Source organism: Hypomesus nipponensis, chromosome 23 (assembly GCF_054491055.1).
Source record: "Hypomesus nipponensis isolate SF chromosome 23, ASM5449105v1, whole genome shotgun sequence".
NCBI lineage: Eukaryota > Metazoa > Chordata > Actinopteri > Osmeriformes > Osmeridae > Hypomesus > Hypomesus nipponensis.
In genome coordinates, this window is record NC_140383.1 from 7142595 (window position 1) to 7283388 (window position 140794).

The following is a 140794-nucleotide window of genomic DNA, read 5'->3' on the forward strand; positions in this document are numbered from 1 at the left end:
AAACAAGAATGTGGATTTCATAAATAAGACAATTTCAGCCTAGATGTAACCTTTGTGGCTGTTATACAACTCCCTTATGTGATCCAACCAAGCTTTAAAACATATGTTAATGTATCCTTCAAGGTCATTACTGCATCATCACACTCACATGCACACAAAGGAAAATTACACAAACAATACTTCTTATATTTGTTTTATTTCCTGAAGAAGACTGTTTTGACAGTATATAACGTTGTGACAGTTCAGACATGTATTGTTTACACCTCAGAAAGGACATATAGATGTCCATTGTGATACAGACAGTGGTCTGCTGGGTCTGAGTACTTGTAATCACATGAAGGAGGTGAGACATGTGCAGTAGGCTTCCTGTAATAAACTATCTGGATGATACATGTTCTACAAGGAAAACCTGGAAATTACCCAAACACTGATATCGTAACAATTATAACATGTGCAAGACAAAAAAAGCTTCACTGTAAATTTGATTCTTTGACTGTTGAAATACCTGCATATCTACTATTCAAGTCAATTCAAGGTACAACAATTACAGTTACCACATAAAAAGATGAAACTCACTTATTTTACCTTTGTATTGCTTTAACATATCAGCAACATCAAATATGGTTATACATATTTGTAAACCTTTATTTCAGGCCTAATAATTCCTAAAATGTAAATTATTGGCACATATTGGGAAAGATAATCTCTGCGTGCGTACCCATTTAGTGTCTAAACTCTAAAGTCTAAAGTTTAGACTTCAAACCGTTGCAACTGTGCGGTTGCAACTGTGCGGTGCAGAAGTAGGCCTAAATGCTACTAGGCAGGTCAGCACCTTGGATAGCTCCTCCCTTTGACGCTTCAAATACTGCTATTTCCTGGCCCACGTGACCTCCAATCGTTACATCCAGACAATTTTTTAATCATACTCAAATGTATGTGTGGTCTATTATATTTTGTTTTTCCATCGTTTTCTTATAGCCTGTGCCCACCTTCACACACACAAACACACACACACACACACACACACACACACACACACACACACACACACACACACACACACACACACACACACACACCAGTAATAGGCTATTACTGTATTCAATTGAACGATGGCTCCAAATACCCGTAAACGACGTGACAATTTGAACACTTTAGGTTTGAATGATTTTAGACAGTAGGTTGCTGATCAAGTCTAGAATGTGATTATACAGAGGCACGTTCTTGTCAATGGTTCTAATTAAGGGTACCCCTTACAATCATTTTAACATTTTGTTTTTATATTATTTCTTGATTTAACGGTCCACGCTATTGTCCCGATCTCCTTCCTCTTTGAGGTCTTGAAAGACTTCAGTGAAAAAGTGCGGGTCAGAGTTTAACTGTAACATTTTGGCACTCATTCTATCAATTATGGTCAGCGATGTATCCCAAAAAACGTCTTTGTTAGCTTCGATCATGAAGGGTTTGAGAGGGTAGGAGATCTCGTTGCCCATGTAGGAATAGGCCAGGTAGAGGCAGCTCAGGAAGGTGCCCTGTAATTCGGAGGCGCTGTCGATGTCTTCGGTTACTATATCCTTGCAGAGCAAGTAAACGAAGACCAGGTTAGCTGGCGTGATAAACCCATGGTCCTGCCAGCCTTGGATGAGCAGGGTTCGGTCTACGTTTCGAAACCATAGGATAACCTCCCCACTGCTGAGCTCTTTCAGTTTGTAACATCTCCGGCACAAAAAATCTCCCAGACAACGCAACAGCTCCCCAGTAGACGCCTGGATGATTACCCGTCTGGGTGAAAGGACTGACAAACGGCTCGGTTGCTTTTTGATGGACAAGATAGTTACTCCATTCGTCTGACTGGGTTGAAGGTTTTGGGTGGGAACCGATGGCACCAGAACAGCGAGCGGTGCTTTAACTTGGGGTTCGGACTCAGACTGTTGTGATTTCTTGTGATTTTCATGATTAAGATGTTCCACTTGGTTGTTGCTGACTTGTGACGCAGGGGGGTCTGGGCTGACTTTCTTGGCAGATTTTTTCTTATTCGATGCAGCAACCGATTTCGTCCATACAAGTGCTGAGACGAGCATGGATTGTCGTTTGACCGTCCCCTCATTGTTGTTGATTCCATTTCTATCGTTCAACAGAGCTCCCTTACTTGCTGTTGGCGAAAACGAAAGGACCGTCCCCATCCCGGCAAAATTGAGTCGGCACCCCACAGTTAGATTTTTCTTGAGGACTATTCCTCGTCCACCAGATACTCACTGTGGTGGGATGCGGTCCAATTCACAGCAACAGATTTAGCTCCATTGACTGTAGTGCTCCATTCATTTAATGGTACAAATTTGATGCTGGGTTATGTAATGTCCGGGGTTGAAATTCCAGGAGGCTAGCGCACCAACACTCCCCAGCTCTTACGCACCACAGCCTCTCCGCGACCGTATTCTCAGAAGAGGACAGACAGAACCTCTCTCTTGGTCACAGATTCTCCAACAAGTGAAAGCCATATAGATAATTCATTAAAGTGGATTAGTAACCCAGGGAAACAGCCAACCCCTAGATTTATGGGATAAGACTGGCAACTGTTTAGGCCAATGAGAGGCAATATCAGTGACCAAATCAGAGTTCTTCACCCACCCCCCACCCCTCGAGGTTATCATTTGATATATTTCTGAATTGTTCGTCGATCAGCGTTGATGAAGCATTAACATATAGCCAATTTCAGTTTGTACATTTGAAGACTTTGGCCAAAACTCCAATTGTAAAGTATTGAAGTTATATTTTTTGTGTTGATTAATGACAAATTATATGATGGAGTAAATCACAAAATGTGCTCCACAGCCCAAAAACCCAACAATTTTACTTTAAAACAAACCTAAAAAGATCTTTGAAAGGTTCATTCTATTGAATGCATAGGTACAACTATACAATGTAAACATAATAGATTTGCAGTGTCTGCCCCAATTGTCTGACAATTAGTCTGAGTGACTGGGGCCAATAGAGTAAATCCAAGTTAAAATAAGATTGCACTCTAAGGACCTATAGCTGATCCTATTACAGAAGACAGTTAGGGGAACCTCTATGGAGCAATGTTTCCACTGTGCATGCATGGTGTATTTGAAACACGACCCACTTCAAATGCTAAAGTAGATAATTATGCTAAGTTCCTAACATCATTATCTTTATATAAGAGGTAGGTTGAAGGAATGTTTTAGTGCAACACAGAGAGGTTACATGATTATGTATGACGAAGAATACTAGGAAAGTAGGATGCCACTTTGTTAAAATCGAAACAACGTGACCTGGATCTAAGACTGTAAGTCAGCCTCAATATGATTGTGGCCACAAATACTGAATATTAAATTATTGGCCAAATAAAGTTCTGGCAAACTGATCTTGAGGTCTTCATGTTGAGGTCAGGGGTTTTGCTAGGGTTGCTGTTATATGGCTTATCGCTGTTCTTAATGACTTACAGTAACAAGGCCCATATTTGAGTCAGTGTGTGTCGCACTCAAAGTATTGATCTATATTTTGTAATCTCTCAAAGGGTTAATGTGGACAACAAGAGGAAAAGTGAAGGGAAGTCTGTTACAATGGTTCTGATCAGAGGAATGTTCAGACACCTTTGACAGAGGACATATACGTGGGTTGAAACCAATTGGATGTGCTATCATGTATCACGAGTGGTCTTTGGAATGTTCAAAGACAGCAAGTTTGAATTGTGCCTTTCACTTCTCAATAGACACACTCTTCCACCCTGTGGCTAGTTGATGGCACTGCAATATATCTGTGTCACTTATGTGTGCCTATATATACCTATGCCTAAATAAACAGTCTGATATTGTATGCATCATAGCTTTTATACTTTAACCTTTAACCTAAACAAGAAAACGTAATGTTTTGCACTGACTCATACCTGGAGAGAGATTAATTCCACACAATCAGATGTTGAACAGATATTCCCCATCTGCAATACTGCTGGTGTACTTGGAGTGATCATCAGGGGGCAGCCAAGTATAACAGTTGACATAGCAGTGTGAAGTTTTAGAAGAGTCTAATATTTTCCATGAAGGTCATTTGGTGATACGTTCTGTCACCAACAGTCTTCTGACAAGCATTTAATTACTCCTGACAGTCAGATGGAATGATGGTGGAGCAGCGAAGCCTCTATCTGTGTAATATTGTGCATAGTGACAGAATTCTGCTTTCAACTCTTTAACAACTGCCGTCTAGCAGTCCAGTCACGCACTAATGGAAACTCCCAAGTGCCAACACTTATGAAGGAAACAGTGGTCTCCTTTACTAAATCCAATCATTTAGCCAACTTAGTTTGACTGCCAGTGGTGGGAATATTTCAACCGACATTTCCTTGAAAACCCGCATAGAAAGGTAAAACAATGACACAATTTTTTCAAAAATTGATTCAAACACTGACAAACACTGACAAAAAAAACACTGTCAAAACCCATGTGAGAAAGTTGTTGACAACCATTCCTATAATACAACTGACAACAAAACAGACAGAACACGGTGCTAATTCCAACCAAGCCAGACATTTCTCCCTCTGCTTCACTAGACCCAGGACATTCTGTGAAGAGTCCCCCCCCATCCGTTGTCATGGTGCAGCACATCAAAAGGCATCAGAAGGATCGTGTGTCGTGTCTTATCGAGGGCTTGGCCGTCAAGGCCGTCAGCAAGGGCTTAGCACCACGGCTAGAAGCAGGTGGGCTGCTGGACAGATCACAGGTCCCCTTGGGAGCTGCCTGTGCAGCTGGCGGCCGAGGGCCTGATAAGGTGCACAGACACACTCACACACAAACACACACACACACACACAGATAGATAGATACACACATGTGCACACACTAGGGAGGCACTGACCCTATTTTCCCATCACTGAGAAGGAAAGATTGTCGAGAACATGGAGGAGTTATCCAAGACAAAAGACCATGGATTCATTGAGAAAACTGACCATTCTCACTACTGTCGTACTGACTACACAGAGACGATCACACCTGGTGTGTGGCAATGAAATGAAGATCAAACCAACATCTGGAGCCAACAAATCTCCATAACTGTAATGTATGGAACACAAAGTAAACAACACATCAATGGAACTCAACACAGCTTCAATGAAGCAGCAGCTGATTAAAGCCCAGTCATCAGCGTGAGAAAGAAACAGAGAGAGAAAGACATGGAGAGAAGAGAGAGAAAAAGATGGAGAGAAGAGAGTGAAAGAGATGAAGAGAAGAGAGAGAAAGAGATGGAGAGAAGAGAGAGAAAGATATGGAGAGAAGAGAGAGGAAGAGATGGAGAGAAGACAGAGAAAGAGACAAAAAAGAGAGAGAAAGAGTGAAAGAGTGAGATAAATAGAGCAGTAGAGAGAGAAAGAGAGTGAAAGAAAAAAAAAGGGAGAGGGAAAAGACAATGGAACACAGGCAGCTTCCACTTCCCTCATGTTAACCGACCTATGAGCTGCTATATTTAGGCAGCAGCAGATAGGAGTCAAAGAGCTCTGATGTTCTTATCAACGCAGTCTGGCTGGCTGAGGACTTCAGCTGCATTGTCATAGCAACACAAGCAGACAAGAGGAGGAAGAGGACACGCACAGTGATTAACGAGATACACTTTAGACACTGGATCGCATGGAAAAGTGAAGGAACTGTACTGAGGGGATGATATTCCTCGAAAAAGGGCCTCTTTAAAAAAAAGAGTTGGGAAAGACTGGCAGGGTATCTCCCTCTCTATGGCCTCGACTGATTTGTCTGTCGGAAGAGATACCTTGTAAAGAGCGCCTTTGAGAAGGAGAGCAGCAGGCCAAGAACACACATCATCTCTCTGTCTGTCATCTTCATCTCATGAAAGCATCCATTCACAATGCTCTTCTCCTCCAGCGAAATACCTCAGGAGGGAGAGATTCATCAGCTATGTGGGGCAGTGCGAATGTCTCTCCCCGTTCACATGATCCTCTGTGATTCTGGGAAGGATGCATACACCACATTACATCAACCCTGTTTTGTTTACCATATTTCATACATACAGGGACTGTGAAAAGAGTTGTTTTTGTGAGCATGTCAGAGCCACGGTAACCTTTTGTACAAGTTTGGATTACTCGCACGATTTTGATTTTACAAGCTACAGTGTGGACAGTATGAGTCATGGAAATCCAAAGTCAAATTAACATCATAGCACAACATAGCAAGTTTATCAAAATAACGTCACAAATCTGGCACAGTCTTCCAAAATAACCTAATGGCAGTACCCTCCATATCATCCAGGTGGCACCCTTGTCTGTACCCTGTCCTGGCTGTGCTCGAGGATAGTGGGCTGGTCTTCAGTATATTATTGTCTGTATAGATCTTGCTCCAGTCTCAGCAGGAGGAGGTAAGGATCACCCTTAATGTGCAGCGTCTGCCAGGACAAACACATAGAAACCCCCATTACACTGAACCAGAGCGTTCCCCGAAAGGCCCGAGCCGGCAGATAAATACATGACACACAACTCCTACTGTCATCAACCTGGGGGCAGAGATGACCTGCTGTCCGCACGGTGCTATCCTCTCTCTCATCCCTGTCTTTCTCTCTTCTCTGTCTTCCCCTCTCTCTCCCTTTCTCTCTCTCTCTCTCTCTCTCTCTCTCTCTCTCTCTCTCTCTCTCTCTCTCTCTTCTCTGTCTTCCTCTCTCTCTCTTTCTCTCTCTCCCCCCTTTTCTCTTCGGCTTCCCAAAATAAACCCTTTCTTTCTAATGTCTGGGGGCCTCCCTCGGACGTCCGATTAGCCCGTAGAAACCCTCAACGCTTGATTTGAGGGCGGATAGAGATGAATCTGTTGGTGTGATCATCACCAGGCGCCCTGCAGTGGTTTTATGACAAGGGGGAGCGGCGGGAGAGACCTGCTCTGACCCTGTGTTCACGGCAAGAGGATTCCTGCACCACACGACCACATTCACCCACCTTTGATGTTTAGGGATGGTAGAACAGCTGCAGAGTAGAGTGAACCTTCTGTCTTTGCTCTGAGGGGAGGAAATTCAAGACTTCAGGCGATGACCCACTTCCAGTACGTTTTCATTTTATGTATAGGCTACACATTTGTGCTTGTCTCTGTCCATATCAGCCTTGCAGAACAAAATACTTCAAAATATTCAATTTAGAAAAGAAAACTAAACGATTAAAATGTTCCCAGTTATACTGACATCCACAACACACTTTCTGTTAGAGAAAGTTCTTAAAAAGAATAGAGCCACAGTGCTCCTTACACACATTTTGACTGTAAATACATGCAAATAAATACATCTGGATGGAAGTGACCTATGAAGTGTTATAGAGATCTTCTAGGTAATTCACATGCACAGATTGTTGTGGAGGCTTGCTATCTCTAGTTTCCTCCTACCTCCATGACTAAAACTCCCTGTGTCTCCCCCAGCCTACCTCCCCCAGCCAGCTTCCCCCTGCCTGCCTCCCCCGACCTGCCTCTCCCTGGCCTCAGAGACCCCTTGTTCCCTAGCAGACCAGGCTGACAACAGCAACACACACCTGGGCCAAGATCAACAGCACATGTTGACAAGACTGTGTTTCATGCTGGAGGTGATGTAACTCCATCCCACCACCCAACTTGTCAGTTTAATTAATTTAGGTAATTTTATTTTTGGATAGAAGGTCTGTACATCCACTTCTGTCAGACATCAATGGGAGAGATCATTAGATGAAATTAACTGATGGCAAGACATTCTTATTACCATCATTGTTCAATAATGACCTGTACTCTTATATAGTTCATCCACAAACTTTGAGGTGACATCTGAAGCTGCGCATTGCACTGTTTTGAATGGCATATTTATCTTGGAATTAAGTCTTTTCCATTTGAACAAAATAGTACGATCACAGAACCTCCAACAGGGGGCAACAAAGTATCCTACATGTATCTCTCTTTTCCTCTCTCTCTCTCCTGCTCTCCCTCCCTCTCTCCCTCTCTCCCTTGCTCTCTCTCTCTCTCTCTCTCTCTCTCTCTCTCTCTCTCTCTCTCTCCCTCCCTCTCTTTCTCTTTCTCTCTCTCCCTCTCTCTCTGCTTCTCTTTCTCTCAACCTATGACATCAACTCCCTGGTCTCCTTAGTGAATTACCAAAGTCTTCACCCAAGAGGAAAAAGGCATCCAATGAAAACAAACCAACCAAACCAAATGGTCTATTACAGGAATAGTGCTTATTTGATCCACACCCATCATTCCAGATCTCTCGAACAGGTGCTACGCATACGCTTCCTAAATATTGCGAAATTGGTGGAGCTTATCATATAAAATGACGTTTTAGAGTAAACTTTCAACAAAACAATACACAGGAAAGTCTTGTTTTCATCCCATTGTGTTGTTCTTGTTTAAACGGCTGGTTTGTTATTGTTTTACAGAAAGATCTCACTATGGGCTTGCTGATAGATCACACGGCTACTGCTAATATGGTTGCTGTTATTTCAGGGGGACCCAGAGGAGCGTTTAGTCCCAGCAGCGGGCCTCCCTCCCTGGTCTGCTATCGTCCCACATCAGCCTCCCCTTCATGTGGTTTTATAAGACATGACGAGGCCGCTCAGGCCCAAAGTGATCAGCCACGCAGCAACATCTGAAACCCATTTCCCACAATTAAAGGGAAAAACTATCAGCTCTAAACATCACTTGTTTCCACGGTATCGGCTCATTTGCGTGCACGGACACACACCCATGCATACACACACACACACACACACACAGTCAGGCAAGCACTCACACACTGGCAAACACACACACACCATTCCCACCATAAACAGTGACAGAACATTTCCAAATCTATTTGTTTATAGAGAAAGCAAAGTCCTGGCAGCAGAGCGAGAGAGGGGTGGCCAGGGATCAGAAGAGAGACCAGTCGCTGACAGGGGATAATGTGTGAACGCAGTCACAACGTCTACACCTGTGCTGGCGTACAAATGGAGAAGCCCCAGTGTGTGTGTGTGAGTGTGTGTGAGTGTGTGTGTGAGTTGGAGACAGAGAAAGAGAGAGAGAGAGGGAGAGTCAACGAGCAGGAGAAAGAGAAAAGACGAGAGAAAAATAGAGAGAAATTTGAGTGATCTGGTATCATTCTGTGTCCGTGTGTGTATGCGTGTGTGTATGCGTGTGTATATACGTGTGTGTGTGTATACGTGTGTGTATGCATGTGCATGCGTGTGCTTGCTCGTCGATACGATTGGATGCTCATCAAACTTCAAACGCAGCGCAACTGAAAACAGACAGACCTGATTGCTATCTACAGATGCAATCAAACCAGGTCGACTCACCAAAACGCATGGTTACAACTCCAACCCCTGAGAGCACATCAGAGTCCTCTCTGTGTCAACTGTTCCAGTGGATTGGTCATGGTGTACTAGACAAGCCTCTGGCACATGCTTTGGACTAAGTGCTGCTTTTGTGTGGCATTGGTGGTTCACCATTTACAAACACATTTTCCCTCTGTAAGTAAACTCTCTATCTCTTCCAGATATGGCCGAGCTTCCCAAAGCTTCTCCAACGCTATCGTCTTTCTGACACTGACCCTTCATGGTCCAAAAATGACCTTATTATGAGGAATATCCCTTGAAAGTCACGCCAGACTAGCTGAAGTCTGTTCTGCATCAAATCTTTTCCTGGTGGTAATGACAGATTATAGTCTGAACACGCAGTTCTTCTGTGACAAGCCACAGGGTTTATCTGTCCACCTTCATGGCATCAGTCCTGTGGGATCTAATCTGATCTAATCGAATGTAACATGATCCCTTCTGAGGGGAAGGCCCAGCAAGGGAGGCCAAACAGGACATACGTTGCACATTATAATCTGTGCATTTCAGTGGCTTTTGTCTGTTCAGTGAGCATACTGTATAAGGTCACGGCCGTGAGATCTAAGGGATCAATGTCTTTCAAAAAGATAATTGAAATCATTAACAACAAGGATGGTGTGTTCAAGAGCAGTATTGTTGGAAACACCGCTTCTGGCAGTAACAGTGTTACATAATCAGGAGTATGGATTTCCAGAAACGTCTCTGAGACACAACAGGAATGGAGGGATACTCCATTGCTACATGCAGGGTTGAGGGTTATTTCACCCCATACGAAAAGGAATCGGACAGGCCTGGAAGGAAAGCAAAGCAACTTTACGCTGAAGGAAAATACGGTTGGAATCACCTTTGACCTTCTGTGACTTGGCAACATCCAACTATCATCTTCAATTCCCTCCCAATAGAATAGAGCATACAAGAATGGTATCAACACATTTGGACATAAATGTACATTGTTCTTCGCGCAAAAGTCTGACATTGATCAAAATCCTCCATGTTGGCATGATTACTATTACTGATGTAAGCCTTTGAATTAATTTAGAAACGTCCGATTATTTGCCTTGTTTCAACCTTTCAGGTACCAAAAACTACCATGGTGAGAAAGAGAAAAAGAGAAAGAGAGAAAAAGAGAGAATGACTGCAGACAAAAGGCAGCAGGCCTGCTAGGTTTAAGAAAGAGAGAGATTAGATTCAAAGCTTTAATGACCACCAGTAGTTTAATGACTACTGTGCAACATGAAATACTACAGCATGTCATGTTTGAATCATAAGAAAGAGGAACAAGAAAGAGGTATAATCCCAGCATGCTGGAGGTGGGGGAGCAGGGGTTCAAGCTAAACCCTAGGAGACCTCTGGACAGTCATATGAAACAGATTTCTCTACGATGGGCAAAGAGCAGCACTACCAGCAAATGTCTCTGCCAGGTCCGCTGCTTGATAGTAAATGGCAAATATGTCAAAAGTGAATAAATCACACAGGACTGATTCTAGTTCATCTTTGGGCTAAGCATTGTGAAGCTCATTACCTCCTATAAGCTGAAGGCCAGACCCAGACCTGTACAGGCTAGAGCTGACTGTCAATAGTCATCATTTGACAGGAAAAAAACCCTGACGACCCACAAAAATATAATTACAGTGCTTTGTTTGCCTGTTTGAGATAGCTAAAAAACCCTCAGAAGATATATTAACATTTCCAAGTGATTATTTCTACACATGCATGCATCTTTAAGATGGTTGCACATACCGTATGTGCTAGATACCCCCTCCCCCTCAAAATGAAGTGTTAACCATTTTTTCTTTTCAAATGTGATGCTTTAACTGTTTTATTCTGTACTGCCTTTGATTTGTTTTAGAGCGTAAAGAACGAGTCAAAGTCGAAACAAATTGTGGGGTTTGAAGTGAGGTTTGAAATCAACATCACAGAACCACACATAAAAAAGGCTTTATTTGGCTGTTTTATGTGCATTTTCTCATCAAAGTTTAAGGAAGTTTAATTAAGTATACGAATATTGGTGTGGGTGCCACCAACAGTCCTAACCCCAAATGTTGCCTGCTTTTGTAATTAACTTTCATGATTTATTTCAGTCTTCATCAATACCAAATGTAGCATTTTCTTGAAAAGAAATGAATTTGTTAATGTGGTCTCATAAAATGCCTGTTCCTTCTTTTTGTGATTCATGGGGTTTGTTAATTCTGAAACCGGACCAACAATGCTGACAAAGGATGTCAGGGACAAGGTCAGTGTTTGCTGTTGCCAGGTAAAGAGGTGGGGTACTCATCGTGGAGGCCTTCTGGAACCATCCATCCTAAACTACTGGGCTTTGTGTTCCTGACCACAGGAGGCCCAGTGATGGTGTCACACTAACCCTGGAACACTGTTCCTGTTTCTGTCTCTGTTTAATCATTGACCGGACCTTATACAGATGGGGAGACTACGGCTTGATAAGATGGGAACATGTTTTAAAGTGTAAATGACCTCCTAACAGAATTCTCAGACATGCTGAAAATAGTTTTTTCCCTTTCTGTCTCCATTCCAAATCGTTGTGATTGCAGCAGTTACATCACATGACTGGTAGGAGCTCCGTCTCAGCCGTGCCATCGTGTTAAATCTGCTATCGTTAAGAGGAAGAAAGGGCCCATTAAAACACAAGTCTGCTTTCTCAGTGTCTGTGAATGATCAGTTAAAGAGCTAGAAGTAGGAGTTGTATGATATTGAGGTTCATGAAGGAAAAGAACACACCACAAATTTCACCTGCTATCTTGTGCAGACACTTCCAGTCATTCCCGTCACAACATGCTATATACCTGAGGCCAGTCAATAGGTGAGCATAAAGACAATTATGCTCTATTACTTGTCACCTGTGTGTGTGTTTAATTAAGCCACTCCCATCCCCTCCTCCACTCTCCATCTATTCTCCATCCACTTCCTCTTCATCCTAGACAGGAGATTAGGAGAGAAATGATGAACACAAAGAAGGCCAGGACTCATCAGCAACATCCAAAGACATCTTCATGGATCATTAATTCATTACTTCACTACCGAATGACTTCAGTCATTTATTTTCCTTCCTGTAAATAAATACGAAACATATTGAGTTTTGGGGGTTTTAGTGTTGTCTTGAACAGTTTGGTGACTTGTTTGTGTCACATGACCTGTCAGAACAACAATGTGTGAGCTTTTAAAGCGGGTCAATCATTGGAGATACTCTTCTTTAAACAGTGAAAGGCCACCCGCATGGTGCAGTGTTATTAGTTTAGTCCAAATGGGCTGCATGTACTCAGATCCTCACTTGTTTTTATTGAACACTGTTCTCTCCTAACCTTTCTTGGTTCTCTTCAATCACTGCGAAACACAAGTAGAGTGAGTTTAAAGTAGAGAGGACTCCCAGAATGACTGTACATAACATTGACACACGTGGTTCAATCATCCAAGGCATTTTCTTCAGCATAAATGTGGGAGTGATGCATCAAAAATATTCACGTTATGCTCTCTTTTTAATTTTAATTTTTTTAAAGATAGTTGTTGGATAGTTATGGCTAGGACAAGGAATGAAATCCTTTTTTTCACATCTGTGCCTATATTTGTCCTTTCTCCTGAGATAGTTCAGCACATATCTGAGCCGTTGTTTCTGTTGTTGACCTGTAGGGGGAGCAGCGGTCCAACTTCCCCATCCCCACACACTCACAGCTGGTTACACACCTGTTTGCCAGATGTCACAGACAGAAGAAAATGAGCTTGACGTGGAACTTCTTTTTTCACCTCTGTCTCTTTTTTACTTTCTGGTAAATGTTGGCCAGGGACATTATTTCTCTTTCCCCCGATGTCTGTTTACACAAGCTGAGATTAGTGCTGAAGAAGGTGAGGTGAAGGAAACAGCACCTGATGACAGTCTGCAGGAACCCTAGGGAATCCCCTCAGCGTCACTCTCCAAGACACTCCTGAGGGATATGCCCTATCAGGATCAGGTCCATGATGACATGTCAGACTTAATAACACTTTTTTGTGTGTTTTTGCACCTTAGTGCTTACAGTTGAATGGTATATTTAGTTTGAGCCTACAGTATGTTATTGTGATTTTTAGCTTCGAGTCAAACTGCCAGTTTAAGAAGACGCAAAAAATACACAGCAGTTTGGTTGTAACTTGCGAAATGGTAAATTATGTGATGAATGTTTTTGTCTTTGCGTCAATATCATGAGTTGTAACAATAAAGTGCTTTGGGCACCACTGAGGTCTCATCTTGTCTTTCTGCAGGTAAACAGTGTTCCGGTTCTGGTCGGGTGCAGTGCAAAGCAAGGCCTTTTGCTTAATTAGCACCTGTGTTGGGACTAAATCTGCTCACACATTGGCCTGGCTTTGAAGAACGGAGCGGCTAATCCTCAACCGTCAGCCAGAGAGAGAAAGACAGTGAGAGGGAGAGAGAGAGTGTAAGAGAGAGAGAGAGAGAGAGAGAGAGAGAGAGAGAGAGAGAGAGAGAGAGAGAGAGAGAGAGAGAGAGAGAGAGAGAGAGAGAGAATGAGAGAGAGAGAGAGAGAGAGAGAGAGAGAGAGAGAGAGAGAGAGAGAGAGAGACAGAGACAGAGACAGAGACAGAGACAGAGAGAGAGAGAGAGAGAGAGAGAGTGAGAGAGAGAGAGAGAGAGAGAGAGAGAGAGAGAGAGAGAGAGAGAGAGAGAGAGAGAGAGTTAGATAGAGAGTTGTAGTTTTAACACACAGGACAAAGATAAAAAAATCCTTCTTCAATTTGTTCCTGTATTGCTCCTTGTGAACATTGAAAGTACTGAATTCCACTTTAGGTCAACACAAGAATGCAGCACCATATTTGACAGTGAAAAAAGACTTCACCAGCTATTGAAAGTATTTCGACAGATGGCAAGTTGAATATGTGCATGTCTTCTTGTGCGTATTTTGGGATTTCAGTAGATTCTCAGATATTAAACGCACAAATGAATGAGTGCATGGCAGTTTTTATTTATGCAACCACAAAATGGCACACAAATAAAGAAAGCAGAAATGTCCAAACGAAAGTGCAGGTCTTTAATATTTGTCAAGCAAGCCACAAAGAGGGTGTTCCCCTCTGACACAAGGGCCAGCAGTGGTGGTGGCTGGAGCTCAAGCTGTTTGATCCCTTTGCCGGGTTCCCTGGAAAAGCTAAACTCTTCTCCTCTCCAACTCTGATGCTCTGGGTCACCCGCTGGAAGCAGTACAGTCAAGTCAGCATTGAGCCACTGGCCGACCATTCGTTCAGCTGCTCACTGGGATACCGTAAGAACCACCGCAGAACTACCGCAGAACCGCCGGAGAACCACTCGAGGACCTCGACATGTGTCATAGCCACAATTTACCGATAGCTATGTTGTGAAACAGATACACGATACCATAGTACTTAGCAAAGTTATTTTTGAAATCCTAAGTCATATATCTTCTGTCCCTGAACTGGCAACAGTACGGCAAATCACATTAGAAGATGAGATCAGTTATGTAGAAGAAATGGTTGAGGATGAAGGAATTGAAGGAGATATTCAGAGTCTCTCTTTACACCATCCTAGATGGTGCACTTGTGTGAAACCTCAGGATTGTGATTTTAAAAGAACCTCACCCAAGCAAATCTGGGTCCAAATCTGAGTTGGGGTGCCACAGTACTTAGCTTCCCACCATGTCACAATAGATGTCTGTAAAAGTAGCTATAATCAGGACCTATCAGAGCAGCAATGGTGCCACGCTAGCAGTCAGTCTCAGTGGGATGCCCTGGCTAGGTGCTCCTCCTCTCCATCTGTGACCAGTAAGAAGCTGAATCCTCCACGGACCACAGCAGATATGCGTCTGACAGCGGAGCGGTGGTGGTGCGACGTCCCCGGAATGTTCTCAGGTTGTTTTCAGGACGTGCCCAGGACGTGGTACTGATAGGCTGTTCTGGCCACAGAGCCCCATCACCATGTGTGAAGTAGCACAGCAGGAACCACATGAGGGGCCCAGCCCCGCCCAGAGCACCCACAGCTCCCAGTCACACGCAGATACAGATACAGGAATGCTGCGAGACCGCGCCCTGCCCAGCACCCGCTATCACTGACACACACGTCCATGCACACACGCACTCACACGCACACACACGCATATGCACTCACACATACATTCACACACCCTAGTCATCCAAGGGATCATGTCAATCAAGTTTGGTCGAAAATGTGTTTTTAGAATCTGGTTGATTTTCAATGTGGTGTAAGTCAGTGGGAAATTATTCATGAAAATCTAAAATAAAACACATGGGAAAGGAATGTTCTAGGAATTAATCGGAATCTTGAGCAAAGAAAACTCTAAACACCATGTTTATAATTTCTAAATAGTTCTGGGGTTCTTTAAAATATATAATTTATTTGTGTTCCTCAAATAACTGAAGAGACATGTATCAATGTCACCTTCGAAAGAAGAAAAGAATAGCAGTATACTTACCCAATTCTGAAGAGTGATGAACCTCTGTGACTCTCTGGTGAACTGTTAAGCCATTTGTCTAAGTGGTTGTAAAACTTCTATGCTGCTTTTTCTACTCGTAATTAAAGCAGTAAATTTTTCTGTGTTTTCGACAGGGTGTTAATGGTGACTTTATGGGGCTATAACATGCAGGTGCTCTCTTTCTTGTTGCCTTTTTCTAGTTGTCTTGGGTTGTCTCTACGTCACTGGGTGCTCGCCAGGAATACAGCCATGCTACACTGCTGGTACTAAAACTCCAATGCAGCGTGATCTGAAATAACAGATCGACAGAATGGAAATATTGAACAGCCTGTCATCGTCTTGCCCTCTGTTTGGAGGTCGGTCAATAAACAGACCCATGATGACATCTTGACTTGAACCATATTTCTATCACAGTGTAGCTGGCCATGACCGTCCGGCCCCGTCATTGCTTGCGTGTGTATTCCCTATTTGATCATTATCCATCTGACCGACAACAAACACTCTGATGGAGTTGCATTGCTGCGAGAAGCACATTGAGGCCCACACACTGGCATTCTCTGGAATGATGGTGAAGCTGATGTCAGACACTGATCTCAGGTCAGTTTTGTGTTCCACCATCTGGGAGTGAAGTTTAGGAGGACAAGTGTGTTGGCTGATCCTAGGTCCTTGCATAAGAGACTAGGCAGCACAAGAGGCCTATCAGGCAGGGTGGAAGCCCAGATCCAGTCTCCATGCTACAGTCCAGTGGAAGATGAAAGTCAGTGTTTAGTACTGATGCCTATCTCAGTCCCGTGGTTCAGGCCAGTATGTCAGGTTAGCTTAGCAGTGTATGTGTGTGAGTTTGTGTGTGTGCTTGTGTGTGTGTGTGTGTGTGTGTGTGTGTGTGTGTGTGGTAGCTGAGGACTTTAAAGAGCCTGCTGATCATCTGGATACAATTGTGCCATTACTGTTTTCTTCTGTGTGGGGTGTGGGGAAACAAAATACTTTGCCGATAATGATTGAAACGTCTCTTTGCTCTCTCTTACTCATTCTCTTTCTCTCTCTTTCTTTCTTTTTCTCTCTTTCTCTATCTCTCTCTCTCTTGTTATTTCTCAGACACAGACATCCTCACACACACTCACACACACATACACATACCGAGGGAAAAAATCATTTGAAGACCCACAAGAAGTGACCAGACAGGAAATGGGGTTCCTGTCATCCAAGTTAGACCTCATTTGAACTTTGACCTTTCTCTGTGATTGGCTGCGGGGTGATTACTAAACACTGGTGAATACACATTTAGCCTTCACGGTTACCGTAACTCAACTCCCCACTTCCCATAATGTTTGATTTTTGTAGGTCATTTGTTGCAGAGTTTGGTAAATACGCCTTAAACACATTAGACATAATGGATGGTTTTTACTGGAAGGAACCTATCTACTGGAGGAACCCATTAAAAATGACTTGTTATTCGAACACACCTGGGTGGCATCACATCTCCAGACGTTCTCAAACGACTCACAAGCTTTGTCCTGCCAGTTTAAAAAAATCTGCCTGTCTGAAAAGTACTTAGAAAACCTCCAATTTTCCATCCACACTCTTTAAATTCATTTTGTCCGTCCAATCTTAACGAAAGGCAATGATGACTCAATTCACAGATTTTGAACTTATCTCAACAGTGCAAGTCCTTTTCCCTCTGATGTGTCTTGAGGTTACTCCCACCTGAGTATAAAACAAAGTAGTCATTACCTCATCAGAGGATAACATAAATAAGTCTCTGTCGTTTCCTCCCCTGGAGGATCTAGCATCCTGCCCCTAGTGAGTCATTAAAACACTCATTTTCTCTTTAGTCTGTGAGGTGACAACCCCTCATTCCCCAGTCCAGAAGGGGAGCAGCGTCACCCTGTCATTTTGCCCGGTAAATAGTCTCACCCCGGCCTGCACACAGGACATGTCCCAATCAGGCCCTGACTGCTTTACTCTCTAGCTTGTGGTCATCACTCACAGGCCACAATCAAAGGATTCTACCGCACGCAAACCAATTGACTCCTCCTTGCTACTGTGTTTGACAGCTGAGCGAGGAGGGGACGCAGACAGCAGTTGTGAGAGTTTACTTCTTTTACTGTGCACTCTTTAATCTGTGAGGACACATGTGAGCAGGAGGAGGTAATGTAGAGGGACAAACCCGCCTCTCTCTGTGTGTTTGTGTGTGTTTGAGAGTAACTGCTTTCTACTGTGTGGGGTGCGGGGACGAAAAATACTTAGCCGATAATGATTGAAACGTCTCTTTGCTCTTTCTTTCTTTCTTTCTTTCTTTCTTTCTTTCTTTCTTTCTCTCTCTCCCTCTTTCTCTTACAGATTACATAACTGATAATATCGAACGGTTGTATCCGTGGAACGTTGCTCTACACTGAGAGACAACTAACCTAAATAGCAACTGCTTGACCCATGGACATCATTTTCAATCCCTAATCTGTGATGCCAATATCCGTTGAATTGTAAATGGATCTGAAAGGGAAAAAGAGCATGAGGGGATTTAAACAACCCCTCGTATGAACTTCCAGCTAAACGTGCCACACAGCTGCACATCCCAGCCGTGAGCAGACTTCTCTTGTAAAAACTGGGCCTACCATGGGCCTGTTCCTTCTGCCACCCTTACCCACCCACAGCAGCAGTAGTACCAGCAATAAGAGCATGTTGAGATCCTGGCCCAGCACTAATTAGTACCCTGCAAGGGCCTGGCAGCTCCCTGCTCCCAGCTCTGAGGTCAGCCGCCCTCCCGCCCCTCCAGTAGCTACTGCTCCTGATTAACTGCATCCTGGCACTCAGGGCCAGCACGCCCGGACAGCCTTTGATCTTCAGCTCCCGTCCTGGGGACAGACATGGGCCGTCTGGGTTAGACAGGCCTCCGGACGGTAGACATTACAGCAACTTTCAAGTGCAGCAGGGCACGTCCCCTCGCGTGGAGTTTTTATTTTATTTTTTATAGTCAATTTATTTACCGTGAGTACAGCTAAATATAAGCGGAAATGCAGCGAGTAATGTATTTATAGAGCACTGTTCAAAGCTCAAAGAGACCTCAGTGAAATTAGGAAAAAGGCCAACCCTCACTTCAGGCAATAAACCAATTAACTAAATGTGTTGATAACAGTTTAGGGTGTGCTTGTGTCTCTTTTCGTTTGTTAGTCTCAGACTAACGTCGACTAACGTTGATTCTCCGTGTTCCTGATGCATTAGCGAAGAGAAAACGGCTTCATAAATCCACACATTGTCTCACACCCTGCTTTATCGCCGTCCGCCGTGGTCTCATATGTGTTCTAAACCCTGGCCGGAGCACTGCCTCAGCCTAATGGAATGTGGAACATACAGGGACATCACTCCTCATTGGCTTTAATAGCCACTTCAGGCCCTAGAAACTCGGAAAATAAAGGTCTTCCACCCAACCACACCAACACTGACAGTACACCAAGCCATCGGTAACCGTAACACTGAGGAGAATAACCGTTTTTTATAAGCTCAATAGGGCTCATGTCATCCAATTGACTATGACTCTCTCCTGATGCTTGACCCCGTATGAATAAGATTGTCTTCCATGCGAACATGCTGAGGCTGGGGCCTTCATGTAACTTTTTGAATATTATTGAACTGAAGACTGTCTTGTGTATCAACACATTGACAGTTAGCTGAGAAAGCCATGGGGGTGGATGCTATGTAAATGAGCTCGCTGTCACTGGGGAACATATGAGAGATATTAGCCTGTTGTCTTTATATAGCCCTGGCTGGCCTCAGACCTGAAGAGCTCTTAGAGAGGGAGAAACCACAGGGCCCTTAGAGGCTACAGCATCCATCATCCTAACCAGGGGTGAGGAGATCACTGACCTCAGGCCAGATGTGCTGCCTGGGCTGGGCTGGGCTGGGCTGGGCTGGGTTGGGCTGGGCAGGGCAGGAGCTGGTGCTTCTGACTAACGTAGATGTAACAAAATGTTTAATCCCCAAAAGAATGAAGAGATTTCAGGTAAAGTCTTATTGAATTCCATTCCGATAAATTCACTTGTTCGTTTTTGCCAACATCGTCTGAGGACAGCTGGTAAAAGAGTGGCTTGGTAATGCAGAACAGCTCATCTCACAGTCTGACTGTAACCATCTTCTTCCACCCTAGTGTTTGCACCAGCAGGACTCTACAAACTCTACACTGTATTGCAACTCCATATTTACTGTGATCAAGTCACAAACTGTTTATTCTCTCTCTCTCTCTCTCTCTCTCTCTCTCTCTCTCTCTCTCTCTCTCTCTCTCTCTCTCTCTCTCTCTCTCTCTCTCTCTCTCTCTCTCCCCTCCCCCCTACCTCTCTCTCTCCTTAAATGCCCGATCTCTGTCCCTGGTCTTTCTTCTTTCTTTCTCCCAAATCCTTCCACCCTCGTGTTCTCCCCCTGTCACCCTATCACACTCTCTCCATCACCCCCACCTAACCTTTGTTACCCCACTCCTCGTTGGAAAGTCCCCCCAGTTTGGGAGCGATGGAGAGGGAGGCACGCCACTGGCAGCTGCTCGACCACATGAGAGGGCTGAGCAGAGGAGAAGCAGCCAGATAATGGGAACCTCGCTGCTGTCAGCCGCGACCAGCTGCTCTGCTCCACACAGATTAAAGACCTGCCTTAACAGTCTGCCTCTCTGGTCTACGCTAGACTGGAGGAGCTCTGCTCTGTTTCATGCTGGCTGCTGTACGTTATGCTGTGCCTCTGTCACACACACACAAACACAAACGCATACTGATTTGTTCGAGGCTGTTCGTTTTCTGGACTGGGCCACTGCCCCTACCTGCATGCTCATACAGCATGTCCATCTACTGGTCATCTGACAGGGACTCGTCTGGTCTCTATGGTAGACAGTTTGCATGGGTGATAGGGTGCAGCTAGTGTAGTTAATTCAGATGCTCTGTACCTGTTGTCAATTGAATCCACCTATATTATGTTACATGTCACATCGTAGTATTAAAAGATATCTGTAGTCAAAGGAATCAAGTACCAGTACGGTATAGGGCTTTCTAGTGGGATTCCTTACAATTCACTTAACAATGCCTCACTGCTGATTCAGATCATCAAAGGCCTCCCCATACAGTACTCTGCCCCACATCACATTACACTGAGGGCTCTCTCTCTCTCTCTCTCTCTCTCTCTCTCTCTCTCTCTCTCTCTCTCTCTCTCTCTCTCTCTCTCTCTCTCTCTCTCTCTGATCTCCATGCTGTTTTGTTTTTTGGCTGTTTCATGCAGGCAGCATGTCATGATTGTCTGTTTCTTACTGAACACTAAAAGAATGTGGGTAGTGACTCACTTGTCTTCATGGTAACCACTGAGGCTTGCCGCAATGTGTAAGAAAGAGAGATAGAAAGAGAGAGAGAGAGGTAGTGAGGTAGAGGGGGAGTGTTTCTTCTATTTGAAGAAACATGAAAACGAAAATAGCAATAAAGATTTGACTGAAAGTCTGACCAGAAAAGAGAAAGAAAGGTTTGGTAATCATTTTCAAACCAAATCTTCCATGAAAAGAGTGTCTATGTCTGTATACACCAGGGTGTGCATGTACCCCACAGCACTCACATCGAGAGGAGTTTATTCCAGGGCCCCTGCAGCCAGGTAACATTGGAAGCTAACATATCACTCACACACCACAGAGCCACCAGCTCTTCAGTTGTGGTTAGCAGGTTTTAGATGAAGAGTATTACTATATCACTGGGTGGTTGTAGCGCCTCCCAGCCGTCCTCCCTGGCTTTGTGCTTTTGTAATTTGTGTAATAGAATACCCTGATGTCATAACCCCAATAAAAGCGGCCTGTGACAGATGTCTGGTTGGCATTATTTCACAGAGGTGTGTGTCATTGTCTTGGAAGATCGCTCAAGAAAATGGAAGGCGCATGACACTAAGAGAGAGCTGGAGTCACTTCCCCACATAAAAGGGGCCTGCATCTCAAGTGCTCTGAGCAGAAATGAAAGAATGCTCATCAACGGCACAAGCGTACGTACAACACACCTGTACAGTGGGGTGTCACTTCCTTCGATTGTATGTCATCTGCTTCAAATGTTGTGTTTACTGAAAGGGGAGCACACTCATGCGCTCACACAGGAAAAACCTGACGCACACACACATACCCACAGATGCAAACTCACAAGAACCTGATCACACACACACACACACACACCTGCAGATAAACACACAGACACACCAGAAGGGGCAGGTTTGAACATAAAAGACACAGAGTAACTGTAACACTCCCCTTGAGACAAGTTCTAATCTGTCTCTGGGTTTTTGTCTGCTTAATCTCAACTGATTGCTCCCTTGACAGATCACACAGGCAGAGACAGAGAAAGGGACACTGCTCTGGCACCAGTGACATAGACTTAGCCAGCCACCCATGTGACCAGGGTTAAAGGGCGGTGGGAGGGGGATTCTCTCCTGACAAGTTGGTAGCGAGATTATTGGCAGGCAGAGGTGTGTCCCCAAACATACCAGTACACATGTGCCACAAGCAGCAGACACGGTTCCCGGCAGAATCCTGGCAGCCGAGGAAGGAGGGAAAAATGTCAGGAATGATCGGTGAGCTCAGTTCTGCAGGTCTGAGCAGGGAGCAGTGAACTTTAGTTAAGGTAGCAGAAATGGCCAGAGGCCTTGTCTTTCTTTATTACTCAAGGAAGACAGATTTCTGATGGACCCAAATGTATCCGTGGACATCACTGCTCTCAAGCTCTGCTGTGTTGATTAGGCCACGCAACACAGCTGCCATCAGAGATGTTGGCCATGGCTTTCGATAAATGACTACAACATGCAATCATGCTGCGGCCTGCATGCCATCATGAGGGACTATAAAGGCTTAAACCAAAGACTGTCTGAATTACTGCAGTTGGTAGTAATTAACATCAAGCTGCTTGTGTATCTGTGTAATAACAGTGCAATTACTTTGCCAGCCACTTTGTATTAACATGTTATTACATGATGCATTAAAAATTGGTACGAGGGGATTCCAAAGAGATCCACTCCTTCCTACACAAATTAGCCACACAAATTAGCCAGGCAACCTTCTTGTGACAAATCACACCGACACTGATGCGGCTAAACTTTCCTAGTAACAATCGGACGGGTCAGTGTGACAAACCACAATGGAAAAGTCCTCTAAGTGTGAATAGAGCCAAACCACATTTGTTCAATTCACAGACACTTTGAAGCTTACCTTCCCCGAGTGATCTACCCAGAGGTAGACAGCAAAGTACCTGACAGGGCTCCAACCACAGCTCCATGTTCCAAAACCGTCAGCTGGCTACACATCACCTTCAGATCTGTCTGATGTTATGGCCCTAGGTTCTTTGACTTCATGTTATGGGACCAAACTCGGAAACCGTGGCTTTGTGGCTTCCTGTGGGTCAAAGACTTAAAAAGAACAGAGCACAAGAAGAGGAGAAAAAGGAGGAGGAGAAGGAGGGAGGAGGAACAAGATTAAAGGGTAACGTTGCGCGTAGGTTTTATGTTATTAATGCCGAAATTGCTAATTTTACTCTTCAGAACTTCTGAAGGGTTGGTTGGTGATGCAGCAATTTACCTCATTTGGTGAAGATAACGCTGATCAAAGCAGAAGAACATGGGGTCAGTGGTGGGAGCCTGCCAGGCCTGACCGGGGAAGGTTCAGGGGGCATGGGTTGGTGGGGGCTGCGGGGGGTGGGTTTGAAGAGGGTGGGGGGTGGACAAAGATTTTAATGGTGACCGAGTGTCAGAGTTCTCCAATCTGACTCATGGACACAGAGGTGGGCAGGAGAACATAGGAGAGAGGGTCTGACATGTTGGGCCCCAGCTGTCTACGTTCTAGAGAATGTAAGACAGATGACTCAAATATGCGCCCCAGACATGACAGATAAAAGATTGTTTTCTAATGACATTTTAAGTACATTCCTCAGTTTAAGAGCAATCACGAATACCAACGACCTAAGATCTGCCTGTAAAAAAGCACTTCCTTTATGTAAAGCCAGTAGTATGAGGACATGAGGGAGTTTTACTGAAGTTCAAAATTCCACATGAAGGGATGTAAAAGATTTTGAAATATTTGCCTTTAGTCAAAGACGTCCAGCACAGCAATGTTCAAACAGCGCAGCTTGAGATAACTCCCAACTGCCAAAGCAACAAAACTTTCCTCCGTGTCCCTCTCCATTAGATGAATCCCTGTGCACGACAGTGGCCTAAGGACGCAATGTCCTATGAAAGATGCAACAAGTGTCTGAAGGAAGCCCCTTTTTAAGTAGCAGTCATGCAGTATTCAGCGAGCTTCAATTTGGGGGGCCCACTTAAACAGGGCCCAGATTGGAGCTAATGACAGACAGGGGAGCAGGGGAGCGTGGAAGGCTGTCAGGCTAAAGGTGTTCCCCCACGGAGACCCTGCTGGACCCTGGGCTTCTGGCTTCAGTCCATTTATAGCTGCGCTGGGGAGGAAATATTTAACCCTGCAGATGAATATTTCAGTGGATTGCTCCTCGAGTCACTCCTCATCTCTCTGCTCGTGAAGACAGGGCCACAGAGCTTACAGCAAGTGTAAAGTGGAACAGTCGCTAGGGTGGGCAGGCTTCATGACTAGCGGCTCTCACAGCCTTCATGAAAATGGAACTAAATCCACTCTGTGGTCTCGGCTGAGGTTGGACAGAACATGCTCCAAATGGTGTTAAAAGCATGTTCTTGCTGGCCTCTTTTCAATATTTCATGAAGTAAGGCACACAAAATTATCCCTCTTTCCTCCTCAATACCATTCATGCTGACACAGGCCATGAATAAGTGATATGGATCAAACTGGAACGTTAGCACAGATCAAGTATTTGTAAAGAAGCTGACAGATGGAGGCAGGAGGTCCTATGAGATAATGTGAAGTGGGCTTTGCAATGTGTTCTTTCCTGTCACACTGAATTTCAATGTGGACTTAAGTTACTCTGCAGACACAAACTATGCCCATTGTATGTTTATTATAAGGTCAGTGTTGCAGTCCTATAGCAATGTACTTCCATGAGAACCATATTTCAATTGGGCTAGGATAGAGAGGAGTGGTGTCCCATACAGCAAGTTTTATTATCAAGCGCATAAGGTACATACATTTTCACTTGATTATACAGCTTTTACCTCAGAACAAATTGGATGATGTAGGCAGAAATCAAAGTGACTTGCACCAGTGTAATCTCCAGGGTAAACTCCTAGTCCTAATGGGATTAATGCTCGGTGTGGGAGTTCTCCTCGGATCTGACCTGAGCTGCTCGTTCTCCTCAGGCCTGTCCAGGACAGGACACCCAGCTGCAGCTAATCACCACCACCTCCTGACCTGGGGGCGGAATAACGACCTATTTTAATCTGATTTATGTATCCATTGTATGTCACGTGGGAAACGTGTTACACAACCCCTGACTTCAGTCCTACTCGAACAGGTCATTTCTGAAGTCTATTTGCTGCCCACGTTTAGCCTCCTAATGCCTTGAGACGCCTGAAAGGACACCTATGAGGATGTGGAGATCGAGGCACTTGGGAAGGTCTCTTCCTGGACGCAAATAGGAGTGGCTGTAAACAACATTTGTGCCAATCACGAAGCCAGTGCCTGTGCTGATAAGGACACTAATACGGCCAGAAGGGGAAGACGGGAAAAAGAGAGAGGAAAGGGAGTGGGAAGCAAAACTCAAACTGCGTTCTGCGCCTCTGTGCTTTCTCTTCAGCCCTCAGAAGAGTTGCTTCTGCCAAACACCTCACAAGGCTGGAATACCCCACCTGTACTGGAACAGCACTCACGTGTGGTCTTTCACGCCGATTAGGAGGTCAAAGTTCAGTTTGTGTTTTTGAGTTTCCATCAATGAAACCAACAAGCCTGAGATGGGTCCTCTAAGATAACAAACCCTACCCTATGCGTGCATGGCCAAACAGGCAGAGCTGAATCATGTCCCTCACTCAATAGACATGCCACAGCGATTACCTGTGGATTTCACTGTGCATTTGTGTTCAACAAAAGAAATCACGATTACTTATTTCTCCCCGCAATGGAGTGCATGCAGCCGATCCACCTTATTTCGTGTGTGTGCGTACAATCGTGTGTGTGTGTGTGTCAAAGATGCATATGTGCGTGTGTGTGTACAGTACTGCACTCTCACTCAGTTGCTTGTATGGACTGGTCTACTGTGATCTTCTGTGCTCTATTCACCTTTTTTTTTATGCACGAAGAAGAATAACGTTTATTTCTCATCAGGCGTTCCAGACGGTTCAGTTCAGGAGGCAGCGATGTAGTAAAGTCAGTGCAGCTGCAGAGGCAGCTCTGCCCAGCTTTATGGGTGCAGACTGCTGCACCACAGAGGCTAGGCTAGCTTAGGCTCCTTTGACCAGAGCAATGCACCAGAGTCTTTGGTCTTGTGCATTTTTTGGGTAGAGTCAAGATCTTGATCCCACTCTCAAAATATATGGCTGGCTAGCGTTGACACGGCTCTGGTTTTTAATTCGATGCTTTCCAGGGTGTAACCCAACAAGGTCAGACATGGGGCACCAGATTTGCTCAGATGTTCACAAGTGTTGCGGGGGTGGTTTGGATCAGATCTGTAGAGATGAACCTAAGAATTACGAAGGAATTTGTGTGACCTGGCTTGGGAATTGAACCCTGGTCTCACTTATTAAAAGACATGCACAAACTCCTATCAAGCAACTTGGGAGCCAGTGCATGTTTCAGGTAACAGATAAGATTAGCCTTCAAGAGCAATGTCATCAAACCACTTTTCCTACACTTCTGTATCGTGGGTGTCCTTTGATTTACTGCAATCTCAGACAGTTTCTTCAAGTTCAACCTACACAAATCCTTCTAGTTCAAAACAAAAATCTCAATCACCAAAAATGTTTTATACCTACATCTAGAACAACGTTAGGGTCTTTGAATTCCAGATTCTGTTCTGATAAATTATGATGAAGTCCAGACATGTTAGCCTTGAGATATGAAGTAGATAAAAAAATGATTGATTATGTTTGTTATCTACAGTAATGGTCTTTATTATGTCAAACCATTCATGAATCAAATGGCTATGTCATGGGTTCTTTTTGTCAGATAAAAAGGAAGACAAAAGTTGTAATCAAAGCTAGGCTTGAGGTGATCTTGCACGAATGCTTTTTTGATTAATTTATGAGAGGTAATGTTTACACAAGGCACAAATGATCAGCAGTTCACTGCATTTTGGCCGCAGATAAAAGTGACTGTCTGTGGAGGAAGGGCCCGGGGACATTTTTGTTCAGGTTGCAAAATGTCAAACGTCAACCCGGGATTCTGAGGAGAGGACAAGTTCTCACAACACAAACTGCTCTTACCTTGGCGTCAATGCACTAAGAAGATACAGCATTCTAACTGCTACAGTAGGTCTACCAAGGAGGGAGAGGGAGAGGGGGAAAGAGAGATAGAGAAGGGGGAAGGGTACTCAGCTTGTATGTTTGGATAAGAATAGTTCTGTATGACTCTGCACATAAATAGTGCACGTCTATTTACTTTGAAAGCGTATCTCTCACATTTTTACACTTGACTTGGTGACTTCACCCCACACAGGGGGAGCTGAGCCGAGGAACACATCAGTGAGCTAGAACGCAGAGGCAAGCTTCTCTGGAGCTGCCGCTTGCACGCAAACAGAAACCGCTGACGGTGGACTTGAAGTGCCCTCTAATGAAGTCTCACATGGTTTTACACTAACACTAACACCTCCCAATGGAGGTAATTGGAGGCTCTTTCAGGGTATTTCCTATATGGGGATATCCTGCATCATGTGTACAGCTGCACAATACAGAAGAAGAGACTGGACGGCGGCCGACTCATCAAATCCTTTTCAACTGTTTATTAAATGCTTTTTACCGATTTCGTAAATGTTGTCTTCTTTTTTTCATTAATTCAAAGTCCCTTTTATAATTACACTCTTTATTGTTTTACAAATATTAAGTTATCAACAAAAAATAACTTAGAAAAATTACCTTTCAACAAAAAAAATAATACATTTATGACAAGATGCATATCGCTATGAATTGGTATCCCCAAATTATAAGTTATCTGGAACAAAATGCATGTGCCAACATCTTGTCTGCAGCAACATCACATGTGCCAGTACACCTGCCATAGATGATCAGTTGTTCTGAACAGTCACAGCAAACAGTAAACACCTGATTGGTCAGATGCAGTGCAGTAGGATGGAATGCATTTTGACAGTTACGAGGACGTTACACATGAATAACACAATACAAGACACACAAATAACAGACAAACCATCTGGGAAATAAGATGACATCCACACATTTGCTTTGGGGTTGGGAATTAAATTAAATACAAAAAAAACTATGGATCTGTCCAACCAATTATGGTAGTCCAATATAACGATTGATTCATGACATTTAAATTGAATAGATGGATGATATACTAGTGGTGCTTTGTTGAAATTGTATTCAACAGCTGTGCAGTACACTGACATGGTCTCTGCCATTGAGGGGATGACAAGAGGAGGGGGTTAACAGGAGCAGCATTGATTATTTGTCCATGTTGTGTTTTGATTGGGTTAGTCTATACTTATTCCACTCTGTCTTCAGTCTTTTGATTGGCTTAGCCCGCTATCTCTTAGTTCCATTAGTGTTAATAGGTAGGGAGTCGACACTTCATCTCTGATGCAGCTGTCCTCTGGCCCTTTTCATGTAATATTCTTCAAGGTGCCACTGAGGAGGATTCATTCGATTAAAATATTGCAGTCCACATTTTTACACTGTAAGGAAGGTAGTATGGCACACGGGATGGAAGGACATGACATGACCAAACGTTCTGGTACCAAAACAATTTGTAACAGGTTAGTAAAATAAAATGCAGTTACATGTTCTTTCTGAACCAAGCACTGGAAGACCAAATTATTTATTTTCACTCTTTTTCTTCTTAAATGACCAGAATTCCATACATTTGCAATCAACACATAATAGATTGAATCAGGTATTTTATCAGTTTAGGAATCCCAGTTTAAATGATAGAGAGCTCAGTTATCAATCCTGTCCATGTTCATGTCACTGGTGTTCCTATAGTTTCTATCTATCTACCTAATCCTGTGAATCCACTCTCAGGGAGTGAAGACAGTGCAGATCCAGACTCTCTGAGCTGATGTGGTAGGACTCATGCTGCTGTGCACGCTCTCTTCGTGCACGTCTCTGGTTCTGGCCCTGGCTCTACTCTGGTCTCCTCTGGTGCTTTCCATTCAAACCAGTGGAAACGGCAGTCCGTCACAAAAGGGAAAGGGTGTATTGCAGTCTCTCCCTGTTTGTTAAAAAATAAAAACAAAGTCTTTGTCTTTCGTGGTCTCCGCTGTTTTCTTCATTTGCAGACACTGACCCACTCTGTTATCCTGCACTCCTCACACACCACATAACAGCACCAGTGGAACTTGCAGTTGCAGCGCTCGCTGCGTGTCTGCTGTAAGATGTTGTGGCCCCTGCCACAGCACAGACTCTCACAGTTGTCCATCCCAGGGCTGGTCTTGTTACAGATCCGTCCCTGTGTCCCTGCCGCGTCTGAGCCCAAATCCCGCTCGCAGAAGTCGGGTGACTTCTCAAAGTAGACCAGCTCGTTGATGTTGGCCCGGCGCCGGTGTGGGTGGTGGTGATGGCTGTGGTGGTTGTGGTGATTCTGGTGGTTCTGGTGGCTGTTGTGGTGGTTCTGGTGGTTCTGGTGGTCCAGCTGACCAGTGTTCCGGTTGTGGGCTTTGATGAGCGCGGCGATTTGGAAGCGTTCCTTGAGTAGCGAACCCACCGCCCGGAACTCTGGGGTTACCTGCCAACAGGTCTTCAGCTGGCAGCTGCCCGACGTACCATGGCACTTGCACTTCCTCCTCATGTGATCCATCACCACCTGGGAGGAGGGGAAAGGGAACGAGAGATGAAGAGAGGCAGATAAAGAGAGGGCGGGCAGGTGAAAAACATTGTCAAATGGAATCAGAAATGTGGTGCTGCTGGGGGTGGGGTTTATCCACAATGGATTCAAGACTGTATTCCCAAAGGAAATAGTATCCTCATTTCCCTCACAGACTCAGACACTCATGTTGAAGGTGGATACAGAGACATGCAGGCATGTCCTTAGCATGTACTGTAGTCATATGGTGGTGTTGTATTACTGTTCGGATGTTTGAACATGGAGGAATAGACCAGTAGAGACATGGGCCTCTTTCGGTAAAATGCCAAGTTCAAGTCCCTGTTGAGGATGTCCCTCCCACACTCTGGGAGACCTCCCTGTTCTCTCCACAATACACTCGTCTGTCAGCCTGAGTTATAAACTTTTAGATCCAATTACCGCCAGGAACAGGGGGCCACCCAGAGCACTGACAGATGCTCCTACAGACGCCCCTATCAACAGGCGCAGGCGCGGGCACAAACACACACCTCAGAGCCAGCAGTCCCACACACAGCACTCTGGCTCTCCTTTTTCTTACTCTCCCCTCCAAAAATAATAGAAATTCTAAACATGGGATCTCTTTTTTTTTACTGTCCAAGGATAGGTTGTTTGAGCTAAGTGGGCTCACTTCTACAAGACAACACACCTACTTCGACAATAATGGAGGAAAAACAAGCGTTTCATCTCTGCTTTCAGATAAACTTCATCAGAATTTAACCGTGTCTTGAACAGAACCTGTGTCCTATGTTGCAGCTGATGGCTCCAGTCTTTCACTCACCCACTGTTCTAATATAAAGGTCCTTTTGAACAGAGGCAGATCCTCAGAGGTGGAGTGAATGATGAATTGTTAAAGGCTTGGTTTGCGTGCAGTGGGTCTCCTTTTAAGGGTCTGTCGTGGGTGTTCCCACTGAAGAGCGGGAAAGTGCTCTCTCTCCCCCCCCCCCCTCTCTCTCTCTCTCTCTCTCTCTCTCTCTCTCTCTCCCCCTCTCTCTCTCTCTCTCTCTCTCTCTCTCTCTCTCTCTCTCTCTCTCTCTCTCTCTCTCTCTCTCTCTCTCTCTCTCTCTCTCTCTCTCTCTCTCTTTCTCTCTCTCTCTCTCTCTCTCTCTCATCCTCCCTCTTTCTCCCCTCCCCTGCTCACTCTCTCCTCCGTCTGTGGATGAATGGATATGGTAAGGAGTGGTAAATGGGACCACTTGACTCATCTGTTAGGAATGACGGGTAAAGGAAAACAACCCTCTTGAATTGACGGAAGAGTCCAAACCTGACATCAATCGATCAGAGGCTCAACAGACCACCATTGCAAACCTGAAGAGAAGCCCTCATGCCTTCTATTAATCTTAGTCTCTACATCAGGGTTTAGTCCGTATGGCTTTACACAAAGCACACCCTGTCATTATTTCATCGTAACCCACTTTAAACACTTTAAGATACAAACCAAACGGGGCATTATAATTGTATTCGTACTGCTCAGGTTTTCATGATGTGTTGCGATCAAATATAGAGCTGTTTCAAGAGAAGGGACGTGGTTGTTACTTTGCACTGAGGATGTCAGAGGTAGGTACCCTCCTGAGGTCTGGGCATATTTTTTCCGTGACAGATATGGAAGTTTGGATAAGTAGGGGAATTTTCAAACCCAGGAGGTTGAAAACCTCCGCTGTCACAGAGCAGGAAACAGGAGCTGTCTGCTCTTGCCATAAGTGGCCCAGTCAATCTGACATGAAGAGAGAGCGTTTTGTCCGTGGTCTGATGAGAGATTGTGGTGTCTGACACTGTTCCTTTTCCTCGTTGTTTTCCCAGGGTGCACCTGGGGGCATGACTGGCATGGATGTGCCTGTGGCACAAGCAGAGGAAATGTGTGTGCGCTTGTGTGACTGTTAGAGAAAGAAAAGTGAGAGAGAGGGAGATCGAAACGGAGAGAGATTGAGAAAAGATCAAGATCAAGGAAAAGAAAGACAAGAGACAGGAGACAAGAGCTCCAGACTAGACTAGCTCTCTAGTCTGACAATAGACGCTGATATGACTGTGATTTATTGGCTGTTCTGGAAGAGGAACTGGGCTTTGCTTTAAACACCATCTGAGGCCTGAGGCCGTACAGGCCATTGGGGATGTCAGTTTGGGGGGAGTGAAGGAGGGGTGGGGACTGGTGCTAGATGTAAGCGTACTGATAACACAGTCAGATATTTGTTTGTGCCCTATGCTATAGCGGAACTTGGCACTGTTATACAAGTACACCAACAGGGCCCCTCTTTATAGGAATAAAGATATGCGTCTTGTCTGGGTCAGCCTTTCTCAATGAAAACTGTTTGTAACATAGGTCTGACACTACATTTGAGTAAAGGAGGAAAAAAAAACTTGTTTTAAGGTAATTGCCCCCAAATTCATTGGTAGACCACTGTTGGAAACACACATCTGGCCTGTTTTAATTGGAGAAGAGTGAGACAGACCCCTCTATAAAGTAGGAACCAGCTGAGATCAAAAAAGACATATTGGAGGCAGATTAGGAGCACAACCTGTTCTAGGCATTGCATGTGAAGTAGAGGTGGTTTGGAACTACAATATGATTTACTGATGATTTCCTCTCTGAAACTCACCAGTTTTTATTGTATCGTTTTACCGAGTGAGCCATATATTTACCCTCAAACCACAAGAAGCGTGTCTTTTTGGTCTCATGGGAGATGCTTTGTATTAACCCTGGAAGGCTTGGGTCTGATTCCTTGTCACTCACACCAGAGCTTCCACTCATTAACTCTTACAATTCAGTGAAGATAGGCTAGACTACGTGCAGCATTGCTCTATTCAAAGTCATGCACCAGCAGCCATTAACGAGATGCAAAAGACGCTATTTCAAAGAACACAAACAAAACCCACAGAGGCACTTAAAGAGTCCCAGCATCACTTCAATCAAATAGCCCATCAAAGAACAGTTATACAGGGACACGCAATAACTGACACAGAACAATCATGTATTCAGAGGGAAACAAATAGACCAAACTATAACCATCACTAACTGCACCATAACCATCATGTGCAAAAGTATTACTCTCGGTTAATTGTACACAACATCCAGAGCTCTCATTTGGGCCCTCTAATAAAACGTTATTACAACCATAAGCACTTCCACCTGCTGTGCCTTTTACAGTGCAGAGCATTTGTTGTGGTTCGGAGTCTGTCTGAACTGGGGCCAGAAGGCTAGAACAGATTAAATAGCATCTAACGTCAAAGCTGTACTCTCAGACCCCGAGGAATGCTTCATCCCCCTCCAATGATGTGAAATGCTCTCAATGAGAAGAGCCACCAATGTGTCGACAGACCAGACCAGGAGACAGTTAGCTGTTATATTACACACAAGCAGGTCCCATCTATATCCATTGTGATATAGAGCTTTTATATGATCTCATCCTAGTTCACGCCACTTCTACCACTAAGATACAGGTGTGAGGAGAGACACCTACTTAAAGTGAGTTTGTGTTAGTGGGTTAGCTGTGTTGGGAAATTAACTTTCTGAGTTGTTGCTTATCTTGGCATTCATACAAGGTACTATATGATATATTAGTTTATGGTGACTATTGGTTCTAGGGTGTATACTGTAGTTTCAATAGCCTGGTTCCAATGAAATGCTGTTGAAGGAATTTACCACTCAAGCAACAAAAAAAGTATTGACATTGACAGCCATTGTAAACAATGAGACAGAATCAATGAAACTTAAACTATGTTCAGAACTTGAACACTGCTAACCCTAATGACAAACTATGATGCTGCTAAACAAGTATAATATGTATGTAGAGGAAATTGTAAAAACAAGATGGAATTTATTGGGGGACAAATCAATACTATTTTCTGGAAGACATCTCTTTTTACTTATAGACATGTCTGAAAATCTATATTTTTTAAGTAGGGGAAGGAAGGGCAAATCTCTTTCTACTTTGCGTCGTGTTTGATGTCTAAAATCTTTTTCAGGGTTTAAACATCTGTTTCCAAACAGCCAGCAGCCACTAATTAGAGCTTTTAACAAGACTGAACGTCGTGAGAACCTGAGGGTGGGCATGAGGCGACATGTATACCCTACTAAAACCACCACATTCCTGCACAAAACACAGCTTCCTAGGGTGGAGGGGAGGAGGTGGATAAGAAGGAGGAGGGTTAGAGGCCTCACCTGTCAAGTGTTTTCTGTTTGATTCTGGGGGGCTGGTAGAGGTAGGGGGCTCTTTGCTGTGTTTGAAGTCATCAAGGCGCAAGCCTTTTGTATAGCAGCGTCTAACTGAGTAATACTCCTGGCTATCTGTGATGTCTGCAGCCTTTGCTATATTACATTTCCACACAGCCATTGTTTTCCTAAGCTTTAGTCTCATTAGTGAGGTGATATACGGGCTGTGCTGTGACAACTTTGGCGGCCCTGAGCACGTGCAATCTGATCTCAGAGAGACCTGCAGCAGGCCAAGGCTTTGAACCAATATACAGTCACTAGGCTTGATCAATTCAGCGCAGAAACACAAGTGGAGCTCAATAGTATTTATTTACAAGAGTGAGGTATTGATGTTGAGATTTCATAAAAAGATGGGAAGCAAAAGGTTATATATTTGAACTGTCCTCAATAGATCATTTGAACCACCAGCTCCACATTTGTGTTTTGTCTGAATAATCAAGGAAACCAGAAGTAAACTGATGGAGCGATACACGACCAAATTACACAGGAGGAAGCGCTGAACAATGAGCAATTTACTCCTGCTTCTGTTATGTGTGTCACAACGCTGGGAGCAATCACTGCTTATCCATGTCATTTACATCAATGGCCACACAAACGATAGCCCTCATGGTGAATGGAGACAGGCAGACAAGCAGGAGGATATTTCACAATCTATGGCAATGTTGGAGACTTGAAAATCTTGTTATATTGTTAACTGAAATAATTAATTTACGTTCATGACTGGTCACATCTGCTGTCACACCCGCTTCTATAAATAGACAGCTTTTTCAATGAACAGGTGGGAAGTCAAGAGGGAACCAGACATTGAAACAGACGCAAGGCGTGGGATCCTATTGGCCTGAGGTGATACATCTCATGAATACAGAGGCACAGCAGACCCAACACTGGGCTTTCTACATAGGCAATTTGTGCTCACGGTCTAACTTACAGGAAAGACTGAACTTATTTTTTAACTATCTCACTCCACCTGAAACTCCACCTGTCAGCTCTCAGCTGTAGGCATACTAGTCACAGTCACATTATCCAATTAGTCCAATTCCAGAGCAACAATGACAGGGCAATCACACAAAGCACAGCGTGAAATCAATTTTGTAAAACTGTCCAAAGAACACAATGGGAACAATTTGCGTTCATTTAGATAATCAAGTCCACCATTTTTAGATAATAATACTTAATCAGGTATACACAACACATATTGCTTATCAACGTGCATAAGTATACAGGGTTTGCTGTTATTTAATATGAGGCTGTAAATCTTCCTGGTCTGATGGACTGTTCTGACTGTGTTAAATCCTATAGCTTTGAGACAGAGAAGTACAGAGGCTCCCTCTAAGCTCAAAGGTAGATTTAATTGAGCATGCATAGATCCAAAATGCTTGAATGGATAAGAGCTATGGCTATGACCAAAACAACCATGTAAGGAGAAAAGGGATCTGGTTAGAAAAGTGTGTCTAATTTAGAAAGACCACACACACAAACACACACACACAAACAAATGGTAAATGGACTGCATTTATATAGCGCTTTTCTACCTTAGCGGTACTCAAAGCACTTTCAATTCTTTGCCTCTCAATCACCCATTCACAATCACACTGAAACACCGATGGCGGCGGAACTGCAGCGCATGGGGCTAGCCTGCCCATCGGGAGTGTTCAGAGTCTTGTTCAAGGACACTTCAGCAAATGGCCTGGAGGAGTTAGGGAACGTACTGCCAACCTTGTGTTTAAAAGTCGACCCTCTCTACCCACTGAGCCACACACACACACACAGACACACTGACACACAGTCACACACATGGCCACTCTCAGCAAGCCGACTCCTCTCACCTGCCTGCCAACTCTGTTGTTGTGCAGCCTCATCCTGGCATGGATGTCCTTGTATGTCTCTCGGGCATCCAGGAAATCGCGTGAGAATTTCTCTCCAAAGTCCACATCAGGGCTACAGCCACCCCACTCCCAGGAGTCCTGGGGTCCGGGGAGGTCCGCGGGGAAGTGCTCCATGACGCCGTGAACCATGCCTTTCCCCCTGTGGAAGGCCTCCTGCTCCAGACGACTCAGCTTGATCCGGAACGCCTCCTCGTCCCCGCGCCTCTTCTCGTCACAGCCGCATGCCTTCAGCTTGCCCATGGAGCAGGCGTTCGCCACGGCATGGACCACCCCTGCGGCCGCGATGGCGTAGGCAAACGCACTCTCTCGGAAACCTGCGGACCAGTGGTGGAGAAAGGGTGATTGGGTTGGTCTCTATAGTCTGTGTTCTGCTTAGATTATACTGTTGCTCATTATTGGCAGGATAAAACTTATTGCTGAAGAACCACATGCAAGTATATACACACTCTTACACACAGGACATGCTGTAGCCTTGTAAGAGAGGCAGACACAGGAACATCTGGGACAATATCAATTAGGGGGCCAATGTGTCTCATGGGAGAGTTGAAAGTGAGCGGCCACCCTCCTGACAGATCTGATAGTGATTACAGGCCAGTGATCCTACTGTCTGTCTGCCATGTTTATCTACCACTTCTCATCTGTTTGCTTGCCTGCCTGCCTTCTTGTCTGTCTGTCTATCCTCAACTGTACTGTCCTGCTACCCTGCAAGCCCACCTGAGCCACCCTGTCTGCCTACCTGCCCTCTGCCAGCCCCCTACTTGCCCCCTACCTGCCCCTGGCTGCCCCCTGCCTGCCCCCTACCTGCCCCCTGCCTGCCAGCCTGAATGCCTACCAACCTCCCTGCCTGCCTGTGTGTTGACCTGCTGAAGACATGAAGCGCCCCTGTTAATCCTCTTTTAAGCTTCCCCCTTTAAGGAGGCCCTCCAACATGTTTACCATCAACCTGGCTAGCTAGCTACCGTTGGCAGGCGTTTGATCTGCTGTGGCTATAATCACACGCAGTGCTGCCTACTGCCTCACAGCTCTAATCATCCCAGTATGGCTGCTACCTCTGGACAGCTGTAACAGAGGAGGTTTGGTGAGGCATGCTGGTCTGATGAGTAGCCTTGCCGGACAAATGAAAGCTGGTTCTGTTTCGGCTTGGGCTTTGCAGAGTAAGCAGATCTTTGAAGTCCTCTTTACAAGACCTGGGTTTGAAACAGCCGGCCAATTTAAATTAGTGACAGTGTCCACGTTGAACACGGTGGCTGTGACCTTGTGGTAGCCATCTGAAAAGACAGCGTTGACTGCAAATTGGGGCTTGTTTCTCTAGACTACAGAACATGGCTCGATCTCACCTCTGTCGCCTCTGTAGGCCAACTTGTATGAAGTATGAATCACTAATAGATAAATAACACTTTATTGGTCCTAATGTGGGAAAATTCAGCTCAGTGACCTTGACTTATACCTGGTCACTGAATCAACAAGCACCTGGAATTTGAAGTGTCAAAGAATATTGTTTGGCTGGTGCTCAAACTGATCATTGCAAACACATACCTGCACTGATACTCTCTTCACGTCTATGTCACACTTACTCTTATACACACTCTGGTACGTTTTTTTAAATCCCCATCTTGCCATGATTCCATTGGGGACAGATGGCACTTAGATGCAGCCCAGAGACACATACATGAAAATGCTGTTTTAGATTTCTTCCCTAGCAGGCGGGAGCCCTGGAACAAATCAATCTAACAAATAATTTACAGTGAGAGGCACGCCCGGATGAACTGATGGCAGAAGAAGTGGGAAAATGAATTAAAGATTAAAGAAAACTGTCACTTTGTGTTACAGAAACCAACTAAACAGGTTTATGCTTTTGCCACTGAGAGTTGGGAAAGTGCTGAGAGCAAATTCACAGCACTTGCACTGGCAGAGAGTAAAAGCATTAGGCCAGCCCCGGGAAGGCTTGGGCACTTCAAGTTTCTCAATGGCTTTTTTAAGCCTAGTTTTAATTCAACCTAACGTGGATACAGGGTCCCATAAAACCTGTCAGAATGAATCAACAAATAAATAAATGTTTGATGAAAAGAGGATGTGACATCAGTTTCCTGTAGTAAAATTAGATACCAAAACAAACAACTAGACTAGGGAATGCATGTCACGAGCAATCCGTAAAAGATATTCATGAAACGTAAATAAGACTTAACCTGTATTAATTTCATAATGACCACTTGCCAAAGTCCTTTTTAAACAAAGAATAACACAGGCTATTAATCAAACCGATTAAACACAGTTTTGCAATAAGTGTTTACAGATTTCAGATTGAGTTCAATAACACATGTTTGATATACAGTATTACAGTCTCGCCTCAACTGATTGTTAATAGTTTCTATGCCTGGGGACTAACATCCCTAGCTGTATAGTGAATGCCAGAAAACCAGCCTTCTAATAATGATAACAGCTTAGAATGAGTCAGAGCAGACGAAGAGCTGGTCTGACCATGTGGTGTACTTAGTGTATATTAGTTCAGTCATTGAGAACAAATATTCTTTTCTTGATGATTGATCCTAGATTCATTTTCAAAAAGCTTTTAAAATAAGCAATTACAGTATGTCACCTTTGGTTGATTATGTTGGTTATGTATATATATATACCGTTGGTTATGTTCTCGAAGTTTCATAGACCTTTTCAAGGGTGATAATAATAGTTTAACAATTGTTTCAAGTTCAGAGTACATTTTCAGGCTGCATATGGTTACTAGTGTCTTGCAGTTCCCAGGTGTATTTATTCAATATAATTAGTGCTCTCTAACTTATTTAAATGACCACATTTCTAGGATAGTTTACACAGTCTATGAACAAAGTTGATCCACTTCTGTTAAATATCATACTCGTTATTTGACAGGGTGTGTGATGGTGTGCAGTACCAACCTCTTTTAAAGACCACACTGTCGTAGGGGATCTTGTTCCGGGTCTCCAGACTGGAGCAGTTCCAGCGGTGCCCTCTGAACTGGTGCTGACACTCGTGGATGGCAATTTGGATGCCCTGGATGGCCGAGGCCGTCACGTCTGGGTTCCGCATGCACACCTCCAACTGTCGCCGGTTGAGACCAGGGAGGGTCAGACACACGGTGTTTGCGTTCAATATGGGGTCAATATTAGGGATCTTCAAACCTAAGATCTCATTGGAGTCTACCCTGAAACACAGAGAGGAATTGGGTGTTAGACATAGTTCATGCTATCAAGTCTGTCATAGTAAAACATGGTTGTACTTATTTGGACAGTCGGATGATTCTTGAGGAAAGACACTTGTTTTAGTTGTCACAGTGTCAAGTAATCTTAGGGTAGGACTGTCTACAGAAAAGAAGGTCAAATATAATTAGTGTAGCCCTAACCCTCTGTTGATGAAGTCAGCCTAAGTCTGAGTCAAATACTTGGTCTAACAGTGGAGACTAAAACTTTGCCAGGCCTTAGATCGACTCCCATCACCGTTACTTGTATTCCACACCTGTAACACCGGTCTAGTCTCAGCTAAGAAACAGACTCCAGATTGTGGCTTTAAGCAAGGTATGTCTAGCAACTGAGGAATGATTGATGCCCTTGTATAAATCAATCATGAGTACTTGGCTACAGTAGCTATTGAAGTGACAGTAACCTGGTGTTTGGTACACTTTGGAGAGTTTAGATAGTGTAAATAGAATACTATTATAAATCACAGATGATGGACCAGATGGGGTGCACGTAAGAAGTGTAATTCCAAATACTTTGCTTAGGTTAAACTACATGAATTAGTATTGGATTTTGTGGGGCAAACACATAAAGTACTAAATTACCCATTGTCATTATATTACTATTTCTTGACATTTGTATAAATATTTCTAATGTAGGCAATCAAATTAAATTGTATTAGAAAATAAATACTATAAAATGAAAATAAAGTGCATAAAATAATCACACATTTCATAAACATTACATCTGTAGCTAATTTCAAACTAGACCTTCAATGCAGTATGGAAGTTGTCTCAACCAAACTTTATCTTGTATTTTAACTTTGTTTTATTGTAATAAGCAAAGGATAATACCCTTTTGGGCAAGATTATCAATGTAAAACCAAAGACAATACTTTTTAAATAGCCTAACTTTGTACACAAGACCCCAGTGTTAGAAGGAGTTTGTGTTGTTATTCCAAGTGATTAATTGCAACTGACTCTAGGCTATATGGAGTAGGTCTGCAATTCTGATCACAAGCTAACATTCACATAAAGAATCCCTTCTGCATGTTTTCACTTTGATTCAAGCTACAGTACATGTTCTGACAGACGAGGTTTCGATGTTTCTTCTACAACAGTCTCCATAAAACAAGAACTGCATCCGACAAACCCTTTCAAGCATTTATTAAGATATCATGAAATGTTTCATAATTATTCATAAAATACAAGATGAATAAAAACGATATGCCTCTAATATAAATGATCAAATATCGATTTGACATTCTTCACAGTGCAGACAAAAAGTTGATAAGTGAATGAGTGAATGAGTAAATTCAAACAAATAGCCAAGTGCAATAGTGACAGCTTCCAGACATTAATTGTTAACTACCGTTGAAGTGTCAGACAAAGTTTTGAGGCATCCACCATTATTCAAAATCAATTCTTAAGTATACCATTCAAGAGTAGCATCACTAGCTGCTCACCTTTCATCGAAAAGAGACATGACCACCACGATGCACATCAGACGAGTGATTGAAAATTCCATTATGATCGCTTTTTGACGCCTAACTGAGAAGTGCGTGAACGAAGTTAAATATTCCTTCTAAAAAGCGAGCGCTTTTTTGTGTGGTCCAAGTTCGTGCGGCGCGCTTTAGAGATGACAGGTCCAATTCAGATTAAGTGCGGATCAAATACAAGATCTGATACAAGCCAAATCGCCCTACGAGTTGAGGGCAAGTTGCTAGTGGAACGACAAAGTTAAGCTACGGGATATATAAACTTACTGAATCAAGATATCTAAGTTGGCAGAAATGTCTGAACACTCATATATGCTATCTTACAGTACATCTGCACATTGTCCAACAGCTCCGCCAAGATATTTGCATAGAAATACATCCGAAAGCGATGAGTGTACCAACAGCAGCGCACTATCTCGAGTCTCGAGTCTTGACTAGTGTGATGTTTTGCTTATGCTGATAGCATTCTAAACTACAGCACTTACTTACTTTGCCAGCCCACTTCTACGTCACTGTATGGAGTAGAGGAGCAGTAAGGTCAAGTGTTTTATGTTGAGGGAAAGATCTCCCAGATAGCAGGTCCTCACTTCAGGATACACAGCAGCAGAAAGATTCTTAGTGATGATGAGGATGATGATGATAATGCAGGATAGTTAAAATGTATATTAATTAACATACATAAACGTTTTAACTTCACAAACGTAAACAATTTCTATAAATGTTGTGCAATCATCAATGATGAAGCAACCAATTTAAGGCATGATATTAACTATGATGTCCTTTTCACTAAACCCATTATCGGATGGTTTTCATTAAAGATTATTTTTTTCTTTAATTTTGATGAGGTTGAAGGTATAATGATTGAAAGCTACAAAAAAAGCCTTTACCACTTTTAAACTCATGGCAGGAAGTAGATGCGAGGGCCCATTGGTCTAGTCTTTTTGGGGCCACGACAGTCATAAACCACAGAGTACAATTACCTTGTGAATCACAACCCAGTGTCTATGACTCTGTTACAACCCTACACTCCAAATCCCATCAGACACTTTGTGCTGGATATCTATATTTCCTCCCCGAGAACCAACGGCAAGATGTTGATGCAAGCGGGAGAAAAACAGAAAAATATGTCTCCCCATCTGGTGGGCTGGAGCCTCTGCCAGGAGATCTGTGGTAAATACACACACACACACACACACACACACACACACACACGTGCACAAACACACTCTTTTATTAATTTGAATTTGCTCACTGGAGTATCTGTTTGATTAACTTGATCATGAGAGCTGTGGGAACATTACAGTTAGTCCCAAATCAACCCTTGCCTCGATGTCCAGAGACCTTGACTTGGCAGTTGTGTTCACAGTCCCATTATGTGAAGGTCTCTTCCAGTGGAAGACGTGCCTTTGACCAGATGGATAGTTTGCTGCCTCAGTGTCGTTCCAGCAAGGCTCGTAGGATGTATGCTAGTTCAGGAAATGAAACATATATTTTCTATGTCCTCCTGTCCCTGGACCAGAGCACCTTTGATTTCAGTCTGCAGTAAATCTGAAGGCAACAAAGTGAGCTGACTTTATAAATGTCAGAGAGAGGAAAAAAGAACTTAAGCTTCCTGATTTCTGGCCTTTTTCATTCAGATACAAAAACATGCTGCATTATGTTGGAATTTTCTTTATACAAACATCCAACAAAGTAGAAAATAGAATTTTTCCATGTGTGTCCTCTTCAAACTTCTACTGACTTTGTTATTCTTAAAACTTCAGTAGTCCTTCAGATGTTTATGTGTCTGATTACAAATTTACGACAGGTCTTTGTTAAAAAGAAACTTTAGTTTGCGTAAGACTTGGCATCTAGAGAAGACAATTCCCATGAAGTACAAGCTTAGACAATACTGTGTCTCAGATAGCAAGACGAATGTCATGGTAACTCCCACTATAAAATAGACATCTCTAACATATAAAGCCACACAAATGTGCTATTACTTCCGTGAATAGAAAGGAATTTATGGAATTTTAGAAAGGAATTTATGGACACATCATGGATTAAGTTACATTGTTATAATGTATTGCCGTTACGTCAGTTTGAAGGCCCATTGAACTGCCAGCAATTAAGTTTGTACTACATTACTACTGAGACACCAAGAGGGATGTTATCTCAACTCTCATTGTCAGACTGATAAACGTGTCTATAACATACTGTACACACAGTGACTAGCCAAGGCAAATATGTGTACCATATGTCTGCACTCAACTCACACTTGAATTTGCATTTTAAATTGTATTTGCCCTTAACTGTAAAATACCCCTCCAGTTCAATAACACAGACTAATGCCCACCCCATCTGCACATTACCTCCAACCTGTCAGCTGACACTCTGCTCAGACCTGAGTTCAGGTCAAGTTCGTGTTTCATGGAGAGTTTTGACGGGAGTAGAAAGCGGCAGAGCAGAGGTTAGCCAATTACAAGCCTCTCCTCCGAGGAACTATTTTTGGTTTTTCTAACGCGCAAATACCTGAGTGATTGCAGCTGAAGGTTGAGAAACCACTCAGGAAGGAGCACAGGACAATGTGTAGAAGCAGAACAGAGGAGAAGAAAGCCAGGGTCCAATTATAGGAGCATGCACAAATAATGACGGGGTCTCGAGGAACAATCTTTAACTACAATGGATGTTTATCATTCAGGCAGCACAGTTGAAATGAGAGAAAACTGCTGTGCACTTTCCAAGATCCAGCCTCAGAGTATACAGACAGTAGATATTAGCAGTAGCTTCTAGACCAGGTTGTCAAGTTTTTTGACATAAACTGAGATACTGTGGCAGTTGCTGTTTAAAATTGTTCAGATATAACTGCAATGCTCTCTTGTGCAAGAACATTGTGAAATTGGTTGAGAGAGGAGCTATACCTACAAACATTCTTCTCCACAGAAAAATGTAATTGTTTCTAAACATCGCACTGCTGAACTGCTTATGCCGGGTGGAATCTAAAGGTTGGACCGCCCTTGTTGTTGTATCCTGAAGCTGTGTTGCAATCCTCTGGGTGGAAGCACAGTATGGTCTCAATCAATTAACCAGTGGCAACAGAAACTTTCCAGGGGATGAGAGGAACTTAATTTGCGACGTTTTTAACGGCACACAGAAGGGACACAAATCTGACGCCTGGGGGGGGGGGGGGATCTTCAACTTCATGTGATTTTTTTAAACAATGGGCTGTGCTTGGTTTTGTTTTCGTTCGTAGTGAGAGGAAAAGAGAGAACGAGACAAAGAGAAAGACAGAGGTAGAGAGGCAGAGAGAGACAGACAAAGAGAGAGAGAGAGAACGAGGGAGAGAAAGACTGAGAAATAGAGAAAGGCCCAGAAAGAGAGATAGAATGTCTAAGATGATGTCTTGAGTAGTACTCTATTGCGGGTGGACATGCTTGAGGCTATGAAGTCGCCATGTGGCTCTGTTGGTATGTGCATGGCACACAGTCGGGGGCGTTGTCCATGTCATAAGACAGCAAAGCTTGGCCTTGCAAATCAAATGCAGGGTCAGACCATGGGGCTAAACCACCTCGGCTCCAAATACAAAGTGTTGTAACGTGACTGTTAGGCCACTTTTCGCGATGAGGCATCCTCTTTGGATACTTTGCTAGTAAGGGCTCACTGTATCCAGGGGACAATGTGATCCAGCTGAGGACAACGCCTCACTCCAGCTCTGCGTACCCTCTATCCAGCTGAGAGCGGTCGGGGCCCATGGTTGGCTATTACACCCCAATGGAAGACTAGGATGTGAGAGTACTCTGTTCAGTCGAACGAGAGATGATGAGACTACAGCTGGGCCTTGGGGAGCGCAGTTGTGAAAACTGAAGCTCCCCCTTCTGGACAGTACAGAAACATAAAAAGGCATTTGTCTGATGTGTCAGATGGTGTGTTATCAGTACAGTTGAGAAGTTTCACAATGCACAAATCAAACTGTTAGTCAGTCTGTGTAAGAGTAATTATGCTGTTTTCGGGAATTTCACAGTTAGCATAGCTAACTCCAGTAAAATCCTGTCATCATTTTTTATTGAACTAAACCCTACAGACTTGGCTATGAAAGGAAGTGGAATACTTCAGGTATTCAATAGCGTTGCAGGTAAAACCTGCATGATCCAAATTTCAGAGACAAATATTGTTTAGGTCATTGTGTATTTTTGTATGTGAAGCACACATTGTTGTGTACTTACGTGTAGCACATTGAATGACCACGGTGTATGAATTCTGCTATATAAATAAACTTGTCTTGCCTTGTGACTCTAAAGCCTCAGCTCTGCCTCATGCCCTGGAAGGTGCTTGTGGTTTGAGCCGAGTGGTGTTCTTCTTTTCTAGGAGGGTGGGGGGTCCTTCTGGGTTGCTGTTAACCTGTTGTACTAGCTCTCTCATGCACCCTGAAATGCTATGCAAGGAAATCAGACCATTGCTTATTTTCTTTACCGCTTAACTTATTCCTGGGTATCCCTAATTGAGCACAATTACACCATGCATGCATGGCTTCAGTTGTTGTTTTGTAAGAACATCTGTGTGTGTGTGGGTGTGTGTGTGTGTGTGTGTGTGTGTATGTGTGTGTGGTGTATGTGCAGTTAGAGCTATTTAAGTGTGTGTGTGTGTGTATGTGTATGTGTGTGAGTGTCTGTGTGTTTGTGTGTGTGTGCGTGTGTGTGTTTGTGGCATCATGCCATGTAACAATCAGCAAGTCAATAATTTTGGCATCTTCTGCTTTTGGCATCGAGATCCAGATATGTGTTGGTCATTTCAAAAGTGCAATTTCTGCCTCTTCTCAGTGATTCTCGTGTTTTAGAGACCACAGGCAGTCTTCGTTTCCGTGACTCATCCAATAACATCTTGGTTATCACCACAGAGATCACAACAAAAACAAGGACTGGCACTCATACCGGTAACGGCAAGCATTAACCAGGAACCAGGTAGTGAGAGGAGGCCAGAGAAGGGGCTGCTGGAAGCAGAGAGAGAGAGAGAGAGAGAGAGAGAGAGAGAGAGAGAGAGAGAGAGAGAGAGAGAGAGAGAGAGAGAGAGAGAGAGAGAGAGAGAGAGAGAGAGAGAGAGAGAGAGATAGAGAGAGAGAGAGAGAGAGAGAGAGAGAGAGAGAGAGAGAGAGAGAGAGATGAGAGTGGAGATAAAGATCTTAAGAGGAAATTAGTGAGAGTAGGCATCCTTGTGGAAGGCACTGAGTGGAGTTGGAGTGCTCTGAGGACACAGAGATGAAGATTAGAATGAGGGAGAAGCCGCAGGTTCAGAATTGATGACCATTGGGGCCACCATGGCTGAGAGTAGACTGTCTACAGCTGAACAGGCAATGTCCTCCTAGATAGCATTGATACAGCATTAACACATAACAAGGTTGAATTGAAAAAAGAGAAGATAACTGAATATGTCTGAATACAGCTGAACTTGGCCAATCTGTGGAGTTGTGTGGATGGTCCTTTGCCCAAGAGCTAAGGGAAGTCCTTTACCAAGTGTTGACATTGTTAATCTCTGAAGTGCTAACCAGGAGCCAATGTTTTATGATATGGGGTATTTCCATGTGTGGACTGTGAAGCACAATGCTGGGAACAAAACAACAACATCCTGTTCAAACATCGCCATCTTGTGTTTGAAAGGACGTAGTGTAGTCAGAGCTGGATCCAAACACCTGACAGGCCTTCATCAGTATCATTTTATCTCTGTTCGTACCTTTGATTAATTTAAATGAACAGCATTACATTTGATTGCAATGCAGTGCATTGCCTGCTTGAATAGTGCTCCATGTAGCCTCATTTCTCATCATCCTTCACTTGTACATTACACGGATCATAATAAACACTCAATACGTTTCAGTAACAAGTTTCCTGTCAGGGAATACCGGCATTGAGCACACCACAAACAACGGCTGTTTATTGACTCAAACCTGGAGAGAGCAGAGCAGCACTGTTTTCCTTCATGCAGTCACTGGGCCACATCAACACAGGACAGCAGGTCTCTCAACCACCCACTGGTTAGGCAGCAATGTTTTCACAGGGAAGGATAACAATGAGGATATCTTCATTTGCCGGCAGAGTGCTCATCTGTACACTCATTTACAACGGATGTTACTTAAGTCGAAGTGTTCTTCAACAGATAGTGATCACAAAGTACACGTTTCTGTGGTGAGCCAACTTTGATACAGTCAGGTCGTTTAGTTCCAAGCCGGTTGGCCTCCGAGAAGGAAGACAAGTCCCTTTGTCATCCCAAAGCAAAGAAATACAGGACCACAGTCTGCGCCAGGTGGGTTAGCATCGGTGTAGGTAATCATCCTCTTGTAAATCTATGGTCACGAGCCGTGCTGGGTGGGCCGGGGGAGAGAGAGCCCTCATGGCCACGCAGACCAGAGCTGAACCTCCACCTCCAGCCATGTCTTTCATAAATACCACTGTCTCATTCTCCAAACACACTCAGCGTTCCCTGCTAGAATGGTGGTCTAGGAGCTCTCTGTGGTTTATAATTAAAGTCGTTACCATCAGATAAAGCCCCACACATAGTTTAGGAACAGATTTCCTCTGAGTAAGCAACAACTCAGAGAAGATTGATAGAGGATTGCAGAAGTGCACTGCGCTGTAGGGACATTATAGTGTCAGGTTACCTGAAGCAGTTCTCCCTCTCGCTTTCTAGCCCTCACCCCCCACCCTTTATCTGTGTCTTTGTTCCAGCAGTTCTAATTCTATCAGTCTGACAACAAGAACAAATATGTTATTGATCAAAAGACACATTAAGAGGACATTTAAGAGGTTCTGAATGCATTCTGCTTTTCAGAACGGATTCAGTTGACATGCTGCATGTTTCGATTTAGAATTAATGCATCCAGCCAGAGAGAAAAGCCACTGGATAACAGATGATCAGTCAGATCACTAGACACACACTAACCATTCTGGAATTCAAAGGGACCTGCACAGTACCGTGGGTCTGATCAACTGTCTTAATCCTGACAGGCCTTAATTAATGCTCCACGGGTGCGTATGTGTGTGTGCATACCTGCATGTCTGTGTGTTTAACAGTCAGCAGGCAGAGACAGACATCACTGGGACACACAGCATACCTCAGACACTGCTCAGAGGGACACATGTGGAAAAGTACAACACCTCTCTGTTCAAATCCTGCAGAGAGAGAGTCAGACTTACAGACAGACAGCCACGTTAATACCAGAGCTTCTATAAATCTATCCTCTGTCTGGTGTAGTTCATATGGTCACATGTCTACAGCCTCCCTGCATACTCTTTTTGACAGTCTGCCTGCCAGTTTGTCTGCCTCCCAGCCTGCCTGCTTACCTACCTACCCACCTACCTACGTACCCACCCACCTACCCACCCTCCCTCCCTGCCTACCTACCTACCTACCTACCTACCTACCTACCTACCTACCTACCTACCTACCTACCTACCTACCTACCTACCTACCTACCTTCCTACCTCCCTGCCTACCTTCCTACCTCCCTGCCTACCTTCCTACCTCCCTGACTGCCTTCTTACCTCCCTGACTGCCTGCTTACCTCCCTGCCTGCCTACCTTCCTACCTACACTGTACGTGGCAGCTTGAGGAGTGCGCTCCTGGCATTTTCCCCGTCTGTGGCTTGCCTCTCTGTCTTCAACACTACTGCTGGCTCTGCTCCGCGCAACAAATTCCTGGAAAACTTGTGTCGACATGTGAGGCAGCCGACAGTTATCCAGTTTTTTTCTTTGAACAGCATAAATAACTCAAAACAACACCTTTTTTTTTTGCTAAGTTGCAAAGGAATATACTTTAAATAGAAGTGTTGAAAATATATCTTACAAGGAAATGGTCCTTTGGATTGGCTGAGATAAAACTCACGCCTTGACCCAGTCTGAAGTTAAATCAACATTTGCATGATGAGCTCAATGGAAGGAAAGAGTGACAAAAGTTTTATTGAATACTCTTTCGAAATATCTTCCATTTATGAAAAGAGACATGCATGGGGCTCTTCGTTATAGTCTAGTATTTGTTTTAGATATGAAATCTGTAAAAAATATACATAAAAAAATAAACATAATATTGTAGTTGCTTTGCAAGTTTTCTTAAAAACACTTGCAAACCCATAACAACTTAAAACCCTTCCAGTCGTGAAAAGTTGAGTTTTTATTTGACATGTACTCAGTGAGTTCACTCCACTGTTTTACATCTGCATGAAACATAACAAATGAATATGCAATGAATTTGAGCACAGTTGACTAATTAGCAGAGTATCAAGAAAGTCCAAATCGTGTGTCTGAATCAAAATAAACACTGAAACATGATTTGAAATGTCACAACAAAAACATGTTTCAGTCTGTAAAATAATCAAACAAAGCACTGACAGGAACCTCCACAGTGATTTACACAGACCAATTACACACAGTCCGACTGGGAAAGGGTCGTTTAAAGCATAGAGCTGTGTTCAGTCAAAATCTGTCGTTTAATATGATTTAGATTATCCCTCCTTTAACCTGGCTCACAATCATGAAATAAAAACAACGAAATATCTAGATGTGAACAAACTACACAGACTGCCTGCGCAAGACAATACGCAAAGGATTCTTCAAGGTTCAGTCTACTACAAAGGTTTCTTTGCAGTGTGTAGTCACTGTCATGGTAACAATATTAAAACTATGAACCCTCTGGCGTGGAATGGTCTGGTAATAAAACTGGGTACATTGGCAATAAATCACAGCGATGTCATCTCTCAGCGTGTGCTCTTGCTTCGTATCATCCTATGCTTACTTGTAGCACAGATCACTACACACACCTGCATGCACACAAGCAAAAACACAGATTCTTCTAGTCACAACTGCGGACTTGACCAAAGGAGAAGGAATGGTGCCGTTGCTTGTAAAGAAAATCACTGTATTCCAGAGCACATCGAGTGGTTTTTGTCTGGGGAGTTCGGGGGAAACACACTTCAAAGTGATAGATAACAAAGAGTGAAAACTTGGAGACAGAAGGTTTTATTCTCACAAAACAAGCAACAAAACAAGAAAGTCTGATCTGCCTGTCATATAGAACTTTGACAGAGGGTCATGTCAGAGGAAGTGTGCTTTCAAAAAACAACATTTATCAACTCAACCACACAAATGTCTGGGTCTATTGGATGTGAAAACAACTGGCCATTCTGCAGAATATTATGACTACACACACCAAAAGCTTGATTGAAAGTGCATTACAAAAGCCCTGTATATCAAACGAATAAACAAAATATAATATCATACTTTCTTTATACTGAACCTCATATAAAAAAACACAAAACATTCTCTTTTCATCTACAAACTACTCAAACGAATAGAAACAATGTTAACATATGGTTTACACTCCCATATCCAAAGTGCTTTTAAAAGAGATGGTAGGCACGTTCCTCATGTTACCACAATGAGTAGTCTTGTTATCGAAGGTTTATAAATAAACAGTCTTTGGTGTCAACCAAACTCATCAGCATCCAGCAAGTTGGTAGTCCTTGGACAACCCTGGGATTCCCTTTTTTCAAATTGTCATTGATACAAGAAAAGCTGTTCTCCATCTTGGGTATGTTCAAACGCTAAAGTCCATTTGTCTAAATTATGATTTGTTATATGAAAAATATGGCACTATCACTTTAGTACTGTATAAATCATAGCATTTGAATCTGATATTAGTCCTAGCTAACTTCATTCAAAGTCTGTGTCTTAGTGGCACTTAAATCTTTGGTTACAACTGCCACCACAGTAACATGACTGACTCTGTGTGCTTTACAGCAATATTTACAGCTTCTAATGACAGATTGCAGCTCATTTCTCTTTGGGCCTGACTAGCTCTTGGCTTGAAGTGAGAAAATATTGGTTCAGGTATTAATCTGGGTCAATGGACAATTCTAAAGGTTCAAGGTGGGGGAATTTAGTGTAGTGGTTTGAGAAGGAGCTCAACAATCTGTACCAAATGCTGAGAACCTTGAGGAAAAAACAAGTCTCCCGCTAGTCTTCTATGAGAAGTTCCCCGACATTCTGTTCTGGAAGATGAGAATTGGGGTACAAGGTGATATTCAGCATCCCACTCAGCAGAGCTTACTCAGCGGTAGATGTGGGGTCCAGAAGAGTAGGAGATCCAGCTGTCAGGTTTCTAGAACCCATATGGATGGAACCTCACTCTCTCAGTGAGCTCAGGGACCACGTACAACAGCTCCCCTGAAGAGTCAGCCCGGAGGACTCCAAGATCAGACAATGTTCTCCCAGGGCTCTCCTGTTCAACAACTGAAGTGTGGAAGCTTGTTTCTCAGAGCGTGATTCTAGTTCTACAGAGGAGACTCCCAACTCCTCACGTTTCTGGGGTTGCAGATGGAGGTCTCCTAGTGACACAGGCTGAGCTCCTTCCTCACAGAACACTTCTTGCACTGCACCACGCAGCACCAGTGGAACCGGCACAGACAGTTCTCCTCAAACACCACCGTCTCCTCCCTGTAGCCGCGCTCACAGCACAGCAGGTCACAGCCACTCACGTCCATGGCGGTGCTGTTGCACATGCGGCCCCTCGTGCCCAGTGAGCCTGTCTTGCGGTTGGGCAGGCAAAAGTCAGGTGACTCCGCTGAGTAGATGAGGTCCTGTTTGTCTGGGGGTTTGATGTTCTGGCCCACCGGGATGAGGGTCTTGCCGTCGTTGCCGCCCATCACTTTGGAGGCACCGTTGAAGCGCTCCAGCAGGCGGTCGCCCACCTCCCGAAAGTGGGGCATCTTCTTCCAGCATGTTCTGAGAGTACAGGAGCCAGACAGCCCATGGCACTTACACTCAGTCCTCATGTAGTTCTTGACCGCCTGTGGTGGAACACACAAACGCACCCGAACACACACACACACACACATGAATACGCGCACACATGCACATACACACAGACACAGATAGATAGGTAAGATAAAAGCAGACGCTATTCAGAAGGAATTTCCCCCCTCCTCTCCCTCCTTCCCGCTTACCTTGCCTCTGGCCTTCCTTCATCTACCCTGCCTTGACAACAAACCATCACTCAGCTCTACACTAACCAGGGAACGACGGACGCATTCTGCATGCCTCTGCACTTTAATCTCGTCCTCTCTTTTATCCAAAAATGTGTTTTTCAATATACATCTTCACGGTGGTTATGTTCAAATAGCTGATCCTAATGCTATAATTGGGCTGTCTAGCTACAGCCCAGTCCCTCCTCCACTTTTACCTGAGTCTGACCTTTAGGAGGAGGTTGAGGCTGTGTGACAGACAGTGTATCAAACTGGGACGCATACCAACACTGGAGAAGCAAACACCCAGGACATTTTAAGCAATAACATGTCATTAACTTCTTAAGAGGGCAGACCAGCTCCGAACAAGAGTGCTGCAGTGTCGCTATCTCCTCTTTGTCAACAAGAAGGCCCTCGTCAGTCCCATAATTCACTCCGCCTACAAGTGCATGGAGTGAGCAACAAAGGAAAACGTTGCACATTTACAAGGAAAAGATATATTAGCAGCTACTTGCCTTAAAGGCTTGAAAACCAAATGGGTGGCACACTTGTGTTTTCTTGTTTCAGAAACATGATTCTTGTTCAAATATCAGTTTACGGTGTTACACAAATATGGCTAGGGGCTATCTCTTTCTGGTACATGGGCAGAATGAGACAACATCCATCTACACAGGCAGCACTTTCTCAGCAATCCTTTTCCCCTTTGCCTAAAACACTGTCAAATGAAATAAAAAGCAATGGGTTGTTTCGATCCCGTCTTCAACAGTAATGTTGTCACCAATTCAAAACAACAGAAATCGTATCATTCCTGAGTTGCAGACGGGGACTGTAGACTTACCAAGCGGCCTGCCTCGTTGTTGTGCAAATCGATCAGCGTTCGGATGTCGCTTTTCCCCTTCTTTCTCTTGGCGTCCATGAACTGCTTGGACTTCTCGTAGCCAAACTCCACGTCGTCCCCACAGCCGCCCCACTCCCACTTGACGCCCTCGCCGGAGGCTGAGGAGGAGGAGGCGGGCCGGGGAGGCGCTCTGCTGCGGGTGGCCTCGCAGCCACACTGGAGCAGGTCTCCCATGCTGCAGGCCTGGGTCACCGCATGGGTCACCCCCGCCGCGGTGATGGCGTACACGAACGCTGTTTCGCGAATGTCTGGGAAGACACACAGAAATCGAAAACAAGCATTTGCAAGAGGGGCGTTATTTGTTCATGTGTTTATTCACTGACCAGTCACTAACGGCGTCATTTTGGAAACGGTTTTCTTCCTGCCGTCAAAGAATGATGCTCTACATTGGCCTACAGGGAAGAGAGGGACCTAGGGGTCACTGTCAGCATGTACAGCTAATACTGCTGCTATCTCTCACTCTCTTTTTCTCTGCTTCTCTCTCACACAAAGCACAGCTGCTGGGTTATTTCTGGCTCAGGGCTTACCCCATAGACCCGGGGGATGTACAACTACAACTGCAAATTGATCCTGTGTCTTAACCTAATGCACAACACAACTTTCAAGGCTGTGCCGTCTTCTGGGAAAGAAACATATCCCGATTAGAACTTTTAATGTAAGAGACTGCTGGTTTCATACCAGTAAAGTATTTGTTTTTAAGTTTAAAGTGTCGCTGAATCCACTACATCTATATATTTGTTATTTCTTCTCAATTTGATTGAAAACCGATAGCTGCAACCCGCCAAACACACAATTCCCATGCAGCAGTGTGTTCAGCTCTGCCTGTATTACATCAAGCAGAGGGAAGGGTGGGGAAGGAGGCAGTTAGCAGTCCATTGTGTCGAAGATGAAATGAATGACTTTTATTTTGTGGAGCTGGAAGACGTGAGAGTGCAGTCACCGCTCAGTCTGGTGCCAATTCCATATCGCATGATTCAGTGAATGGGATTCATTAAATCTGGTGAAACGGAATCGGTGCCGTGCGAGAGGGGCTGCAGACCAGCACACTGTGATATCAATACCAGCTGTCCAACCATCTGCACACCCAAAGATGTCTCCATACCGGCCTGTATGTGTGTGTGGCGACAGTGTGTGTGTGTGTTCATGTGTGGGCGTGTGTGTGCATCTCTCCATACTGGCCAGGGTGTTCGTGTGTGGGCGTGCGTGTGTGTGCGTGCCTCCATTCCAGTCTACAGTTCAGATCTGAACACACACCTGACCTCACAGACTAGCCACTATGTAGATGTAGTTCTTAGGTCCGTGGCCTAACCCTGTTTCTCTCCCTGTCTGTTCCTCCCCATTGACAGAGGGGCTTGAGGGCCTCCAGCGAGCATCCATCTGTCTGCATGGTCGGAGCCCATGCTGCCCTGGACCTGACCCTGCAGCCCTCCCCTTCTCCTGGATCCAACCTGGGGCTGTCTCTCGGCTCTGACCCCCTCTTCTGCTGCCCACTAGACAAGGGGAACATGATATCACTGTATGCTCTTACTATAAGGGGTGGTTGAAAAGTTCAAAAGCAACAGCATTACAAATCAGCAATCCATATCAATGGATGTTTTCCAGTCGTCTCTTTGTTCTAGATATGCAAATGTTTGATGAGCCACAGAAAGTGAAGAGGAGTAAGTGGTTAAGAATTTTTTTTAAATATATACCATATCGAAAGTATCTCTTAATTTGAGCAACCCTCTTTTATATTTTCCTCCAAGACACAAATTCCAAACAAATTTCTGCTGCAGCCTGTGTCTGGGCCTGTCTGAGAGTGCTCAGTATGCCAGAAGGGCCTTCGACAGGAATTAGCAAATATTTTTTTAATACTCTAACTTTGAGTCAATGATGCATGGGTCCCGGGTTTTACAAAGCACTAGGGGACCGCCTGGGCCCCTCTGCGGCACGGCGTGGCAGCAGCTCCAGCTGACACATGCTGATGGGTATGAACTCTGCTGATTGATTGATCTGGCCTGGCTGAGTCCGAGTCAGGGAGAAGCTGAGCTCATGTGCTCTTGAGCACATTACTGCTGCCTGGTTGGCATACCTGCCTTCCACTCTGTTAACCTGAGCCTCACACAGCTACCACAGACAGACATAATCCCTTACGATGCATCAAACACACTCTGGATGTTTCACACACCTACTGTACATTCTGCATCGTATGCTTACACTTGTGGGGATTCGGTCTGGGATATCTGGGGATAAACTGTCCACAGCTGTTAAATTGGGTATTTTCATACCAATGCATTTGGCTGATATAAAACAGCTCTTTGGTTAATCTGCTAAGAGCTTGGTGGACGGTGAAGACACACCTCTGCTTCATCTCTCTCTCTCTCTCTCTCTCTCTCTCTCTCTCTCTCTCTGTCTCTCTCTCTCTCTCTCTCTCTCTGTCTCTGTCTCTCTCTCTCTCTCTGTCTCTCTCTCCCTCTCACTCTGAGAGAGAGAGAGAGCAACACCACATGACTCACAACCACTATCAAGTTCAATAGGGAGACGGGTGAAGGAATGTTAGGAGGGGTATTCTCTCTCTATCAGAGTATCACTGGGTACATACTTCATGGTTGCCAGCTGGGTGCACAGGGGTGAGAAATAACCCAATAAGTAAAGTCATCATTAGAGTTGTGGAAGACTGATTTGTTATTGACAAGACAGACGATTAGTTTGTGATGCTGCACGAAGTGTTCCCGCCGCCCCTTCCACCCTCAGGGGAGCTGTCGAGAGCTGTATTGTATTACCTAATAACACAACCAGGACATTCAACCCTCATTCTATGAGAATAAAACGCAGAGGAAAACAACACACTCCACCTTGATTGTGTCAGATCTGACGCTGGCATGAGCACAATCCACTCCTTGAACCATCAGTGTAATTACAGAAGTACCAAATTGGTTATTTGAACATAGCAGATATCAAGATTATACTAGTAATGACTACCAATGACTACCCAATCTCACAGAGGAGAAGCTGCATGAATCTCATTGCTAAATCAATTGACTGGATTACAAAATAACTTGTTCCTTCTCTGAGAGAACATGTTCATTCATACTTGAACCTTTTCGGACTAGGGTCTTTTCTATGATAAGCATGACTTACCATGTCCAAAGAGGAATGCATGTTCAATAAGTAGGTCATTTTTATTAGGACAGCTACTATACTGCTGACACAGAGGGCTACTCAGTCTATGGTTCAAGAAAATACATGGTGTCCAATCATTTCTCACAGTCCGACGAATCATAAGCATAGAGATAAAAATAGTTTTTTGGTGCATATATTAATATTTATGTTTTAAACCCTGTTTCAATTGCTGCTTGGTCGTATAACTACACATGTTAAAACTCAAAAGCCATTTATTATCGAAAGGGTTCAACTTGAGAATGTATCAGGATGTTTTAGCAGTGTCTATGGACAAGACACTGGCGGTTACATTTCTCCAACCTCATCACTCGGCTTTATAGGAAACCCCAGTGACAGGACTGTCATTTATTGTTTTCTGAATGACAGATTGTGGCTTCAGTCATAAACGAGCGTCTTTCCTTGTGAAGTGCTTCGTAACTCAGAACATCTCTGTATCCACTGCGCACTGAGCACTGCCAGGGAGCGTGGCGCTCTGACCATGACGGACAGAGCAGAAGACAGAAGGAAGAGGGGTTGACAGACAGAGCAACGAGTCACATTCCTAAAGTGGCATAAGAAATGACATGCAGGCTGGATATTTGTTATATTACATTTAAATTAGAACCACACTTTGTGTCTCAGAGCGTTTTCGAATTGCTTCATTAAAGCCAGGAGACGTGTTCCAGCTCTCCCTGCGGCTCCCTCGGTCTGTCTCGTGAGCCCAGCGCGGAGCGGCAGGACAACAGCAGCTTGGGGTTTTTGTGTTTGAAAAGGCGGGAGAAAACAGCCTTCTGGTTATATTTGCGCCGACAAATAGGAAAAGGAGGCAGCTCGTTCTGGCAATGTGGCCGTGTCCATGTGCGGAAGTGGCCCTGTCTTCGCCGGGCTCTCAGCGCTGATAGACGGTCCTTAAAAGCTGATCTGGGTAATTGTGCTGACAATTTTCAATGGAACAGCACTTTAAACCCTTCTACTGTGTAGACATGCTGGAATTCATGATTAATCACCGTTGAGGGCTGTCAGGTTCCAGCTCCTCCGTGAGAGGAGAGGTGTTGTAATACTGACGGTCCCACCTCTTTCCTGCGCCATCCAAGCACAGGCATGACAATCAGCCTCAAAACATCACTCTCAGATCCTCATATACCTGGTGAAAAGTGAGTTTTACTAGCTAAACCACATAAGGTCCTACTCTCCAACAGTTAGATGAACGTAGCTGACAGCTGTCAGTATTCTTTGGCTTTCTGACTGAATCTGGCTCGTCAAACAAAGTGAGATACATCGATGTTTGACAGAAGATAATGTTTATCTTCTAGCCCTTCTGAGGGTTTCATCGTGGTACCAATATCTTCCTCATCCAGCCACCACAGTCTGTCTCAAGTAACCACACGCTATTTAGCTAGGCCACGGAGGATTACAGTTTTGCTGAGGAATGGCTCATAAGGTACCATGAGTTTAGTCAGACACACCACACAGACATTCTTGTAGTCATAAAGTCTTTGAGTGGATGCTTTAATGGACATTTCTCAGCTCTGCTAGCCAAGTTCCTTCAGTGGCAGTGCTGTCATCACTATCAAGATGGCTCATAAAGATTCAAAGAGAGCTGTGAGCATGCATTAGCTAGATAGCTCAATAAAAACCAGGAGAGGATATATACAATTAATATTGGAGCAACTCCCAGTGGTTTGTTGACAAAACACTTCATTGTTGGGTCACAGAGAGTGGTTTCTATGGAGTAATGGAGTAGTCAGATAGTGCTGGAGCAAGGGCCGGGACAACAGACAGAAATGTGCTTGGTAATTGTAGAGTAGCAGGGCCCTACATTAGTTATATTACTGAACTTCAAAGAGATGGGAACATTTTGAGATCAATGATTAGGAGAGGCAATTTCAGAAGATAATTTTGAGAGTGCAATCTGATGCAGAAGAGAGTCAGTCAAGTGTAAATCTGTCTTGTTAAGACACAACAGCTGTCCTTGTTCTGAGTTGAGAGGCCACTGCCTCAGCCTTCGGAGGTCATGGGTTCACGTCTTCAAAATAGACACTAGTGAATCATGAGAGAGATACTTAGATCATCTTTTTTCATAATCACACAGCTTGGAAGAAGATTTAGGGAAAAGTTAGTCGTGCTGAGTAACCATAGATAGGAACAGTTTTGGATTCTGTTTAAACAGAATCAATCCATTTTGTTACTCACCTTGCTGGAGTATTTTGCCAAAGTACTTGTTCTGACTGGTGCAGTTCCAGCGGCGATAGCGAAACTGGTACTGACATTCCCGGACGCCTAGCTTGGCGCCCTTGGCCACCTCGCTGACAATCTCTGGCTGGGTCTGGCACAGCTCTGCCTGTTTGCCAGCGAGGCGCTTGGTCTTCCTGCAGATACTGTTGGGATCCATGACCAGAGGACTGCCCACAGCCCTGAAGAACAGGACACACACACACATCATTCATAGCACCCCTGGGAATCTTAGGTGTATTACCAGAGAGAGGCAGACCTATCTTAATTGCCAGGTTTCTTCACTTGTGATGAAAGACGTCTGTTTACACTTCAGGTAAATTGTTTATTTCTCTCCTTAACGGAAAAAAAAGTAGGCCTCTGGTCCAACACTGGGAGCTTTTTCCAGAGTGTTCCAAACAGTTATCATGACAATGTGAGATCCGTCCAATTTGAGTTCACCTCCACTTCAAAATCTATAATATCTGACTTTACAGATTAGCGGATGTAATCCTCTAACACGTGAACCAGGTGTTATTGTTATGTGGTAGTAGGGAAAGGAGTGTATATGTCTGTGTGCATGGTCTATGTGTCTTAATGCTCGCTCATGCCTGCCTATGTGTGTGTGTGTGTGTGCATATTTGTGCACGTGTGTAAGAACGCCTCACTGCTTTTCATTCACCCCTTGCCGTTGTGTTCCATCTCTATGTCTAATAACTTTCATCTGCGGAGTGAGTTTGTTTTAAGAAGTCAAAGCAGCACTCTTGCCAATCCTCTCTCATGCCGGTCTGATAAGACAAGGAGCCACAGGATACAGGATAGTGGCAGTCTGCACACAGGACCCATCCCCCATCCGAACTAAGTCTATTATTTTATTACAGTGGGGCCATTTATATTTTGATTTAAAATGTCACCCTATACCTCTGATTCAATCAAAATACCATTTATTTTTAGCTTCAAGTACGATCTTTTTAGTTTTATAGCATCATGGAAAAAAGAAGACAGCAGACAAACTGCCAACACACAGTTATCCTCGAGGACAGAAATATATGACAATGGCGAGCGGCGTGGATTAAGCTTACAAAACTTCTCAAATCCACCCTAATAATTCATTCTTCCTGGAAAGGAGAGAACAGTACTGTAACAAGCTCCCATGAAGTAAATTATGTCAACTGTGGTGCGAGGTCCTGATTCCAAAACTCCAGCTCAGAAGAATGGTTACAGTATTCTGACAACCAATCCCCTTCTTCTACCAGTTATTGACGATGTATTGACAACGTCTCCTTGGCAACGGCTTTGGAAAGAACACTCAATGAGCGTGCTCCTTTGAGCAGTATCCATGAAGAAAGAAGAATAAAACCCGTGGCCTTCCCTGCTGTGTCATTGTGGATGTTCACATGTAGTGATTAGCAGGCAGACTCTGCCTCTACAACCACTGATTATCTCTGTCATCACAGCCTCCAAACCTGTGAGCGAGCGTGTCCGGATCAGAGCCATGAAACTGGCTCTTCTCACAGCTTGCAAAAGAAATGACCAGGTTTTACAACAGGAGGTGTAGGCTCATAAAAAAGTAGACTATGTTGGACATACTTTCTCTAGTCCAAGTTCTGTGTCATTGTCAGTGTAAGAAGCGACAATTGACAAAAAAAAAAGTATACTACTCAGGATGAATTAATAATATGTTATAGTAGCCTACTATACAGTACCTTGCTATAAATGCTAATGCTTAAGCTTTAGGAGAGCTCGCTCATACAGTGTTGTGCAGTGACCAGTATTTTAATGTAACTCAAACAGTTGGACTGTCAGCATAGCTGGAGTCAGCATTCTGTATGTAAATGAAGTTTTTGTCTGTATGACCAAGTTGCACTGCAAAATGTACCAGAACCAGCACTGACCTTAAACACATCCCTGCGCTGCCAAAACCACACACAGACATTCATTAAAAGATACACACACAAGGAACTCCAATGTCAGATAAGCAATCAATCTTCCTATTCCTACAATGTCACAGATTCAGCCTCTATCAGTTCTAGTTAAAGCTCCTGGTGGTGATAACATTGAAACAGGGTCTAACCAAAACATCAACGAGGATGTACCGCCATGGATGCAATCAAGAACCTCTCCAAACCCTACCTCGCATGAAATATCAGAAAGATAATAGAGACCAAAATAGAGAAGGAAACAGAGATAAAGAACCACATATCCAAATAATCAGTCCCTGTGGAGCAGCAGACATGATCTGTGCAGGATAAGCTGTTTTTGTAGCCTGGCCGACCTCAGGTTTCATTACCACTCGCACGGCCACAGATATGGGCCTTTATTCACTTTGCGAAACGAGTGAATTTCATCCTCCTTAATCCTCCAAGTATGCTGTATATGAAGTCAGTCACGACAAGGCCAGGGACTAGGACGCCAGCTAGGAAAGGGGGTGGGGGGAGAGAGAGAAAATGAGAGAGAGACACAGAGAGAGAGCTGGAGAAAGAGAGGAAGAGAAAGGGACACTGGGTGAGGCCTGTGGTCCATGGCTTTGAGCCATGGCATAATCTCCTCTAGACTTCAACACTAAATCAAGTGACAGTCTAGGACTGACATAGGCAGCGCCACAGCAGTCTGTCACATGTTGATCTCCCAGTGAGAGGGAAGGAAAGAATAAGAACATAGTACGCAAGTACCCAGCAGGAATCCAACTCAAGTCTCCCACTGTGCCAGCTCCAATTATCTACCAATTCACCAAGAATACATCCTTAAGTTCTGAGTATAATATTGTGCCTTGAAAGTCTCAGACAGGGATTACCTGACTAGCTCTGCCACACAGAGACAAGACTTCTCCCAGTCTGGGAAGCGTCTGGTGCACAGCACATGCTCTGCAAAGGAACACTGTAACATCCTGCAGACTCCAGAGCCCTGGCTGGCTCAGACATCTCGCTCTTCATCTCATCTTTATCTGACCACATCTCTCTGATCCTTGATTGTACATCTCACCACTCTCAGACAAAAAAACAAAACATGTATTGCTTTTTGATTCGTGAGTGGGGACAGATAAGATCTAGTATAATTAAGTGCTTTTCAACTGGTGACTGATGTTTCAACTGGTGCGGAGCAGAAGCAAAGGGCCAGGGTTGGGGCTGGGGGGGGGCTATGCTGGCTCTGGCCCCATTCGGCCTGGATGATTGGGACTGACGCTTGTGCATGTGCACCTGTGAGGTTAAGACACGCTCCTCACTGCCTGCCATGCCATCCTATGCCCCACACAAACAAAACACAAGACACACAAAACTATCTGATGGGGATTTAACACCCAGCCTCGTGTTCAATGATCAGTTAGTATCTGTCATTAGACCAAGAAAACACTATCAAGAACTACTGTACGTTTAGGCGGGAAGGGTACACATGAACACACCCACACACACACACACACAGCATATAACTACTTGTGCTGAACCCTGTTTTAGAGCAAAGGCATTCCACACTCCCTGAATCTCACTGCTCAGCACCCGGCCCAAATGATTAGACTCTAATCAACAGAGGCTCTGAAAGGACAGGGTTATCTCTAAGCGTTTCATCTCTCCCTCTCTCTCTCTTTCTCTCTCTCTCTCTCTCTCTCTCTCTCTCTCTCTCTCTCTCTCTCTCTCGCCAGTGATATCCTGTCTGAATGACAACTATTTGCCTTTAAAGAGAAGACGGAGGGAGAAAGAGAGAAGTGATGGTATGTCGAGAAACTCTCAACAGAAAGCGTCATTGTCCTGTCCGTGTCTGCCAGACCTACAGGTGTGCACACCTTTAGCCCACCCTTCTAGGTCTGTCTCAGTGTAGCAGAGGTGGTTCAGTGACCCATGCACTATTGATGAGTGGCTTAACCTTGCCTGTGACCCGAGGACATGCATTATCTCCCCTAGTTTTAGCTCAGCAGGCCAACAACATGCAGCCTGAGTCTAGGCACTGTTGGTCATACCAGTTCAGTTATTATAGGTGACCTTGATAGAGATGGAAATGTGGGGGGGGAGCTCGAAAAATGCTGAAAGGGGATGTGATCTAAACATCCCCCTGCAGATGAGTGTGTGTGTAGAATATGTTATCAACAGATCTCTCCCTGTCTCTCTGACTGTCACACACCTCTGAGCGCTGAACACGGGATTGTTTTATGATGACATATCCACTGCCTCAAGGTCCACCTGAAATTCCAACTCTGACCCCTTTCATACGTCTGCTTTTACAACAGGCCATGCCAGACCTCAATGAGGTTCAGCATGCAAGACCACCGTAGCCCTGCAACCCTAAGACATTTATCTCTATTAATGTTGGTTTCATTTTTAGTTGCAGTTTAAATACCTTTTAAATTGCATTTAGAATGTGCTCAAAAGTTGTTAGATAAATTCAAAACTAAATTATTGTTGATTGTATATCATAAAGATTTTTTTCAACACTAAATAATAGGCAACTAATATTTCCCAGGGGGTTAGGAGATTAGTACTACAATAAATTATTCAAATGAATTACGATGATATTATCTTAGACTAGTCCCTTGGTATACTACTGCTTTAAAAAGTAAATGGGAAAATGCGTCTGTATATTGGATAGGCTACTGGATGACATGTTTAATTCAAATATATCAGAAAAAAACGAGTTGCCGCTATAATCGTTTAGTTGTATTAATATCTGAGGTCACACTATTAAGAAAACCCCTTACTAACACATTTGCTACTGCTATCCAATAGCACGTGTCAATTATTAATGTACCAAAGACTTACCACCATAGTCCGATGATATTGACAGGACAAAGAAGGATGAAGAATAGAGCAAGTTGAATCCGAGATAATGGAATCGTCATGATGAGTGTATCCTTGAGAAAGAGCAACAACAACTCTATATCAAAGTTCCAAACCGAGCACCGCCTCTCCCAAATACAATTAAGGTGTTGTTTGTTTTTCATGGGATGTCTCGCGGACTCGGTCGACCACACTGCAGGAGTCAGCAGCACCGCCAAATGCTGGTGCGCAGGAAACCCGACGGGATCTTCTCCGGTCTCATCACTAACGTTTGATAACTTGGTCAGAGTATGGCGATTTCCGTCATGGAATGCGTTAACCTCTTCATTGTCGTTTCTCTGGCAAACAATTTCAAACTTTAAACCCCAAAGGAAAAGGTGACAAAAACCTTGCGTCTTACACCCAAATTCCGATAGCACAGCGATTTTAATCTGGCAGCAAGGATACTGGAGCCTGAGGGTGATGGAATGGAGCCAGAGCCAGGGCAGGGAAGTAAACCCCAGAAGATTCCAGGAGGACTATCGATGTTGACGTTATGGCGCAAAAGCATTAACTGAAATTGGCCTCAGTGTCATCGTTTTTTTTTTTTTTTTTTTTTTGCGTAGCTCTCACGCATTGAAATAGGATGACGGCTATTTTTCTATACTAAGGCCACAGGTAGGCGTCGGCAGGCAGGCGTAAACGTTGTCCTGCTGTCTAGTTTTTTTTTTTTTTTTTTTTGCCCTGCTCTCTAGTATTTAAGTGAAAATGCATTTGCCTTGGTTAACAGATGCGCTCATCTTCAACCGTGACGTCGCTCCGGGCCAAGTGAAATCCTCACTGTCACTCAGGGAAAAAATGGATAATTACTTGGAAAAGCTTGACTGATTACAAACTGTTGAAACCGAGGGTGGGGGAGAGGCAAAGAAACATTTTCCCGAAGTGTTTACAGTAAAGAAATCACAGCCTATGGAATTATATGAGCTCTTCACAGGTGTTGCAAATACCTCTCCGAGTTGCCATTGTTGATTAGAGGAACATGCAACTAGTAGGTGGAAAAATACTTGGTTGAACAATAACTTGGACAAAAAATTGACAGTAAAATTACATTTCCATCTACTGTGTTTTGTTTTAGGGAAAGTGTTTAATTAACATTATTATTATTATTGTACCTCCTGAATTTCACATTAACGGCAAATACAGAATAAATATAAAAAATAATGTCCTACATTCCAGCCAGCAATTACTGTTGTCTTATTTACCTGTAGGTTTATAAACGTAATCATTGCCAAAATATCTCTGTTTCCACTATTATTCTTGTAAATGAGAACACCTGCTCTGTGCTGAGTTAGCACTCGTTTGATTATAATAGTGTCATCACTGCAGTGGACTGTGGCTTCACACTCTTGCCAACAAAAGGGCAATCCATGTCCATGTGTCAGGCATGTCTTGCATAGGTAGGATTACCACATAACCCCTTTATTTGAAGTGGCCAAAGGCACGCATTGAAATCCAATAGCTGTGCTCTGTAGTTGCCCATCAAAAGATCAACCCACTACATTCCTGGACAGTGATGCAATCAATCACAACACAAACACACGGCTCATTTTACAGCTGCAAGTCTCATCTGCATTTATCAACAACCCCCTGCCACTCCCCTCCCTCCTCCTCCCCAACCCCACCCAGAATCCAGGAGTGATAAGTGCAGATTTCTTTTCTGGTTATCTCATGGTCAGGTCTCTTTGATTCATATTCCATTGTTTCCCACCAACATCAAAGGAGGAATTTGAAACACATCTCTTTATGCTCCAGGTGTTTCAGTAAAACTTCAGTTTATCATGGCAAAAGAGAGTAGTTTAACTGGATTTATAGATTTTTCCTGCTACTAACCTCAGATGAGAGCCAAAAACTAATTTGGGACATTTTCACTCATCAGGCAGTTCATGATTGTGGGGTCAAATTTAACACCAAAACCATAACAATTATTTCTCTTTTTTTGTTCTTATTAGTCTGTATTGTTCTGTGTAAGCACAAATTCACATGACATTGGTATGATTGTAGCTAGTTATTTCCCTTAGGAAGCTACATTTATTGAGAAATTATTCCAAAAATGCATGAATACGTGACTTACTACTTTTCCACAGGGAATTAGAAAGAGATAAAGAGTTATAGTTATAACACCATAATTGTGAATGTGTGTGACAACATTGCTCAGGGTATTCTCTCTTTCTCGGTATGGGAGGGTATGTTTTGTTAGGGAGGGCTGATTCTTCATACTTGGCTTAAACTTTATGGACAATAAAGATCTGATTTCAAAGTCCAGCAGGGTGTTGAGCCTGGGGTCTTGGCTGAGCGTTCCCTGGGAACAGCCGCTAAAGACCCAGAGTGTGCCTGGCTCACTAGTGCTTCACAATACCAACAAACTCCTATCTCCTTTATACACTCTACCCTACCAACAGTATAGCCAGCACACTCTGTACTTAGACCCTTTCCAGTTCACACTACTTTTCATATCAGTAGTATACCTATACGTATGCTTCTACCCATTCTACCCAACTCCATCATACCACTGTTATACAGAGGAGACACAGTCCTCTTGATACGCTGCTTTCATCCTGCCGTGAAATATCTCCCCGCAGTCTGCCTGGAGGCTGGACATAGCTTCTATCTCTGGGAACATGTCCTCTCTCTAGGCCTGACACACCAAAGAGAAAACAACTTACAATCTTCACTCTTTGGCCAACAAGCAAGTGATACATTCCCCAGGCATTATCATTTCAAAATGATTAGAAATCCAATCACACATAATATTTTATATGCCGAGTTGAATTAAGGCTAAATCAGAAACACATGACGGCACACATGAGGCTCTAACCTTTTTAAACGAGCCACAGTCATCCTTGGAATCCCCTGGAGCTTGCTCCATGACATTTCTTGTGAACCGGCAGAAGGATTCTATAATAAAACATCTATACTGTCCCATGATTTCTATGTCTACAGACCTCCACATCCTCCCTCCTGTCTGGTCTGGTATAATGAGATTGAGTCATTATGATGCATCAACAACTAAGGGAAAATGAAGTGTTTCAGCCAGAATGATGTCACTTTTCAGGGTGTAGACAGCCAGAGTATTGTCCAGAATGAGATACAAGTGGATCTCTGTGTAGGCCGCAGTATCTGCAGAAGCTTTCAGTTATCACATCCAGACAACCCGCTTCCGAGACCCAAACCTTCATTACAGTGCAGATTACGCATTTTGACTGTAAAAATGTGTTAAAAGTTTTAATGATCATGAGATCACCCCCTCAGTCACAAAAACAGGTCCCCAGTAACAAGTTATCGGGGACATAATTAAACCCAGCCATTGTGCCATCTTCCAAGTGCGTCACATTAAGCACTTTATAACAGCATCACTGTTGAACTTTTCTTTATTAGATTAGATTTGGCCCCATTGATGGTGCCATCCATGTGTGGCGAAGGGGCTATCAGGGAGTTGATTTGTGTGTGTGTGTGTGTGTGTGTGTGTTTGTATGTACATGTGTTTGTGTGTGTGTGCATACTGTATATTTGTGGGCACGTGCATTTATTTGTGTGCTGGGTGACATTTCACTGTTGGATTATCAAAAGACTACTGCAATCCACATCCTTTCCGTGAAATGTAGAAATAATTTCATCCGTTTTGCATATGTGTCTTGATGGACTCCCCTACGACTGTTACCAACAGCTCCCTCAAGACTTCAAAGTTCCAAAACGAACATGCTGCTATATTGATGGATCCCTGAAGAGTAATGCGACATGGGAGAACAGAGGCTGTGCTCCCTAGAGCCTGTGAAGCTCATCTTCTTTGAGATGTTCTGGGAAGATAGAGAGGGGGGGGGGGGGGGGATAACCCTTAGTTATCCACGTTGCTCCACATCAGACACAGCTGAAGCAAATAAATGTATGTTTACCATTGTATGTTTATTTAGAAGTACAAAATAAATAACATTTAGATGTATAACAGACTGGATTTGTAGTTATAGAGTAAAGGGATTTAGAGACTTTTAGTTCATTCATCCTTGTGTTTGCTTCTCTATTTTGATGTTGTTATTATCATGTTTGAAGATTCATGAGAAATATCGTCAGGGGAAACAAGATATGTTATATTGGTACATTGCGCCACCTAGTGTAAAATAAGTGAAATAAGAATTGGTGTCAATTTGATCAGTCGATGCATCGTAAATCAGACTTTACGGGCTTTATTTCTGCCAGTGCCAAATTAGCAGTTTACCCAATCTGAAAATGCAAAAGGTTGAATAATCAAAAAACTATGGTGAAATGTCCACTTTTGTTTGACTGAATAGTGCATGTCCAAAAAACATATCTCGTGTGTCATGATGTAATAAGATAATACACATGTATGACTAACGGCCCGATCAGATCTGTTAAGTAATGAATAGTAGTGGACGCGAGAATGTTGTTAGTTTTGTCTAGTTCAGCAAAAGTTTTTCATGCTGTCGTACTTACTATCGCCAGTAGATGGAAGCAAATGTTAGACATTTGGCATTACACAAGCTGTTACCAAACACACGAGGTTTGTTTTGTAAGACTCCGTAGTTATATCATAAACATCGTTCTATTGCATGGTGAGTACGCATTAGTTTGAATGGATTGTGGACTAATACCTGAAATACCGTTGCTAGTTATTTGCAGGCTACTGTTTCTCACTACTGTCTTGTAGAGACGTTATTACTATCTGACTTTTCGGGGGAATCGTTATAATTACAACAATATGAAGTCAATTGCCTGCATATCCTCTGTGAAAGCTATGTGTCAGTATTCCGCTCACGCGTTGGTCTTCAGTCGTGGTTTAATGGAAAGTCATACACATTTGCTTTCACGACTTTTTACTGTGGAAATACCATGCAAACGTAGTCTAGCACCACCGTGCATTTCAACTTTGCTCCGTTACCATACCACAAGTGAGAGAGGGGCGATGGCACATCAGTTATGCAACCTGCCATCGACAGAGGAAAAAGATCACGAATTGATGTTGCATCTTGAGAGATGCCTTTCATGTAATTCAGCAACAGGTGCCATGGTCACACAAACAGTATCTCCTATTTCTCCAAACAAGACTCAGGCCATAAGAGATTCCTTCACGATGAAGGCCCTATTTGAAGGCGAGGTCTTGCCGGAACTCTGCACCAGGCTGACCGAGGCCCCTAGTAATCAAGAGAGAATCAAACATCTTGCCATTTTACTGGGAGTGTGTGTGGAGTTTGGTGTGGACCCTAACAGTCCAGTAGTTTCCAGGTTAAAAGAGGAGTGCAGAGCACAACTCTCACGAACAGACATCAAGCTACCACACTTGTGCCACCTTGGAGAGGTGGCCTACAAGCTGGAAGGCAGGAGATCCGAGATTGTGGTGCAGGTCCTTAACTCTGTGAGCGCTAGCATCGACGAGGCTCTCTCTCCTGATGATGCTGCCCAGGTGTACTCCCTCCTGGCTCTATGCCAGGACACCCACCAGTGGATGTCTGGCCTACACAGGCAAACAGAGAGGCTGATGCACAGACTGACTGCCAGCAACATCAGTGACATCCTCCACTCCCTGGGGACCCTGCAGCAGAGCCAGGCCATCTCTCTGATCCTCAAGCTCAGCCGCAGGGCCTCTCGGCTCTTCCAGGACTTCACAGACCAGGAGCTGCTCAGGGTCCTGGCCAGTCTCATGCACTTTGGACATCACGATCAGGGCTTTCTGCCAGCCATGGAGAAGCACCTCCCAGGCAGGATAGCAGAAGGTGACGTGGAGCTCATCAGCACGGCGATGGAGTTCTGCCTGCAGATGAGGTGGCGCTCTGAGCCCATCTTTGAGGCCGTAGCAGAGGGCTTTGTGGGCAATGCGGAGAAGTACAGCACTCCCCAGATCGCCTGCCAGATCGTGGCCATGGGGAGGTTGAACTACCTGCCGGCGTGCTCCGGTCAGATGTTTAGCAAGCTGGAGAGCGTCCTGCAGTCCCGTTTCTCCCAGTTCCAGCCCCGGTCTGTGATCGAGGTGCTCCACTCATGCATCCACCTAGAGAGGTTCCCACTCAACTTTGTTTCCAAGGTTTTCAGCCCCTTCTTCCTGCAGAGGCTGCAAGGTATTGCATGTCTCTCTCCCTTTGTGAGTGTTTGTTTATATGTGTGAATGTGTGCATGAGACTGGACCTTTTCCCCCGGTTGTGTTCCTCCTGAGGTGTGGGATTCAAGGTTTGTTTGGTCATACCTGCATTTGATGTACAATGTGTGTGTGGGTGTGTGTGTGGGTGTAGTACATGAATGCTTTGTATCTAGTATGTAACCATGTCTTTCTCTCCTTCACAGCACAAGGGGAGCCCCTGGATAAGAATTCCCTGGGTCAGCTAACGCAGCTCAACCTGTCCACCTCACTGGAGTGCACTCACTACAGGGTGAGTGCGCTGAGCACCACTGGAGACATTCCATGAATACATCCATGAATCGGAAATGAACCCACAAGCAAAGCTTTTTTTCCCAGACATGACCACCACACTGGGCTTCCATGGAGTTTCAGTGGAGATCATCTTTCTAGAACTACACATTTTAAAATTAATTGTACAATCTACCACATTATGTGTATGTCATTCCAGGGTCGCAGGCTGCCTTACTACTATCACATAAAGGCGTTCTCCTCTGTGGACCAGTCCTTTGAGACTCCCATGGACAGATATCTCTACAGCCAGGTTAAAGGGCCTCTCAGCACTCTACTTGGGGGCAAGGACCACTACACCACCAGAGTTTTCACACAGACTGGATACACTATAGGTGATTCACTGCTGCTCCCTTCTATTCTAGATTGTAATATGGACTACAGTATGTTGACTTTACTACAGTTTAATGACAGGATTAAACAGGTGAAGTCATTCCGATTGTTGTTTTTGTTGGCCAGACTTGGAGATCAATCTGGATGAAGATGGCTTTGTCTTGCCTCTCTCTCAATGGGAACACACTCAGAGGAGGTAAGTCACACAGGTAGATTAAACTCATACAATGAATAAATAGAGTACGTTCTTTATGTTTGTAAAAGAAAATGCACATGTAGACGTGGTTAAGATGATGTGTGTGTTGTAGGATGGCCTTGTGCCTGGATGGTAAGGACCGTTTCTGCAGCAACACCCAGCACCTGCTGGGGAAGGAGGCCACCAAGAGGCGCCACCTCCGTAGATTGGGCTACCAGGTTGTACAGGTACCGACATGACGACTGCAAATGCTCCTGAACCTCGATGGAACTTAACTAGAAAGCCCCGTCAGTGACCCTGTCTGTTGTTGCTTCGTTCTTCTCCAGATCCCCTACTATGAGTTTGAGAAACAGAGAAGGCCGGAGGACCAGGTGCGCTACCTCCACAAGAAGATCTTCCCCACCATCTTCAAGTTTAGCCGCTGATCTGACAGACTTAACTCTATGGACATTTAGCCAACATCAGCAAACAAACAAACATGACACGTCAACATGCTGCTGGTTGGATGGTAACATAAGCTGAGGAAGACAAGATGGAGGATGTTTTCTTCTAAACTGCCTATCAATCATCTCTTGATGCATTGAGTAACACTGCTGTTTGTGTTATGGATATATCGGTTGAACTTAAAGGCCTAAGGGTTGCCAAACATGGTATAGTACATTTAACGCAAGACAGGAAGGCATAACGGGCTGCTTGGATGTAATAGATAAGCTGTGTTCTTGGAAGCTTCCTCTGCCGTGTACTAATTACCATGAATAATCATCGACAGACCATTTATCTTTGTTCCAAGTGGGAGATTGTGTATGTTGTGCAATATGTAGTTCATTTGAACATAGCTGTAATGTAATTTAAATGATTGAATATGAACTGGTGTGCTGGAAGTACTGCAATAAAAAAACAAAGTTTGTATATTGCCCTTATTCTTTATTAAAGGAGTGCAGCCAACATATTAAAAAAAACTGAAGAAAGAATGATGTTGTCTTTTGAGTGCCAATTGTTGCAGCTTTCTTTTTGTCTTCCTCTTGCAGGGCATAAAGCTTGTTGGCATTTAATCCACTCCTGGCCTGCTGGGCTGACAATATCTCCTAGGCAACAGAGTGTAAACTCAGACCTGCCCAGGGAAGAGAGAGGCATGTGGAGAGAAGTGTAAGGAGTGTAGACACTGGAGAGGCTGTTGAAATACAAAAAAACCATTAACTTCTCGATCAATGCATAGCGTTATATATGTCTCTAATCGAGCACTGGATTGTATGTTAATCAAGCATGGAAATAAAGAAAATGATGGAAGAAAATGATTCAAATCAAGAGGAGATACAGCTCAAGTCTAAAGGTGAGTTAAGTTTAGCGTTTAGTCCTTTTCACAGACTTTTGGCTTCATCTGAGTCCATGCTGTTTCGATTTTTCCATACATGTGTTCCTCACACTATCAGTAGAACATTACTTGGTTTGTTGGTTGCATAATAACTTAGAAATCCTCCCTCTTGACTTTGTTGTGTTGTTTTAATGTCTAAGTAGTTGTCATTTATTATTCCAACGCAAAGCTGGGTAATGGGGTGACGCCAGCTAGATTTGATTGTGAAGCCAGTTAGGGCTGTCGGTGATATTAAAATAGTGTTGATGCCCTGTTCATTAATGCTTCCATCTGCGTCTTAATCATTCACACCACGAGACAATGTTGTAATGTGAGAGGAAATTTACTCCATACCCCTTTACCCATCGGGGACCAGGTCACTAGGGTCTTGCACTGACATTCACAACAAACCTCCCCTGATATAATATTGCACCCACACAGGTACTGACACTAGACCAGGTCTTGAGAAAGGAGAGTAAGCAGGTTTCCACAGCAAACCAACTACCTCATCCAACCCATGCCACTAGACATCCGTCAGCACAGCTTTGGGGAGGCAAACTGATCATCGGGAGAGCAGACGAGAGCTAAGGAGAGCCATAGTGACAGATTAGCAGCTGCAGCCAATCTGACAGTCTCATCTTTATCCTGCTGGCTGCTGTTCACACAGACCTGCCAAGAACCTGGTGGACTATGGAGAGGATGGAGGGAAGGGGGAGTGGTGACGACATGCTGAGGGCTGAGCTGGAGGAGCCAGGCCGGGACTTGGGCCTGGGGCTAGAGTTGGAAGACTGTCCCTGGGAGGAAGTGGATGTTCCCCAGACAGACGAGGGCTGCACTCCACTCATCACAGCCTGCCAGAGGGGTATGACTGAGGTAAGTTTTAGGGAGGAGATTGACTTGGTTGGGTGGGTCCTTTGTAGCTTGCAGCATTCACAGAATGAGACTCCCTAATGAGGTGAGTGTAGCTGGACTGATAAGACGTAGTCTTTGTTCTCATTGTTGAGTGACTGATGCCAGTGATTATTGAAAAAGGCATAACAGTATGAATTAAGCAGGTCATGTTTTGTCATTCTTTGTGTTTGTTAATGTTAATGTAATTTTTAAAATGCTATATAAACATTGTAAATCACACACGTGGCTATAAATAGTAAATGATTGAAAAGGAGCGTCAATAATAAATCATTATTCCTTGTCATTAATGTGATTTAGCGCAGTAGTTTCACACATGAACTCATCCGTTTTGATCTCCTGTTGATATGACATGGCTGTTTATTATTGGACCCGAGTAGTCATCAATTCAGTTGTATTTTTCCTCACAATAACAATACCATGAAGAGATCCATGTCATGGCTCCCAGGAGTGGAACAACTGATGAGCTCAGTGTTATGCAAGATCAAAATAAGCTGGTGACTTACTGGTAGTGTTGATGACGAGGGATGCCATAGGGATATCCCTACACCTGTCCCCCAGGTGGACAAACCCAGCACTGAGAAGCCTGTTGTTGGTACATCAGGGAAGATATGGAAAATGACAATTACAGAACAACAATGATTCATTCATTCATTTGCTTGACCTAAAATCTAATTTCAATGAACTCACCAAGATATCAATACAAAGCTTACACAGAATCGACCTCTGTGATGACATGCATCTCTCTGTTGTCAGGTTGTGCACTTCCTCTTGAGAAAGGGAGCTGATGTCACCCTGTGCAACAGCAGCAACCAGACTGCATTACACGTGAGTCCTCCTGCCCTGCAGAGGGAGCTGCTCTGGTCCATGTCCAGGCCTCTGCCCCACCACACCCAGCTCCTCCAGGCTGCCTGGCAGGGAGAGCTCCACTCACTGCAGCACCTGCTGGTAGGACTCACACTACAACCAGGCTCAGATTGTGTGCGTGTGTGTGTCTACTCAATATTTACTTTGCACCCTGGCTCCAGATTTGTAGACTGTCGACATTTTGAATGCAGTCTGGCTTGGCTGTAGTCACACTCGAACTTTGGTGTGTGTTTCAGGCTCAGAGTGATCTTGTGGATGCCAACTGTCAGAACAGGGACGGTCTGACTCCACTGATGCTGGCGATCCGTGATATCGACATGTTCGAAGAGCTCGGCTCCCAGTTGCCATGGGAATACAGGCCCGTAGAAGTGGTGAGGGAGCTGCTGGCGGCCTCAGCGTAAGAAAAACAGCTTTATAGAATGACTCTAACCTCCAGTCCAGCCCAGCCAACATTTACCTCACGTGTGGTGTTAGATTACATTGAGTCATTTAGCAGACGCTCTTATCCAGAGCGACTTACAGTAAGTCTAGGGACATTCCCCCCGAGGCAAGTAGGGTGAAGTGCCTTCCCGAAGGACACAATGTCATTACGCACGGCCAAGAATCAAACCGGCAAACTTCTGAGTAATAGCCCGATTCCCTACCCGCTCAGCCATCTGACTTCCGCCATTTGGCATGCAGTCTAATCAACAAATTCTAATGTTCTCTAAGAGACCCTAAATATATCTCAAGAGCACCATGGTCCACTGTTGTTGTTCTGACTGTGGAGGTGTATTGGTCTCATCCCTGTTCCTTGTCTCCTCCCATTCCAGTGACGTGAAGGTGTGTGACCTACAGGCATGCTCTGCTTTGCACTACGTCTCTCACATCAGTAGTCCTATGAAGGAGGAACTCCTCCACATGCTGTTCCAGGCCCTTACACCAACTGGTAAAAACCACACCGAACCATGGAAACCTATGCAGTAGATTGACATAATATACATACCATTGTATAATATTATGTCTGAGTTTATATATTTTATAATAAGAGGCTTTTGTTGCAAGCTTATACACTTTACATCTAGTTATTAGCATATTCTGTTTGGTGGTACCATATTTTAAATTGTGCAACAGGCCTTCATGTTCATTTGATCCTAACCAGAAGAAGACACAGCTTCTCATCTAGTTACCTATTAGAACGGAACGGTCACTCATTCTAAACCCAGGCTGCTGATGTGCTGACTGTGTGTGTGTGTGCACAGTATATAGGAGCACATCAGCTTCCCTCAAAACCAACTCCCATTTAGGAAACCCTCTAGGATTCCAGAGAGAGAGGGTGGTTTGTAGTTAAACGAGCGTGTGTGTGTGAGAGGAGGCCTTGTGGGCTCCTTGTTGCCCTCAAACTCCCCCCTTAACTCCACATCTCCGTCTCATTCTGCTGGGTAAACACACAGCGGCCACGCCCCTAGACCTGCAGAGCTTCCCCCCTGAGGAGCCGTGGGCTCCAGGCCACCCCCCGAACCCCCTTCTCTCACACAGCCTTCTCCTCCAGTCCTCAGCAGAGGTAAGTGGACCGCCGCTGTTATATAATAGCTTTTCTGGGTACAATTCTGCCATTGACGTTGTACTATTTAGTTTGTACTTAACTGTGCTGTGTTCTTTTTTATGTTCGTGTTACTATTTATGAATGTGTGAGGTCAGGTCTGTTTGTTGAAAGAAGTGTTTCCTACACAAGATCAAAAAATAGCCTTGGTGGTAGGGCATCAATAGTGCCTGTATACCCACATAGGCATTATCACACCCTTAAATCACTAATCTATCCAAATGGCTTGACGCCATAGTGGCCACACTTGACTTAATCTATGGGTCCCAGAGGCCCCAGGTGGGAGTGCTAGATTGGGGTGATTGGCGCAGGCAGGGGTGTTCTATGTGGCTGAGTCTTAGCTACATCCTGATGGAATGAGTGAATGCCTCGCAGGTGAGAAGCAGTGAGGGCAGCTGCTCACCGGCTAATGACCGAGCCCACTGATTACATGGGAGACAGCCAGATGGTTAATACAAACTAGGGCCATATAAACACACACAACAATTTGGGAGACATTGTGCTGATGAACGGAAGGGCGTAGCTTCAATTTCCTTTAGGGTAGTGTGAGTTAATCAGTGGCTGGAGCCATTCACTGTGTCCTCCCTTATGGATAATGTTTAGTCACATGGAAATCAACACAGCCACTTTGATAATAACAAGACCGACTTTTTATGTCAGCCGTTTCAACGTGGTTGAGTAAGTTAACATAGTGTAGGTAATGTCAATGTGAGGAGTGCATACTTATGTCACAACAATCTTAATTTTGTGTCTCGCAGGATGACCCAGAATATTTGGATCCGGTTCTGTTATCAGAACACCATAAACCCAACAATCAAGGTGAGACATACTTTCTACAAGCTTTGACAGTTGGGTACTAATTGATAAGAGAGAAAAAAAGTTTCGACGACCGCTCCATTTGGTGTTTGAACTCCCAATAATACTTGCCTGGGTTTATAGACTAATACGCAGTTTATGGGCCTAAATATGGTTCTTCAGGACATTCCCTTTATTTCCACCCCTCCCTCACACTCTTAGCCACTCCCACCTAGGGACAGTGACAATGGCCAGCCTGTCCCTGTCCTCTGATTGGGCAAGCCCTCTGGGCTCTAAAGCAGCCCCTCTTATCAGAGGGAGGCACATACAACTGCCCCCAGCTGAGAAAGCTGCCTGCCCCTGTCAGATGCACCGCAGCCCTGCTCAGAGAGAGAGACGAGAGGAGAGAGGTGGATACGATACACACACTCTGTGTCTGTGTCATATAAGCTGGGTATACTAAGATGAGGGTGGACTGGACAGACTGGCTCAGGAACAGGTAACAGCTATTGTTTTCTGTTGTTGTTTGAGGATCATGTACCAACTGTTTTGTTTGACCTCAACGTCTTGGAAGACCAGTACTGACATTGCCGTGGGACTGCCTTGAATTCTATCAATGTGCGGTGTTTAAGAATTTGTTATTTTAAAGGGGGATGTCTTCGATTTAACTTTGTTCAGCTTCCCATCCTGTGCAGTGCGGAATGTTATATGTTTTATCTGCTCTTATCAGAATCTGTGAGGAAGACATTAACATTGTTAAATAGTGAAGAACTGTACCAAAAGTGAAAAGTGTGTGTGTGTGTGGGTGTGTGCGTGTGTGGGTGTGTGTGTGTGTGTGTGTGTGTGTGTGTGTGTGTGTGTGGGGGTGTGGGTGTGTGTGCACGATGTAGATAAGGGAATCCCACTCTGTTTCCGGGGCGCCATGGAAACCCTGAGAGACCTGAGGCAAGTCTACCAGGACGTGGGGAAGGCGAGCAGGTGGACATACGGACAAACCGACAGACACACACGCGCAAACATACACACACATTCCTTGTATTTTGGGGCAACTGTAAAGGAAACCTTCAATACAGCAAACCAGGGGATATATTGACAGGAGCAGAAACACAAACACCGCCATCTGTTCACACAAACACACACTTGAGTACAAACAAAACTATTCATACTTCCATCCCCGCCCCCTTCAACACCTTCCTCCCACTTTTACACCAAAACAGAGAGTGACAGATCCAGTTACACAGATAGGCCAGAAGTTTGCCTGTCACTGTGTCTCAAGGGCATGCTGTTCTACAGTGTAGGGGAAGGGGGGGGGGGGCAGAAGGAGAGGAGAGAGTCTGTGAAACAGACCATTGTTTGTGGAGCTCTGTAGTGAAAGAAGTCCAAGTCATCTGCTGGAGAAAAAAAAAACCTTTGAAAAGATCTCTCACTTTACAGCATCAACTTTCAGAGCCACCATCCCCCTGCTGTGGCCAGAGAAAGATCCATGACAGAAAGACACAGGAAAGAAATTTAGAGAAAACCACCACATAATGGATAACACCTGACATTTGTTTGTCCGGAATTTGTTTGTTCAAATTTATCAAATAATATTATTCTCCTCCTTCAGCCAAAGTGGTTCCTTACCCGGCTTGTGGACGGACAGAAGCCGCCATATGGACAGATTGGCTACATTGGACCCCTCTCTGGCTTCCCCTGGTCCGTTGGGAACCACAGGAATAGCCTGCCTTCTTGTGCCTCCCAAACCCAGGGGCAGGAGTGAGTCCGTGGCAGTCCACAGCCTGGCTGCTCCCCAGCCCAGCCAGTTCAGCCAATCTGCCCCCAGCCTCATGGAGCCTCTCATGGACCCAAACTCACTGCTCCAGGCCCGCGCACACATCCAGACACGTAAGCATAGACCTCAAGGTGCCAGAATTTTCTGTCAAGTGATCAATGTACGGTATGTAAATCCTGCTCATTTATTCATTTTCTGCTAAATTGCAGGTCTTGTTGGGTGTAGTGAAACAGAGAGAAGTTTTCAAGGTCGAAAGGTAGGTTACCAAATAAATATTTTCAGCAAAATATTAAATGTCTTTTAACGTGGCAACACAGTTTTTTCCTCTAATCATTTGTTTCTGTCCATCCAGGGCTCCTTGCCTTCCCTGCACCCAACATGCCCCATGCCAAGAACCCCTAAGCACCTGGCCCCTCTGGAGGGGAGGCAGGGAGACCGAGCAGCCCTCCCCAGGCTCAGGCACCCTCCTCCCCTGAAGCCTATCAGCCTAACCCCTTTGAGCTCCAGGGCCAGACTGAGGAGGGACAGGCTCTCCTGGGCAGGTGTCCGGGGACCTCTGGCCGCCAGGGGGGGTAGCGAGGAGAGCAGCTCAAGCAGCACCAGCAGCCACAGCTCCATCGACCTGGAGGAGGAGGAGGATATAGACGATAAGGACGATGGTGATTTGTTCCCATTGGGACAGTCAGGACAGAATATCAACAACAGAATGCACTTGCAGAGAAACCAAGTTCACAGTCAGACTAGAGGGTCATTGGTGATTCAGCGGGGCACCACTGAACACATCTATCACAGAGAGCCAGTCAAATGTCCCTCTGTAGAGAGACAGACAGTACAAACCAGTAAATCTGTGACTGAGATCAGAAGGCCCAGTCATTCTTCAGACCTCGAGGCACAGGACGATGCAAAGGATGAACCAGGAGTTATGGTGCAGGAACTGATAAAGAAGACTTCCCAGAATATGTCAAGAGAACCGACATCAGATCGGTCACCAGTCATAACATCCCCAGCACTTGAAACACATAAGGGATGCAGAGAAGTCCAGATCAAGGAGGACAATTGCAAGGTCAGCACAGTGGACGCCAAGCATCCCTGTCTTCCTGCTACGGTGAACATCACTCTGACAGAGAAGAAGATGAAGCCCGTCAAGCCTGTCAAGATCAAAGACAGAAGAGGTAGCACTAGTTCACAAACGAACCAGTCTTTTAACGTCCTAGCTCGCAAAGACCATGCACGAGGACGTGCCAATTCCAAAAGCAACCTGAGAACTTCCTCTGTTCCCTCACTAATCAAAGCCAAGGTCAGACACACTCCTGATCTTGTCGTTTGTGGAGAGGCAACAGAAAACCCAGTCAAATTCAGATCCGGTTCTTCCATGGCTGGTCCGAAAATCTTGGACACTTCCAGCTCTCCACGTAAGAGGGTTATCGAGCCCCCAAGGCCTTGCATCAAAAGATCAAATCTTGAGAAGAAGACGTTAAACAATAAAAAGGTGTCTGCTCAGAAGCAGGCAGCCCCAGGGGAGCCTAAGAGTGTCAGGCAGCCTAAGAAGCCAGGGACCCTGGGGACACCCAGAGCCAAGTCTGCAGTGGACCACATACCTTACAGTGACATGTTCAAGGAGATCCACAGCGGAGACGAGGGGCCGGCCATCTATGAGATGTTTGCAGGCCCCGTCTACGACAATCTCAGAGTGTCCAGCTCATGTGAAAGGTGCAGAACAGTTCAGTCTGCCCCCCATAAGAAGACCCCAACACTCAGAGCAAAGTACAAATACCCCAAGAAACCACTTGAGGCCAGCAGACGGAAGAAAAGCCCTGTAGAAAAGCTGATTTCTTGCAAAGGTAAACAGAGGGCCATGTTTCCCAGAGTGGTGCTTCCCACAACACCTGCTTCCTCTGAAGAAACTGGCATTGAGGTGTCTGCGTCTGGCCTGGACTGGCATGCCCAGCCCAACAGGAACAAAATAGAACTGAGTGAGAATGAGGATATTGATGATGATGTGAGGAATTCTCCAAACACAGCAGAGCTGCAGGTGGAAGACCATACATTGTCCGTTATCGAGGAAGCTCTGTCCAGCTTCAGCTCGAAGACGCTCACTCCAAACTGCATTCCACGGGGGAAGACCACTCCCCCTCCGTCAGGAAAAAGGAGCCGCACAAACAGGAACAACAGTGAGGAGGCATCAGACACGGATGACGAGGGTCTGTATGTCTGGGAATATATGAGAGGGAAGCCGACAGACAGTGACAACGATGATAACAGAAGGAGTGCAGGAAACCTGGACCACCCTGTACCTATCCCCTCAGCCAGCCCGGTGCAGCCCAAGATTAACACATGGACCTCGGGCAGCTGTGACGGGACTATGTCCCCCGTGTTCCAGAAGTTTCTGGACGAAGCAGGGGAGGGACCTCTGACAGACGAACTGCTGAGGTGCCTCGCAGAAGAGTTGATCTCATTGGATGAGAGGGACGAATCAGAGATTTACGATTCACATAGGAGAGAACTCAGAGATCACCCTGCTCACAGAGAGGAGAAATCATTAGTGGGGGTAATAGTAATACATATATTATGTACCTTGTCTTGCTAAATCTCACTATGACTGTACTGAATAGCCTAACCACCTTACTACAGTTAAAAGTATATTGTTTATTGACACTGCAACCTATACTTTTAGTAACAGTCGACCTTGTGTTTTCTACCAGGATGCAACATCACCTGAGGCAGTGCTCAGTGGGTCAGGAGAGGTAATGGATGACGCCATCACCTGGACGAAGGGGGAAGTGCTGGGAAGAGGAGCGTATGGGACAGTGAGTCTTGTTTGATAGAAAAGGTTATCTTCTCCCAGAGCCCTTATGACATGGACACTACTGTAGGGAAGGATGTGGACAGCTAGAAGTCAGGTGATGAATTACCCTGAGGCGGCCTTGAGTTTGGGCTGAGACAATCTCTGAGTAACCCTTGACCTGTGTGTGGTCGTAGGTGTACTGCGGGCTGACCAGCCATGGGCAGTTGATCGCTGTGAAGCAGGTGACTCTGGATGTTGCCGACCCTGAAACAGCAGACAAGGAATACAAGCGCCTACAGGAGGAAGTGGATCTGCTCAAAACCCTGCGGCACCACAACATCGTGGGCTATCTGGGCACCTTGCTGAGGCGACACGTGGTCAGCATCTTCATGGAATACGTTCCCGGGGGTTCCATTGCCAGCATTCTCCACCGGTTCGGCCCGCTGCCTGAGCGGGTACTGGCCCTGTACACCCAGCAGATCCTGGAGGGCGTGTCCTTCCTGCACCTCAACCGAGTCATCCACCGGGACCTGAAGGGCAACAACGTCATGTTGATGCCCACGGGCGTGGTCAAACTCATTGACTTTGGCTGCGCTCGGCGTCTCAGCCGCCTCAATCACACCGCAAGTCGCAGTGAGCTGCTCAAGTCCGTCCACGGCACCCCCTACTGGATGGCTCCGGAGGTGATCAACGAGAGCGGCCATGGCAGGAAGTCAGACATCTGGAGCGTGGGCTGCACCGTGTTCGAGATGGCAACTGGGAAGCCCCCACTGTCACACATGGACAAGATGGCCGCCCTCTTCTACATCGGGGCACGGAGGGGGCTGATGCCCTCCCTGCCTGATGGCTTCTCAAGGGAGGCCAGGGACTTCGTACAAGTGTGCCTGACCAGGTGTGTAGAGACTTTCACCTGGGTCAATATGTGTTAAAGGGTATGCTTTGCTATGTTGTTAGGTTACCTACTGTTAACCGTCAATCATATCATGAACTCATATCTTAAGTAAATACATGGAGACGATCACCATTCTCATACATGACACTCTCCCCTCTCTGCAGTGATCAGAACCTAAGACCTACTGCAGAACAACTACTGGAGCACGCCTTCATCCCCAAGGAGAGAGGACTCAGCGTCAGATGAAGGGGCGTTTTGACACTTTTACATGAGGACAATGGACTCTTCTGGCCCTTGTTTAGCGTACACGCTTCTCCTGTGGAACAGGTGTAGGGGGAACATTATGGTCTGGACAACATGCACAAGTTAGGATCACTCACTCCAGATGCAGACATAGAAGGAAGTTTTCTGAGAATGTGTATCCTATTGGTAACATGTTTTTTTTATTAATGAAGTGCCATTTTGACTTACCTATCAACAATGAATGTAAATATGGACTTGAAAGTCTTGTGTAGTGTGACAAATATAGCACTATGTTGCAGTCACAACATATGGCCGAGGACATAAATGGGTGGTTCTTCTGTTCAACATAGCTTTCACAATCACTACACGTACATGTTTATGGTAGCAGTGACACCAAAAACACACACGTCTATCATATATTTAAGGTAGTGAGAACCTTTTAAGATTTATTCGTAGAATTGAAATGAAAAATGAAACAAAAACAACTGGATGTCAAGTTCTGCTCTTGCTCTTATTATGAAACCAGTCATCTTGACAACACGCGAGAGTTGACACACTACCAGCGGTGAAGGGGAACATAATGTGTTGGTCTTGGGTCACTGCACGCTGAAACAAAGGACTAAAACAGTTTGGAACTGAACAGAGAGGCTACGTCGTGTCTACACTTGAGGACGACATCTTCCGCACAGTAGGAAATAAACGTGGAAAACTGCATAAGCGCCCCGGTATCGACAACACTGGTGGGGCTTTTATTGAAGCCAGCGCCAGCCAGGCCTTCCACTGCGTTTCACCGGACATGGATGTACGGTCCTACTGTGGCCCAACAGGGCTGACGGCACTGTTTAGCATCTAGGGGCTACAGCGCCAAGCCAACAACAAGTTTAAATGCACTTCACAGCAAAGGTTATGTAAACTTTGATAGATTATAGTCCTCTTCTCGTGTCTTTTTTCTTCTTTTTCTTGGGAGGCACAACCTTTGGCATCCAGCTTAAGGTCTTCTCGGAGGTCCGAAAAAAAATAAAACGTAACTTGTACAAATTTGCATGGCCTCTGACCACACGCCAGGTGTGAGGGTTTGTAGGAGCCTTGACTTCCCTACGGGTGGGAATGGGGGGTGTTGGGGTCGGTAGAACACCTACCCCTGGCAGCCAAGCCAAGTACAGGCTCAAAGCACATCACTGGAATGCTGCAGTCAGAATCACCTGATCATGCTGGACTTCCTACATCCTTACCATAGTCTTTTTTTTCTCATATATAATATCTTGTTATCATTACAAGCAGCTCCAAACCTGAGTATTTATGGTATAGCTTTTTAAACATACAAAAATGTATGTACATGTATCTCCACTTTCTGTAAACAGTCAGCATTCTGCTTTATCCCTTTGATGATTGAAACATGCAGATCATACATACAGTATTGAGTATAAAACAAAAGGAGAGAGACTCATTCCAGAAACAAAAAAACATGACTAAAAATATCCAGCCTTCATTAGCATCCATGTTAGGACCACCGGTCACGACAGAATCAACCTCTCTTACCTTGCAGAGGTAACGCCCGTTTCGTCACCACAGTGTGTTAGTTGTGGAAATTGTGTTTAAATGACCATTAAAACAATGGAAACAGAAACATAATAAAGAAAAGAGAAATTGCACCTTTCATGCTTTTTTCAGTATTTATAATACTTCCCCCCCTCCCACGGAGATTCAAACTAGGAAGGATGACACCGTCCTCCGGACAGCCCACCCTGAGACCCATCCAGACTAGGGAGGACGTAGCAAGGGAAGCTAACGCTAACCACGACGGGCCACAGCAGCTTTCGCCAAAATGATCAGGAAGCATCGAATGTATCTCTTTACTCTCGAGCCGAGATGTCCTTTTAACACTTTCATGTTTACGTTTTCCTGTTGCCGTTTCGCCTCCCTTTCTCCTGCCTCGCTAAAGGCTTCTATGAGTTCATTTCCTTGGGCACTTGACAGGGAGGTGGCGCGTGTGAGAACGTGTGAGTGTCTGTGTGGTCTGAATAGTACTAGTAGCAGTGCTGGCCGCTGGTTCCCTGAGCCTCAGGTTCTTGGCTCCCCCCCGGCCTCCTGTCCAGTTTCACTAGGGTGCTGAGAGGTCCGCAGCCCACCTGAGGTGTGACAGGAGGAGGGGGAGAGGGGGGGGGGGGAGGGTTAGGCACACAGCTGTGAGAGAACACAGGACACTGCAGTACAGAGGAACTGGAAGGAGGAGGGTCAACTACCTGCTGAGCCCTTGGATCTCCGGCTTGATTTAGAGGAGTGGTGGTTGTGGCTTGCCTCAGGGTGCGGCCTCTTGCGGGAAGAGGATGAGGAGGTGGGGCCAAGAGGCAGGCCCACCCCCTCACTAGTGAGGCCCAGAGGGCTCCTGAGGAGGGCTGTCGCCCCCGGCCCTTCTGGGCCCCCGCGGCCGTTGCCGCTGTGGGCGTGTCCGTGCTTGTGGTGGCGGTGGGCATGGGAGTGGGCAATGTGTTCCCGATCCCGGTGCTTCTCCTTGCTTACCAGCGGGCTGGAATGTTTGCTCTTGGCCCCGCCCTCGTCTGAGGAACTGTGCCTATCAGACGACACTTTGATTTTCATCTTCAGCTCCTCCTTGCTGGAACCACCCTGGGACGGGACGGGGAGGCGGAGTTTCAGAGAGCCCGCCCCTTTCTCCCGTCGGTCGCTGGGGGGTTTGTTGTGGCCTGGCGTGGCTAGCTTCATTTTAAGCGGGGAGGCAGTGCTGCTGCTGCCGCCGCCCCCCAAAGCCTGTTGGGAAAAGGGGTGGGGCTGCGAGTGTTTTCTGTGTTCTGACTGAGCAGAGGGTGTGTACCCCAAGTCCCTCGCCTCAGAGTCCATGCCCTGCTGTTCCTGCCGCCGTTTCTGACCGGCTGCCATCTCTGCCGCCTGCTGCTTCTCCCGGTACTTGTCCAGAGAAAGTTTCTGGGCAGGGACGGTTGGAGGAGGAGGGGGAGGAGGGGGGTAGGCAGGCTGCTGCTTCCCCCCTCCGCCCCCACCCTTGTGTTCGTGTTTGACGGGGTTGAACTCAACCCCTTTGTCAGGTCTGTGTGGCGGGTGATGCAGGGAGCCTTGCAGAGACAGTGGCGCCCCCTGCTGAAGGCCGAGTGCGTCTTGTTTCAGAGGCGGGTAGACCCCCTCTGAGCCTCGGCCCTGTTCCTGGGGCCAGTCGCTGGGGGCGGTGAAGGTGTAGGAGCTGCCCTGCAGGCTGCCCATGGTGTCCAGGGAGAGGGGTCCTCCAGGCAGAGGAACAGGGAAGGCGGCAGCAGCTTTGGAGAAGGCCGGGTTGGAGACCCCGGGAAGGGAGTCGCCCAGGGAATGCTCATCCACCAGGGAGGGACCTGCAAAAGAGATGTCCAACGACTGTCCATCCCCCTTGGGCTTCTTGGCAGCTTGTGTGGCCTAGTGTGGAGGGAATCGAAAAGCACAAAAGTTGCGAGTGGGTTTAGTAGGTGGAGCTAGAGCGAGGTAAACTGTGGTTTGCAAATGACTCAAACAGCATTTGTGTACAAGGCAATTAAGGAAGCCTTTACCCTCCAGTTCCTTATCCTCTTCAATCTGCTCGGCGTCTTCTCCAGGATCTGCAGGAACTCGTGGGTCAGCTCTGAGGAGAGAGCCGCGGTCAGGGCGGGTTTCCCCTCAGCCAATGGACACGCGTGTCTCTGCTACGCTACTACGGCTCGGTGCCACGCATCCGAGAAGCACTGATCTAATTCTACCAATCAGCTCACCATCCAGCAGCTCGAGCGTGACCGAGGTGTCCACGTACTCCCACCAGTGCTTGCCGTCCGTGGAGACGGGGATCTCCCAGTTGGACCACTTGCAGGCCAGGTGGATGCAGACGCAGGCGATGACGGTGGGCTTGTACTGCAGGCAGAAGGTGGTGAGGTGCAGGCTGGACATCGGGCAAACACAGAGGGGGCACACATGGGGAAGAGAAGGAGGGGGGGCCGGGGGGGGGGGGGAGAGAGAGAGGGGGCAAACACTGTTAGTGCCCGAACAGCCCTACAGAACAGTACCTTCAGTTATTAGATATGTTATGACAACATTTGGTTCAGCATACTATATGTACCATATTCCACTATTTATATTCACATCGAGTTACTTTATTTCAAAAGGTAAATTAGGTTAATATGGGTTTTTGTTGATATGATTGACATTTATGCTACATGACCCAAACATTCAGGCAAAATATATTGGGGGTTAAGCATATGATATTGAAGCCTTACAGAAATGGCTACCATCCAAATGTTGACCACAATCAGCAGATGTCAATAGTATAAGAATGCTACATAATATATCACCCCTAGCACACTAAGCCATTCAATAAGCTCAGTCAACAACATTCATATATACTTTTCTATGGTGATGAGCAAAGAATTGCCCTGTTTTTCAGCACTAAAAGTAAATCTTAAAAGATTAGTACATTTAAAAATACAGGTAATGGGCTGGCTGGTAACCTATTGACCTCATGCTACCACAAGTACAATGTCTGGAAGTCGCCGTCTCCAACCAATGCAGGGAAGAGTAAATCTGTAAACATTGCAGATCGAAAAGCCCCAAAAGGCCCTGGAATAATTGCTGATGCATCTTCACACAGCCTGGGGCTGGATGCAACGTGTGAACGCTCCACACGGCTGTGCCGAGCTCACCATGCCCCAGGTTTACTACAACACTGTGGTTTACTAGAATGCTATTCATCTCCGAAATAACACTGTTGGCACGTCAACAGGTTTGGAAAGTTAGTTCCAGACATTGTATTATCTAGGTTCACTGGGTTCTATAGGACCATACAAAGCTGATTTACTAGATGAAATATACATCCTGACCCAATACATCCCGGCACTACAAAAAACCAACCCGTTAAGGACCTAATCAAATAATAAGAACAATCTCAAGAAATTTTGAATATGAACAACCTGAACCAAGAACTTAAAGAAGAAAATAAAACCAATTCAGTCTTAAGAGATAGAATAAACAATTGTTTGCCCCAAATAGGATTTTAAGACAGTACATGTAGGTCCTTAATGGGTTCGGAAAAGTAAGATGTCAACATAATTGCATATTTGGTTAAAATTGCAACTACAAAAATGCATGTTTTACACTAGCTTAAATCGAATATTTGTTGGCGAGAATAAAAAATTGAAATAAAACACAATGAATTTAAAAAGAGAAAGGAGTCGCGGTACTTACCGGAAGAACTTCTATGTAATGTACACATCTTTGTAATCTTTAGCTGCTACTCAGGCTACCAAAGTGTCTCTTTTTTTTTGACATATGCACTTTCGCAACCGAGCAAACGTGTGGGTTCAAGCACACCACTACACTTCACATTGTGCATTCAACCCCACTGTGCCAACATTGGTCCCTTGTACAATACACCGCACTGCGGCCGGGGCTGGCAACGCCACACTCCCCCGTCCCACCCCCCGGCAACAGGGGGCACCTCGGGAGGGGGTAGGGGTTACGGTGGCCACCGGCACACGTAGGGGCCGTTGGACACTGAAAGGGTACCCTGCATTACAGGAAGCTATAGTGTGCAGTCACAGTGCAACAAAGGAGGGTCTGGATAACAACCTGTTGGTAGCCATGAAATAGGAAGTCTGTGCCAGATCCTTGCTTGCTGTGAGGGAGAGAAACACAGGAAAGGAAAATATGTGTTACACTTTTGATGCATGGCACTGAGGTTTGATAATGGAAGTTCACACAGGAGGTTGACCCTTTAAGTGCCAGTTTCCCAGACACAGAATACGTTTACTCTTTACATTAAAGTGGTTTTGAAAAGAGTATGCACTGCTCAAAACCAAAAAGGTGGTTTGATCACGATTAAAGACATTTTGTAAATTGCAATTACGTTTTAACAATGTCAGTAACGGTGTAGAAAATAACTTGTAATCAATCAATCTAGGTTGGGCTCAATCTGTGTCTTGAAAACCACTCAAACCACTAGAAACATCATGTTCAGTCAGAGTGAATCAAAGGTCATCCATGTTACATAAGCATTATGTCAGTAGTTTTCCCTCCTATCACCCACACCACAGGTAGGATGTGAGAGAGAGAGGGCAAGAAAAGCAAAGAAGGAAGCCTCTACCTCGCACTAGCTGGGAACATTTCACCACATCTGTGTGTGGATGTTCAATAGTTATTTCAAAGCCTGTAACAAAATACATGACAGGTGAGTAGAACAAGTACAGCACACAGGTGACATGTCATTTATTCAAACATCAACCAGCCCACCCCCACTCACTCTTCACAAAAACAACAGGAGGGACTGCAGTAAGGACGTAGGGACCAAATCAAGAGTGATGTTGGATATAATTTTGTTTTGAGCTCATGGGGTTGGTAAGGGGCCAGCCCTTGGATGTCATAATCTCGGATGCCGCGTTATAAAAAAAGAACACCACAGATGGTAACAGACTGAGGATCCAGTTGCCATAGAGACCAAGGATCTGAACATTACAGAAGTCTGTTTGGCAGGATTTCAGGAATGTACCAGAAAAAAACATTAAGATGTTTAAGAAAGTTCAAATAAGAATCCTGGCAGAGAGAAATAGATTACCATTACAAGCATCTAACAGACTGGATGAATTAATATGAACTGCTGACTGAAAATAATGTTGACATGCTGCAAGTGTTACAGCTAACTGTCAATCATAAAACACCCTTATTGATTACATTCTTTCTCTCGCTCTCTCTCTCTCCACATCCATTCTGCTACTTACCCAGAGTCTGCAGCACTATGGTTTCAAGTATCACCAGCTCTTGGGCTTGCTGGAGGTATGCCTGAAGTTTGATAGACAATCATTACATGATGTCTGTAATGTGTCTTTTATTCTTACCCCTACTAATCAACTGCAAAGCAACCATGTAGCCTCTCTGGTCCACCAGGGCAAATAACATTTTGTCCAGGACAAAGATATCTGTCTTCCAAAAAACACTGCTGTGCCATTGCCTACCTGGTCTCTCCAGCAGGAAGCTCAGTAGCGAGATTCCCAGACACAGACTAAGCTCAGTTGCTTTTGAACTTGGACACTGGGTTGGTATGAAGATATTCTACAATAGTGCCAATTTGTACACCCAATGGAATTGACAGACTTTCAAAGAGAGCGGCTTCATCGGGGTCTGGGGAACTTGCCCACGGTTTGTCTTAATCTATGCACACCACTTAAAAGTACCTCAAAACCAACTGAACACATGCAACTGAAGTGAGAAAAGAAGTTAAGAGGAATTGTGACCAGACCTCGGTACCCAGTCCTACCCAGACTTACATTACTCTTTGTGTCTAGGGGGGTTTCTTGTGGGTTTAGACAGGCGTGTGCAACTTTAATGACATGCTCGAGTTTCCGAGGTTGTTCTTCAACCTTTGCAGCCAAAAATAAGGTGGTTGGAGAAATGATCTGTTATGAAGAGACAAACACCGCATGTCAAGCTTCTGTAAAGCTCTGAAAGGACTATGAAAAATTACAACTGTAAAATAAAATTGCCGTTATACTTACATTTCTGTGGAATTTGGTGAAAGAGTGGTTCATATAAAATCTATGCATGTAAACAATAGCTGTGTTAATTGTAAGTTGGGAGCTGGGAAATCAGTTAAGGAGAGTATTCAGAATCCATTGCAAAACATGTCATAACTATAACTTACTTAACTATAATTTACAGCATTAGAAGGTTTGGACGTTAAACCAGCAATGTTGACGGCTATAGCTAGCTAGCAAAATGACAGCTACCGCTTGACGCCACTTCTAGCTGACAAGATACACCAGCTAGCTAGCTTTAAATAATGTATAGTGACAGGCTGATGAAGCCATATAGAATATATGATTATATTCAAAGCTAAGATCAAGCACTGTAAGACATTATCTAACCACTTATCTTGAGCATTGGAAGCTAGCGACGCTAGTTTGTCGGCTCCTGCCGTCAGCTAGCTAGCTAGCTCTAGGCCATGCACACGGCAATGCGAGATAAACAGTATTGAGAAAGTTCATTGATGGCTTTCGAGCATTTGGATCATTCTAAATAACAGGCTAGCATCGTCAGATGTTCAGTGTTGATGGAAATGTATCGCAGCCAGCCACTTTGATTGTTATTTCTAAATATCTAGCGAGTTAGATAACCCCATAACGCACAGGCCCAAGACCCATGACTCCGACCCATGCATGCCACTACTACAAGTAGCTGGCTATATAACATTAGCAAGCTCGCACTAGATTAGCTGTGTGACGATGTTGTGCTAGTTTAAAAGGGATACACATTGAGTCTTTGGCCCATGTCTTGGATGAGATTTGCCGCCTGTTGACGATATGACAGCTCCCTGTCCGGTTCAACTCCACAACGGCGAGACGGCGTGGTTTCTAGCTGCTCCCGGGTGAAAAACCATTTAGACGAAGATCCCCGGCACGCCGCCATAGCTATCCAGAACACGTACAGGAGGACACCGAGTAGCGGATGCACGTAAACAGGGCACACAGGGTCTTCAAAGTTGCCAGGTTATATTCTCACCAATCCCCTATCATAGTGATGTAAAACGCTTTGTGATACTGTATACATTCACCAATAAGTACCCTCCTTGCTTTTAGAGTTTCTTAACGTTGAAATGTAATTGTACTAATGTGTAAGGTAATTACCCTAACCCTAACACACTTGTATGTCCATACATACAGTATAACTCAGAAAGTTCTTTTCCAAAATGACCCAAAGCATGAATATTGTAAAATTGCTTACTCACTTGACTGATATCCCTGCTTTTGAAGTGTTTTAACATCAAAACAAAATCTGTCTCACGTGCTTTGTAGTCAAGACAAAATATGAAAGTGTGGTGGTTATATTTTAACCTGGCAACCCTAGTTCCGTTTGATTGCCCCTGTTCGTCGACTAGACTGTATTTTTAATCATTACCCTTAATACGATCAACAATACTACAATCACACTCTTTTATCTGTGTCATTACACATGCAAATATTTTATTGATATTCATCATCTGGACTGTATATTTTACAAATCATTCAAACTGATCTCTTTTAATTCCCAAAAAGTCCAATGCATTGCCTGCAAGCAGTTTATCCTGCAAAGGAAACACAAAAGCATTTTATGGCAACCCAGCTCAACCATCAGAAGATAAAAGACAATGCTTACTATTAAATGATTACCTTTAAAGAAACATCAAACTCATCCATAGACTCAATTAGTGATCCAGGCTGCAGCTCACCAAGAGGAAAAGGATAGTCTGTTCCTAACATCACTTTATCCTTTGAGTTTAAATGAAAAGAAAAAGTCAAGTCATAGAAACAAACTCAAGGTTACAGACGCCTGATATTAATTTCGTTAAATTATTCATTTGGCAGCCATACTGTGTAGCCTGATCCCCAAAACGTAACTACATACGTTATGGTATGAAATATAGATCAAAAGATTACAAGAGAAAATCGTGCTTACTTTTCCAATCACATCCATCAGAAGTTTGAGGGAGATGGGGTCATGCACTAAGGAATCTGTGTAGAAGGAGCCAAGGTATTTGCGGGGGCTGATTTTGTTGTCCACAGCACATAGGTCAGGGCGCACCTGAAACCCATGTTCAATTCTGCCAACAGTGAACGGGAAAGAACCACCTGAGGATGTCATCAAACAAACAGACAGACAAACAAACCAAGTAAGACTTCACATTACTATAGGAATGTCAAAAGAGAAACATTTCACTTAAATGTATATCGTGTTCAACGTACCACCATGAGCAAAGCAGACTTTCAGTTTAGGGAACCTTTCAAAGATGCCTCCGAATATCATTGAGCAAATTGCCATTGTAGTCTCTGAAGGCATGCCTATAGTGCATTGTGAAGAAGATAACATTCAAATACCCTACAATCTTGCAATAACAATAATGTACAAGGTTATGAGTTTGTGCAACACTCTCAAATAGAAGACCACGGTCTGAATCTTAAGTTATTCAAAAGCATAATCAATTGCATTTCTTGTCATTCCTTACACTCACCCACAAGCCACGGAAGCCAATACTTGGCCATTCTCTCATCTACCTGCATATCCCATGGATGAATAAACAGGGAGCAGTTTAATTCCTCTGCCGCCTGTTTAGAAGAGAGACAGAGAAAGAAATGCAATCTTTTTTTTCTCTACACACTGATTAAACAAAAAATTCTGTCTGCCGTGAAACAGTATTCCCTTACAGCAAAGACAGGGTAAAGTTCAGGAGCATTGAGGTCCCAGGTGTTGACATGAGAGCCTATCTGCACGCCAGGGAAGCCCAGCTCCTTCACACAGCGCTTCATCTCCAGGACTGCCAGGTCAGGTGCCTGCATCGGCAAAGTACCCAGGCCCACAAAACGGCGTGGATGCCTCCGGACTGTCTGTGCTAGGTCATCATTCAAGATGCCACACAGGTCTAGAGTATCATGGGGTTTGGCCTATAAAAGCCAGGATGGAAAATAACAATGTGTTGTGGGGATAGAGACATACATTAGGTGGTAGATTGAGCACAAACTATTAATTTCTCTGAAGGTCAAACAATCCTTGCTCCATGATTAACACGTACCCAGTAGTTGAACATGACTGGAACAGTAGACAGGGCTTGAACAGTCACCCCTAAATTACAGGGAAAAGGTCACATCCCAGTCTGCTGTGTTACATTTTCCAAGTCAAATCAAACTTCAAAACGTGACCAGCATTCTACCATGTTGATCCATGTCTCGTATGCGTGCTTCTGCATCCCAGCAGTTCTCCTGGATTACACGAAACAGCTTCCCATCCTTCATCATTTGGGCCTCCCCCTGAGAGGGTATAAAGTTGTATGTCCTAACCACACAACGCTTTCAGCCTGAGGAAACTAAAATCACTTTTGTAATTGGTGACGTGATGGTTACAGAATGCTCAAAGTGTGATATTTTATAGGTTCAAATGATTTGTGAATGACTTCTGAATGTCAAAGATGCACGTCAGAGTGTGTGCTTGGAGTGTAGGCAAGCATATGTCCATCCATGCAGTTGCTGATGCCAATGGTTTCACTGCCCAGGCAGATGCCTAAGCCCATAGTGTTCTGGCTCGTTTGAAATGGCCTGTTCTGCTTATCAGTACACCATGCTGGTTTCTACAGCTGCTCACACAGCAAGGCCCAGGCAGACCCTGCAGTGTATGCGACATGTTCATGCAGGCTTCAACATTCACACCCATAGAACACATCCAGATCACACACAAACACACACACACACACACACACACACAACTCAGTAAAAGTATGTTATTTAGTTATATATTGACCCGAGCCAAAATCAATGCTCTTGTGTTGCTTACTCACTTTCCACATGGGGGCGCCATACTGTCTCAATTAATTTGTCTGAACTATAGACCTGTCAAACCAGCAAGACACTCACCTTACAGTGATGATGAAGCTGAATGAACCCATCATATCCATACCTCTGAAACACACAGTGTGGTTGATAGATGACATACTGTTTACTATGTATATCTTGTCACTTACTGTAATTACAATTGAAAGTATCTGCTTGGTGTTATGTATATAAATAAATAGAACAATCATGATCTTCCTCTATTTATAAATGTTTGTAACATCTTCATGCTCTGTATGAATGGAGGTGGCCTACAATCTTACATACTTCAGGCTCAGCAGACAGTGGTGCAGTGGTGGTTAAGAACAGCATTTCTTTTTGTGAAACTTCCTAGCTCAAACCTTCAGACTATGACCTAGACATTAGACTTGGTCTAATGGTGAAGGCTCCGTTAGGTGAGCTTGTCCACCATAGCCTCTGTCTACACAATACGTCCCCTTCCACCAGAGCCACAGTGAACATGGGAAATGATTATCCAAGAGCAGGCCTTTAGACTAAGGGCCTGACTCAAATCAATGAGGTCATTGCCAGCTATTGATTCTTGTTTAGCAAAGCATACAGTTGATTTATAGAGTGGTAAAAACCCTTTACACCACTTCCAAAGTAACTCACTGTACTAAATGTCAAATTAACTTGCCCTTATAGGAGGGTTGCATATCCATTACACCATAAAACCTGAATTATTACCTATATTGTCATCTCAGCACTGTAAATACAATGCACTGAGGATTGCTATGAGGGTGCTGTCCGTCACCTGCAACTCTGCGTAATGACGCAAAAGAAGAATCAGGTAGGCCCACAGGTTAACCATTTTTTTAACCTACCTCTTTTAAATTAGGCCATTCCTTTGGCAAAATGTGATTATGAATATCAATCTTCATCCTGACCTGAATGAAAGATAGCCCTTTAAGAAATGTTTCCACACTAATCGTCCACTGTCAAAAATATTGTTTACGCACGCGAGTCGGTCTTTTTCTCCGCCCCACAGTTCTGCCCCCGGGAGCAAACCAATAGCAGCAGAAGAATTATATTGTGCACAAAGGGCAAAATACACCTTCTGAGTCACCTGCGGCGCCATTATAAAACGAATCTAGACAACTCACTCTCGTTTGGGTAAATGTGACTTACACAACTGAAGACTAAAATATGATGATGTAGGCTATAGCTGTATACCCATTCGCCCTTCTAAATATACTCAGTAGCCCATGCTGAATCAGCATCATTCCGCCAGCAGTTTTAGTAACAATTCATATCTGGTGCATTAAACTGTCAAGAAACAAGCTTACAATAGCAATACATTGATTATGGTGCTTAAATGAAAATAGGTTGTTTTTTCTTTCATTATGACAAAAGTAGAGGCCCAGTCGTCTGTATTTATGGTCAATGAACACGTAAACCAAAACAAGGCATACCCAATCTGGCCATAGGCTACATTTAGGATATACTACAGAGGTTCCTTGCAAGGTAGGCTAAGGTAACGAAAATACTTTCACTTTCTACCCCCCTTGTTAATAACGACACCTGGTGGTCTTGGGATATAACTTATGGTTGTGTGAGGTGAGGTCCACTATAGGTCTCATATTAATTAAAGATAACGTAAAGGTCATCCCATCCATGGCTATTTTGTGCCATCTGAAACGACAAGGCATACATGAAAGCCACATATAAAGGGAATTATTATTGTTTAAACATTATGACGAGTTGAAAGATAATGCTATGGTTGTGAATCAGACTGAAAGCCAATAATGGAATAAAGTTTCCCCGCTTATTTAAATTAATGGAATACACCTGTGTGTTTTTCAGTAGCTTAAGTGTCAACCATTTGTGGATTTTTGGTGGAAAGTTTAAACAAAAGAAAGAAATGATGGACATTATTACGTTTTAATATAATGAAAATGATTTTCAGAATCAGAATAGAATTAATCGAAAACATTCTGCTAAAGGCCTATGATGCGCGAGACGGCGAGAGTGTAAAGGGAGGGGGGACTGGTGCCACCGCCTCCCATTGACGAAAACATCGCATCGCAGTTTGAATCTATCAACTACCAACAGTAGTGAAGTGAAACAAATCAAAGTGGTCTCAAAAGCTGCTACTCCTGCAACCCATTCCGTACTAGTAGAGAGCTGTCATCGGAAAAGGAGGTCTGCTGCGGATGCTGGTGAGATAACGTTGATCTAAATCTCCTCCCTTCTGCGAGAGTCAACACCGGTGGCATTCGCGCCCTGGATGGCTGGCCTTGGCACTCCGTTGTGACATTTATTTTGCGAGGATACTGACCTACAAACTAAACTACAATGACCGACCCAGCTGCTCAAGACTATCCGGTCCCGGACCTCACAATTCTAGATCCCTCAGCTGTGCGAAACGGACAATGCGCTCCGGATGGCAATCTATCCAAAAGACCGAGTCAAGCCGATCCTTTTGGTATGGACCGGGACCAAGAGATGAAAATCACCGACAGTGTTGAGGGTCAAGGTATTTCAGGCATTACATTTTGTGTTAAGGCTGTATTTGTTTTGTTGTTTACAAATTGCACATTTTAGAAAGTTTTGATTATCTGTATAAACCCCTCACTAAGCAATTTGGAACACTTTATCGATCAACATAATAAACACACAGTCTACAACATACTACGTTTTATAATTTGTATTCTTTTTATTTGTATTTTATCAGTCCCTGCCAGATGTTGCGGCACTGAAATAAGTTGTTTCTGTTGCCTATAAATATTTTCAAGGGATGCAAATCCCCAGGTCCAAAATCCACTAGGTTAAACGGTACATGTTTTATTTTCACTACATGTGATCTCTCTCACAAGTTGTAGTCATGTTCCTGCTTTATCCCTCCATAGAATGCAAAGATCAAGTGCTAAACATTCCTGCATGGATATGAAGATTTATCTTAGCCTACCCTTGTAATCCTTTTAGTCATTGACTCAATGTTCCTCCATGTCCAGTTGTTGACTGATATTGTGTTTTTCTTGGATCTGTATTTCAATGGCATGAGTCCGACCGAGTGGGTGCCTCTAGACAGACTCGTTTTCAGTAGTACAAGACTTAAAAGACTGAACAAGAACGGTTTTGAATAAGCAAGAGGCTAACACACATTGGACAAAATGTAATTTTTTGCATTAAAAAGGAGTCTGCATTCAAAAGCCCTGATTCGCCCCCCCCACCTCAACCCACCCAAATAGGCTGCTGCCTCCATCTCCGTCAGCTTCAGTTCGAGACTGTAGATTTTCACAGATCACTGCAGTCGTTTTAATAGGTTTCTCCAAAAACATACTGTAGTATGCAAGTGACAAACAGGCCAGCCATCTTTCCATGTTGGTTGGTGGTGACACCGAAGTGTCATGAGATGTCCCAGTCATTCCACCACTGTAGATTTCTGGTAAAGTTCACCACCCTACCCATTTGTTACCCGGAATAACCTTAAGCAATCAATTCAAGGTTTTGAATAATTAATCTTTTTAATTGAGTTGTGGCATTCAGGACACTTTGAGAAATAATACAATTTCTGGGTGAATGTGTGTGTTGGGGTACATTACTAATTCATTTATCCAGTGTTTTTGTGTGCGTGTATGTTTGTGTATATGTGGAGGTGTGTGTGTGTGTGTGTGTGTGTGTGTGTGTGTGTAGTGGGGGTAGAGCACATGCTCTCACTGCTGATCCTAGACATGTGAGTTGAGCAAGGCTGCATTCTCTTCTCCCTCACTTCCCCTCCCCCCCTCCCCCCCAAACCTTACAAAGGCTCACTCATGCAAAACACAATCCAATGAAAAATTATATTTACACTTATATTTAAATAGAAAAGTAACTGCATCACATTATACACTTCACACATTTACATCAGCCAAACAAAATCCAATTATAGATGTATTAATATTTAATTCATGCTAAATTCCCTACTAAATAAGTATTGCTGAACTTCATAGGTCCATGTTATTCTATCGACTGGCCACTTTTAAGATGACCAGAGATTGTGAGATAGTGGACAGATTTGACCCCTGGACTGTTCTTGTTTTCATCCCTAGGGAGACTCAAACAGGGGTCGTTGTTTACAGCACTCAATCATGCAGCCAGACTAGGTGGTCCTGGGTCAGTGCATCCGATCCCTGTTTGAGCCCTGACCTAATCTGCTAGCAATCCCCTCAAATACTGATCATAGATCTGTCACTAAACTCCCACGTCTTCAATAGACTCCTTCTATTAAGGCTAGGATAAAATTTGGCTTAAGAAATAGACAAAGGTTATTAGTCTCTCTCTCTCTCTCTCTCTCTCTCTCTCTCTCTCTCTCTCTCTCTCTCTCTCCCTTCCTGCTTGGGCGATCACTATGCCACTTGTCAGCACTGCTCTTACCAGCATACTTAATTCAGCCCTATCACAGACTCCAGCGAACTAGTCTACCCTGCCATGTCTAACAGAGCTGTTTTGCCAAGCTGATTAGGTATGACTGCCTTCTAGCTGGCAGTGTGTCACCTCATACTTTCTCATGTCGACTGCTAAAATAGATTCTCAACAGCCCAGTCCTTTCTGGATGCATGAGGAGGAGGCATGGAACTAACCCAGAATGCTTCTGGAGGGAGTCTTAGCTTGTGGTTTCTTATTACTTACTGCTGATATACTACTTACTTCTTCACACTAGCATGAACTAATATGATGTTTCACCTGATCCCAGGTCTGCTGGAGAGCAGCATGAGGCTGAAGCCCCACGAGGCCCAGAGCTACAGGAAGAAGGCCCTGTGGGTATCCTGGGTCTCCATCGTGGTCACCCTCATCCTGGCAGTGGCAGCTTTCAGTGAGTACAGAGCACTTTCTCAGTCAACACATGAATTCAACACATGAATATCTGTTTCTTTAAGAGGCCGATAAACCTACTGCGTAAGGGGCCACTGTGGTCAAGGATGCAATGTTCTTCAATCTTCATCTCAGAGGATGTTACATTGTTAGAGACACTGACAGTTTGTGGTCCTCCTCCATTGATATTCTCATAACTATGGCTTAGATGTAGCCTCAGGTCAAAATGCAATGATTGCCGGATGCTTGTCTGGTTTGTTGAAATGCAACCCATTTTAGTTGTCACTGAACATCTGGTATGAGTAAATCAGTGGGGCTCTTGAACCCTCCCAAAAGGCCAAAAGATTAAAAAATAATTTACCCACATAAAACCCTATGAAATGATAAATCCAACTAAATATTCTGGCCGTGGCACAAATAATTCAGAAAAAATAGCCATCTGGCAATATATATATATATATATATATATATTATTTTTTTTACAAAGTTTGCAGTTTTATAATTGATCAAATGGGGGGAGGGAGGGTTGTCCTGGGTTTGAGATGGTACTTTACTGTAGGTCTGGAACCTTTAGAAGAGGACAGAGAAGGGGCCTCCCATTCTGACATAACATACTAGTAATAATGAGAGAGAGAGACAGACAGACATTGGACAATGATGTGTGACAATCCGTTTAGTCTGAGCTCCTAGAATATAGACCTCTCCCTTAGGACATGAACTTTGTTGCTTCTCTACACCCTATCGGTGGATTAGAAGAGGTTCAGGTCAACTGTTTTGGTGTTTCATATTCACTTAGAAGGATTGACTTTCCGGGGAGCGGTAGCTCAGCTGCCCTGTAACCTTTTAAGCTCTGTCCCAAGAGGACACCCTTTATAGGATCTCACAAAGTGTCTTTCTTCCATTTGGAGATGACTTTTTCTTTAGTCTGAAATGTGCAATTGAGTATGGAGCGAAATACAACCCAATGTTTGGATTCCTTTCATGATCCAGATTTTTGAAGATTAGCTGGCAAAATGGGGCATGGTTTAAGATAGTCTTCAGGAGATGTGGCTGGTAGATAGAGAGGAGGCCTGGGAGCAACACGAAGCAGAGACCTCGACCTGGACTATCAAGTTAAGGAGAATCTTCTTTCTGCCTGTGTCTCTAGCTATCTTTATCTTTGTCTCTATCCTTGTCTTTCTGTGTGTGTGTGTGTGTGTATCTTCTTCTTAGTAGTTCGCATCAGACTGCGGTGCATTTGGGGGAGTTGTTATTTGAGAGAATTTAAGTCTGTCAGAGAGAGAGTAGTAAACAGAGAAACCTCATTTATATTCCATTGCGGTACCAATTAGTATGACATTTGGAATTGATTTGAAGTTAATGTCAATGAGCCAAACATACATCTGAATGTTATCTTAAATGAGATGCTGTTTTGATTTAGAGTCACTCTTTCATAATCATTCCTATCTACCTACTGCATATCTTTGTTAAATCTTTTCATTGTAACCCGTTAAGCCTCACACCCTCGCACTGCAGTAATGGAATAGACCTCATTAACTGAATATTAAATGGGGTATTCCGTTATGCAGAGAATACCATTAATGTGAACCATTTGTATTCTGCGTGCTAAGCAGACCTCAGCGAAGCTGCTCGATATTCAGAGAGAGCCTCCTCTAGCGGGGCTGGTTCCAGAGAGAATGCAGGCCCTTTAGCACTGTCGTAGAAATGGCCCAGTAACAAACAGGCTGCTGCTCGATCAATCTGTCCCCCTGCCAGTTCCCATTCGATGTCATGTGAGGAGCTTGGGTGGAAGAAAAGGGAGGAAGGGAGGGATCTGGGCTGGAAAAAACAAAACCTCCCATCTGAGGACTTTTTAAGCGTGGTCCATGAACCCCCATGAAACATGCAGGGAGCTAATTTGGCTGGGAGACGAGCTGAGAGACCAGAGGAGCCCTCCTCTCCATCCTCTCACCCAGGCTACCATCTCTCAGAGCAGTCTAATTAGTTTGCTTTAACCTAGTTACACTCTTAACACAAGCACACAAGATAAAAATAAACACTGTAGTTTGGTTTATTGCTCATCCAGTTGAGCACCATGAGTGTACACGGGGGGGAAGCACTGACTCCATGGTTAGGTGGGCAAATGCTTGTCAATCTGTGAACTGAATGTCCGATGAGCATTAAAACAGCAAGAAAAATCCTTTGGCTTCATATTTTTTTGTCATCAAAATGTGCCCAAATCATCATGGGAGGAGGCAGCCTGTTCCAGACGTCAAGGTCTTGTGCGCTGGTATTGTGTTTCCTGGTCCGACAGCCGTCTGCCTGTTTTGAAATGAAACATTAGCCAGCTCTCACAAACCACCAGACAGGCGCTCCCGCCTTGCACCTTGTAGCCTCCTGCTGCTGCTTCTCATCTCCACCTCTTCCTCCTCTACTTTCGCCTCCCCCTCCTCCTCCTCCTCCTCCTCCACCCACTACCCCTCTTCCCTTCACTCCATTCCCTGTGTGTTTCCTGTCAACTTCAAATCGAATGAGCACACTTAAGGTAGACAGCAGCCTCCCAAGTGCTTTTAGAGAGGAGTGGTGGAGACTGAATATCAATCCATCTCTTACAGATGATCAGATAGCATTAAGTCTGTCCTCCCTTCAGCATGACAGTCTACAATCTACTCTATGCATGCTGGATGAATAAGATGCTGGCTTCCAATTTTGAATAGAAGACCAAGTATTGATGTTGTTAGAATTTTGTTTGATTGTACTTATATTTTGAAATAAGCCTTTAGATGGTTGTGTTTATGCTGCAGTGTTATTATTTAATTTGATACACATCTATACAGACAGCTTTTTCTCTGACAGGATGTGACATAGAAAGACGTGACGGTTATGGTGAAATAGCTGCTTAGCATGGCACAAAGGAGGAAATGCCAGACCAGAACAGAAGGAACCATCTCTTCCCTTCTCGTGTCTCTAACTGATGTCTCTTATTGACCGGTGGTGAATATTACAATGCTGCTTGTGACAGACTCTTTGGGAGGCTGGAAGACTTTCTGAGAAGTAAAACACTCTCACCTGCTCTCTCTTTCTCGATCATTCTTAAGCTCTGTCTATTCCGGGGAGGAACACATGCTTATTTATTCATGCTTGTTTTCATACGTGTATGTTGCTGTAACCTATTTCTGTTGGTAAATGCCAAGCAGTGGGAAATGATGGACAACTAGGCATAGGAATACAAAATGGAATGCATTTGAAATGTTTCATATATGCATATGTTTTTCCTTAATAATAATAATAATAACATCTAAGTGTTATTTACAATCAGCTGCAGTACCTTGATTACAACATTATACATTAACTACTTTATGGAAAACGTCTGAGTGTCTTCACAACAATGTGTGTTGTATGAGTCCTTCCACAAGGTCTGCTTCTACACCAGACATCATCCCTTGACTGACCTACTACTTTGTTATTCTGGTGGATTCCATGCTGAAGTGTATATAAAAAGACCCATCCCTTGGTTGTTTTTCATCATGATTGGAGTAAAATGGATGGCAAGCAATGGTTGTCCCATGGACGAGATGTGCAAGCAATAAGCCTGAGTAAGCCTTGCTGATCCTAGACCAGAGCCTGCAGTGCAGCTTCTCCCTGCAGCTGCAGCTACTGTAGTTCTTTGCTGTGGAGAAGACAGGACTGACTGATGGAGCAGATCTCATGATCAAAGTCTGAAGTGACACCTCACCCTGAGCTAACTGAGGAGAAACATGATACCGCTTCTCGGTTTCTCTGTTCTACAAGCTGACGATCACTGCCATCGTATCATGGCCAGAGGCATGTCTGGACGGACAAGTTTCCTCTGAAACATGTGTCTTTGTGTGTGTGAGATTGAGGTCGAAAGGAGCATACAAGCTCAAGTGTTTGGCAATCATTGACCATTTCTCATGCTTTATTGTAGCCATGCCGTTGTCGTTTAATAGAGGTTGCTAGGAGTGATTTTCGTATAAAGGTAGCAATGTTCCTCACAAACGCTGTGGTTTTCAGATGGCCATTTATGCAGCAGCCCCTGAGTCTGCTGTTTGAATGAATATGTCTCTATTAGGTTGGCCTAGATTACTGGACTGCAGACAGATAAACTACCGCTGTTCTTTCTCTTACTCCCTGTAGAAAGACACACCAGTAACAATACCAGTGTCTCTGACTCCTACATTACTGAAGACACTAGCCAAGTCTCTCACAGGATATTTACTTATTAGAAATCTACTCTCACGTGGGACTCATGAAATGTTTCAAACGTAACAAGTCAATGAACTGTTTCACTTCAGGATATTGAAATGACCATTTTAGTTAGATAAGGAATCACACAATAGACATCGGTCTGCTCATCTACATTCCTGGAGTGCATAAGGTCCCATCTTGTCAGTATTGTAACAGTGTACAATGCTGAAAGGGAATCAACATGTAACTTTATGTTTGGTCATGAGTTTTCTCCCACATTTCTTGGGAGCTTAACAATGGCAGTTAGAGGTTGTGCATGCCCAATTGAACATGCCCTTGTTGACGTTTGGAATGTTGCCGGATAGGTAACATTTTCATACACAGCGATTTGATGTGATGTGTATAGTGTGTTATATGGATCCCAAAGTCAGAAATCCTCAGTGTAAACAACAGGACAGCGATGAGTGGCTGATACAGGAAGTATGACTCCTGCCAGGCGTCACGCGAAACACTTTCCTCTCTCCATGACGCAACAATGACACAGCGACTCAACAACCAGCAAAGTCATCCTTACAATGCAGACCATAACCGGCAACAGGCATGGCTGTGTGTGTATGTGTATCTTGTTTATTGATTACAAGGGCCTCTGACCATCAAACTCGAGTCTTTCCAACAACACAAGTGTGATGAATTGTGCAAGGCCTCTGACCGTTAAACAGTGTTTCCTCATCTCAGAAGCGACAAGTCTCCATCCTGACACACAGCGTGGAACACTGGGCATGTGACTCTGTCCGTGAGATCTCCAGATTCACAGAAACGTCCCTCTCCCTCACATTACACGCTGCTGTAAGTCTTCCCCTAATGTGTTCTTTATTGCTCCGGAGGGAGAATGGTGTGCCTACTGTCAACATTTAGCTGGTAGTAGTTAGAAAGTGATTATCTATGTATCTACCAAGATCAATAATGATGTCATAAGTAGTGACATGACTACACGCAAGTAGTATCTGGATATAGTTTGAGACTGAAACCTGTGTGGTCTCTGTCACCTTGGCCCTTGTGTCCCTCCCCCCCTCCTGGTAAATCTATTGAAGCATGTCATTGCAAATCAGGCCTTCCCCGTTTTACAGCTATAAGTATTGTTTTTTGTCATACATAAAGCACAGTTTGTTACAAAGAAAGAAGTTCACATATTGTAGTAGAATAATGGAACCGTTTGTCTCAGTGTTTTATTGTTTGTTGTATTTGTTGTAAGTAGTTGTTTATCTGATACTTCAGTAAATGGATCACTGGTGGTAAGGCCTTGGGTTTAGATTCACATTAATACCACACCCTGATGTACACTTCTTATGGGATTAGTCACATTAGGTCTAATCTGGGGAGTCTGTGGGTAAGAATTCATCCCAGACTACTAACCACTGCCCACTAAAAGAACTCTGAGAGCATACTGATGCTAATCTCACCATCACACTAATTTACTCTTCCGTGCTGTTACACTCAGAGAGCTTACACAGACTAAAATAGATTAATTTACACGAAACAAACCCATGGCACAAATGTTCCCCGCTGCACTCACCACATGCTCGTTTGTACGAGCATGCATGTGTGTTTGTTTATAGGTCCATTGACCAGCGTAGCGAGAGGTACTGTGTGTGTTCTGTACATTTAGTCAAGGTGCAGGTGTGCAAAGGTTGAGTAAGCTTCATGCCGGAGGCGGGGAGCCAATGGCCCCATTTTTTATGTGTGCTCTCGTCTGGTCCCCTTGGCAACAGTGTGCACCTGCACAGCGCCTTCCTATCAGAGATGTCAGGCAGAGGCTACCCATCCTTTACCATCAGGAACCGGCAACGGTTGAACAATGGCAAACCTTGAATCCTCTCTCCTCGCCTCCTCCTCCAGAGGACGAGCGAGGATGGGAGGAATCAATAAGAGACCATGGAGACCCAGCCCTCAACTCCTGTTACTGGGTTAGAGTATGAGCTGATTAACCTGATTTACTGTCCGATCGAGCGACTTGTTTTTTAGCCCAATCAGGTATTATGACTCTGTTGTATCACACGTGGCCCTGGGTGGTATTCCTAACAGGAGACAAAGTAGTGGTCTTACAATAACAGCCTGAGTCACTATCACTTGGTCAGCTGTGTTTTGAGGTGGAAGCATGTACCAGTGCAGCTTTAAATGTGCGTCTCCGGTCTGGGGAAGTTGAGGTTTTTATGCAGGTCATTTGAAACGCACAAGAATCCATATTTGTGGGCATCTCAAACGTTTTCACTTGAGGTAATTATTAAATATTTCCCTTCTGTTCATCCATCTGTTGAAGATCATCCCAGTATTTTCTTTGCTCTTATCAGCACCAGCTATTTATATTCCTACCAGGCTGAAAACAGAGTGAGAGTGTAGGGTGTGATGGGGGACGTGCCACAGGGGAGGGCGGTGTGTATGTGTGTGAATGCATGTGTGTGTGTGTTACATGTGCATCTGTGAGAGTTTGTGTAGTGTGTGGTTGTGCGATGTCCCACATAGCTGATGAGGATGTGCAGAATTTCACACCCACTTTAGGTGGCCCGGATATCTCAGCCTTGTCTGGTATATCGGCTAGGGCTCTGCCCTCTCCTCAGAGTCCAGATCTGGTGAGTTTATCCATGATGCTATTCTCACCTCTCACCCTCAAGACCAGCTGTGTCATTAGATCAGAACCCACTCTACTCACCTCCCCTGTCCCTCAACGGAGGGCAAGAGCTGAATTATTAACAGTCTGGAGCACACAAACAAACTGCCACCGTCAACATGAAACTCATCCAATCACTGGGTATCTTAGTTGCTTTAAAAATAAATGTTATGCACTAGGAAGGTAATGTGCTGTCTTTATCAGCAGAGAGATCTAAAAAAAATAGGTTTCTCAGAGAAATGTCACATTTTCATCCATTTAGTGAAAAGAACATCTTTGTCTATTATGAAGGAGCCTGGTTCTTTGTGTCAACCAAATTTCTTAACTTGCAAATGTATTACAGTGTGCATTAACTGGCACCAGGAGGGAAGGCAATCTTTCCTTTATTCATAATGCACAGTACTGTATGTAACCACTGACCTTCATCAGATTGATCATCTTCTGCTTCCTAACAGAAGTCATCTTAGACTGTGAGCAGGCTCTTGGGGAGAGGGTTTGGGCAAAGAGAGAGACAAAGATAATATTCATCATCCTCATCATCTGACTATGACTTTAGTCCTCTTCCATCTACGTGAGAATAATGGGGTATTATTAGTGAGACTCATTAAAAGGACTGGAGCAGCTGCCAAGACAACCATCATGGTCATTTCTTTGGTTATATAAAGGTATATTGGGATGAGTAAAATGTGTGAGAAGTCACATAGTGGTGGCATGGATTCAGTATATCCACTCTGATATAGTATTGATTGCCATATATCAATTTGCAGCTGAAAGGTTGAAAGCAAGTGTATTCCTGCTCTGTCTGAATTTCTTGGATACATAGCAGGATATATTAAAGCATGCTCTTGAACACATACCGCTCTTGAGACATCTGACTTGCACTCAATTCACAGGCAATCACAGGGCCACCTTTTCCTTAGACAATCAAGGGTCCTTCAGTCTGTGCCATGTCTCGGTCAGATGGAACTCAATGACACAGAGTTGCACTGTCCTCTTGGCACATCTCATACACGTGAAATACACACAATATAAAGCAACAGAAGTATACAATATTAGTCCAACATTTTCCTTTAGAATTTCTATAATTTGTTTATGAGAAACCTCTTGCAACCTCTATGCTTTATGTCTAGACAACTGTCATGCATTGGAATTTATGAGTTTGTGAAATTTGTATGAGCTACACCGTGAATTAATAGCGTTGGCTTGTTTTACTGTCAACATTATGACCACCCTAAGATCAGCCCACAACAAGATACGGCATTCTTGTGTTTTTTTTTTGTGTTAGATGGTCTCAACTTTAGTATTATTCCACTGAAGCAATTGTTGCTTACAATTCCTCCCTGGCCGGTATTTCATCTTGGTGGATTTAAAAACTAAACTTGAGTACTGTGTACAAGCCACATGACTTCTAAAATGCAGAAGATTCAGCTTCTTGTGACAGTAGTTCGTACTTTGTTCTGTCCGAAAATAAATCTAGCGACTAAAACAGACAACTCGACACTTTGGCGTGAAAATGATATTCGACAGCACTGAAGGTTTCAATTCCTTTGTTAGCCATCCATCTCTTTGCTCTCGCTTTTGTCCAGTCACATCCTCTCTTTTCTCTCCTCCACCGTCTTTTTGGCAAGGTGTGAGGGGGGGTAGCTGCAAGACTGGAGGGACCTCAAAGGACGCACCTTTTTCCATCCTCTAAAAGCGGAGAGACAGAGACATTGAAAATCGACAATAGAATCAAAATAGATTCGGGCACTGAGTCAGCGTTGGAAACTATTAATTTTTCAGCAAGGAAGGAATGTTTTTTTAGGTGTTGGTTGACAGTGTGAGTTTTTAGTTGCCTGTTTTTAGAGTTTGGATTAGTCCGTGATGTATCGGTGTTGTAAAAAGTTTTTAGAAAGGGGTAGAGCTGGCCATCCTATTGGTTGGTAGAGCGTACCATGCCTCTATTGGTTGCCAGGGGAGGAAATGAGGATAACAAGGCTGTCATGAGAGGTGTGGCTGTGGAGTGTGAATGGTAGGCTTTCTGTCTGCAGTCACCCATTACTTGCCCCCCCTAGTGCTGTGAGGGCTAGGCCCTCTTGGCAGCAAGGAAAGGGAACATCTGACTCATCCAGCCTTCTGTTTATCAGTTAGTCCATCCCATTATCTTATATTACATCCTTTAATATGACTTGATACAAATAGGATTTCTTGAACATTTTGTATACATTTGTTTTTCACAGATTTCATCAAAAAAGGATCATGTCATGAAGTACCTTTGCACTGAACGTTTTCCTCACCAAATGTGATTTCTTATAGTTATAACTACCCAGAGAGACTCATTGATTTAATGCCCTTGACAAGCTATCATGTTTCATACCTAAAGCAAGCATTGTATGGCCCTATGGAATTGTTAGGTTGTATGTTACAGCTTTTAAAGGCTGTGTCTTAGTACTGTTGAACATTTCATAAAAACTCACTGATATGTTTCTTCAACCTGTTAGGAGTGAATTGCTGGAGTGTTGTTTTACAGAATTACTATCTGAGAAAGAAAATACATTGTCTCTTGCTCTGGGAGCGTTTAATTAGGCCTTGCCAATGACTGGTATGATGGATGACTCACTGTACCAATGACATCAGACAATTAGTGTTGATTAACGATGTCTCAAGCCTTGTTTGTGTTGTGTTTGATTACAGAGACACTCCTCATCATTGTTCCTGTGGTATAGTGGCACACATTAATATCACTGCAATGATTAGTTATGGACTAAACCGGTGAAACGCTCTACCGATCTGGTCTTGACTGCACTTCTCATGAGTTTTATCCTGTGTAAACCAAGCCTTTATCTGAGAACCCAGACTGACGGACATAGAGATGCAACACAACACACTGCAGGTACCATGAGTGTTGTCTGCACCACATAATTCAGAAGAATGGACAATCAATTTTTAGAGAGACAAAGGTGAAACAGGCAGTACAAAAACATCTCGTTCTTGTAGAGGTGAAAGACACGCTCAGGTGCTCGAGTTTTCACATACCGTTATAATTTATTCAGGGAAATGTCATGTTCACTGTCTTGGCTTGAAATATTAATTTGGTGTAGCCTAGTTAGATCAAAGAAAGAATGAATCAAAACATATTTATTGCAACTCCTTTGATTTCCTACAAACCATACTTGGAAAAGAATCAAGTTTGTTTGTTATGACAGAAGTGATACCCCGTACCCCCCAGTGAGAAGCAGTCTTTCGTCTTTAGACCCCATGAGTCTCTGTCTGATTATGCAAGAGGCTGCCTTAAACCTCATCATTATAAAACTTCTAACCACCACGCATTGTGGGATCAGAATAACGACATGCTCGTTTACAGAACTTTGAATTGATTATTGGGTAAGCCACAAAACAAAAGGTTGCTCTCTTCAGCTTCAGTAAGCAGTGAAAATGAATGTCCTCCCGTGTTTACTCACTGCTGTTCTAATCAGCATCTTCCCAAGGTCAAGCATGCTCCGAAGGCTGGACAAGTGGATCACTTTGTATGACGGATGCATATCTGTCCCAGTTAGCTCTCTTGTGTACCATCATCGTTAAAGAATCATTCCTTTGTCCAATTACCTCAACCAGTACCACCAGTTTGTGTGTGTGTACTATACCTTTGTATACCTGGCTGTGTGTTTTTACCCGCGTGTGTAAAGAACTAGATTGTAGATATACAGCAGCAGTGTTATTCTCTCATGCAGTTGTCCAGGAGTGATGGATGTAGAGTGATGGATGTTGGGGCAATGGCCAGCTGGCTTCGCCAGAGGCTGCATCCAGACAAAAGTCATTACATCGATAAACAGCAGCACGCAGACATGCCTCAAGAGCTGGCTGTGTACATCTTGTTGATAGCCTGGATGTCACCAATACAGCTCTTTCAAGGCTGACAAACTGAGTCACTGAACTAATGTGTAACTAACTGCCTTATTTGCCAGATGAACTGATTGTTCATCGATCAGATGAAACCCACTTGTTTCAGCAACTGACAGCTACAAAGCTCATATTACGATGATGATGATATCGACAATGTGGCTGTGACTTATGAGCATCAATGCCTTGTAAACTGTCCTCTGACTTTCAGGAAGACATAGTGAAACCAACCAGCTTTCCTTTGCAGAATAATCATCAGTAACCTTTTCAAATGACTCACATGACTTCAACATGTTAGTAATGCCAAGTTAACACAGCAGCGGCACAGCCTAATGTGTGAAAATCTGATTGTGCAACCCTTTGATCCGAGCAGGTTGAACAGTACCAAACAAGGTCAAATGAGCGTACAATGATCAAAATAGTACTTGTTAACCAAGTAATTAAAACCAAATACACCAAGGAGGTTGTTTAACATAAATAATTGGGACATCAAGTTGTGCGAGTACTGAAACAGGCAGGAAACAGCAGGCAGGCCAGAGCAGGCAGGCGAAACCACACCAACACTCCAAGGATTGTTGCCTCTATAGTGTGAAAAGGACAGACGGACGGACAGACAGACAGACAGACAGCAAGGGAGTGAGAGAGCCTCTACGATTTCAACAGGGTCTGACGGAACAGGGACAGGCTGAAGGGGATGGGAGGATTAGGGAGATATGAACAATGTTAGCTGTTTGAGCATCTAAGCTCAAACCAAAATAAACTGAAATAGAGTACTGAACTGAAAGTGTCACTGATAACTTTCAACCTTTTATATTTCCCACTTTGTACCACTAGACTTCTCAAATTAGCCCAGACTGAGCCTGGATAATGAGGTCTAAGCGGTTTGATTTCAAGCTACTGCTGTGCAGTTTATGCCAGGGGCAATTTATGGTCCTTAAAGATTTACAAGTAAATACTGGTTAAGTAAACAGCGGTGCAAAGTTATTTGGCCTAATGTGAAGTAGATTGACCTCACAGTGCCTATGTGATTTGAGTGTGAATTGAATTGTTCTTCATTGTGTGTACAGTGTGCATTCTGTACTCTTTACCCTTTTCAACTCGCAATGTAATTCCCAAGGGAATTGTTTGAACAATCTTTCCCTGGGGTAACACTAGACCAGCCTCATCCTTAGCCACATTAACCTCCTCTGAATCCTTAATGACTCATGTTGAAACTGACTCCCTTCTCCAAGTCTGCCTGTGTGGCTGATGCTAGAATAAAAGATAGCCATAAAAAAGGCTGTAAATTACATCATATTTGTCCTAAATTCTTCAGTTGTCATGTCGCTGCACACCCAACCCCCTCCCACAGTACAATGTACATCAGATCAGTTGGAGCTCTAACTGTTCCTCACTGCTAGATCCTCTGTAATGCAAATATGCTTTTCAAAGGAGTATGCAGTATAACTAGTCAGCAATGTGCAGGCAATTTGAAAGTTTACTCTACGGATTTGCAGAAAGAAGTTGTTGTTTTTTTGCTAAGAATGAAGCGAAAGCTTAGGGCTGTCTGCAGTTACGGTAGAGAAAGTCCTCTGGGATTTAATTAGGGCTAGAATCAGTGGTGAGTTGATATTTCATGTTCAGAGGGTTGCTCTGAGCTTCTCTCAGTGATTGTAGTGAACAACAACAGACCCTGGGAAGGTGAAGGAGATGCTGCTGGGCCTAATGCCAACACTGGCATTTAGAGGGAGGAAGCACCGAGGTGTCCTGCATGACACACAGCGTGATGATCCCCACTAATGTCAAGCCATTTACTCAGGAGACATTGCAACTCTGTGGGCTTACAAGGCATGTACCCTCGGTTGAGTTTGTTTTATTCTCAGTGGGCTCCCTCAGTCTGTATTTATTTGTTTTATTTTAAAGGCAGTATTTGCAATTTAAAATATAAAGGTCGCTATTTGATGCACCCCTACCAGATAATAGCTTTCATGTAATTAGCATCTGTAGTCCCCCCAAAAGTCGTGAGGTACTCAGGCGATCCAGTTTGGAGCTGGCACTGCCTGTATTATATGCTGTGCTCTGACAACATCCCAGCCACATCTCAGGTGGCACCTCTAACAGCAATAAGGGAGAGGCAGTTGGGGGAGGAGCCTGAAGGGAGAGGAGGAAGGGGGAGGAGGGAGTTTAGAGGGGTTCTCCCTAGTTGAATGTTTGAAGGCAGAATGAAGTTCCTGTAAGAGATGAGGGTGTGGCTTTGTGTTTCGTTTGGTGTTTTCTCCCCGTCTTTTTGTCTTCCACTTGAGCTCAAAGCTTCCTGATTCCTGATTGGTCCCTTCTGGTTCCCTCAGCTAACCACTCATCTGTCCTCTCTATAACAACCAATCAGCATCCCCCAACTTTGCCTACAAAGGCCCCTCTCCTCAACACCCCAGGAGAGCTGTGTTGTCCACAACCTTGTGTTTTTGAGATTCTTCATCGCACCTTTGTTAGTGACTTTGTGATTGTGTTCGTACATTTATGATTTACTCTTTGTCAAAGAAAGTATTTATTCCTTTTTGCACCTACACACAAGCCTTTGGTTTTATCCCTGGCAAGGGAAAAGTGGAGAGGCAAACCACACATGGGTCTACACTCCCATCACGTATGTTTATATTTACATTTATTCATTTAGCAGACACTTTTATCCAAAGCGACTTCCAAGAGAGAGCTTTACAAAGTGCACAAGTCACTGATAATAACAACAAGATAGAGCCAAAGCATTGAGAGTAGCCAAAACAAGAAGCACACATTGTGAACAACCAAAAAATGAGTGCCAAAGGGAAGAACCATAAGAGCATGTAGTTAGAAAGTTACAATTTAAACAACATGAATCTCTAAGTGCAAGTGTGCCTGTAGAAAAAGCAGCAGCAGTAAAAAATCAAGTATGTTACCATCATGTTCCCTTCATACATCTACCCTCTTACTGTACGGGCGTGGGTCAGCAGGGTTACATTCCCCTTTCCCGCCCTGGGCACACCGTCCCCCTGGGGGAGGGTTTGTAACAGAGGGCATAAGGGGATATAGGGCCTAGGAGGAGGAGGATGGTGGGTAGGAGAGGGAGAGGGAGGAGAATGTGGGTAGAGGAAGGAGGATGATGGAGGCAGGAGGAGGAGGATAGGGGGGGGAGGGAGGAGAGCTAGTCGTGCCCAGCAGAGTGTTATACAGGGGAGCACTCAACCGGAGCGGCCCACTGCTGCACAGAACAGTAGGTCCTGAATTATTTAACACAACATATTGCAGCTGAGCAGCGGGGCGCAGCCACTTGGGATGGGACTACTTCTATACTGGACTCCCTGTGAGGTTGCGAGGGTGGGTGGGTGTGTGTGTGCACGCATGTGTGTGCACGTGTGTGTGTGCATGTGTGTAGGGGAAGTTATGGATGCTCTGAGACCTAATAAAAGGCCATCTAAAAGCTGTTCATTAAGTTATAATGAGCTGCCGCAGACTGGAGACCAACCAAAGAGTAAAAGCTGGATTAATGCTCCTTAACAAACTTAAAACCTCACACCTCACCACACATCGTGCGAATGAATGCGGGAACACCCTTCACCCTCTCCCTCTCTCTATCTTTCTCTCTCTCTGCATCTAGACAATCTGTCACGCATCTGGAGGAGGGAGGCAATATGAAAGGAGATTATCTATGATGAGTCCTCTGAATGGAGCCCAGCATCATTGACTTGCATGGCTTGCCTGCTCAGACGATGGTCTCCCCCATCTCAATCCTCGCTCTCGCCCCACCTTCACCCGCCCAGTAATGTAATCTCACACCCTACTTTCTATCTGCGTCTCACCCTGGGGGCGAGAGGGGAAGTAATTACAGTTCTCGTTAGGTGCAAATGATTCCCAGAGCTATTTATCAAAGCAGCCAATGGAGACGAGGTTTGGAATGAGGGATTTCCGTGTGATACTCCAGTTAACAGGCCTGATGCAGATCAATAGATAATTAGTTTGGTTAAATTAGTTAAATTATTGTTAGATGGGAATCGATTGGTTTCCTTTTGGGATGGAGGGAAACAGGCTGTTACAGATCAAGGAAAACTCATAAACAGAACCACATCTAAGCTAGGGTAGTGGAGGTGGTTCAGTGAGTGAGTGGAATCATAATGCCTCAGGTCTTAGTGCTAAGGTGCTGCCTGAGCTCAGATGGATCAAACAGTTTAGTGATGAAGCCAAACAGTCAGTCTAAAGTTATTGGCTACACATGGCTTTAAATGAGCAGAAAAATGAGCAGAAAAACCAGAAAGAGACTGCAGTTACTTTTGTTTGTTGCGACTTGCGTCCCTGAGCACAGAACCTCCACTCTTGCCAACAAAGCCAGCATCTGACCAGAGATTACATAACACTCAGATCACTAGACTTCTTGCCAAAGTCATTACCATTGCTAAACAGTGTAAGAGTCTGGTGTTTACAGCTCTTGAGGGCCAAGTAAAATCCTATTTCCCAAAACAGGAAGCTAAGGTAACCGTGAGGCGGCTCTGCCTGCGTGACTCCACTTCTCCAGAGGAGAGCTGAACGATTGAGAGAGCAGTTGTTTAACAGTTGGGTGAATCGATCAGTGCAATGATCGATACCACCGAAAACAAGAGTCCTCGTTAATAACAAGTGCCTTCGTTTGGAACAGAAACGACTCGGCCGGCACACCCCTCACCTCCTACCCCCCGCCCCCCCCCCCCCCACGCACGCACACACACAATCCAAGTTCCCCCACACCCTCAGCCTCCCAGCCAACACTTGCCTCCCTGTTAGATATATGTGTATCTGTCATCAGCAGAGCTAATTCCTCCTTTATGAGCTTCTTTTCATCAAACCCTGTCATCTCCAGCAGGGCTCACTCTGCTCTTCCCACAGCAGCACAACCACTGCTGCCTTGGGACGCCACGCAGAGCTGAATCAACACATGACCCGACAGTCATAAAACTGAATGTGGCGACAATCCTCTTCCCTTTCATGGAACAGAGACAACAGTAGATATACGTGTGGTGTCGACTTGTAAAGCGCACATGAAGATAAGCAGGACATACTGTAGATATGGACAGTTTGTACAGAGATACTCCTCATTTGGACAGGATGAAAGGCCCGGTCCCCTGGTGGACACCCTGTTCCTCTCCACACCCTACTGCAGCGTCAGGCCCCAGGAATGTAGACAGTCACACGTAGAGGCTTACACTGCCTGACCCACTTCTCTGCTTCACTGGCCTCCTCCATGGAAACCTCAGCCAGAAGGATACCGTGTCTATGTGGACATGAAAGACCCTGCAGCCTTGTTCTCTAAAGAAGGTTGTGTGGGTGATGTACAGTGGTCTGGGACTTTTGTTGACGCATTGTTTGCACATTATACAACAATCATTTGTACAATGGATATACAAGAGCCCATCACGTCATTGTCATGGTGACATTCAACTGTACTTGTGCTTTCAAAAGACATTTTAATCAGTCTTGAAAGCTGAGAGGAGAGAGGATAGGAAACAACAGCTCCTGCGACAGACTTGTAGAGGCCGATCAAACGATCGAGAGAGGAGGAGATGAAAGCCCAGCTGAAGTTAACACAAACAAACTCCAGCTTGCCCTCACATCGCCCGTTTCCATAGTGATCTGCCTGGCGACGAGTGCTCTCGTGGGACTGTGCCCTGAAAACAGATAGAGAAAGTAAGGGAGATAAGAGAAAGAGAGACAGAGAGAGAGGGAGAGATGGAGGGAGAGAGAGACAGAGAGAAAAAGAGAGAGAGAGAAAAATTGAGAGAGAGAGGTGAAACCTAATACCCCACACAAGGACAAGACAGAAGTCTTGTTGATGGTATATTCTTTTATAAATATGTTGAGGTTTAAAACAGACACGCTGTAAAACCCTTGCTAATGCATTGTTGATTAGCAAGGGTTGAAAAAAACAAAGATTGTTGCTCTGTCTTCTTGTAAACCGTTAATTTTCATACGTTATACCTGCTAGACGTACCCCCAAAAAATTCTGGTGGACTGTATAATTATGTTTAATTCATGTTGACCCTTGAGGTGTGATCATTATAATGCAAAGAACTATAAAGAGATGGGTTATCAATGTTTTGATTTCCGAGTTAACAGGAACAAAATGAATCCACAATTATTAAGTACTCATAGTGGAGAGAATTAGAGTGAAGTATTATAATTAACATAATGAAGACCTAATGAAAAGTAGGTCTTCAATCATACCATACAACATGAATATGAATGTGTTAAATATTATAAGATTTGGAATTCCATCATAAATGTTTTCTCTTTCTGTTCCCTGCAGCTGTTTCATTCATGAGACACAGCGCGTCAGCCTTTGGATTTGCTGTGAGTCCCTCTCCCATTTACATGTATTAATTAGTCACAAGTCACACTGCTTGTCTATTAATGCTCACCAACAGCCCACTGCTGCCATTGTTTCCTAGGTAACTGAGTTTCATGGGAGAACACCAAGGACACACAAACATTATTACAATAAAGCAATAAAAAGACACATCGACCATATATCTAACCTGACCCACTCTCTCAGTTTAAGTATTAAAGAATGTCTTCAATAAAGAATCCCAGAGAAGCTGTAATGCTGGCTGTAAACTGGATTTCAAATGTTTTTTTTCTCACAATCTCGTTATGTTGTGTAATCACTATCTGGTTACTGGGTACCATTGCTCATTGGAATTGCAGTTAGAGCACAACATTGTTTTTCTTAAGTTGCCTTCAGGCAAGAGAGTTTGCCTTGAGTGTCAACTTTAATGAACAGTTCCATAGATTATGTAATGGTGTAATGTTCCTCTGGTTTGGACATGCAGGTATGTGGTATATGCATTGTATGTGACAGGCTATGTTTCACACATCTAATGGCAGATTATCTTCTAGTTTGACGCCTCACTGGACGTGCTCTCATCTATAATCGTGCTGTGGCGCTATAGCAACGCAGCTGCTGTGCATTCCGCCCATAGAGAATACATGTGAGTAAGATGCTTTTTGACACGTTTGAGCCGTTCGTAACTTGAACTGTAGAAGTGGCGTACACCCGCATCGGAGAAGAGACTTCAAATGGCCTTGCTTTGAATCTACCTGTGTACAGCACCAGCATCCTGTATCGGGCCATATGGGATGTTATTTTGCTGATGCGCTGTTTGTGGAGGCCTGGCCTTCTGTGTTTACATCTTCCTCCAAGTTAACACATTGCTTGTGTCCTGGCAGCCTTGTTCCTGGTACACTCAAAGCACTTCCTCCACTGTATCTCTGCCATAATGATAAAAGACCCGAGTATGCCATCCATCACACTGTATTTCCGCTAACGGCTCCCTGTCTAGGGCTAGCTCCAGCCCTGCGAGGAGGAGGAGGGAGAAGGGGAAGGAGGGATTGTTAGATGTTGATGTGGGGACTATGGATAGATGGATGGGTGAGTGGATGAAATGAATGAATGAGATGGGTGAAGGATGAGGGTGGGATGTTGTGGGGGCAGGGATTATGTAGATATTGTCCTCCCTCACAGCAGGTGTGTCCGAGGTAGATAGATGGCCATAGAGAAAGCAGACTTCAGGATCCCCAGCAGCCCAAGCTGTACCCTGTAAACCTGCTGCTCTAAACTAAGGAGAAGCTCTGCTGTTTAATGGGAACAAATCACCCCAGCTTCAGCAAAGACACACAGACACAGCTGCTGCTGGCTTGCTGCATGGGGATGTCATGAAACTCAATTTTTGTGAACTTGGCTGATTGTATTTTAATGAAAGCTTTTCTTCATACCACTGTTACAGTGCTCACCGGGATTCTCACCCGGCCTCAGGTCTCAATTCCTCATTACTCATGCCACTTGTTGCTGTCATGCACCCAATGTCAGGGCTTGGGAGAAAGAACTCCACATACTGCACTGTACCGAATTCCCAAAATGCTGTTATTTTAGTACATTACTATATTGGGACAGATGCTGCAGGAATATATCCATGAAACAAATATTTGTGTCCACAGAGCATGTGTGATTCTTGGCGTGGTGTTCATCCTCTCTTCCTTCTGCATTCTGGGGAAGGCCATTCATGACCTGGCCACCAAACTACTTCCTGAAGTGGTAAGAAACTACATAGACAAACAAACACATATGTGAACACTGTCCTTCTCAGCAACCTTCAGTCTCACCGGTACTGTACACTTACCTTCCTCTCTCTCTCTCTCTCTCTCTCTCTCTCTCTCTCTCTCTCTCTCTCTCTCTCTCTCCCTCTCTCTCCCTATTACTCTCTCACCTGCCTGTATGATGTAGTACGACTGTAGGCCTGCCTAAGCTACGGTAGGGAAGCAAAGCACACGAAGCGGCCGCCTTCATGACGCTCATGCGTCCCAGAATAGTTTTGTCTCTCTGTTGCCAGGCACACACCCCTTTCACAGCCTCTTCATATGAGCACGTCTAACATCAGAGATCTGAGAGAGGTGTCACATCAGCCTGGTGTTCACAGCCTCTGTGTGAATAAAGAGCTGTCACACGTGATGCTTTCCAACGCTGTTTTTGGCACTATGCTCCTCACAAAACCTGTGAAGCTTTCTCAGTCCATGGGGAACATTGGCAAACATGGAATAATCCGAATATATGTTGTTGTCAGTGTTGCTCTTTGAACGATGGTATACATAACCAACCTGTGTAGATCTAACAGTGCAGGTTAGCTTTGGCTCTTTCTGTCGGTCACCAAAGACCAGTATTTAGACGCTAATGCGGGGGGCCAGGGGACAGTCAACATAACAGAAGCTAATCCCAATGGAAGCAAATCATTCTTCTCCTTAGCAACCAGAGGCTCTTTCACAGCTGTTGTGTGATGTAGGCACCGGTCTGAAAATGGCCAATTAGACACATATTAGTGCCACGGGCACAGCTCCCGGATCTCCCTCCAGCCCACAGCTCTGCTTCATCCCTGTTCATCAGGATAGTGGGGGAGAGAGGAATAGAGTGAGGAGAACGACAGACAGAGAGAGGAAGAGAGTGAGGAGAAAGACACAGAGAGGACGTGTTGGAGAAACGTTGAGGGGGGAATGGAGCGGGAGAGGAAACTACAGCAAGGAGAGGAGTGAGGTGAAATATAGAAAATGAATGAGAACAGCGGGAAGGCGAGATGTTTCAGTTTGAACTGCCAGCCCCATTATGTTAATCAGTGCTGCAGGTCTTTGGCTCGGGTGGACAATCCGTCCAGAAAGGGCCCATTAGCGCTTCTTTTTGGTGATCGCAAGCGAGTTCTAAAAATATCAGTCATTTTTCTGTTCACTCTCTCTTTCTGTCTCACTCACATCTGATATATAGACTCTGTTCCTGCATCTGTTCCTCTTCTTACTGTAAATGTGAACGAGGCACCCAAATCCTCTTTGCTCCAGTTCTGGTCGTGGAGGCAGAGTGAGGCCAATGCTTTAACTTTGAACCAGATGTGGGGTTAGGGTGACAGTGTCACCTGTCAGGAATCAGTCAAGAATCTACTGTGCGTTCATTGGAGTTGATCTGTCCCGACTCTCATGTCTGAAATACACACACATCTGCAAATCGTATCCGTTTTGGTAGGCTACCATTGGTAGGCTCTGTGAATATCCTTGATTTTTCCGTCTCTGCCTGTCTGTTTCTTCTATCTCTCTGTTCTCTGTGTCTCTCTTCCCTCTTTCTCTTTTGTGCCAAAACATTGCCAGAGTGAACTTGCAAAAAATACATACAGCACACATACAAACATACTATACATGCATATCTTCATAAACTGTATACTGTATGTGTATATTTGTGTATGTGTATATACATACACAGTCCATCTCTCTCTCTCTCTCTCTCTCTCTCTCTCTCTCTCTCTCTCTCTCTCTCTCTCTCTCTCTCTCTCACACACTCTCTTCCTGCTCTCTCTCTCTCTCTCTCTCTCTCTCTCTCTCTCTCTCTCTCTCTCTCTCTCTCTCTCTCTCTCTCTCTCAAGCAGGCTCTATTGGCTCCCGGCCAAATCAGCTCTGGCCCCTGAGGTCTGCATGGAGTTCCTACCATAGGCCATTCATCACGCTGACAGGATTAGCTGGTTAGCGCTGGGGTTGGAAGAGAGCTCCTGGGGATAGGGGTCAGGGGTCATAGGTCACCCTGCTGTAGGTCAGACTGTACTAAGGTCAAAGAAGAATGGAGATATTAGAATGAGCAGAGAACCCTGTGTAGGGTCACAGGGTTCTTAGCGCAGTCACTCAAATGTGGAGCATTGTCCTGTTTTAGGGATGTCCAAATCTGTGCCTGATTAGAAAAGTAGAATGATAATTGTAGACTGTATACCCGCTACTATTTTTCATGGACAAGATCGGAAGTCCCCCAAAACATAGAATGTTTCTCCCCAGTTAGGGACGTTGCCTTCTTGCTGACCTTGTGGAGCTCGTGTTCTGCCTGCCAGCCTAGCTGCAGTCCAGTATACAATATTGATGACGAAGCTGAGTACTGCATGTGTGCATTGTGGAACACTCATTCGAAATGGATGTTTGTGCCACATTAACACTCACCCTGTCTCTCTCTCTCTTCCTTACGTTCTTTCTTTCTCTCTCTCTCTCTCTCCTTCTCTTTTCCCTTGTCTGTCTCTCTCTGTCCTCAGGACGACTTCCTCTTCAGCGTGTCTATTGTCAGTGGGATCGTATGTATTATCCTCGCAGGGCTCAAGTTCATGCTGGGAAGAGTGCTCACCAGTAGAGCACTTATTACTGATGGTAGGCTACGTGCACTCACACAAACACCCCCCCCCCCCCCCCGCCCGCCCACCCCCCACCCGCACACAGACACAAACAATAGTACAAGACTGTAAGAGCAAAATCACTTTTCAAGATTCTTTCCCAGCCTAGTCCTCACTTTACAGCAAGCAACCAACATGTTATTGTGTTTCGGACATCCAAGTGCCCCTGACTCTGGGTCTTTGTCTCTGAGGCAGGTTTTAACTCCATGGTGGGAGGCACCATGGGCTTCTCCATCCTGGTGAGCGCTGAGGTCTTCCGACACCACCCCAACATCTGGTACCTCGACGGCACCTTTGGAGTCCTCATAGGACTGATCATCCTGGCCTACGGAGTCAAGTGAGAATCTCTCTCACACACACACACACACACACAGACAGACAGGCACAGACAAATGCACATGCACACTAGCATACAAACAAATATACACAGTCACAGGTCACAGCTATGAAACCAGGCACCATCCATTGACGAACACATCACATTAGGATTGTACACATGCTGACTTAAATGATCTAACATCAAGCTGCACTGTTCTGTGTTTGTTTTCTCCTCTCAGACTGCTGGTGGACATGGTTCCACGTTTCAGACAGACCAGGAACTACGAACGCTTCGAGTGATTCACACGACAGATGGGGAAGATTGTCACCTGCATTCCTCACGTCACACTGTCCTCCTGTCTTGCACACACACACACACACACACACACACTGTACAGGAAACACACACTCAGCAGCACACACACACAAACACACACATACAGTACACACTCAAACACACAGACAAAGCACAAGCACACTCATGCCTGGAGAGACTTGGAGGGCATATGTAATGAACTACGTTTTTCTTGGTCCATCTACTGTAAAAGCCAGCAAGTGACATTTAGCTTCCTCACCACCCTCATCTGCTACTCTTTCTCCCCTCTTAACATCTTCTGTCCTTCACAGCCACTGGAGAGATCTCGGGAAGAGAGGGTTGAAGTGGATGTAGAGAAAGATGAGGTTGGATGATGAGTGTGTCAGTGTTGGGGATTGTTCCACACCCCTGCTGCTTATAACAAGCCTTTGATATGAAGCTCATTTGGTTCCCTCCAAATTACAGAGAAATTTGTGATTTTTCTTCTTTGTGTCATGATTGAGAATCCTGTGATGAGATCGTAACAACCCCTGCCTTGCCGGGTCATTCAATAAGGAGCCTTTCCAAAGAGTTAGCTCTCCTGGGACTGTGCTGGACTCAGCCCCTCTCAGAGGCTACAGGCCAAAGCTTCCAGTGCCAGACATGTGGAATATATCAGTTATTTATCAATATGTTTTGTTTGTTTGTTTACAAAGATTTATTTACATCTTGTTTGATATGTTTACAGCATAGGGATGAGGTACATGAATATTGTTATCCTGCAATGTTTTCAACTATATTAACAAATACTGCTTTTGGTTAGACCAATCTGTCTAGTGTACACTAAGAAATGTCAGTACAACAATGACCTGACATGCTTTGTTGATTGATTGAGTCATGACAGATATTTGTCCTGAAAATCAGTTTTATAAATATTTACCTTGGTAGCGTCTGGCTGCTACGCACAAACAGTCTTTAGCAAGTCTTCGGCAAGCACAACCACCCTGACGTACTGTGCAGCACAAACCTCTGACTGCCCTGGTAACTGGAAGCAGAATCAGCCCTCAAGTCAGACCATTGAGATCTCTCCCTCTAGTACTGTTTGCTTGCATTTACCTTGATGAATATGAAGCATAATCAGACAATTTAATTGTTTCCAAATGTTGGTGTAAATATAGGACATATACATGTTTGATAGACAGTTAACAGTCGGTACAGTAGAGGCAGTCATACAGTAGGTAGTGTGTGCAGTACTGTCTAAATGTGACTGGTTAAAAGCTTGTCAATGTAGAATTAGTTGAGAACTGGTAGCAATGGTCAAAGTTACAGATTCAATATTTCTAGTGTTGTTTGCTCTAAACATAGATTATTAGATTATACTGTAATTTGTATCCTTAAATCTTTACACTGTAAGTAAATCTCTTGTTGAGTTGATGCACTGTAAAATGAGTAACCTTTGAGAGTTTGTTTATCTTAGAGAACCAGGAGTGTGATTTGATCACACTTTACTTTTCTCAACTCACCAACAGCACACAGATTTGTACTGGTCACAGCCCAAACAAGACAATCATACATGTGTAAACAGATACCCAATGATAAGCACATCTTTGACATGCAAACTGTCAATCTAGGCAGGGGGTCAGTTGCTAAGTAGGGATATTTATAACTATAGAAAGATTAGCATGCTTTCTATAATATTCCCAAATGTTATTGAACTAATGTGTTTAATCAAATCAAATAGAACAGTTTGAAAATGAAATATCAAATGTTGTCACTATCATTTTATTGAGATTGGCACATTTCAGTGCTGTTGCCATGAAACAGGGGTCAGTGTGTGTGAAGACCCCCTCTATGAAGTAAAATCTGTATATTGTCAGCTGAACATAATATAGCTGTGAAATTCACTGGTGTTAGAAGCAATATTTATATGGTGGATATCTCATTTTAAATGACGCCATTGAGTGACTGTGTTTCTCTGGAATGTCACTAGATGGCAGCGTTCCCAAATGTAACTCTTCTCGTTCAGCATACTTGTAAAACCACATTTCAAAAATTGTTAAGGTATTAATTACTTGATGAATACACTGGCCTATGTATTATACCTCACAAAGGCTTTGTATTGAAGATAGACAGGGACACATAAAAACATATGCGCTGTAAAGTAGGTGGGCATAGACAGACACCTTATGACCTCACAAAGTGCAGTGTCTGTGAGTAAACATAGTACAAACTTTTTACTCGTCATTACATGAAGTTCTATGATAGCAATACTAACTGTTTTCAATGCTTAGCTTTGCATGGGCTGGCAGACCCAGACCTAATGCAACATTTTACAACTTCCCTGAGCTTCTTCAAGATGCATTCACACATATTATACTTTCAAACTATCTCTTCACACACACACACACACACACACACACACACACACACACACACACACACCTATGGACACTTACAGTAAGATATACAATAAGTCTCTGAACAACTTGAAAGTAGAACTATTTGTGTGATTGTAAATAATAAAAAAATATTATAAATTAAGTCAAACAAGGTTAATTTATGTATGACAGTGTGGAAGCTTCTTGTCATTAAAGCAACGTTTATTGAGTAATAAAGATTTATCCTGCTTAACTTAATGTTGACTAATTATTACATTTTTACTGTAAATAAAATGCTCAGTTTGCTATATGGCTCACTAAAGGAACAGTTCTCTTTATTCATGTGCATGTCTGTTTCCACTCCGCTTTCACTCTGTACCAGAACTCATTCCAGTATACCATGGCTATCGGTTGCTCTCAACATTGTCCTCCATATACACAAGATATACAAACCATGGGTAATTCCAGCCAATTGTACAGCCCTGTAGCTGTGTTGGTCTACTGTGTATGTATGTGTGTGTGTGTGTGGGGGGGGAGGGGGGGGGGTGGAGGGGTCATTTGAATTTCCTTTCTTCTGAGACTTTTCACAAACCAGGAAGGAAGGAAAGTTGCACAAATATTTGCAGGGACCGTGGGAGAACAAGTTGCATACTACTCACAGTGCTGTTTAGAACAGAAAACAGTCCCACTGAGACAGTTTCTGTCTCTACCACAAGATGACAACATAGACCAACATGGACTTTATGTTACCTGTATGGAGATATACTGTTTAAAGGTATATGAATATGAATGTGTATGAATGTAGATGCTTTACCTGCCCTTGCCAGATCTTGTAGCATCTATTAATTTTGGGGACCTTTTTTCCACTCAGAAAACCATTGTCTATTACACAGCATGGTACAAAAGGTGAAGACTTCCGTCTAAAATGGTTCAATGTATCTCTATGTAGTTGTGGATGGGATTCAGAAGGCTTCATTCTGTTTCACCATTACTACACTAGAATAAGAATGTATGGCAGCAGTAACCGTAGTAAAGGTTGGTAAAGGTTGCAAGTGCGAGAAAATATCCCTGATTATGATTTCAGGAGCAATTTGAGGAAGTCCTCCATGCAAACCTCATCCAGAAAAAGAGACAAAGCTGAATCACTGTTCCATTTGAGCTTTTCAGCCTCCACGTCTACCAACAGGCCTTTCTTTTACATGGAAACACAATGCCTAACCACTTTTGGCAGCGATTATTTTCAACTTTTGGTGCTTTTTTTATGGGGGAAAAACCCAACATAAAGTAGAAACCAGGTCTTGTGGGATTAATCACAAACCCTTACTTATCAGTATTGTTGTTATCTCTGGTGATGCTGGGCTGCTTGTGCCCCCAGACTCTAACCACCTCTACACATCTGCCTACAGTGCATTTATTTGTGCACACCTTTATGGATTTTGTTAGTTGTGCAGGAAGCTTGGTAAAAGCTTTGGCAAGCAGTCTTTGTGTTGGTCTTCCAGATAATGAACCAATCACTTACTAAGAGGCCAGTTGTGAGTCCAGATATAATTAAAGGATGAATTCAAAGAGAACCAATTGTTCAGGATTCACCCATTACAACACACTACCCATCAGTTTACAGCCATATAATTCATTCCGATGCATAGTTACAACCAAACGTGCGGACTGCTCATGAGGCATACACATGTTAATATATCACAATATATCGTTGTGTGGGATTTAGTATTTCTACGTCATGGTATAATTTGAGGTACACCTTAACAAGTACTTTTTGGTAAATGTAATCATCTGCTAAATGAATACATGATAGCTACTGCCAGAGGACACAGCCATGCAGCAGATTAGAAAGAGGCTCCTGATCCATGCTGTATTTTTGAAGGAGGAAAGTCTAATTCTATGGTTGTGATCTGATCTCACAGGTCAGCGACACCCCAGTTCGGTCTTCATCACTCATGGTCAGATTGTGATTACAGGAGACTCGCTCAAGTTCATTATCGCTCGGAAGTGCAGCAGGCTATTGCAGAAGCTTAAATTCACTGCATTTTGTCCTATCTCCCTTATTCTTGTAATCTCTTTGCACACCCCTTCTGCTTGCTTTCTTCCATTGCCGTCTCTCTTTTTTTCCTCTCTGTCTCTCCCTCCCTCCGTCTCTCTCTACTTCCTTCTCTCTCTCTCTCTCTCTCTCTCTCTCTCTCTCTCTCTCTCTCTCTCTCTCTCTCTCTCTCTCTCTCTCTCTCTCTCTGTCTGTCTCTCTTTCGTACCCCAAATATGTCACTAGTACAGTTGGAAAACTCTTCAGGTTTTCTTCTGCAGTAGCACTGACAAGAAAAAATGAAAGAGGTGTGAGTCTTTGAAAGTCAAAGATCAGTCAGATAAAAGGATTTTTGCCTCATTTCCTTGCCTCACAGACTAAGACAGATTCTGTTTGGCTGACCTGTGCCTTGCGAGGCATAGTAGGTCTCCTGTACGCCCTTAGGGTCAATGTCAAAACCTGAGAGCAGCAGCACATCTGATTTAATATCAAAGTGATGTCTTTTTTTGGTTGTGTTTAAAACCTTGGTGGGTTAGTTCTGTATGTAAATGTAGGGGGCATATTTATTCTACCAGGTGCTGTAGAATGTGATCACTGGGTTGGGGTGATGATGTGACTAAAAAGGGTTACGTTTTTTGAAGCTATACTGTATAAAACCTATGCTTTATCCTACAAGAAATAGGAAATGACTTGAAGCTGACATAACACTACAGTAAATTGTCATTTCAGATATTTAATACCCTTAACTGGGGAATGCATTTGGCTGAGATTCAGAAGGTTTAACACACATTATAGTAACAGCAAAGCCGTGTCAATTTGAAATCCCAAAACACATTTTCTTCTATTTTTGGTGAGAACCCCTTCCTGCATCAGAGCAGTTGACTGGGTATGTGTGGGCGGGCATAGACTGATCAAAGCTAAAGAAACGCCAATTATCCTGTGGGTTTGGGTTGGGGTGCGGAGGCTGGGACTGCAGAGTGTGTCACCTGCCGAGGCTGGAAGATGAAAGCAGTCAGCGAGGGTCACATCACAGTTCAGTCTACCCCAACACAACCAAATAGCAACAATCAGGAATGGGTGGTGCAGAGCAAGTGTGTGTGTGTGCGCGTGTGTGTGTGTGTGTTTGTGTGTCTGGGTTAGGGAATACACCATCTGTAGTCTTGAATTTCTGTAACATGACAATTCTCGTAAGATAAATACATTGGTAGATAAAAAAATTAAACATATATGCTTCTGTCTGTTTTTGTTATATTGATACAGAGCAAACAGAATAGAGCCCTTTTGATGTTAGCCTGGGGCTCTGCTCAAACGTCTTCCACCTCTACTCCATCACCATTCAGCTCACAACAGAACAGGCTATCTGGGATACACGTTCCCTATCGCTCTACATTATGTGTGCCACGGAAGAGTTAGTCCGCTCTTGATCATGCTTAGCAGGCGGTCTCATGCCCAGGTAGGTTCCTGTCAGAGTGAGGTGTCACAGTAAGATAAAGGATTTCCCTGAGGTAAACCACGGGCACGTTTACTCACTCTGAACAAGGCGTAGGGAGAGAAAAACAACCCCACTGACACATGGGAAATGTCCTTTAAACAGGATGCACGGTACTCAGATTGAATTTGTATGTGCCGTTCTGCAGGAGTCTGTGATATATTTGAGCATTCACTAGCTTCTTGTGACCTCTCACCTCCAGACAACAGAGTTGTGACTTCCAGACTCCTAATTTCTCTCCTTTTTTGACGCAGTGTGAACAAACAATCAGAACAAAGGAGGGAAAGCAATGTTCCGGCGAAGAACCACATCTAAAATGACTTTTGGTCCAGTACAGAGATGAGAGAGTAGAGTGAGGACAGTCCCTCACCACCCAGAGTTCAGATGAGCCAACACTGCATGCCCCAATTTGAAATCGTTTTCTTTGACAAATTCTACTTCTTTTTTTTGATTTGGCATTCAACACAGCCTCACCCAAGAAATCAAGAGGTAGATTGTGTCTCCCCCTTGGCGGTAAAAGAGCTGGTGGTTGTGATTCTGTCTCTTGCTACGAAACCTCCTCCCTCATGGCCTCGTCAGCAGGTCTGTTTACATTTCCTCAGTGCCTCGGACACTTTATCTTCATGCTTTGATATGTACCGCTGCTCCCTGCTCTGCTTGACCCTCACAGGCCTCCCTCAAAGAGATGTTGTTGAGAGCGAGGGCGTGAGAGCCAGCCCTCCGTGGGTGATCATGAAGTTGCTGTGCTTGTTTAACGTCCCAAAAGTTTCACACTGATTGCATAACAGTGTCCCCTTATTAATAAGGTGTAGCAGAGCCGCTGGTGCGTTTGGGTGAAGGTGGCTTTGTTGGTGAATACTGTGCTTTCAAGTGTGAATGGCGTTGATTACCTTGAGCGTCTTGGATTCATGTTCCCATGACAATGATCACTCATTGAGGTGATGCGTTTGAGTATCTTGACTGTGGGTGTGAAAGGAAGAGGGGAGAAGAGCGGGAAACAGATGTAAAATTAAATACTGGATCAGAGCTAATTCCTCTGATGAATGTGCATCTCCTTTCAGTAATTATGTCTTCATATACAGAACGTACTGTATGACGTAAACCCCTGCTTGATAACCACACAGTTGTTTCATAGAGTACAAAGAATACAAACATTGGCAGGATTCTAGGATGTCTTCCATCTGAATGTAACAGGTGCTCTTCTGTAAGATCATTTTGGTGTTTTTTACTGATGTTCAAGTAAATTGTGTCCTTTCCTGTCACTTATGTCTGCAAGCACTAGTTCCTGACAACCCTTTGTTTTTTCTTTGTTACACTTTGTTACACACTCTCAAGTCTCTGATGGAGATACCTGAAAGGCCATTTCACTCCTGTCCTCAACACACAATGTGTGTGTATGAAGTAGCGTGAGTCTACACAATGGGAACAGTTTTGCTTAAAAGTGCATCATTGCCTGCTGAGAGCAATTTGCTTGCAAAATCATCAAAGGCTAATGGATTTCCTGTGTTTTAGTCTACAGACAGATTCATGTGAAGAGCCCTTGACTGTGAGTGGTGGTAGATCTTTGAATACGCAATCAGATGCAGTACTTCCACAAGCCTAGGAGTAGGTTAGCATTGTCTGACTGTAGATTTAAGACCCACTGTCATTCAAAAGTAACACTAGGTATCTCGTAAACCTGGTGATCTGTTTTTGCTGCCTGGTCTTTATTCTCACAATCATGTCACCTTTACAAACTATTGTGTGAGAATACAGCATACTGTACATGAGTAAAACATGACTTAACCCACCCATACATTTACCATACCATCTGTATTTGTTGCTAAACATTTACTTTGTCCCTCCCAAAGACCTACAGTAACTCTGTTTGTAGCATTTTGAATGCAGAAGGCCAGCTGGGAGTAACTCACAGAGATCAACAGGAAAGTAATAAGCCCATTAGTGAGAGCTCTGCTATCATGAGGCCACAGTGAATGTAGAAATCAGAGAGGGGGCCGTCTTTTTGAAGTTTCAGAGTTGAAACTAATGATGATTTTCTACTATGCCCTTACTGTCACCAAATTAAACTGGGTCTCGCATTGAAGAAACAAAACTTGTTTTTAGCAGCAGCAGTGTTTCAAGAAACGATGGAAACAATCACTTGAAGAGTTGAAATAATTTTTGTCATGGAAAGTGAAGAGGTCTGCCCTTAAATCATTTATCAGTTAACAACAATTAAAGAAAATGATTACTTTCCATACTGTTTAAAATGTTTTGAATATTATACACAATGTTTGATCTATACCTTGCAATATTAATCGTATGAGCACATAACCTTTGGTTATGTCCAGAAAAGAAAAATGCTTATCTATTTATTATGCTTCTTGTATCATTGATAAATTGATATTATTCTGTTTTAATTATGCCTGCATAGCCATAAGTTGGGTCTTTGTAAGGTGTGACTACGAAAGGCCTGGGTCACTAAAGCAAGTCAGAGGTCACAATATTGCCGAAGTGTATAATGCCATGCAACTTTGTATGAGGGAAAGAGAAGGAATGACAAGGCCATTTCTGGGAGCCCTATCAAAAGACCTAAACAAAAGCTATTTAGCATGCAGTGTCCTTTTTCAGTGCCTGCAAAGGATTTGTTAATCATATTGTATCCTCCCATATCGTGATACCATATACTCTCTTGATTTCCTGTATTCAGGGCCAGTCTTCCGTTATACACGACTTGAGTGTAACAGACACCTGCACCACATATTCAGGGCCAGTCTTCTGTGATACTCGACTTGAGTGTAACAGACACCTGCACCACACGTGTAATAAATGCTTTGATTTTGTCTTAACCTTGTCTCGACTAGATCTTAACAATTCCTTTCATTGACTTTGCACTTTCAGAGCAATTGGGTAAAAGAGACGCTTCTTCAAAAGAATGAGGCTTTTGGTCTTCAGACTTTTTGATCTTTAGGTTTCAAACTGATTGGTTCTTATACTGTAAGGTGACACACTGGTTTCCTTTGCTGATGACTTGAACACTACAACCTTCTTTCTTACAATGTTTTTGTGAACATTCAGATTAAAGCTGAAATGTCCTATGACTGACTCAATTTGAAATAGTATATGTGTATGATAATCTTTACAAAATGATCACCATCATAATGGGGTAGCAGGAAAAACAGGACATGGCAAGTAAACAGCACATGGGCCTCTGGTAAGTTCACAATTTACCAATTTGATGACCGATATCATGGAAAACTAGAGCTAATAATAAAACATAATAAACAGATGTGCCTCTTCTGAGAGGAGTTGCAATTTGCACGTTGTTAGTGGATGTGTTGTTGTTGTTGTTGTTGGGTCCAAGACTTTGGAGCCTAACAAGCCACAGACGTCATCCACGCACCCTAATGGCCTACTGCCAGGCAGTGTGAAGGATTAGCAGAAAGCCGACGTCTTTGTGACTCTTTGTGCTCTCACTCTCCTGTATATCTGCTTTGTACCCATGTCGATCACATGCATGTCGTATCAGAACTTTAATTAGCTTGTTGGGAAAGATTCGGTGCTCAGCATTGTCGAGGAGGACTCAAATCTCCCACTTTCTTTGCTCCTTCCACTGTTTCTCTCTATCTCTCTTATCCCTCATTAGTAATAACTGGGAACAGCACTCAGTTTTTCGTTGATAGCTACGGACTGAGGCACAAAATGCTGAAAATGTATGCCGTCGTGCACACGCACAAACACACACTAGTACACACACAATCCCAACTGAACAATATAAGCCATTTGCCTTTTTACACATCTTCGTGGAAATGAAGTGAAGTGAGTCGAGGATTAAATGGCTTCCTGGATCATGACGAAATGTCGAACCAAGGTTCTGAGTAGACCAGTAAGTTTCCTCTAAACTGCTGTCTACCGAATGTATCTCTCGTCAACAAACAGGCAATAGTTTAGACGGAAACTGATTGACAATTAATTGTTTTTAGGGTGTGACGGAAACGTATTGAGTAAAACGAAGAACATTGGGAAGGTAGCATTATTTAGTGTGGCTCCTGAGGAAATGATTGTGTGGGCAGACAAAGAGGCAGGCCAGACAGACAGACATTACAAAATACTTACAGACCGACAGACAGCCAGGAACAGGAATAGTGGATTTTATCAGCATAGAACAGCAGTGAGAGAAACGCACAGAACAGCACAAGCCAATACATAGCAAGGTTCAGGGAACCTCAGCTTGACTCGGGAGTAGTGAGTATACTTTTCATTTCCACAGATTTACGTTTTATACATTTTTTGCATGCTTGCACAACAGACACAATGTGGTCAGTTAATGTAGCCCTTTTTGTTGACCTTCACACCCCATAGCAAGGAATGGCTGAGTGTCAACATGTTCAAAAAGACAGTTTAAGACTTTATAAAAAAGAAATATGTTCATGGGATGGGGGTGTTTGTGTTGTCTGACAAAATAATAGATATGCAGTTCATGACTTGGTGCAAATAAATACATTGGCATGGAATGTTGTGTGTGCCTGTGTGTATTTGTTTGTCTGTACTTGTGTGTGTGTGTGTGTGTGTGTAAACAGGTGAATGTGTACTTATGTATCCCTTTTCGATGTGTGCTTGTGTGTGTGTCTAAAGCGTCTCCTCATCGTCGTCTGCTGTGGTGCTGCTGTTGAGGACGGGGAGGGACTCCTTCAGGGAGATGTCGTCCACCTGCTTGGCCTCACAGTCTTCCGGCTCCTCTGGGATGGAGGGGTGGAGGCTGTCCGGGTCCGAGTTGCTGAGAACGTAACCAGGCAGGGAAGCATGAGTGCTCAGCGTTGGGGGCCCACTGCTGCGGTACACCCTGCTGGAGAACAGGGTGGAGGAACGGGTGGGCGGGCCGCCACCGGCCAGCTGGGATTGGCTGCTGGTGCTGTTGTTGTTGAGGCCGGTGAGGACGGAGCCATAGCGGTAGCTGCCACACACCACAGGACCCTTCCAGTCAAACGCCAGGTTCCAGCGCGTCCAGGTCTTCTTGATCTCTGTCTGGACCTGCCACACGGGAAAGGAAGATGAGCAGTGGGGTATAGTTAGTAGGGTCCAGTATGGTACACATAGTGGAGTGTAGTATGCTGTAATAGGGTAGAGTAGAGTGTTGTGTGGGTGGAGTATGGAGAAGTACATTGTAGTAACAGATTGTAAAAGAAGGTATAGTAGTGTATAAAAGGTGTAGCAGGTGTCAGAGAAATTGAGGATGTAACCTTTACACAGTTTTTGGCCACAACAAAATAAAGGATGCTTACAGGAATATCCTTATCTTATTGAGCCTGTCATTTAGTTAGCCTAAGCAGGGCCACTTCAAGACGCACACATGCAAACATGCACGCACACACCACACGCGAGAAACTTTAGGATAAGCACTCTTGCAGGGGAGTTAGCCAATGACAGAAGAGACATGGGACAGTTGCATGTCTGTATCATGATTGTGGATAGACCAATGACTATTGAGAACTGTGTGCTATAAATGGTTTTGCATGGAGACAGTTGGCAGACAACTTTGTACCACCATGGCCTTGTCTCCCTGCTACATGCACAAGCAAATACAACTTCCTTGACTTCATTGACTCTGTGCACTACTTGATAAAGAATGATGTGGTAGGGTGTAGAATGATATAATATTGTGTAGATGGTAAGATGTAACAGTCTGGGGTTGCCCCTTACCTCTCCATTGCAGTAGCAGTAGATGATGGACACAAAGAAACCCTGAGAGCAAAGGAAAAAGTGAAAGGTTAGCACAATGTTGAAAGGGAAAACTCACCATGCTGCAACAGTCATTTGATTTGGTTTCTTTATTTGACATTGACTGCAAAGGATGGATGGATGTTGAATCAGATTGGAGATGTGACCCTTATTTTTGCTGCCACAGTGTATCTGGAGACAACCAGACATTGCTTCGTCCTTGGATTTCCTTTGTTAAATTCTGAAGTTTTCACTACCATCTCCCCCGTTTTTATTCTTCCCTGTGTTTGTCCCCAAAAATGTAAAATAGTGACAATTTCATGGATTCATATAAAAAATGTATTTCTTCAAACTTACAGAATTGTGTCTTTTAAATAAAAGCTCAAGCATTGAAATCCCTTTCCTTCACACCCTACAAAGAGCTTGCTCTATCTATGGATCTCTTTTACTCAACCTCCATTTCTCTCTGTCAGTCGTCCTCTTTGTGTTGGCGTGCTATTGGGACCTGAGAGGTTTTAGATGAGCCACGTCGGTGTTAATAAGACTAAGGCGAGATGAGACTGGCTTGTTTGAAACCCCTGTAATTTTGATCCCAGCCACACTTCCACAGTCCTACCCCATCTACTAATTTACATGAGTCATTTAGCAGACGCTCTTATCCAGAGCGACTTACAGTACAAGTACAGGGACATTCAAGTGCCTTGCCTAAGGACACAACATCATTTGGCACGGCCGGGAATCAAACCAACAACCTTCTGATTAATAGCCCGACCCCCTAACCGCTCAGCCATCTGACACCAGTTTGAGAGGTGTAGACGGAACTTCTGAGAAAAAGAAAACAAATCTATTCTATTCCAAAGAAAGAGGCATCCTGTATGTAAAGACACTTAATATTAAACATTTAATGTATATTTGTAAACTTTATTCAAAGGCTGGGGATATGGTACGCTTATCAGCAGACTACGGTGGCCCTGAAGTGCAAATCACACCCCCTAATATGAGTACATCACCCAAATGAAAACACTCCCCCCCCAATACGAGCCAACTCCCCCCAAATCGGATGTCTTGTTCACCTCCCCCAATACAAAAACACGCTCCCCCAAATGGAAAACGACATTACATTAACTCTGAACGGAAAGGGTAGGTACTACACTTTAGCGCTGATTGGATGCTAGTAGGCTAAGTAAAAAATGCAATAGCCTGACAGAGTTACGTGCACTAGGACATTTATTTGGGTATCGAAGCATAGCATAGGCTACGTATGCAAAAGCATAAATTGCGTGTTACACATAGCCAAACAACTAGTCCACGTAACTCTGTCATTATCATGAACTTGATCGTTTTGGTTGGAAGGAAAGAGGAAACATTAATGTTTACAATTCAGAGTCATGACACTACTCTTTATTTTAATCAGGGTCATTCCTATGAAATAATCTCAGATATGCTGTTAACGTTTCACAATATAAGTAGCCTATGCGCACGCTAAAAACGCAGTTGAAGGCAGGACTTTTCAGAAGAACAAACTAATAGTCCACTACAGAAGAATGAAATGCCACAATGACAGAGTAACGTGGACCTGGATATCCTGGTCCACATTACTCTGTCACGTTACTCTGTTTCGTGTTAAATGTAAAAATCGGTAGCCTACTATTTGCTACATTCTTCGATAGCCAAACAAATGTTCTGGTGCACGTAACTCTGCCAGGCTATTGCATTTTGTACTTCTGTCAATCAATTTCATATTTCTTGTTAGTTAGTCTACTGCATCCAATCAGCGCTAAAGTGTAGTACCTACCCTTTCCGTTCAGAGTTAATGTAACGTTGTTTTCCATTTGGGGGAGCGTGTTTTTGTATTGGGGGGAGGTGAACAAGTCATCCGATTTGGGCGGAGTTAACTCGTATTCGGGGGGAGTGTTTTCATTTGGGGGATGTACTCATATTAGGGGGTGTGATTTGCACTTCAGGGCCACCGTAGCAGACAGATTTGGGCTGGCCACAATGAAGTTACTTTTTTTTTCAAGTTTTCAAAACTGTCATGTAACATCCCTCCTCTGAACTAATACACAGGAAGCTAACAAGCATTTTGTCTCCAAAAAGATTTAAGTACAGTCACATGATGCAAAGGAAACAGCCACCCTTTGTTGTGAGAAGCTTTTTTGGGGGTCTGGAGAGAAAGATAGGAAGAAAAACTGAATATCTTTGGAGGATTAACTACGCAGGTAGAGAAGTCTAGGATTCCAATAATGCCTAAAGTAAACCCCTTAGACTGTTAGACTGGGGCGTCTATCAACATATACACCTCATACACACCAACACATAAATATACATGTTTTTCTGTTAAACTAGTACTTGTTTCAACACATACCCATCAGTGTGCTGTTAATACTTTTCAGACTATTAACTAATTTAAAAACTGTGTTTTAATGAAAAAATAAGTAACTTGGATATACTTGATTTAAGAACCCATTATAAAACAAGAAACAGTGTATGCTTATTTATCAAATAAATTGATCATTTTCACATTAATTTGTTACGTTGTTTTGTTTTTAAGTAGGTAATGTGCTATAATGTGTTATTACATTTTAGTTGCAAAGGCCCCTTTACAAAAAGTTTAGTTTATGCTATAAACTAAAATCTGAATACTTTCCTGGATGGATCTAACTGCATTCAACTTAAGGAGGACCTGTCTTCTTTATTGGACATAATGCTTGCCTGGCTGTACTAGGGGTGTGATGGGGACTGGCAGATCCAGGCTGTCCACCCACCCACCCACCTGCCTGGAGCCAGACTGCCAGAGTGCTCTGATCCTCAGCGGCCCCTGTCAAACCACAGGATACACAGACCCCGCACAGCCACACACAGCAGAGTCCATCTCTCTCTCTACAGGATGCTACTCCTTTCACTAGACACTGTAGCACTTTGTGTACCCATGGTTTCCAAGGCTGCTTCCTCAAGGCTGACATAGTTCAAGGAGAGAAAAGAAACAGTTCTACACCCAGAGGAAGTAAAGGAAATGCTATGTTTTCTAGAGCTCTCAGTTCAGAGCAATTGTACATTCTGAAATAAAATGACTGGACAGTATGTGCCGGTTAGTGTGATGTAAAAGGAAAGAGAACTCTCTTGTGGTGTTCACATTTGTGTTACCCTCCCAACGTTCTGATGGACTCACAACAACACACAGCCAAAAGGGGGATGCACTAGTGCACTCACTGAAAATGAGGGCACTTTCTACTTGTTCTTCACAGATAATGAGCCAAGACCAATGAATCTCACTTTGAACAAACAATTGTATAATTTCTTGCTCAGTAAACATTAAAAATGAGTCCTTACACCACACAATGAATACATAGAGATAGAAAAAAAGGAAAAGAGAGATACTTCGTGAAGACCCATTTTCCTATTATCCTATCATGTATTGTCCAAGAAAATACCCAGATAAAAGGCTCTCTCCTTGGGGTCATGAGGGCCAGTCTACCCTCTTATTTGATAAGGGACATGTAATAATACACCCAAATTGAGAGGTAATTATAGTTTCCATAGTCCTAACCTGAATATTATGCAAAGGTCCTTATTTAATATTTTATCACGAAGCATTTCAACAGGAATACTAAAATTAAACCTTTTTGCTTTTCATGCAACATACCAGAGTTCTGGAGCATCAGTGTGTTTGTACTATAGTATTGTAGCATTGCTTCAATCATCATCTTACACAAGCAACTTAGTTCTACCTTTTTCAAGTCCTACCAGGTCTGCTGAAGAGGGTCCAGTTCAGCGCCCTGTTCCCTCACTGCGGGAGTCCCACAGGGATCTGGGCTCGGACCCCTTAACTTCTCAATGTGATCAAACCTCTCGGCTTGGCCATGGAATCACACGTCTTTTCCTACCACTGCGATGCTGATAACTCTCATCTGTTTCTCGCCTTGCCACTCTCCACCTCATGATTCAACGAAAGAATCTCGACTTGTCTGGCTGATAGCTGCTCGTGGATGTCCGCCCACCGCTTTGAAAATTCACGCCCTCTTTGTGGTAGCATCTCGCTCAGCAAGCAACCAATCCTTTAAGCCTACCAGGCCTACCATCATAAGTAGCTTTTCCTTCTATGCTCCATATGAATGCCAGGTAGCTGAAATACAGACCGTTCTTTTACCACTGAAAACCTGTTGAACTATGCATTGCTGATCAATGATCTTGTAATTTTATTGCACAATTTGTCGGTTTGGATAGAAGTGTCTGTTAAATGTCTAAAATGTAATGTCATGGATAACTTTACCTCCCATACAGATGTAGTGATCAGATGATCATCACCCTTTGTGCTGTGTGCTACAGTGCAAGTACCTGGAAGGAGTTGAAGAACAGCTCAAAGTACATTCTGACTTCCCAGCTCAGGCCTTCAAAAGTGTGGGGCATCCCCACAAACACGATGTAGTGGACCCCAAACACCAGCACCAGGACCAGCGTGGACTTGGCAAGCTTCCTGCAGCCAGAGAGTAGGAGAAGGAGACAGGGAGAGAAAGGGAGAGGGAGAAAGAGAGAGTGAGACAGAGAGGAAAGGTGATCACTGTAAAACCACTGAAATGACCTAAGTTAAACCATTCAAATGAATGATTCAATAAATTACCTAGACTAATCTGGATCCAAATCTGGATCCACTTGTATCATGAGGTGTACTTTACTCAATTGATCCCGTTCAACTCATATAGCGCTCGGCAATTCATTTCATCAAACCAGTAATGAAATAAAGTGAACTGATCAGGTTTACGTAATAGAGCAGAATCATTTTTTTACAGATTCACTTATGATGCTCTGTGACTTTCGGTTGACTCCTGTTTACAACCAGATGGTCCTGACTCATGGAGCCTGTTAATCAGAGTCAACCAGACAGCTGGTTCCTGTTTCTCAATGCGAAAGGATTGGTGTTTCTTTCCTGTCGTTGCTGCAGCACAGCACTACGTTTTATTCACCAGATCTGTGTGTGCCAGCATGGCCACCATCCCTCTGTATTAGGGGGTAGGCACCTGGGGACAGCTCTGGGCAGCATTAACGGTGCATTGGGCACCATCAGACTGATCACTGTTATTAGCCTACAGTGGCATGGTGTGTACCCTGACGCCAACCCTAGTCGGAACAAACTAAATACCCCTCCCCTGCCCCCAAACAAACACAGACTTGTAATTATCAAAGCTTTTTAGGGGCAGGCTAATCTAAATGGCTCTGCTCCACTCATCATTGTGAGTCTGTGCACATACAAAGACATCTGAATGCATTATGTTTACTCATCAAGGCTGGTCATTAGTAACATTACGGCTTTGTGGGTGTTAAAAATGCTGTAGTATTGGATCATTCGTAAGACTTGCATTACGCATTGTATGTGAGGCATGCATCCCAATAACCATCAAAAAGACAAAATCACATGCAAGGAACACACTGTTCAGCCAACTCTCATTAATTAAACAGGTGTCTTCAAAATGGTTTTCCTCAGGCTTAACTCAGGGGAAGAAAACACATCTTGTATTCAAACTATGACAAGGGAGGGGGGGGGGGGGTTCCCGGGATCAGAACATCCTTTCTTCATGTTCTTCAAAGACCTGTACCTTAGAGGCTTCTTGAGACTTTTATAGTACAACAGTGCAACGAGTCGCCAGTTTGTCACTCGATTGCCAGTCTCGTTTTGAGACTTTCCGGAGGACTTGAAATCCAAATCCCAAAACGACAGTATATTTGTGTCTGTACTGACTCACTCTTAAGCTGAATATGGCATCCCCTGTAGTACGTCATAAAACAGTGTTTAATCCTGCCTGCCCAACGTTCATCCATTGTTAAGGAGAAATGTAAATTAGGCAGTACAAAATACTATACTTAAGATAGGTGGCCGTAAGATAAAGCATTATCCATCACCTACTCACCTGTATTGTTTCCTTGTGTCATATCTGCCTGCGTTAGTTTCCCTGATCTTTGTAGCCAGCACTCGCACAATGTTTACGAACAGGATAAAGTTCAACTGGAAGACAGAAGGCAGAGATAAACAATGGCGGTGGAGGATGACTAATTGTTTGTCTTGTTTACTGTAATACTTACAAGGGATTATGTCTTGCTGTTGGGACACGTAATGGAATGACATATATGGCAATATATGGTTTTCTTATGCTCATTTGGTCTGATACAAATTGTTCCATACTTATTCCAAAACAATTATCAGAAATCTGCTGAGTTTGCTATTGTGTCTGATCTTCCAAATCTGCTGTACATACTGGAGCACTGAGAGCCAGGCTGGCAGCTTAACTCTTCAAAATAAGGGTTGGAAAATGTCATGTGGGGTTTCTAAACTGTGACAACTGAAGCTAAACATTTGATGTACAGGTGCATTTACCCCTTTCAAAGGACGAGTTCTGCATGTTCATATAAAGCTCACAGGACACTTACAGTCTGTAATAGAGGTCAACTAGGAAGTCTTGTGACAGCTCGCAGTTCAGAACTCATCCTTTGTGATTGTTAAAGTAAACTAAAGTCAGGCTTCCAGAGATGATAGATGACCCTATCTCTGAAGAACACTCAAGTTTTGTTAGAATGTCATTCAAATTTATGCATTTGACATGGCAAGGTAGGAGCACTAAAACGATTTCTTTGTCACAATGGAATGAAGTAATTGGAAAAAGGCAAAAGCTGATAATTGTGGGAAATTCGTTTCATTTTGTTAAACTGTGAAGGGGAGCGCAGGTTGAGCGGAGCTACTAATGAGAGTCTGTATCCAATGTGAATGCCATCTGTACTGGCTGAGGGAAGACATTACATTGTAAACACTACTGACAAAAGAGAGAGCCAAATATTTTGGCTGAACTTATAAGATTCTAAGCCATTGCAGCAGGAAACACGATGGCCATTATCAACCTGGTCAAATCTACATAAAATAACAATGATCCAAACTATTGTCTAAACACCAACACTGAAATCCTGATCTTTATTTCAAATAATCCCAATTCACTTAACTAGGCAAGTCTTTCTCTTCATGAATCAAGTTCTCCTCTTACTTCTCCTACTCTGCGTTCCTCTTTGATTCCTCCAGTCCTCCTTCATTTTACTGGTGTAACATGGGCCTCAGAGCAAAGCGGACCTGGAGAAGTATTCTCAGCAGCAGCTACAGCCCCCATGGCAGGAGGATTGGGGTACTGAATTCCCATCATCAAAAGCAAGAACATTTTTGCCTACATGCCGTTTTACTTTTAAAGACTTTGTCCAGCCAGTCTCTACACGCCAGGCTAGGGAATAAAGCTGGGAAACAAATCAGTCAGATATACTCATGCTGTGCCCTCAGCTTCGTTAACAGCTAACAACTTCAGATTATATATGACAAATTGTACAGCATGTGTCAAATCTATACATGTAATAATGATGCGAACTGTGTGTTCTTGCATAACGATGCAGAAAGATACATCAAATTCTCATAGGAACCCAATCATATTGAAATCCATATCCTGAACCTGAAGCCATGGTCTAATGGTTAATGGTCTCTCTCTTTATATCATAGTATCTGCACTGCTGTCCCTCCTACAACACTGATGACTATGGTCATTAGCAGCTAAGACAGTGTTTAGCATCTCTGATGTTCCTTCAAACTAGAAATTTCATACAGTGCTGCAAGGGAGAGGGTGTTTATTCTGATCGTACAAGCATACAATTAAATCTCCCATGCTATGAATTTCGAGGTGATTAGGTTATTCTGTCTACTTGTAGGTGTTGATTGTTAGGAATTGGGAGAGAACTCTGTGTTTGTTGTTTGTGTGTGTGTCTCTGTGTGTGTGTGTTTGTGTTATGTCACAGCAGTAATTATAGTGTGCTCTGGATTTGCTTCTCATTGCCCTGATATCTGTTTCCTTCTCTTTAGGACATTTTAGATCTTTGCAACAAGAAAAGTTCAAGGAGGAAAGTTGATTTGTTTTTCTCCATTGAGTCAGGGTTCTTTAGCTCTACTTATACTGAGAGCAACACAAGCAAGGATTTTATTTGACTTACCCCGATGGCTGTCAAAATGGGGACCTGGTAAATCCACTTAATGTTCCCAGCACTTAACTCCCAACACCTTAAATAAATAGAGGAATACAAGGAGAGATAAGGAAGAGGAAAGGAGAATGGGAATGAGGAGAATGAAGTGGCAAAGATGGTAAAAAGGTGAGGAATACTCTTAGAGTCGCAGTATATGAGGTCTGAAAAAAACGGAGAAAAACTGAGTTAGACAAGGAGGTTGGTGGGATTGATGGGCTGTGTGTCAATTAGTGCCAAGGACACCCCGCTAGGTTCTTGAGTACTACTTAATGAAGTCCATTCCAGACATTCCTTTTTTCTCTCCTTTTCTCCATTTCTATCTTTCCCAATCTTATGCCCCCTACCTATTCATTACTGTGTCAGAGGAGCTAAAGATCTATAGCGCTCCATCAGAGCTGGCAGGCTGCGCTAGAGCCTGCTGCACACCCATCCAGCAGTGTTTATTCAAAAGCAGATTTGTTTACCCCATCAATGATTGGGTTCATCAAGTTGAGACTTGACTTCACTCCGCTACTCAGAAAATGTGCTGTCCTACTGAGAGAGTTTCTGCTGATAGGAATTCTAAACGGTCTAAAAGTGTGGGGTTTTTTCCATGAGCTACAAGACACATCACCAGACGTTAGAAATCCACTTCATAAGCTGTAACAACTAGAAACTAATTTTGTGCAAGACAGCCTTTACTGTACTCAACTAACCATGCAGAAAGCCCAACATCTACAGCTAGACGAGATAGTTACACAATTGTTTGCTCATCCATCCTTGCAACACAACATTGTAGGTACGTGTTTTTTTCTTCCTAAACATTTTTCTTTTTTTACAGTTAGACCAGAAGGATATCCTAGAAGTCTGGGCTCATGAGAACATGGCTGACCACCTCACCACCTCTTCTACATGACCATATAATAGTACAGTCTGTTTTAAATGGGTTCCCAGCTTCAACTACAGCCATTACTAAACACTGTCGCTTTCTCCTATGGTAGCTTGCTTAGAGCTTAACTGAGAAAATAACATTCAACGGCAGCTTAATAAAAAACTGATAACTGCCAGAGAGAGGGGGATAAACTGTCAGAGTAAGAGAGAAAGAAAAGCAAGAAGCAAATAGTCTCTCAATGCAGGTCTGATGTGACAAATCCCTTAAATTTAATTAAACAAGCAACTTGTAGAAATTCTGCAGCTAGGGTTGTGATAGTTAATTCCCAGCTCCACGGCATAACTGAAGGTGTGAAGTGAAATTAATTTCCAAGAGCAATTGACAACTCTAATATGGTTTTTATACAACAAACATCCAAATCCTTTTTCCACATCTTTGGCAGCTGGTTTCTAACCAATGACAGGTAGTTTGTGATTGCAAATTTTCATCCGGACACAAGCTTTTGATTGTTCCTCTAATTGGCTAGGTTTTCCTGTAACACACCCTCAGCTCATCTCTTTATCTTATATAAGTCTTGGTCAAAACTGAACGTTTTTATGATCTGTTACTGCAGCATAGAAGCTATGCATTCCTCCTAGTATGGGGTGTTCAAAGGCACCTCGCCCTAATTCTGTTCACTAGTCAGAGCTGTATTCTAAACTAATAAATAGGCTCTTTTTGTATTCAAACATCTGCTCAGTTTGGGCTTTAGGTTGCTATACAGAAGGCACCATCCAAGCTCTCACAATGTTTTTCCTTTGAACAGAATGATATTGATACTGAATCAAGCCTTTTATTTACAAAGAGATCTGCACCATTGAGTATGAGGACCACTCCACGCACTCTCCAAATCAGCATTGTCCTGATCCAGCATACATTTAGTTACTCTACAGAAAATGATTGTCCAGAAGGGGTAGAGCCAATTGATTCGCAACAGGGATGTTCACTTTAACAAAGCTAGCTATGGTCTCCAGTTGGGCCCCTTCCTACTTATATACAAATGTCAACAGAGTTCATTCAAGCTGCAGGGAGATCATTAGAGGCAAGCTGAAAAGGTGCAAGCAATGTTCCCATTGAGCTGAAGTCAGCAATGTGAAAAGCTTGTTACTGGGGCCAGCAATACAGAGTAGGGCAGCAGAATACTTTGACATAAGCTTCACTGTATGATATCATACTGTACATAATGACTACTAGTGACTCACCGTGCATCTGCCAGCGTTGCCCGGACAACCGCCCATGCGGCTACAAACAGAGCAGGAACACCTGAAATCACACAAAGTAGCCACACACTTTTACCACTGAAATATCAGAAATGAACCACGCATGTTCTTCAAATAATCTATCTTTGGTCTAATTGGTATTATCAACAATGACTTATGTGTTTT

The 140794-nt window shown here is 44.0% G+C and overlaps 9 protein-coding genes and 1 long non-coding RNA gene across 13 annotated transcripts in view; 3 read left to right on the forward strand and 7 right to left on the reverse strand.

The window, feature by feature from the left end:
• Positions 1-1295: 1295 nt before the first annotated feature.
• On the reverse strand, positions 1296-2183 carry cdk5r2b (cyclin dependent kinase 5, regulatory subunit 2b (p39)). The gene has a single exon (XM_084689456.1). It carries the CDS (start codon positions 2181-2183, stop codon positions 1296-1298), a length of 888 nt encoding a protein of 295 aa, XP_084545582.1.
• A 25556-nt stretch (positions 2184-27739) lies between these two features.
• On the reverse strand, positions 27740-40566 carry wnt10a (wingless-type MMTV integration site family, member 10a). The gene is made up of 4 exons (XM_084688949.1): positions 40439-40566; positions 38677-38942; positions 35708-36081; positions 27740-29638 (listed from the first exon to the last, which is right to left on the reverse strand). Exons 1-4 carry the CDS (start codon positions 40498-40500, stop codon positions 29105-29107), a joined length of 1236 nt encoding a protein of 411 aa, XP_084545075.1. The 5' UTR covers positions 40501-40566; the 3' UTR covers positions 27740-29104.
• Positions 40567-48695: 8129 nt separating this feature from the next.
• wnt6b (wingless-type MMTV integration site family, member 6b) lies at positions 48696-62879 on the reverse strand. Its single transcript, XM_084689380.1, has 4 exons — positions 62454-62879; positions 57688-57908; positions 52294-52601; positions 48696-51281 (listed from the first exon to the last, which is right to left on the reverse strand). Exons 1-4 carry the CDS (start codon positions 62633-62635, stop codon positions 50820-50822), a joined length of 1173 nt encoding a protein of 390 aa, XP_084545506.1. The 5' UTR covers positions 62636-62879; the 3' UTR covers positions 48696-50819.
• A 4122-nt stretch (positions 62880-67001) lies between these two features.
• On the forward strand, positions 67002-70360 carry LOC146234024 (FAST kinase domain-containing protein 3, mitochondrial-like). The gene is made up of 6 exons (XM_084688414.1): positions 67002-68575; positions 68799-68884; positions 69083-69257; positions 69382-69451; positions 69564-69678; positions 69778-70360. Exons 1-6 carry the CDS (start codon positions 67222-67224, stop codon positions 69874-69876), a joined length of 1899 nt encoding a protein of 632 aa, XP_084544540.1. The 5' UTR covers positions 67002-67221; the 3' UTR covers positions 69877-70360.
• Positions 70361-70409: 49 nt separating this feature from the next.
• LOC146234025 (uncharacterized) lies at positions 70410-73136 on the reverse strand. The gene is made up of 3 exons (XR_014741587.1): positions 72402-73136; positions 72218-72297; positions 70410-70622 (listed from the first exon to the last, which is right to left on the reverse strand). It is a non-coding gene; the product is annotated as an uncharacterized LOC146234025 (long non-coding RNA).
• Positions 73137-74045: 909 nt separating this feature from the next.
• On the forward strand, positions 74046-81684 carry map3k19 (mitogen-activated protein kinase kinase kinase 19). 3 transcript variants are annotated; one of them, XM_084688411.1, is made up of 9 exons: positions 74046-74121; positions 74919-74979; positions 75846-75933; positions 76562-76839; positions 76936-76982; positions 77079-79274; positions 79429-79533; positions 79706-80403; positions 80568-81684. In XM_084688411.1, exons 3-9 carry the CDS (start codon positions 75878-75880, stop codon positions 80647-80649), a joined length of 3462 nt encoding a protein of 1153 aa, XP_084544537.1. In that variant the 5' UTR covers positions 74046-74121; positions 74919-74979; positions 75846-75877; the 3' UTR covers positions 80650-81684. The 3 variants fall into 3 exon arrangements, with proteins under 3 accessions (XP_084544537.1, XP_084544535.1, XP_084544536.1); XM_084688409.1 differs by lacking the exons at positions 74046-74121; positions 74919-74979 and adding an exon at positions 75317-75454; XM_084688410.1 differs by lacking the exons at positions 74046-74121; positions 74919-74979 and having other exon boundaries at positions 75844-75933; positions 76390-76839.
• On the reverse strand, positions 81062-89108 carry ccnt2a (cyclin T2a). Of its 2 annotated transcripts, XM_084688412.1 has the most exons (10): positions 88910-89108; positions 88158-88239; positions 87930-88058; positions 87384-87444; positions 86753-86815; positions 86239-86284; positions 84393-84556; positions 84195-84265; positions 82890-84063; positions 81062-82775 (listed from the first exon to the last, which is right to left on the reverse strand). In XM_084688412.1, the coding sequence occupies exons 1-10, from the start codon at positions 89065-89067 to the stop codon at positions 82708-82710; spliced, it is 2016 nt and encodes a 671-aa protein (XP_084544538.1). In that variant the 5' UTR covers positions 89068-89108; the 3' UTR covers positions 81062-82707. The 2 variants fall into 2 exon arrangements, with proteins under 2 accessions (XP_084544538.1, XP_084544539.1); XM_084688413.1 differs by lacking the exon at positions 86753-86815.
• Positions 89109-89590: 482 nt separating this feature from the next.
• Positions 89591-92968, reverse strand: acmsd (aminocarboxymuconate semialdehyde decarboxylase). The gene is made up of 10 exons (XM_084689248.1): positions 92840-92968; positions 92040-92084; positions 91343-91439; positions 91205-91254; positions 90840-91076; positions 90647-90740; positions 90381-90476; positions 90094-90266; positions 89808-89906; positions 89591-89722 (listed from the first exon to the last, which is right to left on the reverse strand). Exons 1-10 carry the CDS (start codon positions 92894-92896, stop codon positions 89660-89662), a joined length of 1011 nt encoding a protein of 336 aa, XP_084545374.1. The 5' UTR covers positions 92897-92968; the 3' UTR covers positions 89591-89659.
• A 908-nt stretch (positions 92969-93876) lies between these two features.
• On the forward strand, positions 93877-121481 carry tmem163a (transmembrane protein 163a). The gene is made up of 8 exons (XM_084688057.1): positions 93877-94491; positions 96691-96810; positions 113825-113868; positions 114415-114506; positions 115513-115609; positions 118119-118230; positions 118449-118590; positions 118811-121481. The coding sequence occupies exons 1-8, from the start codon at positions 94311-94313 to the stop codon at positions 118869-118871; spliced, it is 849 nt and encodes a 282-aa protein (XP_084544183.1). The 5' UTR covers positions 93877-94310; the 3' UTR covers positions 118872-121481.
• A 7839-nt stretch (positions 121482-129320) lies between these two features.
• pth2ra (parathyroid hormone 2 receptor a) overlaps positions 129321-140794 on the reverse strand; it is a 24106-nt gene continuing 12632 nt past the window's right edge. The window contains exons 8-13 of the mRNA XM_084688955.1: positions 140612-140672; positions 138470-138536; positions 136366-136460; positions 134798-134936; positions 130445-130486; positions 129321-129775 (exon numbers count right to left, since the gene is read on the reverse strand). Of these exons, the coding sequence (XP_084545081.1) occupies positions 129374-129775; positions 130445-130486; positions 134798-134936; positions 136366-136460; positions 138470-138536; positions 140612-140672 (806 nt within the window). The 3' untranslated portion in view covers positions 129321-129373. The remainder of the gene's footprint in view (positions 129776-130444; positions 130487-134797; positions 134937-136365; positions 136461-138469; positions 138537-140611; positions 140673-140794) is intronic.

Excerpts from the sequence above, each read along its gene's own strand:
- cdk5r2b (XM_084689456.1), bottom strand. The coding sequence starts at position 2,183 with ATGGGGACGGTCCTTTCGTTTTCGCCAACAGCAAGTAAGGGAGCTCTG.
- wnt10a (XM_084688949.1), bottom strand. The coding sequence starts at position 40,500 with ATGGAATTTTCAATCACTCGTCTGATGTGCATCGTGGTGGTCATGTCT. Across the intron at positions 38,943-40,438 it reads ATGTCTCTTTTCGATGAAAG|GGTAGACTCCAATGAGATCT; the intron begins GTGAGCAGCTAG and ends TCTGTGTTTCAG. Across the intron at positions 29,639-35,707 it reads ACAACAGAGTTGGCAGGCAG|GTGGTGATGGATCACATGAG; the intron begins GTGAGAGGAGTC and ends CCCTCCTCCCAG.
- wnt6b (XM_084689380.1), bottom strand. The coding sequence starts at position 62,635 with ATGAAAAACAAACAACACCTTAATTGTATTTGGGAGAGGCGGTGCTCG. Across the intron at positions 57,909-62,453 it reads AATATCATCGGACTATGGTG|GGCTGTGGGCAGTCCTCTGG; the intron begins GTAAGTCTTTGG and ends CCTGTTCTTCAG. Across the intron at positions 51,282-52,293 it reads ACAACGAGGCAGGCCGCTTG|GCGGTCAAGAACTACATGAG; the intron begins GTAAGTCTACAG and ends GTTCCACCACAG.
- LOC146234024 (XM_084688414.1), top strand. The coding sequence starts at position 67,222 with ATGAAGTCAATTGCCTGCATATCCTCTGTGAAAGCTATGTGTCAGTAT. Across the intron at positions 68,576-68,798 it reads CTTCCTGCAGAGGCTGCAAG|CACAAGGGGAGCCCCTGGAT; the intron begins GTATTGCATGTC and ends TCTCCTTCACAG. Across the intron at positions 69,258-69,381 it reads ACAGACTGGATACACTATAG|ACTTGGAGATCAATCTGGAT; the intron begins GTGATTCACTGC and ends TTTGTTGGCCAG.
- map3k19 (XM_084688411.1), top strand. The coding sequence starts at position 75,878 with ATGGAAACCCTGAGAGACCTGAGGCAAGTCTACCAGGACGTGGGGAAG. Across the intron at positions 79,275-79,428 it reads AGGAGAAATCATTAGTGGGG|GATGCAACATCACCTGAGGC; the intron begins GTAATAGTAATA and ends GTTTTCTACCAG. Across the intron at positions 79,534-79,705 it reads GAAGAGGAGCGTATGGGACA|GTGTACTGCGGGCTGACCAG; the intron begins GTGAGTCTTGTT and ends GTGTGGTCGTAG.
- ccnt2a (XM_084688412.1), bottom strand. The coding sequence starts at position 89,067 with ATGGCGGCGTGCCGGGGATCTTCGTCTAAATGGTTTTTCACCCGGGAG. Across the intron at positions 86,285-86,752 it reads ATGTTCCCAGCTAGTGCGAG|CAAGCAAGGATCTGGCACAG; the intron begins GTAGAGGCTTCC and ends TCTCCCTCACAG. Across the intron at positions 84,557-86,238 it reads TATTTCATGGCTACCAACAG|CCTGCACCTCACCACCTTCT; the intron begins GTTGTTATCCAG and ends CCCGATGTCCAG.
- acmsd (XM_084689248.1), bottom strand. The coding sequence starts at position 92,896 with ATGAAGATTGATATTCATAATCACATTTTGCCAAAGGAATGGCCTAAT. Across the intron at positions 91,255-91,342 it reads ACGAGACATGGATCAACATG|GGGTGACTGTTCAAGCCCTG; the intron begins GTAGAATGCTGG and ends CCTGTAATTTAG. Across the intron at positions 89,907-90,093 it reads TGATGGATGTGATTGGAAAA|GATAAAGTGATGTTAGGAAC; the intron begins GTAAGCACGATT and ends TTAAACTCAAAG.
- tmem163a (XM_084688057.1), top strand. The coding sequence starts at position 94,311 with ATGACCGACCCAGCTGCTCAAGACTATCCGGTCCCGGACCTCACAATT. Across the intron at positions 94,492-96,690 it reads CGACAGTGTTGAGGGTCAAG|GTCTGCTGGAGAGCAGCATG; the intron begins GTATTTCAGGCA and ends ACCTGATCCCAG. Across the intron at positions 114,507-115,512 it reads TCCGCCCATAGAGAATACAT|AGCATGTGTGATTCTTGGCG; the intron begins GTGAGTAAGATG and ends TTGTGTCCACAG.